At 50.8% G+C, this 139,798-nt stretch overlaps 3 protein-coding genes across 4 annotated transcripts; 2 read left to right on the top strand and 1 right to left on the bottom strand.

Annotated features, from left to right (window-relative positions):
• The first annotated feature begins 19,363 nt into the window (after positions 1 to 19,363).
• Positions 19,364 to 68,907, top strand: AARS1 (alanyl-tRNA synthetase 1). Of its 2 annotated transcripts, none has more exons than XM_073307194.1 (21): positions 19,364 to 19,472; positions 22,327 to 22,490; positions 23,381 to 23,569; positions 26,015 to 26,160; positions 28,036 to 28,227; positions 29,259 to 29,403; positions 31,941 to 32,086; positions 34,071 to 34,179; positions 34,299 to 34,449; positions 40,430 to 40,554; positions 42,640 to 42,784; positions 43,590 to 43,768; positions 46,228 to 46,341; positions 47,647 to 47,853; positions 49,868 to 50,052; positions 50,150 to 50,258; positions 51,347 to 51,460; positions 52,019 to 52,138; positions 52,877 to 52,963; positions 60,006 to 60,119; positions 68,280 to 68,907. In XM_073307194.1, the coding sequence occupies exons 2-21, from the start codon at positions 22,347 to 22,349 to the stop codon at positions 68,463 to 68,465; spliced, it is 2,907 nt and encodes a 968-aa protein (XP_073163295.1). In that variant the 5' UTR covers positions 19,364 to 19,472; positions 22,327 to 22,346; the 3' UTR covers positions 68,466 to 68,907. The 2 variants fall into 2 exon arrangements, with proteins under 2 accessions (XP_073163295.1, XP_073163294.1); XM_073307193.1 differs by having other exon boundaries at positions 19,367 to 19,477.
• Positions 68,908 to 71,707: 2,800 nt separating this feature from the next.
• On the top strand, positions 71,708 to 74,525 carry EXOSC6 (exosome component 6). Its single transcript, XM_073307191.1, has one exon. The coding sequence runs from the start codon at positions 71,941 to 71,943 to the stop codon at positions 72,742 to 72,744; it is 804 nt and encodes a 267-aa protein (XP_073163292.1). The 5' UTR covers positions 71,708 to 71,940; the 3' UTR covers positions 72,745 to 74,525.
• An 8,847-nt stretch (positions 74,526 to 83,372) lies between these two features.
• Positions 83,373 to 137,094, bottom strand: LOC140896087 (uncharacterized). The gene is made up of 7 exons (XM_073307190.1): positions 136,942 to 137,094; positions 127,805 to 127,883; positions 91,643 to 91,693; positions 89,886 to 90,034; positions 88,993 to 89,115; positions 88,342 to 88,511; positions 83,373 to 86,309 (listed from the first exon to the last, which is right to left on the bottom strand). Exons 1-7 carry the CDS (start codon positions 136,976 to 136,978, stop codon positions 86,271 to 86,273), a joined length of 648 nt encoding a protein of 215 aa, XP_073163291.1. The 5' UTR covers positions 136,979 to 137,094; the 3' UTR covers positions 83,373 to 86,270.
• Between the last annotated feature and the right edge of the window lie 2,704 nt (positions 137,095 to 139,798).

Raw genomic sequence — 139,798 nt, 5'->3', positions numbered from 1 at the left:
GCCTTCTATGATGAGATTACTGGTTCTGTGGATGAAGGGAAAGCAGTGGATGTATTGTTTCTTGACTTTAGCAAAGCTTTTGACACGGTCTCCCACAGTATTCTTGTCAGCAAGTTAAAGAAGTATGGGCTGGATGAATGCACTATAAGGTGGGTAGAAAGCTGGCTAGATTGTCGGGCTCAACGGGTAGTGATCAATGGCTCCATGTCTAGTTGGCAGCCGGTGTCAAGTGGAGTGCCCCAGGGGTCGGTCCTGGGGCCGGTTTTGTTCTATATCTTCATAAATGATCTGGAGGATGGTGTGGATTGCACTCTCGGCAAATTTGCGGATGATACTAAACTGGGAGGAGTGGTAGATACGCTGAAGGGCAGGGATAGGATACAGAGGGACCTAGACAAATTGGAGGATTGGGCCAAAAGAAATCTGATGAGGTTCAATAAGGATAAGTGCAGGGTCCTGCACTTAGGACGGAAGAACCCAATGCACAGCTACAGACTAGGGACCGAATGGCTAGGCAGCAGTTCTGTGGAAAAGGACCTAGGGGTGACAGTGGACGAGAAGCTGGATATGAGTCAGCAGTGTGCCCTTGTTGCCAAGAAGGCCAATGGCATTTTGGGCTGTATAAGTAGGGGCATAGCGAGCAGATCGAGGGACGTGATCGTTCCCCTCTATTCGACATTGGTGAGGCCTCACCTGGAGTACTGTGTCCAGTTTTGGGCCCCACACTACAAGAAGGATGTGGATAAATTGGAGAGAGTCCAGCGAAGGGCAACAAAAATGATTAGGGGTCTGGAACACATGACTTATGAGGAGAGGCTGAGGGAACTGGGATTGTTTAGTCTGCAGAAGAGAAGAATGAGGGGGGATTTGATAGCTGCTTTCAACTACCTGAGAGGTGGTTCCAGAGAGGATGGTTCTAGACTATTCTCAGTGGTGGAAGAGGACAGGACAAGGAGTAATGGTCTCAAGTTGCAGTGGGGGAGGTTAAGTTTGGATATTAGGAAAAACTATTTCACTAGGAGGGTGGTGAAACACTGGAATGCGTTACCTAGGGAGGTGGTAGAATCTCCTTCCTTAGAAGTTTTTAAGGTCAGGCTTGACAAAGCCCTGGTTGGGATGATTTAATTGGGGATTGGTCCTGCTTTGAGCAGGGGTTTGGACTAGATGACCTCCTGAGGTCCCTTCCAACCCTAATCTTCAATGATTCTATGAGTGGTGTAGCAGTTTATCCAAGGACCGGTAAATGGGGCTATGAGCATTTCTGATGAAGAGATAGCGATCTCTTATAGAGTCCTGCTGAGCTCTTTTCTCTCCTGGTACTTAGTGTCTGGTGTGATTCATCAAAGCAAAAGAGGCACAGTGTCTGTGCAGAGAACAAAAAAATGTGGGCTTCTTGTGTCCGTTTGTGTTTCTATGTAATGGCCCCACCCATCTCTGCAAATCCTGTGCCTTCCTGTTCCTGCAGGTTGCTTAACAATGGTCTTTTAATTATTGGACCCAAAGCTTTCGGGAGCTGATTAATATCAGTAATTTTAAAGCACTCTAAGGTAGTCAGTCCAGCTTTTCCATCAGCCGGCCTGCTGTATGTGTGTCGGGGCTCACTTGATAACGATAGTCCTGGGAGGAAGGCGACCTGGATTCCACTCCTACAAAAATTTTACCACTGACTTGCTTTGTGACTTGGGTCATATAATTCAATCTCTCCACTTCCTTCTCTTTAAAACAACAACAACAATATTATTGTGATACCCTGGTGACAGGTGTCTTGCTTAGAATACCTTCAAACAGGGACTGAAGCCAGTGGGAGTCTTTTCATTGGCTTTGTTTGGGCTTTGGATCGAGCCTGTTCAGAACTCTTCATCTCCACTTCCCTAAAGTAAGCTCCTTCTTCTTCATGGTTGCATTCCCCAAGCACCCAGACAATTAACTGAATCTTACAGTGTTGATACACATATTTTAGCAGGGCACTCATGTTCAGCAGACTGAGTTTTCAAATGATACCTCACCAGACACACTTTATTCAAAAGAGATCATAACCTTATAAAAGTGGTGAACATGGGGGACAGAGTGTCACAAGTCCCCCGTTTCAGAACTGCAAGTGTGTCGGTCGGTCAGTGGCTGATGCGACGGGCAGTGTATTCAAAGCCCTTTTGTGTTTTGACAACATAACTCCCGAGTGTTTCTAAGCATTGTAATGTTAGCCACATTTGCTCTTGAAAAGTTCTGTGGACAAGGTAACACTTTGTGGACCAGTCTAGTCATCTCATGAGTCAGCAAGTGTTCTTCCAATGCAGCTGCTGCCTCTTTCTCTCTCAGCTGCAATTCCTTCTGTCATTCTCCTCTTGGTTCCCCACTTCTGATGTTGGCATTCCTCCCTTCTTTCCTTCTGCCTTTAATTTGGCCAGTTTCTCATTTTTATGCTTTTCTGTTTCTATTTCTCTCTCCCAAAATAAGCAATCAAAAATCATAAAACTGTATCCTCCTTTTTCAGCTAACCCAAGTGACCTTCACTAAAATCAGTACACCAGTCCTTAAAGTGCAAACTTCGTTCAGAACAACAAGCTGTGAGTATACTCTGCTAATTGCTGCACCACGGGTGTGTCACAGAGTCACCAGGTTGATGGTTGATGGTTTGGAGCTACTCCAAATGAAGCCAGTCAGGACTCTGGTGTAGCATGCTTCCCCACTGTCTCCAGGATAAGAAGCGGACACGGCTTCGGCCTTCTGGGTCTGATCTTGGAGCATTCACCATCCCCTTGTCACACCGTGAGCTTCCCACAGCCTGGACGGGACTCTGCACCCCTACTCCGCAGTCAGTCAGCGTGTAAAACAGAAGGTTTATTCGTCGGCAGGAACTCAGCACGGAACAAAACTTGTTAGTACAGAATCATAGAATCATAGAATCATAGAATATCAGGGTTGGAAGGGACCCCAGAAGGTCATCTAGTCCAACCCCCTGCTCAAAGCAGGACCAATTCCCAGTTAAATCATCCCAGCCAGGGCTTTGTCAAGCCTGACCTTAAAAACCTCTAAGGAAGGAGATTCTACCACCTCCCTAGGTAACGCATTCCAGTGTTTCACCACCCTCTTAGTGAAAAAGTTTTTCCTAATATCCAATCTAAACCTCCCCCACTGCAACTTGAGACCATTACTCCTCGTTCTGTCATCTGCTACCATTGAGAACAGTCTAGAGCCATCCTCTTTGGAACCCCCTTTCAGGTAGTTGAAAGCAGCTATCAAATCCCCCCTCATTCTTCTCTTCTGCAGGCTAAACAATCCCAGCTCCCTCAGCCTCTCCTCATAACTCATGTGTTCCAGTCCCCTAATCATTTTTGTTGCCCTTCGCTGGACTCTCTCCAATTTATCCACATCCTTCTTGAAGTGTGGGGCCCAAAACTGGACACAGTACTCCAGATGAGGCCTCACCAATGTCGAATAGAGGGGAACGATCACGTCCCTCGATCTGCTCGCTATGCCCCTACTTATACATCCCAAAATGCCATTGGCCTTCTTGGCAACAAGGGCACACTGCTGACTCATATCCAGCTTCTCGTCCACTGTCACCCCTAGGTCCTTTTCCGCAGAACTGCTGCCTAGCCATTCGGTCCCTAGTCTGTAGCTGTGCATTGGGTTCTTCCGTCCTAAGTGCAGGACCCTGCACTTATCCTTATTGAACCTCATCAGATTCCTTTTGGCCCAATCTTCCAATTGGTCTAGGTCCTTCTGTATCCTATCCCTCCCCTCCAGCGTATCTACCACTCCTCCCAGTTTAGTATCATCCGCAAATTTGCTGAGAGTGCAATCCACACCATCCTCCAGATCATTTATGAAGATATTGAATAAAACCGGTCCCAGGACCGACCCTTGGGGCACTCCACTTGATACCGGCTGCCAACTAGACATGGAGCCACTGATCACTACCCGTTGAGCCCGACAATCTAGCCAGCATTCTACCCACCTTATAGTGCATTCGTCCAGCCCATACTTCCTTAACTTGCTGACAAGAATACTGTGGGAGACCGTGTCAAAAGCTTTGCTAAAGTCAAGAAACAATACATCCACTGCTTTCCCTTCATCCACAGAACCAGTAATCTCATCATAAAAGGCGATTAGATTAGTCAGGCATGACCTTCCCTTGGTGAATCCATGCTGGCTGTTCCTGATCACTCTCCTCTCATGCAAGTGCTTCAGGATTGATTCTTTGAGGACCTGCTCCATGATTTTTCCAGGGACTGAGGTGAGGCTGACTGGCCTGTAGTTCCCAGGATCCTCCTTCTTCCCTTTTTTAAAGATTGGCACTACATTAGCCTTTTTCCAGTCATCCGGGACTTCCCCGGTTCGCCACGAGTTTTCAAAGATAATGGCCAATGGCTCTGCAATCACAGCCGCCAATTCCTTCAGCACTCTCGGATGCAACTCGTCCGGCCCCATGGACTTGTGCACGTCCAGCTTTTCTAAATAGTCCCTAACCGCCTCTATCTCCACAGAGGGCTGGCCATCTCTTCCGCATTTTGTGATGCCCAGCGCAGCAGTCTGGGAGCTGACCTTGTTAGTGAAAACAGAGGCAAAAAAAGCATTGAGTACATTAGCTTTTTCCACGTCCTCTGTCACTAGGTTGCCTCCCTCATTCAGTAAGGGGCCCACACTTTCCTTGGCTTTCTTCTTGTTGCCAACATACCTGAAGAAACCCTTCTTGTTACTCTTGACATCTCTGGCTAGCTGCAGCTCCAGGTGCGATTTGGCCCTCCTGATAACATTCCTACATGCCCGAGCAATATTTTTATACTCTTCCCTGGTCATATGTCCAACCTTCCACTTCCTGTAAGCTTCTTTTTTATGTTTAAGATCCGCTAGGATTTCACCATTAAGCCAAGCTGGTCGCCTGCCATATTTACTATTCTTTCGACTCATCGGGATGGTTTGTCCCTGTAACCTCAACAGGGATTCCTTGAAATACAGCCAGCTCTCCTGGACTCCTTTCCCCTTCAAGTTAGTCCCCCAGGGGATCCTGGCCATCCGTTCCCTGAGGGAGTCAAAGTCTGCTTTCCTGAAGTCCAGGGTCCGTATCCTGCTGCTTACCTTTCTTCCCTGCGTCAGGATCCTGAACTCAACCAACTCATGGTCACTGCCTCCCAGATTCCCATCCACTTTTGCTTCCCCCACTAATTCTACCCGGTTTGCGAGCAGCAGGTCAAGAAAAGCGCCCCCCCTAGTTGGCTCCTCTAGCACTTGCGCCAGGAAATTGTCCCCTACGCTTTCCAAAAACTTCCTGGATTGTCTATGCACCGCTGTATTGCTCTCCCAGCAGATATCAGGAAAATTAAAGTCACCCATGAGAATCAGGGCATGTGATCTAGTAGCTTCCGTGAGCTGCCGGAAGAAAGCCTCATCCACCTCATCCCCCTGGTCCGGTGGTCTATAGCAGACTCCCACCACTACATCACTCCTGTTGCACACACTTCTAAACTTAATCCAGAGACACTCAGGTTTTTCTGCAGTTTCGTACCGGAAATAAGTGACTCAGCTAACTCCATCTTGGGGGAACCCCAGGCCAGATGCCTTGGACTCCCCCGTCTTTGAATGCCCAACAGCAGACTGACCTGGACCCAGCTGCTTAGCCTCCCTGCCTCCCATTGCCCCACCTCTGGTCTTTGTCTGGCTTCCAGGGCAATGTGTCACCTGGTTGCACCCCCTTCCTGGTTCTTAGGTTATGAAAGTTATCCATTGCTAACATGCAGGCAGCTGGGCAGCCTCACCTGCCCCGAGGGCCACAGCAAAAGTTATACACCCATATTCCCACCACCTAGGCATTGGTGCAATACACAGAGAAACTGAGGTACACACAGTATAAATACAAGACTGTAAGACTCACATGCAACATAACAAGAGAGAAACCCCCACTTTGTCACAACTGGGACATTCCCCAGAGTACAATCTGGACTGTTGAACTGCTGTGTGCAAGTTCCATGGAGCGTTGAATGCTCTAAGGTAAACTAGCCGATTAAGACACACTAAATCATTTTTATAAATTATTGCTTTTAAGAGGAAGAATAAAGTTACAAGCAAAAATTCTACAGACCATTTCTAGCGAACTTCACCATTTTTTCCCATGTTTGTAAACTATATAAACATGCTTGGCTCATATTAGAAAAATTGCCTTCAAAGTAGTGCATTAGAGAAAGGGTTTGCTGAATTTATAATAGGATTCTACTCTCCCTCCTTCCTAATAAATACAAGGCCTGAAGAAGACTGGATTTGCTATCAGGTTAAAGGCAGTGAAAGAGTTAAAATTATTATACCAATAAAATAAAAACCAGCAGGATCTTATTAAAGCGGAAAAGGCAAAATGCCACGTTTATTGTGAAAGACTCATAGTAAGCAGTTAGTTATAGCTATAACATTCCATTCACTTTCATATTTATCCATACAGTCATTCATACACACACACACGCACAGGTTCTGCAAGGTTGTTATCATAGTTACCAGCCTCAGAGTTGCTCATGCCAAGCCACTGGCCAGGTGGCCTGGACATGAGGAGGGAGCAGGGCCTTGTCAGATGCTTATCTGTTGCTCCTGGAAGTTGGTTTGCAGAATCAGACCCCAAAGTTCTCACTTTTTAGAGTCTATTTTTACAGGAATTTATTCCTATGCCAGTCTATGGGAATTGCTTCATCATGCCGTTGCTGAATCAATCAGCAGATGGCACATTCCTGACGGATGGAGTTGGGGTGCAGGAGGGTTGCAGGCGATGGGGAGTTTGAGTGAGGGGTGCAGGCTCTGACCTGGGGTAGGGCATTGGGATACAGGATGGGGTGCAGACATGTGGGCTCTGGGAGGGAGTTACCAACTCAGCACGTTATGTAAGAGAAAGGAGCTGCAGTGATTTCATATACACATAGAAACTGATAGAAGACTCTTTTACATATTCAAAATGTGAGAGGCAGAGTTTGAGGGAGGGCATGTCTGTACAATATCAGTCTCCCCGGTGGAGCAGGAACATAGCACGGCTGCACTTGTATGTGGTAGAGAGGAGCTGCGGTGTCTGACCATTGACAGTCTAGGGATGGGGCGCCCCGGGCCCTTAAGAACCTGGTCCCAGGAACCCGCCCTTTGCTCCAGGACTGACATGCAGCGTCCTGGGTGGGGAACTAAACACGCCTCTGCCCCCACCCCTAGATTTGCGAGCATAGCAGGTGGCTCATTACAGGGGGTAACCATTACCCCCTCTCCCCTTCTGGAAACAGGGGCTTTGTCCCCCCACAGGGTCTGGCAGCGTCTCCCACCCCAGGCTTAACCCCGGCTCTCACCCCCCCCCCTGATTTTTCCCCTCCAGCCCCTCTCCTGCCGCTATCTACAGTAGCTTGATCCCCCCCGGCCAGTAAATTTCTGCCCCCTACTCAGATGCTGACACTTCCCGGCTGCGATTTGCCCCTCTTGATCCTTTTTAACTCCTCCAAAGAGGAGGCAGCAAATCGTCAGGAGAAGTGAGGGTAGAGAGAGGGCAGTGGCAACAGCAAAGGTTACTGGGCACGCTCAGTTCGGGTGCGCATGCTCAGTGCACCCGAAGTCGGGAATTGAGAGCGGGAGCTTACAGGCGACTCCTGCAGGTAACGCTAGGGTTACCATACCTCCGCATTTTCCCGGGCATGTTCGGCTTTTTGGAAATGCCTCCCGGACGGAGATTTAGGAAGCAAAAAGCCGGACATGTCTGGGAAAACACGGACGTAAAAATGCAAGTTCAATGACATTTCTCTTTTCTTTATTCACTCGTTTTCCAGTAATGGTGTAAAAAAAATGGGGGGGCACCACTTTTTGGCACCTTAGACCGCCGCCTAGTTCGCCTCGTGGTTATACTGGCCCTGGTGCTGCCCTTGCCTGCGGGCACCCTTGCCTGTAAATCAGCAATCTGGTCATGAAATCTGGTGCTTCTTTTTGCTAACAAGGAGGATGAATCCTTCCTCAGATACTAAATCCTTTTAGCTGCCAACAGCCAGGCAACAAGTAGCCAAACATTTAACATAAAACAGAAAGAGAAACTTCACTGACAATTAGAGACCAACATGTATGCTGTCTCCATGCACATGTAAACCTGCAGGGAGCTCTTACTGAATAGGTCTCTCTTTAGCTAGTTGTCTCAGGGGAATGTCCACAGTCTGCTTCTGCTCCGCAATTAGATTCACAAACATATGCGTAGGTTACAAACAAGAGAAGAGCATTTAAATAATTAAAAAGAGCAAACAGAAAACCTGACCCTGCCGGGGAGGGTTAACCCACACATTCCGTTGGGATCTTACTGTCAAGGAACTACAAAGCAGAATTGCTGTGCAAAAACAAACTGCTGCTCACAAACCGGGAAGAATTAGTAGACGACCTTTTAGTCTTACCTCACGAGAGCCAGACCATACGAAAGGACCAGTTCATGTGATTTCATGTTGGCAGACATACCCAGGATTTTACAGAGAATCAGATCTACAGTGCAATCCACAGCTAAAGGCATTCTATGCCTATACCTAGATAGGGCCCTATGAAATCTGTGTTAACGAGAACACAAACAGAATCACGGAATCAAAACTTTAATGCAGAATCCTGCTCTCCACAGCACTAAGAGGACCACAGTGGCAGGCAGGCAAAGCAGGCTGCATGGCCGAGCTAGGTGCAACAGCACTTAAGAGAGTTGAGCTGCTCCGATCTGGAGCCTCCTGATCTGCTGTACAGAGCAGGGAGGGATGGGTTGATGTCAGGGTGTCCCTCTCCACCTGCCAGTGTACCCAAGCTCCACTGGGATGGGATGGGGGGATACAAGGACATCTGTCTGTGCACCAACCTCTGGCTCTGGAGTAGTGGTTGCTGCCAGCTGCTGTCCGAACAAGTGTTCAGGCTGGTGAGTACCCTGCTTAAAGAGAGAGCATGTTGACACACTCACTGAGCCACACACACATTCCCCCAGCATACAAACACACTCCCCTTCCCCCTCTGCCCCCACTTCCGTGGACTTCTAGTGTTACTGTTCAGCAATGTCAGTTTGGTCATAGTGACAAATGCTACTTTAAAAAGTGATTTAAAATGTGTCACTTTTACCATATACTGTAAATCTGCAGGGTGTATTGTTTAAATTGTAGGATTTTTTTTCTTGGTCAGTTATGGACCCCCCTGAACTCACTTGCAGATCCCCAGTTGAGAGCTCACAATAGTATGAAAATATCCAGCATTTTCATGTGGGGTCTTCATAATAGGCCAGGCTATGAAGCTGTCCAGAACCGAAAGAAATACACTCTGCTGCCTTTGTGTGAAGTTTGGCTGCCCAATGGTTCGATCTGAAGTCCAGTAACATCCAGGTGTTTCTTGCAGAGGATCGTCAGTGCATTTCTTTATTGGTTGCCTTAGCTGTTGTTAAAGGTAGACACTTTTAAGTGCTATAAATCCACATGGTTACTCAGATGGCCTTGAAACTTAGTGTGCCTCATTGGGCTGTGGGATAGGGTTAGTAATACAAATTTGGAGTTATTTGACTAAAAGATTCTTGAGATACAGCCTCCCCAAGAATAATAGCATTTCTTAAGGCTCAGAGTCTACCTTTTTCTGCACAGACCTAGGAATCAAACCAGGGCTCTGATCTTCACCCTTGTGGGGGAGCAAAATTGAAAACCATATTTCAGGAGTATTTGCCAAAGCATGTAACTCTCAAGATAGCCACATGTCTAATACTTGTATGCCAAGCAGATTACACTAAGCATGTGAAGTCTTAGCATTCAAGAGGGTTGCTAGCCGGTTGTGCCTCAGAGCACCTGTGTGGCACAAGGGAAGATGTTCTGGCTGTTGAACCTTAGTATCACACAGCCACTAAGTTTGAACCAAACCCTGAACAGAAACTCGAAAATAAAAAAAGGAGGAAGGTTGTTAGAATCAGTCAAAGGCTTTGTTTGGGAGGGTGATGTAATCTAAGTACGGCAGAAAAGTGTAGAAGGCACTCAAGCTGTTTTTGAATATAAATTATACAGGTGACCGCTTGCTGGGAGGAGAATTGGGGGTGTGTGAAGAAGTACAGGGCATGGGAGGGAGAGGTTTGAGACGGCAGGAAGGAGGGGTGGTATTACTGGCCTAGAAGACTAGGGGAAGCTGTAGACATACGTTGATTTTAGTAAGGCTTCTGACAGTCTCATAAGCAACCTAGGGAAATGTGGTATAGAGGAAATTACTATAAGGTGGATGCACAACTGGTTGAAAAAATATTCTCAAAGAATAATTATCAATAGTTTGCTGTCAAACGAGGAAGTATATCTAGTTTGGTCCCACAGGATCTGTCCTGGATTCAGAAAGATTCAATATTTTCATTTGACTCAGGTAATGGTGTGGAGAGTATGCTTATAAAATATTCAGATAACACCAAGCTGGAAGGGATTGCAAGTGGTCTGGAGGATAGGACCAGAATTCAAAATGACCTTGATAAATTATAGAATTGGACTGAAATCGACCAGATGAAATTCAGTAAAGACAAATAAAGTCTTACACTTGGGAAAGAAAATATCAAATGCACAACTTTGAAAGGGGAAATAACAGGCTAGGCAGCAGAACTGCAGAAAAGGATCTAGGGCATACAGTGGATCACAAATTGAACCTGAGTCAATTATGTGATACAGTTGAGAAAAAGACCAATATCATTCTGGGGTGTATTAACAGTAGTGTCCTATACAAGACATGGGAGCTAATTGTTCCATTCTACTTGACACTGGTGACGTACCAGTTGGAATATTGAATGGTTAAAATCCATTGCTGATGTAATAACCTGGTATATGGATTTGTGCATAGGCCCAAAGTCCAGAGTTTGGTCAAGAGGTCAGAGGCCTAGCAAATAGTGATGAGCTAAGAGAAAGCAGAATAACCAAAAGATAAGCTTGCTTTTGGTAAGATATGCCAGGTCAGCAAAACGCCAGATGTTGGGGGCAATAATTGTGTCTTATTCAAAGTTGCAAATAGAACAAAGAAGTCCTGTTTCTGTTGTGTTAGTTTCTTCTGTAGGGAGTTCTTCCCACACATCCAACCTTGAGTTTATGAAAGGTTCAAGCATGTCAGTTTAAGATATGGCCTCCTCCCTTTCCCAGGGACCAATGCCTGCCGTAAAACACAAATGAACAACTTGAAAGACAATCTTTATTACAATATACTTTCTTTGCTTTTACCCCTAGATACGTACCTGTCAGACAATCAAAGGAGCTACTTCATTCATATGGACCACAAATCAGAATTCAACATATATATTTTATATTAATACATTTATTAAAGTACTAATTAAATGTTAATTTGACAACCTGAGACCATGGGCGAAGACATTATGTAACCTTTGACCATTGGCTACTGTCCTATCATGTCTTGCTGCTAGACCTATCCAGCGGGTGTGGGACTGCCTACCCAGTCACTTTCCCGCACCCATAAAAAATCCATATATTCCATTGTAAGGGGAGAGGGATGGCTCATTGGCCTGCTAAACCCAGGGTTGTGAGTTCAATCCTTGAGGGGGGCCATTTAGGGATCTGGGGCAAAAATTGGGGATTGGTCCTGCTTTGAGCAGGGGGTTGGACTAGATCTCCTGAGGTCCCTTCCAATACTGATATTCCATGAATTAACAGTGTCTCTGAGCCTTACAAGCAAGGTGACACTCCATCAGCGCTGTACGTAATAAACTCCTGTGCTTGACCTCTACACGGTGTGGATTTATGTCCTTTAAATATTGTGTCCAGTTTTGGGTGCCACACTTTAAGAATGTCATAACTATAAAGGGAAGGGTAACCACCTTTCTGTATACAGTGCTATAAAATCCCACCTAGCCAGAGGCAGCATCCTGTTATATGTAAAGGCTTAAGAAGCTCAGCTAACCCGGCTGGCACCTGAGCCAAAGGACCAATAAGGGGACAAGATACTTTCAGATCTTTTTGGGGGGGTGGTGTGTGTTTGTGCTCTTTGTTTACGTGGTTGTTCTCTCTTGGGACTCCTGCTCGTACTTCCTCCTGGTATCGCACTTACCTCAGGGCTTTGGTCTTCTTCCCCTGGTGAACCTAGTTTAAAGCCCTCCTCACTAGGTTAGCCAGCCTGCTTGTGAAGATGCTCTTCCCTCTCTTCGTTAGGTGGAGCCCGTCTCTGCCTAGCACTCCTCCTTCTTGGAACACCATCCCATGGTCAAAGAATCCAAAACCTTCTCTCCGACACCACCTGCGTAGCTATTAGTTGACTTCCACGATTCGACGGTCTCTACTCCGGCCTTTTCCTTCCACGGGGAGGATGGACGAGAACACCACTTGCGCCTCAAACTCCTTTATCCTTCTTCCCAGAGCCACGTAGTCTGCAGTGATCCACTCAAGGTCATTCTTGGCAGTATCATTGGTGCCCACGTGGAGAAGCAGGAAGGGGTAGCGATCCGAGGGCTTGATGAGTCTCGGCAGTCTCTCCGTCACATCGTGAATCCTAGCTCCTGGCAAACAGCAGACTTCTCGGTTTTCCCGGTCGGGGTGGCAGATAGATGACTCAGTTTCCCGTACAGCAAGGGCTTGTCTACACTTAGAGCATGGCTACACTTGCAGATGTAGAGCGCTTTTAGTTAAACCAGCCTTCGCAGAGCGCAGTAGGGAAAGCGCTGCAGTCTGTCCACACTGACAGCTTCAAGAGCACTAGCTTGGCCACAGCTGCAACACTTGCAGCGGCATTGGGAGCGGTGCATTACGGGCAGCTATCGCAGCATGCAAGTGGCTGCAATGTGCTTTTCAAATGGGGTGGGGTGGGGTGGGGTGGAGTGGAGTGTGACAGGGAGTGTGTTGTGTGTATGTGGGGGGAGAGAGAGTGGGTTTTGGGGGGCTGAGAGCATGTCAGCATTCTGTCTTGTGAGTTCAGACAGCAGCAGACCCCCCTCTCCCCGCCCCTCTCTCTCTCTCTCACACACAGAGCATTCCACACCAATGGCTTGCTTTGTCTCGGAGCAGATAAGCAGCCGGCTGTCAGAAACGGAGCTTCCAAAGGGTATTTCCGCATTCCTCCAGCCGATTCCAAACAATGACAAGAGTGGCCATAAGAGTGGGATTATGGGATGTTTCCGGAGGCTGATCAGAGCGCAGTAAAGCAACACCTCGTTCACACTGGTGCCATGGCGCTCCAGCGAGGGCGCAGCAAACGTTATTGCACTCGCTGAGGTGAGGTACCAGCCGTCAAAGCGCTCTACGTGCCTTGCTAGTGTGGACGGGGAGTGAGCTAGTGTGCCCGGGGCTCCTTTATCGCGCTGTAACTCACACGTGCAGCCACGCCCTGACATTTTATACCGCTCAAAACTTGCTGGCTCGGGGGGAGAAAAATCTCCCCCCTGAGCACAGCAAGCCTAAGTGCTTTAAAGTGCTAGTGTGGACAGGCTCCCAGTGCTCAGAGCTAATCCCCTCGTGGAGGCGGATTACCAGGAGCGCTGGGAGAGCTCTCTCCCCGTGACCGCGGCAGCGCTTTGAAGTTTCTAGTGTAGCCCTGAGCTCCTGTTCCCTAGCTCCTCGGGGCACTTAGGAGCGGGCTTTTTAAAGTCTTGTTCTCCCACCCTGAGGAGCCCCAGCCCAGGGTTGCCAACTTTCTACTTGCATCATGCCGAACAGGTACCTGGACCTTGGGCTGACCCAGCATGGCCGTTCTTCTGGTCTTGAGAAAAGTTACGCTCGGAATAGCTTGTGAGGAGTGTGAACTGTCCCTCAGTAATCAGGACTGTAGTCCCTGAATACATACGGTCCACTAAAGAGTATTCTGGCTACTTGCCTGTCTTGGCTTCTTCTGGAGACTGAAGCTCCTTTCTCCTGGTATTGCCGAGGTCTGGGCTCGGTTCTGAGGCGCTGCCCCTTGAGCAACTGATGAAATACCTGGAGGAAGGCGCGACAGGGCCATGAGACGCGAGGATGGGGACGTGGCTGACCTTGGCCGCTCGTGGGCCCGAGCTCCCCCCAGGCAAGGTCCTCGCCAGCCCCCATCCCTGTGGGATGGTGTGTCCGTTCTTGGCACAGTGCCCCGGGCTGTCGCCCGAGGGGCAACGGGGCGGACTCATAGAATCATAGAATATCAGGGTTGGAAGGGACCTCAGGAGGTCATCTCATCCCACCCCCCTGCTCAAAGCAGGACCAATCCCCAATTTTTGCTCCAGATCCCTAAATGGTCCTGTTGCCGGCACAGAGTGCCCGAGGCAAGCAGCAGCTGGGTTCGTTGCCTGGTGTGCATCGCGCCAATGACCACAACGGGGTGGAGAAGCAGAGAGATTTATCTGGAGCTCCAAATAGGGCGCAGGGAGACTGAGCTGTCTCAAATCCCGCAGCCCCGCATGCAGATACCAGTATACATTTTATACCTTTGCCTACTTCACTACACAAGCTTATGCAACCAATTACCTGTTGCCCCGTACAATACCGTAGCCAATCAGCTAGAGCAGCCAGTTGTGTTTTTCCTCAGTAGTATTGCCCGAGCCTTGCCTTATTTGGGTCTATTTGTTACTAGTTTTTGCTAAACATTTCTGCCTCATCTCTACGTTTCCCAGGCCGAAGCTGGCCTTGGCTGGCGAGCCGTGTGCAAACCTGTCTGTTTGCGTGTTAGCTTCCTCACAGTTGTGAAGGGTCACAGAAAGTTCAAGGAGCAGAGGGGCCTCAGTTTGTCTGGGCCTAGAGCAAGGGGGCTTCATCGACCCTCATGGTCTTCCACCCTCCCGAGTTACCTAGAGTAGTGCCCAGTGTCACCAACAACTCCCTCCTTTGAGAACACTCAACAAGCTTGCAACTGAGTTGTCTCATATTCCAAGGACAATACGTGATTCAGCGCTCAGGAGGAGTTAGAATCCTCAACAAGAGGATATAATGGGGTTTCTGTGGAGCGGGAGGCACGTATTTTGTATATGAGTGACTTACAACAGGCAAGCAAGAGGAGAATGATAATACACAACACGGCACCTGTGACCAGGAGACGAACAACGCCTCCCCCCAGGTCGGGCAGCCATCCCCAGAGTGAGTCAAAAATAGTGGGCTCTCTTTCCTGGGCTTCCCACTGGTTAAGAGCTTGTTCGGCTGACATGATGTGCTTGTTAATATCCTGTGCATTTTCTGGGACATACATACAGCATTCTTCCCCAATCAGGGCACACACCCCACCCTGCGCAGCCAAAAGGTAATCTAGGGCCTGACGGTTTTGCAGGGACAACAACCAGAGCTGGTAAAGCTCTGAATTAAGGCTTTTTTCTATGGCTAAGGTATCATTGGCAAACTTAGTGAGGAATACAGAAAGCTGACGATAGAGGTTGGCCAATCTACCTACCCTGTAGCCTGGGATAAGAATCATACCGAATCTATCTTCCTCGCTAATGGGTTCGGGGGTGGCATACAGGGACCGCTGACACCGGGGACGGCCCGATGGGAGTTGGGTCATGACCCGAAGGGGAGGGATAAGGTATCCCACATAACAGCTTCCTTGCCAGTGGTGGGGTAGCCATTTATAGGCTGAGTTACCACAGACATAAAAGGACTGTCCATTGGCTACCTTGCCATTGTGCCCCGCTTTGTCAGCTGCGGCTTCTAAGGGGGTGTAATATTGAAGCCCTTCACCTGTATCTTGGCCAGCACTCTTACGTAGAGGAATAGAGGTATTTGCGGCTGGGGACAAATGTATGTATATACACAAATGGTGTATATGCCCTTGTAGCTCCCCCCCACCCCCCGTGCTTATGTCTTTTTAAACAATAATTTGAGTCCAAGATCATCGAAGGGTGAGGTGGTGACGGGCTGGACGGTCCACTGTTCTGCCGGTGGAAGAGCAGGCACCGCCTTCAGGCGAGAGTGATGGATCCAGTTTTTGTGTCCCTTGACCTTTGCCGCCGTGTGGGAAACCAGCAGGACGGTGTGGGGTCCCTTCCACTTCTCTTGGAGAGGCTCATCCTTCCAGGTACGAACAAGCACGGAGTCACCTGGCTGCAAGGAGAGGACAGGGGCATCCAATGGAAGAGGCTGGAAGTCTTTGGCATACCTGTGGAGAGAAGAGAGAACAGCAGACAGAGAGCACATGTACTGAGACAAAAAACCAAACCCCATTTCCCACTCCCCTGCCAGAACCGGTGTCCCATTCATAGGCCATGCCCTTCCAAACATAATTTTAAAGGGACTAAGCCCTAATCTACCCTTCGGGAGCGCACGGACACAGAGCAGGACAAGGGGCAGAGCATCGGGCCATCGCAGGGAGGCTTCTTGGCACACTTTTGAGAGGTGTCACTTAAGGGTTTGATTGGTCCGCTCCACTACACCACTGGCTTGCGGTCTCCAGGGCGTATGGAGTTCCCAGGGGATCTGTAAGGCATCTGAGATGTTTTGAACGATCTTTGATGTGAAGTGCGTCCTATTGTCAGATTCCATCCATTGGGGGAGTCCGAAGCAGGGAATAATTTCCCTAACAAACTTGAGAGCCACTGTTTTGGCAGTGCAATTAAGGCTTGGGAAGGCTTCAGGCCATCCGCTGAATTGGTCCGCCAAGACAAGGAGATATCTGAACACTTGAGTTCGGGGAAACTCAGTAAAATCTATTTGCCACACCAGTCTGGGGCCTGGAGTGGGTTCCAGGGTAGCTGGTGTTACTGGATGTCCTGGCCGGGGGTTATTCTTTTGGCAGACTAAACAGTCAGCCTGTATCTGGGTAGCCAGGGGTTGGAGTCCAGAAGTCAAGAAGTATTTTCCCATTAGCTGGATAAGGGCCTCTCTGCCGGTGTGAGTGGTTTGGTGTAACTGCTGCAGTACTGGCCGGATCAGACCCTTCGGTAGGAGGATCTTCCCTTCTGGGGAATGAAGCCATCCCTCTTTTTCCTGAAGACCGAGTTTGTCAGCTAGTTTCCTCTCTTCCCCAGAGTACTGAGGGGTCGGAAGCTCCCCCACTGATGGGATGAGGGTATGCATGTGGGCATCCTCAGCTCCCGGTGGAGTTAAGGTGGTGGCATGCTTGGCTTCTCTGTCCGCCCTGGCATTGACCCGGCCATGTCTTGATTTTCCCTTTGATGGACTCTACAGTGCACCACCGCTACTTCCGAGGGGAGTTGTATGGCTTCTAGGAGCCGGAGAATTTGGGGCCCATACTTGACTGGGGAGCCTTGGGCCATTAGCATTCCCCTTTGCTTCCACAGGCCAGCATGAGCATGTAGCATCCCAAAAGCATACTTTGAATCGGTAAAAATATTGACCCGCTTTCCCTTTGACAGTTTGAGTGCACGGGTCAGGGCTACTAGCTCAGCCAGCTGGGCAGAGGTCCCAGTGGGCAACCTCTCGGCCTCTACGGTATCATGGAGGGTCACGACAGCATAACCCGCCCTCCTTTGCCCCTCCATGACAATGCTGCTACCATAAGTGTACCACTCATAATCCGCATTTGGGAGCGGCTGATCCTTTAAGTCCTGGTGGCTGGAGTATTGGGCATCTATGATCTCTAAACAGTCGTGTTCCTGTTCCTCTGATTCTGGCAAGAGGGTGGCTGGGTTAAGGGAGGGGCAAGGGTGACCTCGGGGTTCTCTAACAGCTTAGCCTGACACCAAGCAATCTGAGCCTGGGTGAGCCAGAGCCCACCCTTGGTGTCTAGCAGGGCTCGGACCATATGGGGAGTATATATTTGCATAACCCCTCCCAATGTTAGCTTCTCGGCTTCCTCAAGTACTAGGGCAGTAGCTGCGCCCGCCCGTAAACATGCCAGCCAACCCTTTGCAACCTGATCCAGTTGTTTGGAAAAATAAGCCACGGGACGTTTCCAGGTCCCCAGCAACTGGGTTAGCACTCCCAGGGCCACCCCTTTTCGTTCATGTATATACAATTGAAATGGCTTAGAGAGATCCGGCAGATCCATGGCTTTCGTGTCTCTGCCTTGCCTCCTCCCTTGCCTTAGCTGTAACCTGATTCTGCTCTACCCCAGACAACAGGGTTCTCAGGAGGATATTACAGTCGTCCTAATCCAGCTGTGACTACTGAGGCACCCCTCAAAGACTGAAATAAACTGGCTTGGGTTCGTGGAGAATTCCCCAGCCTGTGTTTTAAAAGCTGCTAAGTCTATTGGATTGAATGGCACATGGGTGTAAACTTGCATGGTGGTGGCCTGGCGTCCGTCTGCCTCTGGGCGAGCCACAACAGTCTCGGTAATCAAAGGATAGAGTCCCACTGAGGGGGCAATCTCTGTAACCCGAGGCATCCTACCCTTATAAGGTGGGGGTGTGGGGGCCAAAGGGGACACCGGCTCTGCCATTACAACATTGGGGGGGGTTCTGGGGGCTAACATTAGCCACTACTGGTCCTGTTGGAGTCAAATTACAGCTCTGCAGAATGTCTGTTCTCTCTCTTAAAGCCATAAACGCCTGCGCACACAGATGTTCATTCCATTTACCCGTTCGCTGACAAAACAGAACCAATTGGAGGATCGTATTATAATTGATTGACCCTCCTGGTGGCCACCATTCCTGGTCCTCTCGCCGATAGTGAGGCCAGTCTACTGTACAAAATCTTTTCCATTTGCTCCTTGTCATTGGATCCGAGCCAAACACGTCCCAGTTTGCGTGCACTGGGCCCTGCCTGCAGTACTCCGCCCGTCCCGCATTCCCGGACGACTCTGGGCGCCCCAGGCCTTCGCAGTACACGGCCGATACCTTTGCCTACTTCACTACACAAGCTTAGGCAACCAGTTCCCGGCTGCCCCCGACAATACCGTAGCCAAGCAGCTGAAGCAGCCAGTTGTGTTTTTCCTCAGTAGCGTTGCCCGAGCCTGGCCTTACTCGGGTCTATTTGTCCCTGGTTTTTGCTGAACGTTTCTGCCTCATCTCTACGTTTCCCAGGCCGAAGCTGGCCGTGGCCGGTGCGAACCTGCCTGTTTGCGTGCTAGCTTCCCCGGAGCCGGGCAGGGTCACAGAAAGCTCCGGGAGCAGAGGGGCCGCAGTTTGTCCGGGCCGAGAGCAAGAGGGCTTCATCGGCCCCCCTGCTCTTCCACCCTCCCGACTACCTAGCGGGGTGCCCAGGATTGAACTCGCAGCCCTGGGCTTCGCAGGCCGACGCTGGAGCCAGGGAGCTGTCCTCCCCCGCGGCTCTCCCTCGTTCCGCCAGCAGGGGGCGCCGGCCCGCGCGCGGAACGCCCGGCCAGGCCGCAGGGCCCGGGGCCCCGCCCCGCCCCGCCCCGCCCCGCCCACAGGGGCCTCAGGGCCTGCGCTCCCCTCTGGCCCCGCCCCGTGCGAAGTGACGATGGCAGCCCTCCCCTCCCCCACGGGAGGCCATTTCGTGGCCGTTGCATCAGCCGCCCCCCCGCCCCTTCCCCGTGACGTCACCACGCACCGCCCCAGGGCCCGCGGGTGGCTGTCAGCGGCAGAGACCAATCAGTGGCCGGCGCCCGCGCCCGGCGGGGGGCGGGGCGGAGGGCGCAGCGGGTTCGGTTGCGCGGTGAGGCGCGGAGTGCGGTGGCGGCGCTGCCGGGCGGAGGTGAGGTAAGGGCGGGCAGGCCCGGGGGCGCTGGCAGCGGAGGGGGGACCGGACCGAGCCGTGCCGGGCCGTGCCGGCAGGGAGCGGGATCCCCTCCCCCCGCTTCCCGAGCCGCTCGCTCCGCCGCCGCCGGCGCTGGGCTGCAGGCCCGCGGCCGCGGGGGATGCTGGGAGTCCGGCGCCGGCGGCGGGCCGGGGCGCGCGGGCGAGGGGGGGCGGGGCCGAGGGACCTGCCGGCGCCCCGGGAGCGGGCACGTGGCGGGGCCGTGGCAGTCCCGGGGCCTTCTGGGCGTAGGTCTGGCTGCAGTTTTTTGGCTCTAGTGTTTTCAGCGAGATCTCCCGAATGTCAGGCCCCCTGGGCCCGCATTTTAAACGTACTTTAAGAATGTGAAAAGAACAGGAGGACTTGGGGCACCTTTGAGGCTAACGCATTGATTTGAGCGTAAGCTGTCGTGGGCTACAGCCCACTTCATCAGATGCATGCCGTGGACAACGTAATGGCCATACTGGGTCTGACCCATGGTCTGTCTAGCTCGGTATCCTGACTTCCCACAGTCGCCAATGCCAGGTGCATTGGGGTTGTTCCCCATCTGTAAATGTTTGGAGTCTTATTGCATCATCTTAGCCCTGCTTAAAATGGCATAGCCTGTTTTCCATCCGCATATGCTGCGATTGGTTGGAACTGGGGACTGGAAGTCAGGATTCCTGGGTTCAGTTCTTTGCTCTGCGTATGACCTTTGGCCAGTTCGCTAAATGGGTGGTTCTTGCCAAAATCCTCGCTCTGGGAGAAGTGAAAAAGCCTTACAGCTAAAATGTCATCAGGCGTTTTAATACACTTGAAAAACGATTTTGTGGTTTTTTACATTTAGATTTTTTTCCCCTTGCTTCCAACCCCAGCTTCTTCTCCCTTGCTCAGAGAGAGGCAGCTGCTCTAATGACTTGGGTGGTGGACAGGCAGATTCTCTGCTTGGGACACTTCTTTCTCTCTAAATTCCTCTGGAGGGTTCCGGAATGGACTCCAAGACTCGGATCCTCTAAGATATTTAGACACTTAGTTCCCATTGATTTCAATGGGAGCTAGGTGCTTAAATGCTTTTGTGAATCTGGGCCTGGGTGACTGGGAACTGAAATACATGTGGGCTGCTGAAGGGGTGTTGCACTGACAATCATACTGCTGGTTCCTCTGCTACTCCTGTGGCTCTGGAGAAGCAGACAGAAAGAAACCATTCAGACCCCTTTCTTTCTTCTGCCTGCTGTCCCCCTGGCAGCTGGAGAAGACCTTGCTTACCAGTTTTCCCATACACACTTTCAGGGACTGCAGCATGTCCCCAGTCCTCTTTTCCGTCTTGAGAGGAAGCGGGAAGCAGCCAGTGTTCTCTGGGGAGAAGGGCTGGTAATTAATTTGCTGTAGGATAGTGATGATTGGTGCTATATCCTTAAGTCTCGATTTCCTTACATCCTGATGTTTAGGGTTTTTTTAAACTATATCAATCTGTTCCCTTTTTTTCCTGCTAAGTGAATTATTGAATTGCCAGCCCTAACTCTTGGTTTGTAGAGCATTCAATGATCACTTAAAACCCATTTTCTGTCTAGTGTATTTGTAAGGCAATGTGTTCCTTGTTGGATGGCATTCATGAGCCACAGCATAGAGTCACCAGTACTGTAGGCCTTTGTATCTGTGACTCAGGGCCCCTCCCCAGAGGAGCCATGCTCAATCTGACTTAATGGTTTGGTATCCACACACAAGTGTTTAGGGGATACTTTGCCTTAAAGCTGTAGAATCTGTGATCCTTTAGCCAAATACCATTTATGGCAGAGTGAGACACTCTCATTACTCCTGGAAACAAGTAAGACTAGAAATTAACATCTGAAAATCGAAAAGGAGTACTTGTGGCACCTTAGAGACTAACCAATTTATTTGAGCATGAGCTTTCGTGAGCTACAGCTCACTTCATCGGATGCATGCCGTGGAAACTGCAGCAGACTTTATTTATACACAGAGAATATGAAAAAATACCTCCTCCCACCCCACTGTCCTGCTGGTAATAGCTTATCTAAAGTGATCATCAGGTGGGCCATTTCCAGCACAAATCCAGGTTTTCTCACCCTCCACCCCCCCACACAAATTCACTCTCCTGCTGGTGATAGCCCATCCAAAGTGACAACTCTTTACACAATGTGCATGATAATAAAGTTGGGCCACTTCCTGCACAAATCCAGGTTCTCTCACCCCCTCACCCCCCTCCCAAAAACCACACACACAAACTCACTCTCCTGCTGGTAATAGCTCATCCAAAGTGACCATTCTCCCTACAATGTGCATAATTAAGGTGGGCCATTCCAGCACAAATCCAGGTTTTCTCACATCCCCCCCACCCCCATACACACACAAACTCACTCTCCTGCTGGTAATTTGTGGGGGGGGGTGGAGGGTGAGAAAACCTGGATTTGTGCTGGAAATGGCCCACCTGATGATCACTTTAGATAAGCTATTACCAGCAGGACAGTGGGGTGGGAGGAGGTATTTTTTCATATTCTCTGTGTATAAATAAAGTCTGCTGCAGTTTCCACGGCATGCATCCGATGAAGTGAGCTGTAGCTCACGAAAGCTCATGCTCAAATAAATTGGTTAGTCTCTAAGGTGCCACAAGTACTCCTTTTCTTTTTGCGAATACAGACTAACACGGCTGTTACTCTGACATCTGAAAATCCTAACTTTCATGAGACCCAGACAAAAGAATTAGGTGAATTACATCCCAGGTGCCCCTTCCCCAGGATCCTTATTCATTACTGTCCCATTAAACTAAGCAGAATGTGTCCTTCACCCATCTGCTTTCTCTTTTTAATTTTGCCAGCTTTGCGTGGTGATCTCAGGATGGAAACTACATTGTCAGCTAGGCAGATCCGGCAAAAGTTCCTTGATTTCTTCAAGGAGCGCCAGCACACCTACGTCCACTCATCTGCGACTATCCCCTTGGACGATCCTACTCTGCTCTTTGCCAATGCTGGCATGAATCAGGTAGGACTCTCCCCTAGGACTGTGTGACTTTGGTACCTGTCCTGTGCTTTCTGCAGGAGCAAAGAACTAAGGAGTGCTTGGCCGTGTATATTGTGGCTAGTATTTATCGTTCTGAAATTCATTCTGGTGAGATATAATGGGCTTGGATTGCTCCAGCAGTTCCCTGTCAGACCCCTGGCTGTGGGCTCCCAGTGCTGTGTTGTGATGATGTTAGAGAAGATGTACCTGTACGCTGGAGGGCCCAGAGCAGGGCAGCCCTGGCTGGGAATGGAGTCTGGCCATGTCACCTGGGGGATGTGCTGACTTAGCACAGCTTTTCTCAACAATGATTCTGCTAAACCGTGGTTGGTGTTTAAAGCCTCCCTCCCTCCCCATATGGAATCCTTGGTGGAGGTGCAGACTGCTTCCTGCTCCTTGGAGGAACCCTGCTCAGACACGGGGGGCTTTCCAGAGACCTCTCCATTCTGTGTACCAGGCATCATTTCCCTCATTCCCATACTGTCATTCCGCCACTGGGGCCTGGTCCAAGTACCCAGGCAGCCAGTGACAGGACTACAGTGGGGTTTGGATTAGGCCCTTAGCACCAAGCAAACAAATCCTGTTTTTAAAAAAACTTTGGTAGTCTTTTCTTTGAATTGGGGCAGAGGGCATAATTGCCCTCCTCCTGGGCACAGACAGGTGGATGCCGCACCCCTGGGAGTACACCAGTACTGCTCCTGGTTTGGTAGGAGTGATGGAAAGGTTCCCTAGTCTGGTGGAGTGGCAACCTCAGCATTTCTAAATACATGCATTGGGCATGTTCTTATTGGCCCACACATACTGACCCACAGAGTGCTCGCTGCCTAGGTGAGTTCTTAAGTTTAAATCATCTTGTTTCTATTTCCTCCCAGTTCAAACCCATCTTCCTCAATACCCTTGACCCCTCCCACCCCATGGCTAAACTGACCAGAGCCGTCAATACCCAGAAGTGCATCCGAGCTGGGGGCAAACACAATGACCTGGATGATGTGGGGAAAGACGTCTATCACCACACCTTCTTTGAGATGCTGGGGTCCTGGTCATTTGGAGATTACTTCAAGGTAAGCGGGGATCTGTAATCTGAGCGGAGCTTTCATGAAGTTTAAGGCCAGAGGGGACCATCAGATTATCTAGTCTGACCTCCAGGCCACTAAACTTCAACCAAATACCTCTACATTGAGCCTGATGACCTCGGTTAAACCAGTCTTTGGGAGGCTAACACAAGGACTGTTGTGTATGGCAGGCAGAGAATGGGAGTAACTGAGATGCCACTAATCCCCAAGTTTTCTGTGATGGCAGGGAATGATTAGGTTGGTTATGCCTGTTAGAGGGCTTTCCCTTCACCCTCTCCTCTGGTTCTTGTCACGCAGACAGAAAGCAAAAGCCTGAAGAGCAGGCAATGTGATGTTTATTGGGGTTAGTTCCAAGCAAGCATATCCAGAGCTCTACACGCCAGCAGTGTCTATTTCCCAGTGGTCTGTTCCCAGCTCTGACACTGCAGAGCATTTATCCCACATCCCCCTTCCCAGCTCTGATGCCGCAGAGCATTTACCCCATGTCCCCCTTCCCAGTTCTGACACCACAGAGCCTTGTCTGTGTCCCTGTTCCCCATGCCCTCCTTCTTAGCAGGTTCAAATATACCTGCAATGGATGCCTACAGTCCCACCCCTTACAACTTAGGGTCATGTTCCGTTTTGGGTTGGGGGTCTTCGTCCCACCTCTTTTGTACCCCATGGGAGGGGTAAGGAGTGAGGTTGTGCTCTAGTCAGGGATGGGCATTTCTTTGGTTTTTTAGTGTTTTATACCTTCCACCCAGTCCCCCCTTGCCCTTCCTGACTGGTTGCTTGACTTTGCCTTGAGATAGGGGTTGAGGCAGACTTAAAATGTGCTCATATATTACACTCCCACCATGCCCTGTAACACTTTAACTGATCTTATCTGTTCTCCTTGTACTGACAAAACCATCTGACTAGGCAGAAGAAACATACACAGTCTTTGTCCTTTGTTTACACATATTAGTATAAGATATGAGTATCAAAGGTCAAACCCAAAATTCTATCTCAGGCTGACAAATAAGCCTATATACTAACAATGCCCAGATGATCCTGGCAGGTGATCTATGCCCCATGCTGCAGAGGAACGTGAAAAGCCCCAAAGGTCGCAGGCAATCTGACCTTTGGGAAGATTCCTTCCAGACACCAAATCTGGTGATCAGTTAGACCCTGAGCATGGTAGTAAGATTCATAAGTTAGTCGCCTAAGACAGAAAATTCTGTATACCACCTCACAACAGTGGGACCATCGATAGAAAGTAAGAATGTATCTGTGCATCGGATAATAAAGCACTTGGGACCCTTCTGGGTGGAAAAAGCCCATAGCTGCCTACCTGCCTCCCAGGGATGTTGTGAGGATTAATTAGCTAATGTTTGTAAAGCCTTCAAATGTGAAAAGCTCTCTGTAGAATTGTGTTCTTGTTTGTCTAATCTCAGTGCAGTGTAAGAAGTACAATCTGAACATCTTGTTAGCACTACAGCAGTGTGACCAACATTCATTCTTATAACAATAGGGAATCAATAAATAAATACAAATAAACCAGTACTTTTAAATTGGATTAAAGTCTCCTGGTCCAGTGGACTACGAAAGGCAAAGCAATTCCTTGTGTCAGGCTTTTAGCGTCTAAGCAGGCTATCATCCAGAATGGTCATTTTCCAGTGCACTTTCTGCAGCCCTTCATTTGTAAGTGGCTCAGATTGCAGGCTTTAGGACTTTGGAGGCAGGGTTCCAGCAGATGTTCTGGATGCAAGCCGGAGATAGTGAAGAGGACTTGCTGAGGAGATAGGAGCATAAAATGAGGAAGCGTGATGTCCTTGCAAGTGGCTTAGTTCAAGAGTTAATACTGTGCCACTGAACTTCATGAAGCTGATCAAAGTGCAGCAAGGTAATTAAAATAACAGTAGAACCAAAAATCAGTGAGGAAAGAGAGAATCACAGTGGAACCTGCTAAGTGTTAATTTTTTATTCTTTGGCTGCTTGTATGAAGTCATCCAGGGAACCCTAAGTTTATTGATGTATGGGGATTTCCTGCCCCCTGCAAATATTGGCCTGCCTGTTTCAGCTGTCGTTGGCTAAAGCACTCTGGTTCTTGGCCTTATTTGCTATCTAAAAGTCTAAGACTTCCGCTCATTTCAGGTTCTGAGGGGCAGGTGTTTTGAGCCGCCAGCTCTGCCAAGGGGTACCTGCAGTGGGCCTAGAGAGAGGGGCAATCCATTGTGTAGGTTCCAGGCCTCAATTCTTTTGCATGCAGTGGAGTCAGTGAGAGGATGTTTCATGTGTTCTGTGTTCCCTGTGCTTCCTATTCAGTTTACTTTAGACTTGGTGATGTGCAAAGCCTATTCTGAGGCATTACAGTTTGTGCCTTCAACTCCTGCCTGTTCTGGGTTGGGCTGTGTTGTATGGGTATGAAGATCTGTTTGCTTTTCCTCACTAACCTTGTCTTTCTTGGTGCAGGAACTGGCTTGTAAACTGGCTCTGGAGCTTCTCACCAACGAGTTCGGCATCCCCATTGAAAGACTCTATGTCACTTACTTTGGTGGCAACAAGGCAGCTGGATTAGAGCCAGACCTTGAGTGCAAACAGATCTGGCAGGATTTGGGGTAAGGGCATTTAAAAATATAACTTTTCTTATGAAAACCGTGCTGGTGATAGGTGCAGGCCTGACAGCCTTGGAGCCTGGAGTCCCTTGATTGCCCATGCCATGGTTGAGGCGGAATAAGCTTCATGTTGTCTCACCAGTGAGCCAAACCACACCCTAAAGGGATAGCTTGATGGGGTGAGAAATAATTCACTCCCCACAGCCCAGTCAGTCTTTGACCTCTCTGCTGAGAAGCTCCTTGTGAGTCATAAGTGCAGTCAGCACATGACACTTATGTTCTGTGGTCTGCACTGGCTGCCTGTTGGTTTCCAGATGGAGTTAAAGATGTAGGCTTTGATCTGTAAAGCCCTAAATGGCCTGGGATGGGTCTGCCTGACAGAGCACTCCTGCGCTATCCTGCTGCAGCAATGCTCAGCAAAAACATTCGAAGTGGAACTGTTTTGGCTTGCTTGAATGGGAGCTGCTGATGTCGTGTTCTCCACAAGGAGCCTGTGACTTTGGGATTGCTTTCTTCTTGGCTTGAAATAGTCTGGATCTGCTGATTTCCAGGGCATACTGCAAAGTCTGTCTTTTCAAATGGGTGTTTGGAATGGGAGAGGGGCTGGGGAAATTTGAGGGGAAGGGAAGTTTCCATTTAGTGATTATTTAATTTAATTTACTGCCATTTACAAGAGCTGGGATCTGCTGCTGCGTTGTTCTGTAGTCACAGATTGGATTTCCAGTGGTACCTGAGCCTGGGAGATTACATAGACTGAAATAAGTAAAACATTGACCCAGCCTAACCAGGCAACCCTTGCCAGCTAGGAAATGGGATCTTTGAGATTGTAGATGCACCTGTGAAGGCTGAATCCCTTCAGCACAGGATTACTGGACAGACTCAGGACGTGCAAATTCTCTTCCATCAGCAAGAGTGGGCCATTGCTGTGAAAGAATTAACCTTATACCACTGAAATGGAATCAGAAACTGCATGGAAACCCATTTATGACCATGCTGAAGATACATTGCTGGCTGAAATCCTATATGCTTTGCAGTGGGAACAGAGGAAGTAGGTGGTATTTACTTCACACAGCATTTTATTTTAAGGAAATGCAGCATGTCTTATTTGGCAATGGACACACATCAGTGGGTCTTCACCGTGGCAGCATATCACAGATCACATTCTCTGAGTGGAAGAGCCATAAAGCCAAGGGCTTTGAGGTGACACTCGTAATTAAAAGGGAGAGATTGAGATGCATCCTGTTGTATCGTTGTTTAAATAAAGCCTGGGCTTTCTGCACAAAAGAAATCCCCTAATGAAGCCTAACCAAGGCCAGACTTGTCCCTGAGGACAGAAGATTGTAAAAAATGGATCACTTTCAGTTCTAAAAGCACATGGTGGCATTTTAAAAATATTCTACGTACAACAGGCCTCTCACCAGGAGAGATGAGCTTCTTGTGAATGTGTCAGTTTTGAAGTGGGGGAATCATAGAATCATAGAATATCAGGGTTGGAAGGGACCTCAGGAGGTCATCTAGTCCAATCCCCTGCTCAAAGCAGGACCAATCCCCAGTTTTTGCCCCAGATCCCTAAATGGCCCCCTCAAGGACTGAACTCACAACCCTGGGTTTAGCAGGCCAATGCTCAAACCACTGAGCTATCCCTCCCCCTGGAGTGGGGGAGGGGCACTTGTTTGGTCCTGCTAGAATGGGAAGTCCAAATGGTAGGTGTTAGAAAGCAGGATCTCAGCTGGGTCTCTCTCGAAAGCCTGTGGGCTCTTCCAACCCATTCAATGAGTTTTAACAAGTAAAAGGTGGTTTCTTTATTTGCCCCTGAATTGGGAGAGGTCCCTGTCTTGCTCTCACCTCTCTGATTTAATGGGCACTTTCATGGTACAGACTGGCTGAGAGCAAGATCCTGCCTGGCAGCATGAAGGATAACTTCTGGGAAATGGGAGAGACAGGCCCCTGTGGCCCCTGCAGTGAGATTCATTATGACCGGATTGGGGACAGGGATGCCTCACACCTCGTCAATCAAGATGACCCCAATGTCTTGGAGATCTGGAACCTGGTGTTTATACAGTTTAACAGGTGAGCCAAGAGCCTGCCCCCTCCAGGCATTTCTTGTTTAATGGAGAAGGAGAGCTTCACTCTGGTAAAAAGACAGCTCTGTAAAGCCGCAGCACCGGGAGGCTGTAGGCTTGGTAGCCTCCGCCCTCCAGTGTGAACTGTTCTCGCCAACCCCACAGCTGGCTTCTGAGCTGCCCCTGATGGGTGTTGGGGGAATATGGTTAAATTGTGAAATCTGGGATTTAGGAGGAGGGAGGTTGTAGTTCACCTGTAGTTACCTCCCACTGTTTTTCCCCGTGTAACACCTCTGCCCCGTGACTAGCCTCTAGCACCGCTGATCGGGCTCCTTCTAGTGACCCGCCACTGCCGTTCTTCATCAGACACGGGGGGGGCCATTAAGACTCCTCTCTCTTCACCCTCCACACCCCAGCAGCTAAGCTGAACTCCCAGCACCCCATGTCACTCAGTACAAGGTATTTCGTGTGTGTTAACCATCTTCCCTAAGCAGCTATTGGGAGCAAATAATCAAGCCCAGCTGCTGAGCGGAAAGGACTGTTGTCATGCTTGGAGGCTCTGCAAGCTGTAATTCAGTGGGAGTCCTTCAGGCCAAACGCTTGGCTCCACTCCCCACTGAGCTGACTTCTGCGCCATCTCCCATCACAGCCTTGATCAGTGGGGTTGAGGTGGCTGACCTTTCTCTCGTTATAGCTCTGGAAGAAGGGCCGTTCCGTCACTGGCCTGTGACTTTGCAATGCTCTCCCCCTACTCCCATATACATGAGTTAGTCTGTGGCTGCCTCCTGGGCCAGGCTGGGGACACTTATTCAGCCCATTTCTCTGGGGTGAGGGAGGATTTGTTTATGCTGGTTCTAGTTTGCTCTTGAGTGTCTTGTTACTTACCCTCTTATTAAGGCTCCTGGGGGCCCATGTGTCTGCCTGCCTTATAAGACCAGGGGGATCATTTAAAGTCTTGTGGGGATGAGAGAAGAGATGGCAGCCCTGCTGCAGCAACCCATTCAACGACTGTTTGTCTTTTTCCCTGGGGTTGGGCAGAGAGGCTGACGGGACCCTGAAACCTCTTCCCAAGAAGAACATTGATACTGGGTTGGGTCTGGAAAGGCTGGTGTCTGTGCTGCAGAACAAGATGTCCAACTATGACACTGATCTCTTCATCCCCTACTTTGAAGCCATCCAGAAGGTACAGATCCATGACTGGGCCATTGAACCTGATCAAAATTTGTCTGCTTACCCTGTTATGCATAGCCTCATATTGTGCATGGCACTGTACACTCAGGGAAGCTGTCCCAGAGGAGGGGACCATGGTGACTTCCTAGTGGCTGTGAGAACCTAAAAATGTCAACCTAAAAACGCTTGGCTTGCAGATTTGTACCTTGGCAAGGGTAGAAGGCTAGACTATTCCGTAGCTGCTGCTTTAGGAGTGAATCTGGGGAGAGCATGTGGCATCTGATCAGAGCTGCTCACGGGGATGTTTCCCTGTGAGCTGTGCTGACCATGAACCGTTTGGTCATCTTTGAAAGTAGGAGACCCCGCCCTCCTCTCTATATAGCGGCCTTCCTTTTGCAAGCTTCCTACCTGCACTAAGAGCTTTTCAGAGCCCTAAAAAGCCTGACTCAAAGAGACTTTGTTTTAAACAAATGGACCTGATCAGTAGGCTTGAGATGGCACAGCTCTGTGTTCAGGGCCAAGCTCCATTTATCATGCTCTGGGCCAGCAGAGGCTGGGAACTTTGCAGAAGCCGCATGTACCTCCTTTGGGAGTCTTGGTGGAGAGGGTCCCCCACCTCTCCTCCTCCTCTTGGTTACCCACCGCCACCCTGTCCAAGCACTGGGGGAAGTCTCTTTGTGCCCTGAAGGGTGCCATGTCCAGCTCTCCTCAACTGGAAAGATGGGTGGGACCCAGTGTGGGGATCTAGGTGGTGAAACTGGGTCCAAAGCCAAACTTCAGCAGCTGGTCACCGCCTTAAAACCCCCCTGCTCCAAGGCTTTCAGGACTACATAGCTTGACTTGTATAATCCATCTCTGTTATCTAATCAGAAATTAGATGAAGGTTTGTAACCATCAGAGGAGTGAAGTTCTGGAACAGCCTTCCAAGGGAAGCAGTGGGGGCAAAAGACATATCTGGCTTCAAGACTAAGCTTGATAAATTAGCCTAATTTTGGCAATTAATTGATCTTCAACTATTAGCGGTAGATATGCTCAATGGCCTGTGATGGGATGTTAGATGGGATGGGATCTGAGTTACTACAGAGAATTCTTTCCTGGGTAGCCGGCTGGTGAGTCTTGCCCACATGCTCAGGGTTCTGCTGATCGCCATATTTGGGGTCAGGAAGGAATTTTCCTCCAGGGCAGATTGGCAGAGGCCCTGGGGATTTTTCGCCTTCCTCTGCAGCGTGGGGCACGGGTCACTTGCTGGAGGATTCTCTGCACCTCAAAGTCTTTAAACCATGATTTGAGGACTTCAATAGCTCAGACATAGGTTAGAGGTTTGTTACGGTTACAGGAATTGGTGGGTGAGATTATGTGGCCTGCGTTGTGCAGGTCAGACTAGATGATCATAATGGTCCCTTCTGACCTTAAAGTCTATGATTCTATGTAAGTGGCATATGCTGTCCTGTGGGGTGGTGTCTGAAAGATGCGCAGCAGAAGTGGGTGGATTTATGCTCCTTTTTGGTTCTTTACGATAAAAAAAAGTTGTTTTTCTGCTTGCTTTTCTCATTTGGAATATCCCATGTGATCATCTTGATTTTGCTGGAAGACTCTGAAATGTGGATTGTGAGCAATCTGAGCCCTTGGGAGGGGGTTGAATCTTTAAGAAAGACATCCTTTCTCCTGAACGTTTCTTAGACATTGGAATTGACTAGATGTTAACACATGGGTTTCACAGTCTGACTAAAAATCCCTTCCCCTGTCTGTCAGTAGACTTTCCCTTACTGGGGGTTTCTGATATTCTCATCCTACCAGTCTCCCAGTCATCCTCATTTCTACAAATGAGTTGACAGGATCAATATTTCAAATATAAAAAAAACAGGCAGAAAAGCTGCATTCTGGGGGCTTGTTTGTGAAAAGCCTTCCCAGGCCATCTCCATCGATCATAAAGGAACAAAGAAAAGGCCACAAACACCTGTTTCTCTTTGCAGGTCGCCTTTAAGGCGGCTTTCCCTGAACACTGGTGTTGTCAGTGAAGGAAGAAGCCAGGCCCTGAAAGCAGCAATAGAGCGTGGTAAATAGAATGGGGACTGCAGTGAAACTGCTTGGGGGAAAGAGTTGTTGGCTGTATTGGTTATGCCTGGCTGGAGTCTGTGACCCAGCATAGCAAAACCAGCCGCAGCTGTCACTCCAAATCTTGTTGGATTCTCCATCTCAGTCACTGCCTTTGCTGACCTGGGCTCTGTCTGAGCCAAGCAGTTTCACTTTGCTTGCTCCCTTCTGATCAGGGAGAGCTGAGCTTGGCTCCTTCCAGAGCCACTCGGCCTCTATTCCAGAGGGTGCGGGGGATAGTGAGGTACCCTTCTCCTATCCAGAGACGTGTGCTGCCTCCATAACATTCCCAGCCTCCACTGGCCCTGAGCAAGGAGAGCAAGGCCAGCCCTGGACTTGGGTCATCCAGGCCATGCTGCCGAGCAGAGCCATGTATCTAACCATCTTTGTGTGTCCCTCTATAAGCAGACAAGACAGCAAGATTCTCCATACCCACTGTGTCCTCTCTCTGCATAGGGCACTGGGGCCAGGGCGTACACAGGGAAGGTTGGTGCTGAGGATGTAGACGGTATAGACATGGCATACAGAGTCCTGGCAGACCATGCCCGAACTATCACTGTGGCCCTTGCTGATGGAGGGAGACCTGACAACACTGGCAGAGGGTAAGAGTGCATGTGACACAACTGTGCATTACTGAACCGGGGAGGAAGCAGGAGTGGTGTTACTGCAGGTTGTATGTGTGTCCAGAGGCTGCAGGTCAGTCCTGGCGGTGGTGAAATTCCACCATTTAGAGGCAGGTGAAACTTACAGCCATTGACATCTTGATCTGGGAAACAGAGGTGGTGTGGTGTCCCCCACTACTCTGGGTGCAGTTAGGGTCTTGTCACTCCTTTGGACATCTGGAGATCCCTCATTTGAACCACCTGCACATGCAAGGCACTATTTTCCTTGTAATTGAGAAGGCTGGAAGGGATCAATAGCAGGGCTTGGAGCCAGGCTTATTGTGGTTTGGGTAAGTGCTGTGCAAATGTTCCACCCAGTGCTGTCCATGCATCTCAGTCCTGAGTGTCAGCTCTGCCCCTGCTATTCCAGCTCTGGGCTTCTCACACACACGCTTCGGCCAGTGTCCCTCAATGCTGATGTGCAGCTGCTCCACAGGGAGGTAGTTCCCAAGCTGTAAGAGTGTAAATCTATGACTAGGGCTGTACTGCAGGCCTGTGTCAAGTAAAGGAGATTGAGCGAGTGCACAGTGTTGGAGAGCAAAGGTAGCAAAATCGAACAACGTGGTAGTAATTGGAGACCCCCACTAACCGTATAAACTGATCAAATGACCCAATGGGACCAAGTTTAAAAAGACAGCTTTTAAAAGTGGCTGCTTCGTGGAACAGCTAGTTCTAGAGCACAAGAAGAGAGGCTGTTCTTAACTCGGCTTTAAGTGAACACACAGACACCAGTTCAAGAAGGGAGAGTAGTTAAGCCACTCTAACAGTGACCATAATATAATTAGTGTTGATATCCAGGGGGTGAGTAGGCTACAGAAAGTGACACAGCATCATTAACCTTTAGAAAGGGAAATTTCAGTAAAATGTGAAGGTTAGTCAAAAAGGTCCTGAAGCTAAAAATAAAGGAGGTAAACTCCATAGATGGATCAACCCTAGAAAGGGACCTGGGTGTCAAAGCAATGAGATTTAGGATGTGTCAGGAATGGGGTGGAGAATAACACTGAAAGTATTAAAATGCCTTGATATAAGTGAAAGGTGTGGCCTTGTCTGTCATTGGTCACCCCAGCTTATTGCAGAACTAGAGGTGTGGTCAGAGAAGAGTGATGAGAATGATCAATGGCCTGGAAAAACTCTCATGTGATGAATGACTGAAAAAAGGGGATTGTTACCTGAGCAAAGAGAGATAAAAGGGGACATGGTAGAAGTATGGAAAATACTGACTTGTAGAGAAGGTAGATCCAGAAGTTCTGGTGTCTGTGTCTCATTAACACAAGAACAAGGGGACATTGAATAAAATTAAAAGGAGGAAAATTCAAAACTAATAGAAGGAAATATTTTTCTGCACAATGTATAATTAGACTGTGGAACTCACAAACACAGGAAGACTGTGAGACCAAGAATTTAGCAAGATTCAAAAAGGCATTGGTCACTTATACAGATACCAAGAATAGCCAGAGCAATCATAATTACTGATCACAACATTTTGGGAAGTGATGTGAAGCCTTATGCTGCTGGGTGTAAGCTAGGCTCTAATAATTAGAGGTCAGTGTGAGACCTAATCTGCAGGCAGATTATCTCACATCTATAACTGTAGGGTTTTTACAGCTTCCTCTGATGGACCTTGGGTCTGATGCAGCCTGGCATATGTTCGTCTCTCACACAGCTGTGCTGATGTCCCTCAGTCCTGACACGCAGCCCCTCTGCTGTTCTAGTCCTGCTCCCCACACCCTGCACTCTGCCAGCACACTTCATCTCCCACCCACAGGTGTTGAGGGCGTGGATTCCAAAACTAGGTGAGAGGAGCTGAGGAAGAGGCTCTCAGTATTTGCATTGCCCATGTTTAGCTGCTGGCGGATCCCACTGGCAGGAGGGGAGAGGGGCGTAATGTCCGAGTGAGGATCCCCTTTCTGTGCTGTTCCCGCAGGTATGTTCTGAGAAGGATTCTCCGGCGGGCCGTGCGCTACTCCCACGAAAAGCTCAATGCCCCCAAGGGCTTCTTCGCCTCGCTGGTCGACGTTGTGGTGCAGTTGCTGGTAGGTCCCTTTGCTGCACAGTGACTGCATGAGAATCCAAGGTTGTGCATGGTAGGAGACTCCATCTGCTGTCTGATGCTGATCTCTGCTCTTAATGGCTGCTACTCCTGCGTCTGCAGGGCGACGCGTTCCCCGAGCTAAAGAAGGACCCGTTCATGGTGAAGGATATTATCAATGAAGAAGAGGTTCAGTTCCTGAAAACGCTCAGTAGAGGGCGCCGCATCCTGGACCGGAAGATCCAGAGCTTGGGAGACAGTAAAACGATCCCTGGTAAGGTTTGTTTAACTCCTTTCATGCTGAATGAGGCTTCCAGGGATTCCTCCTGCCCCGACACACCAGCTGTGTCCTGTGGAAATCTGCTGCGGAACAGCATTTTCCACCTGGGAGTCAGTCAGGGCTCAGCTGGGCTGCCTGTGAATTGAGCAGGGTGAAAGGTGTCAGATTGATGGTACTGGAGACTGAAGCCCTCTATCACAGCAGGGGCAGCTGCGGAGTGAGCCCCCCATGCACCGTCCTGCCTCTGGCTCACCTGTGACCTACAAGATGATCCCATCTCCATGGCCTATTCAGTCCTTGGGCTCTCTGATGAGGCTGCTAACAATTGGTTCTTCTTCGAGAGATGTCCCTATGGGTGGCTCCACTCCAGGTGTTGGTGTGTCCCTGCACCTTTGATCGGAGGTTTTTACAGCAGTACTCATACCGGTCAAGCACGTGCAGAGGCTGCCCCCCCCGGACCTTAATAGTACGCATGCGCAACTGGTCTCCTCAGTTCCCTCTCTACCGTCCCGGCCTGAGACGGAGCTCAGCAGACTTGCTAGAAAACTTTTTCTCCCTTGTTACTTTTACCCTTTTAGTTAGTTTGTTACCCAGAGTGTTCGTTATTAGTGTTACCTGGAGCGTGCGTTTATTTTTTTTCTTAAAAAAATAAAAATAAAATTCTCTTTGTTCCTGTCAGCACAGCCGCTTCCGACATGCCTGGCTCTCCAGGCTTTAAGTGCTGCTTGAATTGTAAGGGTGCTATCCCCTGTCAGCTGGCCATTCCAGATGCATAAAATGTTTGGGGGAGTCCCACATTCCCCAAAAATGTGCCCACTGCAGCAAACTTTAGTTTAGGGCACGGAAGGACAAGGAGCTGAGGCTAAAGCTTCTCCTGCTTCAAAAATCCTTAGGGTCCGCTTCAGACCCGGGCACTGATTCTGGCTCCGCTGCACGCCACAGCCCCCCCGCCTCAAAGAAGCTAAAGAAAACTTCCATAAACCATCACCTTCTGTCACCCGCAAAGGGAACTTCGAAGGAGAAGGCTTCTCTGGCCAGGTCTCCTGCCTCCCTCCCAGCGCTTCCCCGGCTGAGCTGTTTTGATGCGCCGGGCTCCTCCGGCGCCATGCGAAACCCGGCTGCGACGGTAGCACACCGCTCCAGTGCCGAGGCTTCAGGCTTCCAATTGCCTGCCTCTCACATGGCACCGTTTGGCACCGCTTCTGTCGCAGCGCTGACGCGGGCTGGTATGCCTGACCCCCCGCAAGTTGTCACCGCTCTCCCGGCACCAGCACCCGCTGAGCTGGCTGGCAGCCAAACGACTTTTAAAGACACCGGTGCAGAGGAACTTTTCATTGCAGCAGATTCCTCTCGCACCGCCCTCGCCACACGGGGGCTCCAGTATCGCAATTTACACAGTCATCAAGTGACCTCCTGCAGTCACCCCTACTGAACACCTGCTTCTCTCCAAATTCTCAGCCAGGGTCCGAACAGCCTTCCTCCAGTGAGGAGGAAGCTGGACTGCAGGAGGATTTTTCACCATACCAAGTCTCTCATCCTCAGACCCCAATTAAGAGGTCATAGAAACATCAGCTCGTCCTACTCTCAGGATCCTGCCCCGTGGTGTGTAGATCCCTGGATGGCATCACCTATGCCCTTTCCACCGCAGTGGCAATATTGTGCCCCGTGGGCACCCTATCCCTGAGACCACACTCGCTATGCCACCTCAACCAGGCCCGACACCTGCCCATTAACACAAACTCACAAACCTGCCACGGATGCCAGACACCAGACAGCACCATCACAAGTGCAGGATCAGGCAAGACCTGTCTCTAACCCAGTAGACCCAGTTGTAATGCCTGACGAAGCCCTGCTTCCTCCTCCCCCGTCATCTTCAGATGACTTTTCTAAATTTCAAGACCTTTTCAAGAGAGTGGCCAGGGAATTAAAAATTAATCTGGAGGAGGTTCCTGAACAGCAGCATGAGTTAACGGGCATCCTGCAGCCGCCGCCTTCTTCCAGGATTGCATTGCCAATCAACCCAGCCCTTCTGGAACCAGCCAAAGCCATCTGGCAGACTCCTGCTGCAAACCTACCTACCTGTAAATGAGCAGACTGCAAGTACTTCATCCCTTCCAAGGGCTCTGAATTCCTTTTCACTCATCCAGCACCTAATTCGCTGGTGGTAGATGCAGTCAACCAAAAGAACAAACACAAGTATCCCTGCTCCACCCCAGCCGACAAAGACAGTAAGCGTTTAGATCTGGTCGGATGTAAAATATACGCATCTTCCACGCTACAATTTCGAATTGCTAATTATACTGCTGTGCTGGCAAAATATGATCACAAAAATTACAACAAATTCATGGACTTCATTGAGGACATTCCAGAAGAAAAGAAACAACAATTCACTGCTTTAGTCGTTGAGGGACAAATCATATCACGTACTGCTCTTCAAGTGGTCCTCGATGCGGCCAATACTGCAGCAAGATCCACCGCTACAGCAGTAGTCATGTGCCGAGGTTCGTGGCTCTCCTCTTCATTTCCTCGAGAGGTCCAGAGTACCGTTGAAGACCTTCCATTCAGTGGCGACAAACTCTTTGTCTCCACAATGAACGACGTCCTTCATTCAATGAAGGATTCAAGGGCAACCCTCCGGTCCTTAGGAATATAAATCCACACAACCAGAAGGTGACCATATAGATACCAACCTTACCACCGTCCACGCTACCCCATATATACCCAGCACTTCCAGAGATCACACGAGCAACAACAGCAGCAACACCAGAGACCCAGATACCAGCGTCGCCGCCCCAATTCCGCGGCAGCGTCTCAACCCCCTCCGACTAACAAGCAGCTCTGAAGCCTTGGTCGAGGGTTTCAAAACCCATGTTCCCACTTCAGTGCTTACAGCGCCTGTCCCTACTTTTGGACACTGCCTACGACCATTCTTCCATCAATGGCAGAACATTACAACCGATGAGTGGGTTTTATAGGTCGTCACACTTGGCTATTCTATCCCCTTCCTATCCATGCCTCCTACCCACCCACCCTTCCCGTGTCTCCTCAGAACTGCTCCTGCAAGAAGTATAGCATCCCCTTCCATTGAGAGCAGTGGAGCTTGTGCCCGAATGACACAGAAGGAAGGGGTTTTACTCCCATTATTTCTTAATAGAAAAGAAAACCGGGGGATGGCGACTGATCCTCGACCTCAGGCGGCTCAACAATTTTATCAAGAAGCAAGAGTTCAAAATGGTGAACCTCGCCACCATAATCCCAGTGCTGGAGCAGGGCGATTGGTTTTCAGCCTTTGACCTACAGAACACGCGTTTTCTCATGTGACAATACATCCAGCCCACAGACGCTTCATTTGTTTCACTCTCGGCTCGACACATTTTCAATACAGGGTACTACCCTTCGGCCTATCCACTGCCCCCCCGTGTTTTTTCCAAGCTCCTGGCCGTAGTTACTGCCCACCTCAGGAAGCAAGGAGTCATAATATTTCCTTACCTAGACGACTGCCTCGTTAAAGCCTCAACGCTTGACGAAGCGCTTCGATTCATGCAACTCACTGTCGATTGTTTCCTATCCCTCAGCCTACAAATAAACAAAAGACAAATCCACATTAATTCCTACCCAGCACCTGGAATTCATTAGAAGCACACCTCGATTCCTGGGCAGGAATAGCATCTCTCCCGTCTGATCGCTTCGACACCATAAAGCAGCTGGCAACAAAACTTCACAACAGTCCTCAAGTCACCGCTTGAGACTGTTTCCAATAATATCTGGATATCAGCTGCCTACCTTCCTGGAACTAGGAATACCATAGCGGACGAATTAAACAGACGCTTTCCCTGGGACCATGAATGGGAGATGAACGAGGTGATAATCACCAATCTATTCCGCATTTGGGGCTATCCAACCACAGACCTTTTTGCGACTGCGGAGGACACGAAATGCCCTGAATTTTGCTCCAGAGCGGGACTGGGCAAACGCTCCCCGGGAGATGCATTTATGATTCTGTTGCACCGGAACTTACTCTGTGCTTTTCCCCCGATCCTGATTCTCCACGGAGTTCTGACAAAGATACGAACAGATCGTGCCACGGTGATCCTGATTGACCTGTCGTGGCCCAGACAACCGTGGTTCCCATTCCTCACCAGAATGTCAACTTGACCACCAATTTCGTTGCCTCTCGTTCTGAACCTCCTATCGTTTCTCCACCCCAACCTGTCCATGCTTCACCTCAAAGCTTGGTTCCTACATGGTTCTCCCAAAACGAACTAGCATGCTCTGAGGAAGTTTAAAGAGTGCTCCTACATAGCAGAACACAACCTACTTGCACCACCTATCTCCAAAAGTGGAAACAATTCACACTATGGTGCTCATCTAAACAACTGTCTCCTATGTCCACACCTCTTCCTCTTATACTTGACTACCTGTTAGACCTCAAACAATCTGGCCTTTCTTTCAGCTCCACCAAAGTCCACCTAGCTGCTATTACAACTTTCCACAACAAAATTGACGATACTTCTGTGTTTGCCCATCCGATCACTAAATGTTTTCTCAAAGGACTCCAATCCCTATACCCAGACGTTAGACCTCCTACCCCTCTGTGGGACCTTCACTTAGTTTTACCTTGCTTAACTAAACAACCATTCAAACCCCTAGCCACTTGCTTCCTCTTACACCTTTCTATGAAAACAGCATTCTTAGTGGCAATCACTTCTGCCAGACGGGCAGGAGAAATAGCAGCTCTCGTGGCAGACCCACCATATACCCTATTTTTTAAGGACAAAGTTACCCTTCGATTATACCCCAAATTTCTTCCAAAGGGCCATTTGTCATTCCACATCAATGAACCAATACACCTGCCGATCTTCTTTCCTAGACCACATGCAAACTCTTTTTTTGAATCCACAATGCATACCCTAGACGATGCAGGGCTTTGTCCTTCTATTTGAATAGAACCAAACCCTTTAGGAATTCTTCTAGACTCTTTGTCTCCATTGCGGAGTGGTCCAGAGGGACACCTATTTCTACCCAGAGACTTTCAAAATGGATTTCTGACTGTATCTGACTCAGTTATTAGATACGGAAAGTTACGCTTCCAGCAGACATCAGAACTCACTCCACTAGATCGATGGCTACCTCCGTGGCTTTTCTACGCAAAGTTCCTCTGACTGACATCTGTAAACTAACCACTTGGTCTTCTGAACGCACTTTTGTTAAACACTATGACCTTACTTAGGGCCCTCTCTCGGATACATGATTAGGCAGAGCTGTATTATCTACTGCATTTCTACCCAATCTGAAGTCCATACCTCCTTGAGATAGACTGCTTTTAAGTCACTTGGAGTGCAGCACCCACAGGTACACCTCTTGAAGAAGAGGAGGAGGTTACTCACCTTGTGGGTTCTCCACTACCCACCCTCCTTCCCTCTACTTTGGAGTTGGGGTAGCTTCCATTGTAGAGAAGGAACTGAAGAGACCGGTCGCGCATGCGTACTATTAAGGTACACTCGGAGTGTGTGTGTGTGTGGGGCGGGGGGGCAGGCTCTGCGTGTGCACGACCGGTATGAGTACTGCTGTAAAAATCTCCAAGCGAAGGCACAGGGACGCACCAACACCTGGAGTGCAGCACCCACAGGGACACTCATCTTGAACGTCAGTTACCGCACAGGGTGAGTAACCTCTTCCTGTTCTGGTTGAGTGGCAACATCTTACTGCAGACAGCTGTCCACTAGCGACTGGACTGAGATCCACCCACAGGTGTCCTGCAGACTGTGACCCCGGCACTGTGACCACCGACTGCCAGTGCCCATTAGCCAGGCAAATCTCTGAGGTCCACTGCCGAGTCTCATAGGCCTCCCCGTTTGCTGAGGGAAGTGTCCCAGGCCCTTTGGGAGCTGGTTTGCTCCAGGCGGGAGGGTTCTGATGGAGGAGTAGTGGGTATCTTAGTGGGAGACCTGACTGATCCGTTTCTTCTCCCAAGGGGACACTGCCTGGCTGTTGTACGACACCTATGGTTTCCCTGTGGATCTCACTGGACTCATTGCTGAGGAGAAGGGCCTCACTGTGGACATGGAAGGCTTCGAGGAAGTGCGGAAGATGGCTCAGGTAAAGACCAGCCCCTCTGCTTTGACCCTACTACAAGGAATAGGCAGGGGGCACAGGTGTGGGAGGACTCCTTTGTTATTGGTTTAAAGGGACAACACTCTGCTCCTTTACAACAGGGTGTCTCCTAGGAAATCTGACACTGAGCACCCTGGGCCATGTTGCTGGGTCCTGGGGCAGGCTGGGGCAAAGCACAATAAATCTGGTTGGAGGGCAGATCCTGAGGGTGCAGGCCGCCTCTGCATGGTGAAACACTGGGAACCTCTGCCTTCTAGCAGGGTGCCTAGCTCCTTGCCAGGTCTCATGGAGCTTTTTTCCCTATTGCCCTCTTGAAGGCTGAATTCCCAGAAGTAAACAGTGAGCAAGTTGCATGAGAATCAGCCCTGCTATCTCCCATGTATGTTCATGGGGGCTGTGCAGATATCGTGTTGCTTTCCTTCCTTCCTTTCTCGTAATCTCAACAATCGGGAGCACCACGTTGTCCACAGAGACATGGGATGTCCACAGAGACTCCAAACATCTCATGCAAAGATTCACACCTCTGTGTGATGGTGGGTAACCTGCCTTTGCATCTGCCCTGGCATGTGTGCCCCCCCGTGTTCTGTCTGTGCCACTTCACAGGCTCTGAAAATATGGCCTCTTGTGTTCATCCCACGGCTCCCTGAAGCAGACTCACTGTATTTCTTTAGGCTGGGCTAAGACTTCTTCAACAGATGAATAACAGTGGGGGTGTAGCCAACAGCAATCTCTGTGTAGATGGTTCTCTACGTCAGGGTTCTCAAACTTTTACTGTCTGAGGCCCCCCAACATGCTATAAAAACTCCAGGCCCAGCAGAAGGGGGCGGGGCCTCCAGGCTTCTGCCCTGCAGGGTACTGGGGCTCAGGGCTTCTTCCTTGCAGGGTGCTGGTGTTCGGGAACCCCCTGAAACTAGCTCGTGGCCCCACAGTTGAGAACCACTGCTCTATATGGATCTGGGACTCCTGCCACGTAATGCTGCATTTGTGGGACCGGGAAGACACCTGGCTCATCATGCTGGAGCCTGTCTCTGCATGAAGGGGGGGAAAAGCAGGAATTTACTGCACCTCAGTTCTACAGTGACCAGTACAACAGTGCTCCATGCACCTTCATCCTGAGAATAGATCCAAGATGCCATGTTTTTAATCTACCCTATAGTAATAGGCCTTATTTACAGGAGAGTTTCTAAGAGACTCTCCCCCTCCCCCGTTACTGTAGGATGGTGCAGCCTTGCTTGTGGGAGCACTGGTGTAGTCAGGCTTCAGGCCATGCTGCGTGATCTAGGCATACTCTGAATGCAGCTGAGCTATCTGATGGTTAGAACCCTAGTGCTCCGCCTAGACCTGTGGTCCCATCATTGGAATCAGCATGGAAGTTGCACCAGGGCCAGGGAAGCTGCACCAGGGCCAGAAACTGGGAGCCCTCCCACCCCCAATCACTAGTGTAGACACAGCCCCTACAAATCCAGCTGTGTCCTTCATGCTACCCACTCAGCACCTTGGGGGCACTTCAGTAGTGCAGAGCTAGGCACTGTGGGGTCAGACACATCCAGTGCAGGGTTAGATTCACAGCTTGGCTACTTTGCATTGCAGCTGAATTGCTGTAGAGCAGGCGCAGTATGAGCAGAAGCCTCGCTAGCCCTGACCTTTAGCAGTAGCTAAATAGCGGTGCAGGGAGTGCCCCACAGTGGGTGGATGGGATTGCTACCAAAGTGCTGTTGTGCTGCCAGTCACCCTGCTTCAGAGCATTCTTCACCCGGCAGCCTTCAAAGAGTGCTAAAGGGGGATATAACATGGATCCCTGCCATCCCATTGGATTCTTGCCTCCTAGATTTCTTGGCAGACTCGCTGTGAATGAGAGGAAAGCTGTGAATATCGGTGTGTTTGATGCAGGTCTACAGCATAGACTAGACTTGGTCCAGAATGTCGGGTGTCCATTCTGCCCCTGTCATGGCTCCAGCCCTGCATGTGCTGCTAAAGCCCAACCAGCCGATGCACAAGGATTGGATCCCTATGGCAGTATTAAGGGATCCTCTCCCTGCCCCTAACACTTCCATCTGTTGCCATTCTCAGCTGAAGTCTCAGGGCAAGGGAGACGGTGCGGAAGACCGCATCATGCTGGACATCTATGCTATTGAAGAGCTCCGCACTCGGGGACTGGAGGTAACCGATGACTCGCCTAAGTACAACTACACGTCGGATCCTAGTGGTGCCTATGGTATGTGATAAAGTGTCCTCCAAATGGTTCCCCTGCCCCTAGCCTCGCTTCGTGGGTCTTGCATGGGGTCAGGCCTGGAGGCTAGTCTGCGGACTCTGCTGCACCTCGCAGCATAGCTGAGCGAGGGGGCCTTTGTGTCTTCCTGAATCTCACCCCTTTCCCCTGCCTGGTGATCGTCTGGCAACCTTTAGGGATGAGGGAGGGGAGAGAACCATGACAGGGGCTGACAGCTGCCAACAAAGGTAGGTGGAGGATAGTGCAAATCAGAGGGGCAAATCCACTGCCTGGCTGAAGTTACTGACCATTTGGAGCCAGGGAAAACTTTTAAAGGGAACCGATTTGTCTGGCTGCTCTAGGAACTGTCCTGCTCATTCACTCCCTGCCTGACAAGTGGGACCCTCTAGTGGTTCCTTTTCAGCTTTGTATCTGGGCATCCCTGGAAATTCCTTTTCCCTGGATTTCCCGATATCTTGGTCCATTACTGAGCCCTTGGCCTGCTCCCTGAGTATTCTGATTTATTTGGAGCCCTGGTCATGGATCGGGGCCTCATTGTGCTCCATGCTGTATGGACACAACAAAAGGCAGCCCCTGCCCCAAAGAGCTGACTAGCTCCGTGATTTCCCCACCCAGGCTAAAGGTCCCCCTGCAGGTTCCATTGACACTGTTCTTTCTTCACTTCTTGTCTTAAACTGTTAAGCAACTGCTCGAGCACTCCAGAGGTGGCTGCTGGGCCTGTATGTCTATGGCTATGTGTAAATGGCTGGGATTGTTGTCTCACTGACCTTGCCTCTCCCACTGGCGACAGAATTTGAGAGCCCAACAGCCACTGTGCAAGCAATCCGCAGAGAGAAGAGGTTTGTGGAGGAAGTGTCCACGGGCCAGGAGTGTGGCATAGTGCTGGACAAGAGCTGCTTCTACGCCGAGCAGGGCGGGCAGATCTACGACGAGGGCTACCTGGTCAAGGACGATGACAGCAGTGAGGATGTAAGTGGACCAGGCGCCTGTGTGCTGACATACAAACAGAACCATCCCCTGAGTGCCATTCTTGGGGAAAAGGGGTGAAAAGACAGTGGGGCTGGGACAGGAAGGAAGAGGAAGAGTGGTGCAGTGAATAGTGTTTTGGCCTAGGCTCTGGGAGACCCAGTTTCAATTCCTTGCTTGACCACAAACAAGTCACTTAGGCCATGAGTTCCCCATCTGTACAATCATAGAAGCCTAGAAATGTCAAACTGGAAGGGACCTCAAGAGGTCATCTGATCCCACCCCCTGTGCTGAGGCAGGACCATTAAACATAGACCTGCCCTGGCAGGCGTTTTGTCCAACCTGTTCCTCAAAACCCCCAGTGATGGGGATTCCACCACCAACCTTAGACACCTGTTCCAGAGCTTAGCCACCCTTAGAGTTAGAAAGTTTTTCCTAATACTAGCACTGACCCCCCGCTTTGTAAGGCAACTCCCATCTTTTCATGTGCTGTGTATTTATACCTGCCTGCTGTATTTTCCACTCCCTGCATCTGACGAAGTGGGTTTTACCCCACGAAAGCTTATGCCCAAATAAATTTGTTAGTCTCTAAGGTGCCACAAGAACTCCTTGTTGTTTTTCCTAATACAGTAACTCCTCGCTTAACATTGTAGTTACGTTCCTAAAAAATGCTACTTTAAGCAAAACAATGTTAAGCGAATCCAATTTCCCCATAAGAATGAATGTAAATGGGGGAATTAGGTTCCAGGGAAATTTTTTTCGCCAATGATTGTGAAGCTTGGTTGAGGAGGTGGAGTCAGAGGGTGGGATATTTCCCAGGGGATGCCTTGCTGCTAAATGACGAACTAGCACTTGGCTGAGCCCTCAAGGGTTAACACGTTGTTAATGTGTGGAGGGAGGAGACAGAATAGACGCATGGCAGTGGCTGCAAACATTCCCTGTGGACACTGAACGTGATGATGAACCCACGCTATCCCACTGGAGTGCACCACTCCCTCCACTTACTTGTCGCACGCACCCCCTCTCCCCCCCCCCCGCTCTGTGGAGATGGGGTACAGGAGGAGGGAGACACCCTGACATCAGCACACACACACCCCCGCCCCCACAGCTAGCAGGAGGCTCCCAGAGCAGCTCCAAGGCAGAGGGCAGGAGCAGCACAGGGCAGTGGGGGGAGGGACAGCTGAACTGCTGGCAACTGATAGCCTGCTGAGCGGCTGCCGCACAGGGAACTTAAGGGAGCGGCGGGCTGCCGGCCCACCCTGGTTCCAAGCCCCCCGCAGCTAGTTCCAATGGGCTGGTCCTTCCTGCAAGCAGTGGATAAAGGAGGCAGCTGCCAAACAACATTATAAGGGAGCATTGCGCAACTTTAAACGAGCATGTTCCCTAATTGATCCGTAACATAACAACGTTAACTGGGACAACGTTAAGTGGGGAGTTACTGTATCGAACCTACGTCTCCCTTGCTGCAGATTAAGCCCTGTACTACTTGTCCTGCTTCCAGGGAAGATGGACCACAATTGATCACCATTCTCTTTGTACCAGCCTTTAACATAACTTGAAGACTGTTATCAAGTCCCCCCCTCCCCTCTCCTGCCCCCAGCTTTCCTTTTGGCCCAGTTCCTTTAACCTTTTCTCATAGGTCAGGCTTTCTAAACCTTTGATCACTTTTGTTGCTCCCCTCTGGACTCTCTTCAATTTGTCCACGTCTTTCTTAAAGCATGGTGCCCAGAATGGGAACAGTACTCCAGCTGGGGCCTCACCAGAGCTGAGTACAGGAGAACTATTTCCCACGTTTTACATACCACACTCTTGCTAATACACCCCAGAATGATATTTGCCTTTTTTTTTTTTTTTTTTGCAAGTGCATCATGTTGCTGATTCAGATTCAATTTGTGATCCACTAGAACCCCCGCCCCCCCGAGGCTTTCCAGCAGTATGACTGCCTGGCCAGGTGTCCCCATTCGCTTTTTTTTTTTTTTTCCTGCCAAAGTGAAGTAGTTTGCACTATTGAATTTCATCCTGTTGATGACAATGGGGAGAACAGCCCTGACCTACCTCCCAGGGGTGTGTGCAGGTAAATGGTACAGATGATCGAGTGCTCACATGTGATGGAGGCCAAATAACTACCGTGGCCCTGACTGGAGCCAAGCATTCTGCAGGCCCCCTCTTTGGCTCTTTGTCCGTGATCCTGACCTGTTGAGTGATTTAACTGAGCTCTACACTGCACTCCCCAGAGCCACCATTCCTCCTTGGTCTTAATTTAATTTTCTAGTTCACTGTTTGTCCCCCGCTCCCACTGCAACTGTCAGTCCCCAGAGAAAGTTGGCTGACCCACTCGTGCTACCAGAGAGGCCTGTGTTCCTGGGACTTACTGTTCTGGGGACTTTTTAGTTGCCATCCAGGATGCTGGGTGGAATAACAACAACTCCCCTGGTGTCTGTGCTCTCCTCCATCTGGTACAGAAAACGGAGTTCACAGTGAAGAACGTGCAGATCCGGGGGGGCTATGTGCTTCACATAGGAATGGTCTACGGGAGCCTGAAAGTAGGAGACCAAGTCCGTCTGTATATTGATGAGGTGAGTCAGAGTAATCATAGAATACCATGGTTGGAAGGGACCTCGGGAGGTCATCTAGTCCAACCCCCTGCTCAAAGCAGGACGAATCCCCAATTTTTGCCCCAGATCCCAAATGGCCCCCTCAAGGATTGAACTCACAACCCTGGGTTTAGCAGGCCAAAGCTCAAACCACTGAACTATCCCTCCCCCCATGCTACGGTGGGTGACGCCATCTCTCTTTCCCGTGAGAGATTGCTGTCTCCTTTTCTTCCACCATTCTGAGGCCGCTGCCTGCTCCCACCAGGGCATCCCAGTAGATCTGGGTCTTTCTCTGCCCAGTGTGCAATGGTCCCATGCTGTGTGACTGAGAACTCCTGCCTCCCAGAGAGCTTTGGATCACAGTCATGGACTTGCAGATGTCATTTAGCAGAGCTAGGGTTGAGCCACGAGTCCCCCAGGAGCTGGCAGTTGGAATTTGTGTTCTCCCCTAAAGGGTTAATGCGATGTGGGTTAAACTGGGGCACTAGTGGAATCCTGGCTTGGAAGGGATTGTCCAGCTGCCCTGGTCTCTACAAGGTTTCAATTACATAAAAACATAAGAACGGCCATACTAGGTCAGACCAAAGGTCCATCTAGCCCAGTATCCTGTCTTCCGACAGTGACCAATGCCAGGTGCACCAGAGGGAATGAACAGAACAGGTCATCATCAAGTGATCCATCTCGCATCGCCCATTCCCAGCTTCTGGCAAACAGAGGCTAGGGACACCATCCCTGCCCATTCTGGCTAATAGCCATTGATGGACCTGTCCTCCATGAACTTATCTAGTTCTTTTTTGAAGAAATTTTTCTTTCGGGTGACTTCAGTGTAGGTAGAAAATACTTGGTTGAACCCTGTCGTGTAAAATCTTCTTCTCTCCTGTACACAGGCAGCCTGCTGCTCCCTGTGTACTTCCCCCTCACTGGCCCTGGCCATTGTTCCTCACCCGCTCCTGAGGGCAGTCCAGCATCCACTGCCTCTTGCCAAACACTGCCAACCAGCAGTTGGGGAGATGGTCTCTATGACAGGGGTCCTGGGAGCTGGATTGAGACTAACTATTTTCCTTGGTGCTTGCCCCAGAGGACAGAAGCTGCTTTTGGTCTCTCCATCCTGCATTGACCTAGATTTCTCCTGAAGCAGAACTGATTTGTCGCTGTAACCTCCTGCTTCTCTGTCCCATGAATAGTGAGGTCTCACTGGGCTAGGCCAACGGTGTGTAAGGAGGAGGCACGTGGCAGCTCCTCCAACACAGAGCCCTTTAATAATTACTTTTCCTCTGCTCCCTGCAGCCAAGGCGGAGACCCATCATGAGCAACCACACTGCCACCCACATCCTCAACTTTGCCCTGCGCTTGGTGCTGGGGGATGCTGACCAGAGAGGGTCCTTGGTTGCCCCAGACAGGCTGCGATTTGACTTCACTGCCAGGGGGGCCATGTCCACCCAGGAGATCAAGAAAACAGAAGAGATTGCCAACCAAATGATAAAGGAAGCCAAGGTGCGCCTGAGCAGGGGTGCCAGCTCTGGGTCCTGGGGAGAGGGTGCTTGCTGGAGGACTCTGATGGTGGGAGCCGCAGGCTCAGCTTGCCAACGTGCTCTCATTGAGTTAACCCTCTGCCTCGCTCCCCTGTGGTGGTGGTGATGCGACACATGCACACCTTCTCCACCTCCTAAACCTGGGCCAAGTGGACCATCAGGGCATTCATTTGCAGAAAAAATGCAGAGCTGATGTTGAGAGGGGCAGGCAGAAGGACGCATGCTGCCTAGGCAGACCAGGTCCTTATCGTCCCACCCTCTTGATTATCAGCAGTGCAGTGTGAGCAAGTGTGGAACTGGCTGACCAGAGCAGATCAAGGATCCCCCTTATCTCCTCACAGCAGCAGCAGATCACCCTGCGTGGCTCTGCTGATGTTTCATGGGTAGAGGTTTCATCTCAGACATGTCCTGAATATATTCTGCTGTGGGAGCTGGCTCTCTATCTTCTAGCTGCATGCCCTTTGTGTTAGATTGGGTCTGGAGGTGGCCAGCGTTGATCTGTAATGTGGCGCAGTCCTGAGGGGGATGCAATGATACTGCAAAGCTGAGAGCGTGCGGAGTTCCTCAAGTGTGTCAGTGTGCATCCCATCCTAGGGGTACCTGCACCTCATGTTTCAGAGCGGATTCTTTCTCATAGCACTGCTATTGAGTGAGATCCACCCTGAGTACAGCATCTCAAAGAACCACAGTCACTGGTATGGAGCTGTACTTTGTTGGCCTCTTCTGTGTAAACTCAGATTTCCTGGTAAGATGTGGGCCCATATTCACTGGAAAATACAGGTTTAAACTGAATTCTGTGAGCCTCATCAATATTTCCCAGAATATAAACTGGCTGTTCTGTATTCGCTGCACCTGTTGTCAGTGTACATGACATCTCTTTGGTGCAGGGGTGGGCAAACTTTTTGGCCCGAGGGCCACATCGTGGTATGGAAATTGTATGGCAGGCCATGAATGCTCACAAAATTGGGGGTTGGGGTGCGGGCTCCAGCTGGGGGTGCAGACTCTGGGGTGGGGCTGGGGATGAAGGTTTGGGGGTGCAGGAGGGTGCTCTGGGCTGGGACCAAGGGGTTCAGAGGGTAGGAGGGGGATCAGGGTTGGGGGAGGGGGTTGGCACGCAGGAGAGGGTTGGGGTGCAGGCTCCAGGCAGCGCTTACTTCAAGTATGTCCCTCATCCAGCTCCTACATGGAGGCGCGGCCAGGCAGGTCTGCGCGCTTCCCCATCCATAGGCGCCACCCCTGCAGCTCCCATTGGCTGCGGTTCCCGGCCAATGGGAGCTGCGGGGGCGGCGCCTGGGGTGGGGCAGTGTGCAGAGACCCCTGGCTGCCCCTATATGTAGGAGCCAGAGGGAGGACATGCTCCTGCTTCCAGGAGCTGTACAGAGCGGGGCAAGTCCCCGACCCTGCTCCTTGGCTGGAGCAGGGCAAGCCCCAGACCCCGCTCCTCGGTGGGAGTTCGAGGGCCAGATTAAAACCTCTGGAGGGTCGGATGCGGCCCCTGGGCCATAGTTTTCCCACCCCTGCTTTGGTGGGATGGCCAGTAGAGTACTCATGATTACTGTTCTCCAGGTTTGGAAAAGCACACTGGTGTCAGCATGGAAGCTGCACCAGGGCCAGAGAAACTGGGAGCCCCCCGCCTCCAATCACTAGTGTGGACACAGTCCCCTACAAATCCAGCTGTGTCCTTCATGCTACCCACTCAGCACCTTGATGAGCCATTAGCCATAGGCTAATTTGGATGCTGAAATCTGTCAGGCTATGAATCTAACTCTCTAAGCAGTGGTTAGCACAGAACAGGTGTATGTCTCAGAGGAGAAGGTGTGAGAGTTGAGGCTGCTCACCCAGAGACAAATACAACTCTTGCTTGTTGAAAGTGAGATAAAAAGTTCTGATGCTTTGGTTACAGCGGTTAACCTGTATCTGCATTTCCGTCTGTGCTGGCAGTGCCCATCTGATCCCCCTTGTTTTGCCCTCCCCAGACTGTGTATGCCAAGGATTGCCCTCTGGCAGCAGCCAAAGCTATCCAGGGCTTGCGGGCTGTGTTTGATGAGACATACCCTGATCCTGTGCGTGTCGTCTCCATTGGCATCCCTGTGGAGAACATGCTGGCCGATCCCTCCAGCGCCGCTGGCTCCATCACTTCTGTCGAGTTCTGTGGAGGGACGTGAGTATCTGAACAGAAGGAGGATGGAGTGGGAGGAGGGTAGTGATAGGATTTTTAGCCATCTCATCTTGGGGGCCCATGTCTGTTCTTTCCAAAGACACCTGCAGAACTCAAGCCATGCTGGCCCTTTTGTGATTACCTCTGAAGAAGCGATTGCTAAAGGCATCCGGAGGATAGTTGCGATCACTGGTGCTGAAGCACTGAAGGTAAGTTGAGAGAGAAGGGGGATCATTTTGAAATCCAAGTCCTGTGAGTAGCCCCCTGGAGCATGTGCGTGTGGCAACCCCATTGTGGACAAGAGATTTTAATCTGTATTAAAGATTAAGAGCCAGATCCTCCACTGGGTTTAAATGGTTCTTGCACCACTGACTCCACTGGGGTGATACCACTGAGCACTTGACCCCAGGTCCCTGCAGCATTTACAGCTTCTAACTTTAGCTTCAGAGCTGCAGGTCCGATGGGTGAAGTGAGCGATTCCCTTGCAGATCTAGGAGAACTGTGCAGGAGGTTCCCTGGCCAGGCCTCCTGGGGAGCCTTCCATGTAACACTATTGCACACCCTCCAGCTGTCTGTCAGACTGGCAGTGTAGCGGGAGACTATGAAGAGTGATTACAGTGTCTGATTTCCTGCCAGGCCATGCCAAGCCATGTTGGTGGGAGGAAGTATGGCAAAGGATGGTGACAGGGGTGAGAGAAATGGAGGAGAAATGCTTCCTGCTATATTTGTAGCAGCTGTACTTCCATTCTTGGGCTGGTGTCTTATGGGACAATGCTTTCCCAGGGAAGTAGTTCAACTCTTGGTACGATAGATCTGTAAGTGTTCTCTGCACTTACTGAGCAAATGGCACAAAGAACACGGCCCTGGAGCAGAGCTGTGGAGAGAGAGCTCTTGGGACAACCACTGTATTGTCAGCCGCAATTAATTATGTGAACAAAGACTAAACATCACAAGAGTTCCAGTCCTCATGCTGTGGGGTGTAAACTGGTCCCATGCTGGTGTCAAGAGGGCATTTTTCCTCCAGGGTCAGTGAGGTGCATCTATGTGGGGTGTAATGGCTTTCTCTGAAGCATCTGACATAGGCCAGTACTAGGAGGGGAGTGGCAGGTTCTGGGCATGAGATTGGCTAATAGACAAGCACTGCCTTGAACTCTGCTGCTGAGATATCTTTATTGTAGCTCCCTGTGGGAACATCTCTCGTGGGTTGTAGTATTTCTGTCCTTTGTCACATGGTGTTGGACAGCCCAGCGCTCGGTAGCCCTCATATGAAGCTAAGACCTGAATTCTGCTCTCTCAGGCACTACGAAATGCAGACAGCCTCATGAAATCACTCTCTGCGTTGGATGCCAAAGTGAAGGTCCAGACCGCTCCCAACAAGGATGTGCAGAAGGAGATTGCAGACCTCAGTGAGGTAGGGTGGGCACCCCAGCCACTCTGGGAGCATTGCATCAGACTGGCAGGAGCAGAGAAGAGTGAGATGCCTTAGCCTGGGTTCTTAAAAAAAAGCAAGTCACTTAGCTGTCGTAGAACCAAGGGCGCATGGGACCTGTGTCCAGTGCCTAAAGTGCTGATTGGGGAACCTGGGTTCAATTCCCTGCTCTGCCAAGGTCTCGTGTGGCCTTGGGCAAGTCCCTGGATCTCTCTGTGCCTCAGTCCCCATTATTCCAATAGCAGTAATAGCCCTGTCCTGCCTCACCTGGGTGTTGAGGGGCTAAATCCGTTAGAGGTTGGGAGGCACTCGGACACTATGGTGATGGAGGCCACAGAAGTATTCTAGGTGGACCGTGCAGTGCAGATTGAGCAACTGCCACCTTGTTCTCTGTCTCATGTGTGACGCTGGGAAGGAAGTTTCGTGCTGGGTGCTCTGCTTGAGTGGCTTTTTCATCAGTTCATTAGGGTGGGGAGCACAGAAACCTCAGCCTCCTGTTATGGTAGGCCTAGAGCCTGAACCCCCCTCTTCTGCTTCCAGACACTGGCTACCGCAGTTATCCCACAGTGGCGGAAGGATGAGCTGAGAGAGGCGCTTAGAGCACTGAAGAAAGTTATGGATGACCTAGACCGCACAAGCAAAACAGACATCCAGAAACGAGTGAGCCACTAGCCCAGCTGGATAACACTGGTGGGATGGGGGGTCCTGTGGACATGCGTGTGGGCTCTGCTTCCTGCTCCCAACCCAAATAAATATATGCTCCCTGAGGAAGGGGCCTGTGCTGCCTAAATGCAGCGGTCTAGCTGACACCCACCTTTTCTAGTCATGGTCTCTGTTTTCCCCTTCGCAATCTCCTCTTTCTTTCCCCCACCTCCGCAGCTACCTGGGGGGAGTGAGGTTGGACAGTCCTCTGTAGCAGTAATAAATGTTTTCAGCTGACCACCAAGGGTGCTGTTGGACAAATGGTCTGCCCCTCTGAAACTCAGCCGCCCCTTCTGCTGGCCAGAAAGGTGGGTGAGCCATGTTAGCGCCTGGAAAATGCTTCAGGGCCAGCCCAGGGCCTGATGTGGGATATTTATGGGTTGCAGCTGAAGGGACTGGTACTTATTGCTTCTGACTCCATGTGGTAACTGATGACTGTATTTGGGAGGCTGTACAGCACAATCTTCTCTTGGGTCACATACACAGATCTTCCGCTGTACACACTCAAGGGTTATATTGCTGTCCTGGCTGGCCCAGTGTTTGGGTCCGTGCAGGACTGGGGCAGAATGATCAAGGAAGGGGAGATGGGGAGTTCCAGTTGGCAGAGGTTTGAAATCTTTCCCTTACACTAATGGACCTCCCGTGTCCCGGCGACACGCACCAATTTACAGTCTGACTGTCTGCTTGTTCTCGCAGGTACTGGAGAAGACCAAGCAGCTCATTGACAGTCATCCTAACCAGCCACTGGTGGTCCTGGAATTGGAGAGTGGAGCTTCAGCAAAGGTAATCCAGCTACCAAGGCAGAACAGCCTGTCCAGGCCCCCTCCATACACATGGCTGGGGAGCTTGGAACCTAGCCTCTGAATCTCTGCTCTGGGCAGACACAGTTCCACAGTGTACTCATTACACAGCCTGTTTGAGAGCCTCCATCCGGGGGCACAGACTAGGGTGGGGAGTGGTGTGTGCTGCTGCTCATGTGCTGGGTCTCTGCACCCCTCCTTCTGATTTAACTAAGCCCACCCTAAACATAAACAGAACAGTGAGGATCTCTGTTATTTGTCGTCCTAGCTCTCCTCTCCTTCCACATCCCAGCTTCCAGACACTGGCTGAGGATGGGGATCCCTTCAAAAATCTCTCAATGACTTTCCTAAGTGACCCAAGTAAGGGTAGCCCAAGGAGGTAGCTAGAATAAGAGGGAAATACAGGCTAGAAACATTCTGACCAGGAAGATTTGCAGAGAAGAGGCGGAAGCTCTGTCACATGGGACGCTGAAAGCTAGCCAGGTGAGTGCAGTGTGTCCTGTGCTGGCCCCTTGCGCTTGTCCTAGGCTCCACCTAGTCCCTGCCTTGGGAAGAGTGGTGTGTCATTCTCCAGCTCTGATTTCTTGGATTCTGTAGCCTGTCCAGCTGGTTTTGTTACAAGCAGGGACAAGCTTGTTTCCCATCCCCCTCCACCTCCAGTAGCCACGAGTTGAATCCATTCTTTCGTCTTTGCAGTGCTTGTTTGGCTGTGCTGGTTGAGCTCTACCACTGCCAAGCACCAGTTGTAAATGGACAGTCATGGTAAATGAGGCTGCAGCCATCCACTTTGAATGCCCCTATTAAACTTCTCCATGGACAGCCTCCCAGCTGATCTCGTTCTAGCCATCCCTCCTGTCAGTTTCAGGGCAACTGCACCTCTTTTCCCCCCTTCTGGTCCCTGGAGGCCACTCACTCTAGACTTCCATCTCCCAGCCCTCACCTCTCCTGAGCAGAGACCTGCATTGTACTCCCTCCTGACGAGGGGACCTTTAAGGCTGCTCTCCTCCCTGCCTGCACTGTGATATCTCCAGCAAACCAGACTGCCTACAAGGCCAGTGTATGCACTTTGCCTTCTCTGCAGAGGATATGCCCAGTGCATTGCCTGCAGTTATAAGTTATCAGGCAGCCCTTTCTGAGCAAGTGCCTTTATTTTTAAGAGAGCATTACAGAGAAATCTTTTTTTTTTTTTTTTTTTTTTTAAAAGAACCCACAGGCATGCTAAAAAGCTCATCAGAGGTCACCCCAACTCCAGCCTCAGGCTCTGGTAGGTGTTAGTCCTTCAGAACCCACAAATGGGTTTTCCCTGTAGTGACAAGTTCATAACTGTCTCTGACTCAAACCAGACCCAGGCTGGCAGTTCAGAGGCCTGAGCTATATAAAGAAATGGCTGATCTCCAGTCTCTGGGTGATCAGCAGGTGACCCTGCCTTAGACAATGACCCATGCCTTAGATCCTGGCTTCCAAAGGCTGGGATTTTGCATAACTGGAGATGGAGGAAATTGTAATAACCTCGCATTGGGAGTCTGCAGGAAATCTACTGAAGACTTCTTGTCCCCAGAGTCCATTGTTTGGTACATTTTCAATATAGTTCTTGGAGCTCCCAGGCCTCCCCACCGATCTAGAGAGCCATACAATCTGGTCCACAATAATACATCGAGTTAATATAATAAGGCTTTCAAAGATATTGCTGGAAATTGCCCTATCTGTCACAATTCCAGACACCCACTTACACAGCCCTTGTCTCCACAGTATCTGCAGGCCTGTTGGCTTCTGTGCAGAAGGAGAACATTGTTCTGGATCTAGAATTCTTTTTTGGGGCCATTACTGCGATCTAAACAGATGTTGCATCTCCCTTGCTGTGTTCCATCACCAGAGTCCAGGAGCCTTTCTCCATTGTGCTGGTGGCATGTCCCTTGTGTAGTAATATGCTGGCGGTGCCCGCTGGGGGATGGCGCACACAGTGGGATTACAGCCATCACATCCTGACAGTGCCTCCTGGGCTGGCAGCATCTAACAGTACAGTTGGAGTCGTGTGCATCAGCTTATCCACACACACAGCCTGTTCTGGGAGTTCTGTAAGTACACCAGATCTTTCTCTGAGTGAGGGAGCTCCATCTCCTTTGGAAAGACTTGGTGCCTGGTGCTCAGGGACTTATTTCTTGCCAGTCCATGCAGCCTCTCTGCTCCCACCCTCCATGCAGCCCACTTCTGCTGACTAATAGAATCATAGGAATGGAAGGGACCTCGAGAGGTCATCTAGTCCAGTTACCTGCTCTCATGGCAGGACTAAGTATTATCTAGACCTTTCCTGACAGGTATTTCTCTAACCTGCTCTTAAAAATCTCCAATGATGGAGATTCCACAACCTCCCTAGGCAATTTATTTCAGTGCTTAGCCACCTTGACAGGAAGTTTTTTACTAATGTCCAACCTAAACCACCCTTGCTGCAATTGAAGCTCGTTGTTCCTTGTCCTATCCTCAGAGGTTAAGGAGAACAATTTTTCTCCCTATTCTTTGTAACAACCTTCTATGATTCTATGATAACAGTTTTCAAGTACATAAAATATCAGGGTTGGAAGGGACCTCAGGTCATCTAGTCCAACCCCCTGCTCAAAGCAGGACCAATCCCCAACTAAATCATCCCAGCCAGGGCTTTGTCAAGCCTGATCTTAAAAACTTCAAAGGAAGGAGATTCCACCACCTCCCTAGGTAACGCTTTCCAGTGCTTCACCACCCTCCCAGTGAAAAAGGTTTTCCTAATATCCAACCTAAACCTGCCCCACTGCAACTTGAGACCATTACTCCTTGTTCTGTCATCTGCTACCACTGAGAACAGTCTAGATCCACCCTCTTTGGAACCCCCTTTCAGGTAGCTGAAAGCAGCTCACAAACCCCTCCACCCCCATTCTTCTCTTCCGCAGACTAAACAAGCCCAGTTTCCTCAGCCTCTCCTCATAAGACATGTGTTCCAGTCCCCTAATCATTTTTGTTGCCCTCCGCTGGATGTTTTCCAATTTTTCCACATCTTTCCTGTAGTGTGGGGCCCAAAACTGGACACAATACTTCAGATGAGGCCTCACCAGTGTCGAATAGAGGGGAACGATCACATCCCTTGATCTGCTGGCAATGCCCCTACTTATACAGCCCAAAATGCCATTGGCCTTCGTGGCAACAGTGGCACACTGTTAACTCCTATCCTGCTTCTCGTCCACTGTAATCCCTAGGTCCTTTTCTGCAGAACTGCTGTGAAGCCATTCGGTCCCTAGTCTGTAGTGGTGCATTGGATTCTTCCATCCTAAGTGCAGGACTCTGCACTTGTCCTTGTTGAACCTCATCAGATTTCTTTTGGCCCAATCCTCTAATTTGTCTAGGTCCCTCTGTATCCTATCCCTACCCTCCAGCGTAGCTACCTCTCCTCCCAGTTTAGTGTCATCTGCAAACTTGCTCAGGGTGCAATCCACACCATCCTCCAGATCATTAATGAAGATATTGAACAAAACCGGCCCAAGGACCGACCCCTGGGGCACTCCACTTGACACCGGCTGCCAACTAGACATGGAGCCATTGATCATTACCCGTTGAGCCCGACAATCTAGCCGCTTTCTATCCACCTTATAGGCCATTCATCCAGCCCATACTTCTTTAACTTGCTGGCAAGAATACTGTGGGAGACGGTGTCGAAAGCTTTGCTAAAGTCAAGGAACAACACGTCCACTGTTCCCCCCTCATGAGCCAGTTATCTTGTCATAGAAGGCAATTAGATTAGTCAGGCATGAATCCATGTTGACTGTTCCTGATCACTTTCCTCTCCTCTAAGTGCTTCAGAATTGATTCCTTGAGGACCTGCTCCATGATTTTTCCAGGGACTGAGGTGAGGCTGACTGGCCTGTAGTTCCCAGGATCCTCCTTCCCTTTTTTAAAGATGGGCACTACATTAGCCTTCTTTCAGTCATCCGGAACCTCCCCCGATCGTCATGAGTTTTCAAAGATAATGGCCAATAACTCTGCAATCACATCTGTCAACTCATTTAGCACTCTCGGATGCAGCACATCCGGCCCCATGGACTTGTGCTCATCCAGCTTTTCTAAATAGTCCTGAACCACTTCCTTCTCCACAGAGGGCTGGTCACCTCCTTCCCATGCTGTGCTGCCCAGTGCAGCAGTCTAGGAGCTGACCTTGTTCGTGAAGACAGAGGCAAAAAAAGCATTGAGTACATTAGCTTTTTCCACATCCTCTGTCACTAGGTTGCCTCTCTCATTCAGTAAGGGGCCCACACTTTCCTTGACTTTCTTCTTGTTGCTAACATACCTGAAGAAATCCTTCTGGTTACTCTTAACATCTCTTGCTAGCTGCAACTCCAAGTGTGATTTGGCCTTCCTGATTTCACTCCTGCATGCCTGAGCAATATTTTTATACTCTTCCCTGGTCATCTGTGCAATCTTCCACTTCTTGTAAGCTTCTTTTTTGTGTTTAAGATCAGCAAGGATTTCACTGTTAAGCCAAGCTGGTCGCCTGCCATATTTACTGTTCTTTCTACACATCGGGACGGTTTGTCTCTGTAACCTCAATAAGGATTCTTTAAAATACAGCCAGCTCTCCTGGACTCCTTTCCCCCTCATGTTATTCTCCCAGAGGATCCTGCCCATCAGTTCCCTGAGATTGTCAAAGTCTGCTTTTCTGAAGTCCAGGGTCCGTATTCTGCTGCTCTCCTTTCTTCCTTTTGTCAGGATCCTGAACTCGACCATCTCATGGTCACTGCCTCCCAGGTTCCCATCCACTTTTGCTTCCCCTACTAATTCTTCCCTGTTTGTGAGCAGCAGGTCAAGAAGAGCTCTGCCCCTCTTTGGTTCCTCCAGCACTTGCACCAGGAAATTGTCCCCTACACTTTCCAAAAACGTCCTGGATTGTCTGTGCACTGCTGTATTGCTCTCCCAGCAGATATTGGTGATTGAAGTCTCCCATGAGAACCAGGGCCTGCGATCTAGTAACTTCCGTTAGTTGCCGGAAGAAAGCCCTGTCCACCTCATCCCCCTGGTCCGGTGGTCTGTAGCAGACTCCCACCACGACATCACCCTTGTTGCTCACACTTCTAAACTTAATCCAGAGACTCTCAGGTTTTTCTGCAGTTTCATACCGGAGCTCTGAGCAGTCATACTGCTCTCTTACATACAGTGCAACTCCCCCACCTTTTCTGCCCTGCCTGTCCTTCCTGAACAGTTTATATCCATCCATGACAGTACTCCAGTCATGTGAGTTATACTACCAAGTCTCTGTCCCCTCTTTCTTCTTTTCTCAGACTAAACAAACTCAATTTTTTCAATCTTCCCTCATAGCTAGTTTCTAGACCTTTAATCATTTTTGTCGCTATTCTCTGGACTTTCTCCAGTTTGACCACATCTTTCCTGAAATGTGGTGCCCAGAACTGGACACAGTACTCCAGCTGAGGCCTAATCAACACAGAGTAGAGCAGAAGAATTACTTCTTGTGTTTTGCTTACAACACCCCTGCTGATATATCCCAGAATGTTTGCTTTTTTTCCAACAGTGTTACACTGTTAGCTCATATTTAGCTTGTGGTCCACTATGACCTCCAGATCCCTTTCCGCAGTACTTCTTCCTAGGCAGTCATTTCCCATTTTGTACGTGTGCAACTGATTGTTCCTTCCTAAGTAGAGTACTTTGCATTTGTCCTTGAATTTCATCCAGTTTATTTCAGGCCATTTCTCCAGTTTATGCAGATCATTTTGAATTTTAATCCTATCCTCCAAAGCACTTACAACCCCTCCCAGCTTGGTATCATCCACAAATTTTATAAGTGTGCTCTTTCTGCCATTATCTAAATCATTGATGAAGATATTGAACAGAACTGGACCAAGAACTGATCCCTGTGGAACCGCATTTGGTATGCCCTTCCAGCTTGACTTGAACCACCGACAACTATTCTCTGGGAATGGTTTTCCAACCAGTTATTCACCCACCTTTATAGTAGCTCCATCCAGGTTATATTTCCCTAGTTTGTGAGACAGTATCAAAAGCCTTACTTAGATATACCACATTTACGCTTCCCTCTATTCACAAGGCCTGTTACCATGTCAAAGAAAGCTGTTAGCTTGGTTTGACACGATTTTGTTCTTGACAAATCCATGCTGTTACTTACCACCTTATTATCTGCTCGGTGTTTATAAAATGATTGCTTAGTTATTTGTTCCATTATCTTTCCGAGTACTGAAGTTAAGCTGATTGGTCTGTAATTCCCCGGGTTTTCCTTAGTCACCATTTTTTAGTGTGGCGCTATATTTGCCCTTTTCAGTCCTCTGGAATCTATCCCATCTTCCATGACTTTTCAAAGATAACCAGTAATGGCTCAGACATCTCCTCAGTCAGCTCCTTGAGTACTCTAGGTATCACTTTTTATCACTTTTCAGGTCTTGCAGGCCACAACAGAGGGTCTCAGTCTCCCTGTGCAGGTTCCCCATCACCCACCCCAAGCTGTATGCATGCTAAGAAGGTGGTCATTTCCTCACTTTGTTCTGAGCAGCTCTCCCCTCTCCTCGCTTATACCCACTTGCAAACCATGGTTTCACTGGTTTTGTGGCTGAAGAGCTGCAGATTTATGAGGCCTCAAGTGACCAAAGACAGGGAACTGAATGAGGCTGAGAGTTCGGTATGGACTGGGGAGCTGGCGCAGCTCGGGGGTAGAGTCTGTGTGGGCTTCAGAAGCACAGTACTCCAACTCTAGAGGATCCATGCAGCCTACGCTGCACTCCTGGGAATCTGAGTGCTGCAAAGGTGCTCCTCGCTGCTTCAAGGCAAAATGCATGAGGAAGGTCTTGATCCAGGATCTCGGCCTGGCAATGGCTTGTGTCAAGTTATCTTCAGGGCCACGGGGGACCGTCCTGGCTGGGACTGCAGAATAACCTGTGTGGGAGCTTGTAATGTGCAGTGTGTTCCTAGGCCAGGTGGAAGGTATGCTGGGATGGACTGGCTCTTGCCATTTCTCTGTATATGTATGTGTCACTCCACAGGCCCTGAATGAATCTCTGAAGCTATTCAAGGCTTATTCCCCTCAGACTGCAGCCATGCTCTTCTCAGTGGATAATGAAGCTGGAAAGATTACCTGCTTATGCCAAGTACCTCAGGTAGTACCGTGTGTGTGTGCCCATCCATGTGCCCACCCTGCAGCCATTCAAATGGAGTGTTAGAGCACTCACCACCAGCTGGGGGCCACTACAGGATTTCTGCACCCCTCATGCACAGGGAGTGTCTGTAATGGGGACTGCACCATGTAAGACAGTGGTCCCCAAACTGTGGGGTGCACCCCACTGGGAGGGCACAGAGGAAGGTTTGGCGGGGCCCGGGCTAGCCCCCTTGGGGAGTGGGGAGGCAGTGCCACCCAACCCCGCCACACCCCCAGCTGTGACCACAGCTTTGGCCCCTTTCCCCCTGGGTGGGTGGGGCAACCCTGAAAAGTTTTTGGGGACCACTGTTGTAAGACAAGAGATCAAAAAATGGGAACAGACACTGCCCTTGAATTAGGATCCTATAAAATGGGCAGCTGCTACTGAGGAAAGAGGCTCTGAAGGAGTATTACCTGGTGTTTCCTCTCATTCCTGTCCTCTTGCTCTGACTGCGCCCCTTCAGCCTTGCACTGGCATCCAATGGCATATTCCAGTTTTTTGTTCTGTTACTGGTGCAAGTGCAGGGCTTTGTCCTGCTAGAAAGAGCAAACCAAGAGTCTGAGCTTCCTGAGGTGACACGAGCTGTAGATGCTGGAGCCAGGCTTGGGCATTGCAGAGTGGCAGGTGCGAACTATATGCAGTGAAGATTCCATGAGTGAGAGCTCCCTGCTCCAGTAAGGAACGTGTGTGTCGGCTGCTTTGCTTGGCACTTTAATTGTGTGCCAGTGGTCCCAAGATCTGCTTGAGAGGGAACTGGGTCAGGCACAAGGTGCGAAAGGGATGCCATACTGAAGAATAACTTCAGTAATTCAGTCCAATTTAAGGACAAACCTCCTGGGTAGTTTCAGGGCTATACAACGGGGGTTATTCAGAAACAGCTATTCTGGCATAATGCCACATTCATCTGGAATAAGAGTACCTTGTTGCTAGTGTAGTGTAACCTACTTTGAAAGCTGTTCCTGAAACACACTGTGTAGACAAGCCTTCAGACTGAAATCTCTGGATCAGGCTCATGGCCATTCATTAGATGAATTCCACTCACCTCTCTTTTCCCTGTTTTCCATGATGCTCATTTTCCCCCCCTTCTGCACCTTCCCCCATGTTCAGTTGGCTCTCTCTTTCCCATCTCACTGATATACTGGGGTGGGCCCTTTCACCCTGGATGCTGTATTTATAGACCATGTGAAGTACTAGGCTTCTCGTCCCCCAGCCCCTCTTTCCTCTCTCCAGGATGCGCTTAATGTAAACCAGTAGTTCTCAACCAGGGGTACGCAGAGGTTTTTCAGGGATACAGCAACTCATCTAGAGATTTGCTTAGTTTTACGACAGGCAACATAAAAAGCACTTGTGAAGTCAGTACAAACTAAAATTCTTCTTCAAGTTGTGTCCCTGTGGGTGTCAGTGAGTCCTTGTGCCGCAGATCAGAGATTTTAGGTAACAGTGCTCGGTTGGGTCGTGCATGCGCAGTAGTCTCGTGGTGACGTTGGCACCTCATGTAGCGCGCACACGACCCAACCCTTTCAGTTCCTTCTCTACGTTCTCAGCTGCAGACAGAGCTCAGTGGCACTGCTGCCTCTTCATTTTTCTCTTTCTAGAAATAAATTTGTTTTAGATTGTAGTTGTATAGTTCTTAGCTAGTTAGTACATAGACTCTTAACTAGTCAGTTATTCAAAATTTTTCTGTTTCTTTTTGTGTGTATGTGTATATATATAAATAGAGAGAGAGAATTTTCACTCGTTTTCCAATTGGGAAACTTTAGCGGACATGATGCCCGGCTTGCCTGGATTTTAAAAATGTGAATCTTGCCATGAGGCAATGCCTATCTCCAACGCCCACGCACAGGGTGTCTGTTGTTTGAGGGAGACCCATGTCCCCCAGAAATGTGCACATTGTAGCAACCGGAAGGCTGGGGCAAGGCGTGACCGAGATCTCCGCCTCAAGATGATTTTGATGAAAAAATCTCTTCAGCCTCCTCAGGAAACCAAATCCACATCGGCAGAGACTCTAAGAGCAAACCCTCTAATAACGGGAGTGCTCAGTCTTCCAAACCATCTAGGAAGTGAGTCATGACCCCCCCCCCCCCCAAAAAAAAAAAAAAAGGAACACTCAGAAAAAGAAGAGGTCCCCGGTGAGGTTGATATCCTTGATGCCGAGCTCATCTACAGTGAGAACCTTTGAGGCTCCGAAGCATCATCCCCTTGTGGACGGTCCCTCTGCCAAGCCCCACTACACTAACATGGAGTTGAGATGCGCATGCCTCCTTCACGGCATTGACCACTCCAGTGTGGAACTCGGCACTGACACCAGTTCCTCTGGCAATGCTGCCACCATCTGCACCGACTCATTTGTTGGCACCGGCAGACAGACTGAGAATGGCACTGATCATCTCGACAAAGGTGGACCGCAATAATAGCGCGGCACCAGCCACATCTGCACCACCACAGTTTCTGCATCAGAAAGACACAGTGGTCTCATCGGTACTGCAGTCACCACTGCTCAGCACCGAGCAATCACCGGGCCAATGTGCCTCACAGTCTCTCCATAGTGATGAAGAGGGAGGATGCACAGGGTAGCCAGTTCTCCTCCTAGCATTCTTCGCCTACAGAGAGGAGACCTCCATGGGAAGCTGCCAGAACCAATCCATGCCAATTTCATGAGATGCAACAACGGTATGGGCAACCCTGGCTCTGCCCACTGCCACCTTTCGCTATGCAGTGGCCTCCCTAGGACTCCTGGGCGGCATATAGAGCCCACATACAGATCCTCTACCCCAGCCTGACGGGAAATTAATTCTCCTCCACCTTCCCCAAGTAGGGAAACATCGGAGGCTCGCAAAGGGGTGGCAGAAGAAGAGGAAGAAATTTCAGAACAGGAACAGAAAGGCATTTCACCAGCTCCTAACTCATCTTCCACACCTGATGCGGCCATCATACTACTGCCTCCAGCTACAACAGATGACCTGAAACAGTTTCAGGAACTCTTCAAAAGAGTAGTAGCCAGCCAGGACATTCTGCTTGAGGAGGTGCAAGAGAACCAGCACAAGCTGCTACAAATATTGCAGACATATATATGGCAGACCCCTGCAACTGTACAAGTAAAACTGTACTGCAACCAGTAAAAGGGCTGACAAAGTACTTTGTACCAGCGAAAGGGATGGACTTTCTTTTCTCCCACCCACAACCCAACTCCCTGGTGGTTGAAGCTGCCAACCATCGCAGCAAACAACCCCAATTCCGCTCCACCCCCCTCAGGATAAGGAGCACAAAATATTAGACCTTTTCCATCGTCAAGTGTACTCGTCAGCCACACTCCAATTCAGGGTTGCCAATTACTCAGCCCTCCTGGCAAAATATAACTTTGATAACTATAGCAAGCTGCAAGACTTTCTAGAAGCCCTTCCAGAGGACAAACGTCCCCTGTTCACTGCCATCATGAACAAGGGACAGATAATTGCCTATACAAGTCTATAAGCCTCAATGGATGTAGCAGACACTGCTTAAAGAACAGCGACCACAGCTGTTGTAATACATAAAGCATCTTAGTTACAGCCATCAGGGATCCCAAAAGAGCTTCAATTGAAGGTGGAGGACCTTCTGTTTGACCAGGAAAAGCTCTTCTCTTCTGCACCAAAATGGATGAGGTTTTACATACGATGAAAGGTTCTCAGGACACCCTGTGCACATTAGGCATATACACTCTGCCTAATAAGCAACGCTTGTATACACCATACCAGAAAAGTAGACACACAGCTTTCCAACGCCCACAACAACGGCAATTCGATCACAACAGAAACAAATGTCCACAAAGATGTAAGGCTGCACAAAGCCAGTCCTCGTCTTCTCAACCATCTGCAACCAAGCCACAGTTTTGAAGCCTTGGTTGGGGGGAGGGATAGCTCAGTGGTTTGACCATTGGCCTGCTAAACCCAGGGTTGTGAGTTCAATCCTTGAGGGGGCCATTTAGGGATCTGGGGCAGAAATTGGGGTTTGGTCCTGCTTTGAGCAGGGGATTGGACTAGATGATCTCCTGAGGTCTCTTCCAACCCTGATATTGTATGATTCCCCACAGTACTGCACTGCTCCTACCCCAATTTTTGGCCACAGGCTGCGCCCATTTTACTATGCTTGGGCAGCAATAACAATGAACCAGTGGGTACTGGAGATCATAAGACTGGGTTATGCCATCTTCAGGGACCCTTCTCACAAGGACTTCTTACAACAGGAAGTGAACCATCTCCTACAATTGGGTGCCGTGGAGCAAGTTCTAAATCAATACAAAGGGAGGGGTTTTTACTCCCATTATTTTTTCACCAAAAAGAAAATTGGCGGATGGAGACCCATCTTAGACCTTCAGAAGTTCAACAAATTTGTGCGCAACCACAGATTCAAGATGGTCACACTGGCCACAATTATCCCCACACTAGACGGGGGGACTGGTTTTCAGCCCTCTACCTCCAAGATGCCTATTTCCATATTACCATACACCTGGCTCACAGATTATTCTTAAGATTCACTGTAGAGTCCAACCACTACCAATACCGAGTACTACCCTTTGGTACCCTTTCTACTGCCCCTCAAGTTTTTTCAAAAACCCTTGCGGTATTGATGGCCCACTTACAAAAGAGAGGAGTGATGATCTTCCTGTACCTAGACGATTGCTTGCTGAAAGGTACGACTCGGGAAGAAGCGACGCACATAGTACAGACCACCATCGAACTGTTTCGCACACTAAGGTTGTAGATCGATATACAGAAATCTACTCTGAACCCGACACAACAACTGGAATTCATCGGGGCGTACCGCGATTCCACACAGGCCAGAGCAATGCTGCCCCACCACAGGTTCATAAATATAATTAATCTCATATTGACAGTCACCAGCAGCCCACAAAAATTTGCAAGGACTTGCCTACAACTATTAGGTCATATGGCGGCCACGACGTTCATTATGCACCATGCGAGACTATATATGTGCTGCCTTTAGGATTGGCTGAGCACTGTGTACAAGCCCAGCAAACACTCTAAACAAGAAAGTGACACTACCCTCAAAGGTTATTGCATCAGTACACTGGTGGACGAAACCAGAAAATGTCTGCACAGGGATCCCTTTCCAACAGGACCCTCCATCACTAATAAGCACGACCGACGTCCCCTGATAGGATGTGGCGCTTACTTAGACCAACACACCATACAAGGCAAGTGATCAGCGATGGAAACTCAGCTCCACATCAATCTTCTGGAGCTCCAAGAGGTATACAGTGCGTGCCAACACGTCCTGATTATACAGAACAAATCAATCCGCCTACTAACTGACAACATAGCATGCATGTTCTATATCAATCGACAAAGAGGAGCTTGCTCCCATTCTCTCTGCACAGAAGCCCTGAAATTGTGGAACTAGTGCATTTGCCACAACATAACCATTGTGGCATCTTACCTTCCGGGGTGTCAACACAACAGCAGATAGGTTAAGCAGACATTTCTCTGAGGAACACAAATGGTAAATACACAACTGTCCTCAAACCGATATTTCAAAAAATGGGGCTATCCATCCATAGACCTGTTTGCATCAGTAGCAAAGCACAAATGCCAACTCTTCTGCTTCAGAGTGGGACTAGCACCCAAGTCACTAGGGAACACTTTTCTCATATCGTGGAACACATCACTCCTGTATGCAATCCCGCCGATACCTCTAATCCCATGAGTTATTCACAAGATACGGGCTGACAGAGCGCACACATTCTGATTGTTCCCACTTGGCCCAGACAGACTTGGTTCCCTTACCTGTCGTGCCTAACAGTGTGTGCTCCATGACGTCTTCCATTGTGGATGGATCTCCTCTCACAGAATGGAGGCTGGACTCTCCATCCGAATCCAGCGAAACTCCACCTCAAAGCATGGCTCCTACGTGGTTCCAACATAGCTAATTGGACTGTTCAGAAAGAGTGAAACAGCTGTTGTTAAATAGCAGGAGATTTAGCACTCGACATATCTACCTCTAGAAATGGAAGAGATTCTCACTATGGTGCCAACAAAAACTAACTGCAGTCACGGCGCCTCTACTGATCATATTAGATTACATGTTAGAACTAAAAAGAATTGGATTTAGCCATAAGCTCAGTCAAAGTACACCTAGCGGCCTTTACAGCCTTTCACCATAAGGTGGAGGGAATGTCCATCTTCACTCACCCAACTACTAGACGCTTCCTTGTTGGTATACAGAATATGCACCCAGAAGTCCAACAACCGGCACCACCAGGGGACTTGAATCATGTACCAAATGCCTTACAAGAGCACTTTTTGAACCACTGGTGACCTGTTCACTCCTTCGTATGTCTATGAAAGTTGCGTTTTTGGTAGCGATCACATCAGCCAGATGAGTCAGTGAAATCGGGACACTTATGGCCGAACCTCCTTACACTGTGTTCACTAAAGACAAAATCATGTTATGACCACACCCAAAATTTTTATCGAACGTAGAAACATCCTTTCATGTAAATCAAACCATACACCTACCTACATTTTACCCTAAACTACACTTGGATACATAAGAGGCCGCCCTACATACACTAGATGTCAGATGAGCCATAGCATTCTATTTAGACAGAACCAAACCCTTCCGCAAATCCCCAAGACTGTTTATCTCCATAACAGAATGCTCCGAGGGCTGGGTAATATCGACCCAGAGACTATCTAAATGGATCTCTACCTGTATCCAACTTTGCTACCCGTTGCACAACAAGGAAACTCCACCAGGCATCCAATCCCATTCTACCTGTGCCATGGCTACTCCATAACTTTCCTGAACAGTGTCCCTCTAACAGATACACATAGGGCTGCCGCATGGGCATAGAGCACACCTTTGCAAAATACTATGCCATCACCCAGTGCACTATGTCGGACGCTATACTAGGCCTTACTGTGCTCTCTGCTACAACATACAACTCCCAAGCCCTTATTGTCCACAATAGGGCACTGCTTTACAGACACCTAAAGTGGAGCACCTACAGGGACACTACTTGAAGAAGTAGTTACACAAGTTGTGCAATAACGATGGTTCTTCGAGATGTGTTCCCCTGTGGGTGCTCCACTACCTGCCCTTCTCCCCTCTACTTTGGAGTTTGTACCTCGAGCTCCTCAGTAAAGAAGGAACTGAAAGGGTTGGGTCATGCGCAAACTACATGGGGCGCCAACAGCACAGAGAGACTACTACTGCGCATGGGTGACCCGACCGAGCACTGCTACCTAAAATCTCCGATCTGCAGTTCAAGGATGCACCGACACCTAAAGTGGAGTACCTACAGGGGGACACATCTCGAAGAACCATCGTTACTGCACAAGGTAACTACTTCTTTCATACGGACAATGACTTGTTTATACTGCTCTATATACTATACACTGAAATGTAAGTACAAGGAAGTATTTCTTCACACAATGCACAGTCAACCTATGGAACTCTTTGCTAGAGGACGTCGTGAAGGCCAAGACTATAACAGGGTTCAAAAAAGACCTAGATAAGGTCATGGAGGACAGGTCCATCAATGGCTATTAGCCAGGATGGGCAGGGATGGTGGCCCTAGCCTCTGTTTTGCCAGAAGTTGGGAATGAGCGGCAGGGAAAGGATCACTTGATGATTACCTGTTCTGTTCATTCCCTCTGGGGCACCTGGCATTGGCCACTGTCGGAAGACAGGATACTGGGCTAAATGGACTATTGGTCTGACCCAGTGTGGCCGTTCTTATGTTCTTAATATTTATATTCCAATTGATTTATTTTATAATTACTTTCTCATTTTGACCATATAAGCAATTTTTCAGTACTACTGTGCTGTGATGCTTTTGTATTTTTGTCTGAATTTAGAAGCAAGTAGGTTTTTAAGTGAGGTGAAACTTGGGGTATGCAAAACAAATCAGACTCCTGAAAGGGGTACAGTAGTCTGAGCCACTGATGTAAACAAAGATGGGGGCTCTTGCCCGCCTACCTGGAAAAGACAGTTCCTTCAACCCCCGGCACTGTCAGTTACAGCAAAGAGCCTGGAAATCCTGCCTTCCCCCAGCAGTCACTAGAATTGACTCCAAACCTTGCTGTCTTTATAATCATCTGAACTCTTTTGCTTTTCCAGGAGGTTGCCAACAAGGGCCTGAAGGCCAACCAGTGGGTGCAGGAGGTGTCGGGGCTGATGGATGGCAAAGGTGGTGGGAAAGATGTCTCTGCCCAGGCTACAGGCAAGAATGTTGGCTGCTTAGAGGAGGCTCTGAAACTGGCCACAGACTTTGCCAAGCTCCACCTGGGCGAGTTGAAGAATTGACCTAATGCCCCTACACTGGCTTGTGGCACATAAGGGAATGCTGTCAACTCCCTCCTCATTCTCATCAGCCTGGCTGATAGGTTACAGTTTAATGGGGTCTGTGGAGACAGATACTGCACATCATTCCTTCTGAATCCATCTGCTTGAGGCATTAGCAGACTAAAAGCAGAATCATGCTGTAGTGATCAAAACAAGGGATAGAGAGCCAGCAACTCGTGTCCTAATCCAGCTCTAAGGTCTCCTGCTGTAGCCTTGGTTAAGTCACTTCACTTTCACCCCTCTGTATCTGGTCCTTGTTTAAAATTGAGCTGATAATACTGACCTACTTTCCAGGGTCGTTGTGAGGATTAACTAGCTAATGTAAAGTCTGCAGAGCACAGTCCAAGGTGCTAAATATTAGTAAATATTGTCAACCTTCTAAAATAAATTAAAATGCATGAAAGCCAAGAGTCTGCGAATACCAACCGTCCTTTCCTGTTACAACCACTGGAAGCATGAGCTGTAATTAGAATGGGTGTTAGAGCTGGGATCCAAGCTGCTACATTATTTTGTCCCTTACCACTGTTACCCAGCTGTAGATAATGTGGGAAGCTGTATTAATCTAAGCTGCTCTAGCTATATCCCCTACCTTTAGCTGGGAAACCTCTCTCTGCTTAGAACTGTGAGCCAAGTCAGTGTTGGGTCAGTGTTAATAAAATGACATATGCACTGAGTGCTGTGAACTTAAAAGGAGCAGGAGGATAGCTCAGTGGTTTGAGCATTGGCCTGCTAAACCCAGGGTTGTGAGCTCAATCCTTGAGGGGGCTGTTTAGGGATCTGGGGCAAAAATTGGGGATTGGTCCTGCTTTGAGCAGGGGGTTGGACTAGATGACTTCCTGAGGTCCCTTCCAATCCTGATATTCTGTGATTGTTAATGAAAAATTAAGTGTTGCCATTTTGATTTGCTGAGGGCACTTAGTGTGCGAGCAGCATATTAATCAGATGTTTCCACCCTTCACAGTAGGTGCCTGCTACTGGCAAAAAGAACAAGTTAATGAATCCACTGGTTCATTTGTCCTAAGAGCTGCTTTTCACTGTCCACTTGGAGAGACAGGAAAAGGAGCAGTGTATACAAAGAGGCTTGTACCAGGGACAGGGGAAGGGTGGCTTCGCCGTAGCATGGCCTTAGTAACCCTCACCCTGTAATATCTTGTAATGGCCTTATGCTGCTTCCCTTATGAATCAGACCCTGGGGTTCCATAAAGAAGAAACAGAGGAATGAGGAAAGGAAGAATGAAGCATAGGAAACCAGAGCAAGTATGGCCCTACAGATACTTTACTAATATGCCTCAGCGCTCGAGTCAACCTACAGCAACCTAACCCAAACCAGCATAAGCCCCATTTTGTGCTGGGGTAGTGCATGGAGGGTAGAGGTTAGCACTGATGTAATTGAGTCAGTTTAGTTATGGGGTGCCAGCTTGGAAAAATCTGGAACCGTCTTGTGTCTCCAGCAGGAGGGAGCCCAGCCTCGGGGGGGCATGATCCTGAGGGAAGCAGGGGCTCGGTAGGGTGTTTGATTGCAGAGGAGTGATTGTGGCACAAAAATACCCAGCATCCCTGTCATTCTCTTGGTGAAATACTGCCCCATGTGTGTGCGGAGGTTAGAGGGAGAAGGTGGCCAGTCTGGTGCACTGCAACAGTAACCCCGGGAACATATGTCCCCTTCAGCCCAGCCACCAAGCTAGACAGCAGCTCCTGGGCCTGAACTCAGGCAATGGAGCAAAACCCCCAGGCAAAGCCTGCAGGATCCTTGACCGGTACTGCAGTAACCCTTGATCCCCAGCCACCCCTGCAAGGGTGCCTGGTGTCAGGGTGGGCCCCACACATCCTACCTCAGGGAGGGCAGGGGTAGCTGGAAGCTTGGTGCCCGCTCCCCATGGGGGGCCCTGCAGGAAGGGGGTCAGCCCCAGGCTGCCTTCGTGGGGAGCCCTGCGCCTAGGGCTTGCGCTGTCCCTGCTAAGGGGCCCCAGGGGAGGGTCGCCCCTCGCTAAACCGCGCACCCCCGCCCTCACCGCCGGCCCCGCGCTAATCCCCCCACAGCCTTCCCCGCCATGACGGCCGGCCTCGCGCTACCTTCTCTCGCCCTCCTCTCGCTACCACCCCGCTTCCCGCCATGAGGGCCGGCCTCGCGCTACCCCTTCTCCCGCCCGCCTCTCGCCACCACCCCGCTTACCGCCATAACGGCCGGCCTCGCGCTACCCCTTCTCCCGCCCGCCTCTCGCCACCACCCCGCTTCCCGCCATAACGGCCCGCCTCGCGCTACCCCTTCTCCCGCCCGCCTCTCGCTACCACCCCGCTTCCCGCCATAACGGCTGGCCTCGCGCTACCCCTTCTCCCGCCCGCCTCTCGCCACCACCCCGCTTCCCGCCATGAGGGCCGGCCTCGCGCTACCCCTTCTCCCGCCCGCCTCTCGCCACCACCCCGCTTCCCGCCATGAGGGCCGGCCCCGCGCTACCCCTTCTCCCGCCCGCCTCTCGCCACCACCCCGCTTCCCGCCATGAGGGCCGGCCCCGCGCTACCCCTTCTCCCGCCCGCCTCTCGCCACCACCCCGCTTCCCGCCATGAGGGCCGGCCTCGCGCTACCCCTTCTCCCGCCCGCCTCTCGCCACCACCCCGCTTCCCGCCATGAGGGCCGGCCTCGCGCTACCCCTTCTCCCGCCCGCCTCTCGCCACCACCCCGCTTCCCGCCATGAGGGCCGGCCTCGCGCTACCCCTTCTCCCGCCCGCCTCTCGCCCCCACCCCGCTTCCCGCCATGAGGGCCGGCCTCGCGCTACCCCTTCTCCCGCCCGCCTCTCGCCACCACCCCGCTTCCCGCCATGAGGGCCGGCCTCGCGCTACCCCTTCTCCCGCCCGCCTCTCGCCACCACCCCGCTTCCCGCCATGAGGGCCGGCCTCGCGCTACCCCTTCTCCCGCCCGCCTCTCGCCCCCACCCCGCTTCCCGCCATGAGGGCCGGCCTCGCGCTACCCCTTCTCCCGCCCGCCTCTCGCCCCCACCCCGCTTCCCGCCATGAGGGCCGGCCTCGCGCTACCCCTTCTCCCGCCCGCCTCTCGCCACCACCCCGCTTCCCGCCATGAGGGCCGGCCTCGCGCTACCCCTTCTCCCGCCCGCCTCTCGCCACCACCCCGCTTCCCGCCATAACGGCCGGCCCCGCGCTACCCCTTCTCCCGCCCGCCTCTCGCCACCACCCCGCTTCCCGCCATAACGGCCGGCCCCTCGCTACCACAGCCCAGCCCAGCCCCGCCCCGCCGCCACGGCCGGCCGCACGCTACCCCTTCTCCCGCCCTCCCCGCCGTGACGGCCGGCCCCGCGCTACCTCAGCCCCACGCCCCCTTAACGGCCGGCCCCGCGCTAACTCCCCGCGGTCGGCGCCGCTGAGCCCGCCCCCGGCAGCGGCCCCGCCCCACCCGCGCCCCGTGGAGCGCAGCGGGCCGCCATGGCGCTGGACCACCGGCGCGTGCCGGGCCCGGAGGAGTCGCAGGCCCCGCTGCTGTACGCGGCGCCTGGCGAGGCGGGCACGGACGCCCCGGGCCGGGAGGCGGCGGCGCTGCGGCCGCTGCTGGCGCGGGCCGGGCTGCTGAGCCAGGCCGAGGGCTCGGCCTACGTGGAGCTGGCCGGCGGCACCAAGGTGCTGTGCGCCGTGCGCGGGCCGCGCGAGGCGGCCGAGGGCCGCGGCCGGCTGCTCTGCGAGTTCCGCCGCGCGCCCTTCGCCGTCCGCGGCGCGCGCCCGCGGCCCGGCCCGGCCCCCGCCGCCCGCGAGCGCGAGCTGGGCCTGGCGCTGCAGGAGGCGCTGGCGCCGGCCGTGCGCCTGGCGCGCTACCCGCGCGCGCGGCTGGAGCTGACGGCGCTCGTGCTGCAGGACGGCGGCTCGGCGCTGGCGGCCGCGCTCTCCGCCGCCGCCCTGGCGCTGGCCGACGCGGGCGTGGAGATGTTCGACCTGGTGGTGGGCTGCGGCCTGTGCCGCGCGCCCGGGCCCGGCGGCGCCTGGCTGCTGCAGCCCAGCGAGGCTGAGGAGCGCGCGGCCGCCGCCCGCCTCACCGTGGCCCTCATGCCCGGCCTCAACCAGGTGGCCGGGCTGCTGGGCAGCGGCCAGGGCGGGCCGCCCGAGAGCTGGGCCCAGGCCGTGCGGCTCGGCCTGGAGGGCTGCCAGCGCCTCTACCCGGTGCTGCGTCGCAGCTTGCTGCGCGCCGCCGAGCGCCGGGCGGCCGAGGGCCCGCGGGCCGTGGGGGCCAGCGCCTGAGCCAAGGCGGGCGGGGCCGGGGGATCAACGACGGCCCCCGGAACCGGCCCCGGCCCCCTCCAAGCGGCGCCCAGCGCTCCCCCTTCCCGGGGAAACCGATCCAGCGCCCTGTCCTCCAGGATGAACAGGGGATGGGGCAGCCCCCCTCCCAGGGATCGTCTGGGGGGTCCTAGCAGCACAGCCCCCTCTGGCCAGCAAATCTGTGACTTGAGATCCCCCCCCCCCGCGGCTGGTGAGCAGGGCGGCCCTCCCCAACAAAGCCAGCTGGAGACCTGCCCCACTGCTGGGGGGAGCAGAGCCGCAATCCCATCCTCCTGCTGCTGGACTGCTAATGGGACGGAGTAACTGATCCGCGGAGCAGCGGCACCGTCGCCAAAGGGAAAGCCCCACTGGGGATCAACAAGGAGGTGGTGTGGCCACTGCCTGGGGCTGCTCCACTCAGCAAGGAAAAATGAGCCAAATTGAGGCTTGTCTTCCAAGGGGGACACATCATAGACATTTCCACTGGCGATCAAGCAGCCCCCATGCCCTGAGGAAAACTCTGCACCTGCATGATGGGAAAATTGTGGACATTTCAACCGAAATTGGGACTGAAAACAGGAAGCAGAATCTGGAGATGGAACATATGGAGGGATTTTTTTTCTTTTCTTCTCAACTCCAGTACTGAGTGGGGTGAGCTGGAGATGTCTTGTAGAAGAGACTTAACACTGCAGAAATTACAGAAACTGTGGCAAACCTTAGGGCAAGTTCCCCACACCCAGTGGCACATTGTGCCCATGGCAGCTATCATCCGCCATACAATTGTCTACTCTTAAGTGTTTTTAAAGTATAATAGAAATGATTTTGTACTTTATGGTTAATACAATTCAGCAGATGCCACTGAGATATTAACTGGGTTTTGCAGGTTGTTGGTTCTATGCAAAAAATTGAAGCAGTCCAATCTTTGCATTGGTAGGATTAGACTTCCTTGATATTTTGGTGTGTATAAATGTATTTGGTGTGTGCTCCAGGAAAAAAAAACCTGTCCCTCCTGCCTTAGATTTTAAAAGGTTTCTGTTGACTCCTAACTGATTGCTAGGATATGGCAAAAATACTGCTGATCACCAGAGATCTGTTTTATTAGATGGTTTGAAATGTTTTTCTATTGTTTTTTTGTGACATTTGTTGATTATATCGTAACTCTTCTCCTGAAAATCAAGACTGCATTTTTCCTGGTGTTCATTTCTCTTTCCCTAAAAATGGCAGGAACCATGCTAGTGTAGGCTAGTGTGATTATTTTGGTTTGATCTGGCCCTTTCTTACCACCTCTCTGGTTGCAACTCTGCTCAGTAGGGGTTCTTTATTGTCTGTCCATGCTTAATTTGCAGAGGTGCCAATTAACTCACATTCTCCATACAATGGACATGTACTAATGCAGTTTTTTTTTTCTTTCTGTGGGCTTCATGTACACTTGCGTTCTTTTCATGTTGCCCGCAAGTGTTAATAATTGACCACAATAGGAAGAATTGGTAATGAGATCCTTTGTGCTGAATCTGCTGTAATAGTGTAACTCACCCAGCCCCTGGATTGTATTGACTGGGAGATGTGTTCCAGACAGAAGTGATGATGAAAGGGTTTGGGTGTCGCCTTTATGCTTTGTGACTAAACTGTGAGCAACAGTCAGAAACCACTTCCCAGTAAAATCCAGTGCATATATAAGACCTATTTGTAATTCACGACCAAAGATAACTGATTGTATGGGAAACATTTTTCTATAATAAATCATCTTACTGTGAAGTTCACTTTTTCTTGGCTTTGATCTGTGTGAGTGTCTCAATTAATCCTCTCCTCTTTAATGGGCCCTTTGATGGTAACATTTTCTAAGTGACATCTGTGTTGGTGAAAAGTGCCAGGTTCCCAGCCCTGCAGACTAAAAATCCCTACTTATCCACACATCAGATACAGTGTAGGTAGCGGCAGTGCTAGCTTTCACCTACTGCCCACTCCAGCTCTGAGCCGTAGGGGTCACCTCTAGCGTGGAGAGGGTAGCTTTGTGCATATCGGCCTCTGCTCATATGGAAAAGGGGAATTATCTAAAACTTTGCTTTAGAAACTGGATTGACAGCAACAGATTTCACCACAGTTACTGAACAGCACATTGTAACAGCTGGGCTGGTTTGAGTCTTGTCCTAGAGGGGAAGGCATTACAGCTGTTAGTGTTTATGCAGAGGTGATGATATTGTTATCCCTTAAATGGAAAAGAGGCAACTAAGGGGGGGATATGATTGAGGTCTATAAATTAATGATTGGTGTGGAGAAAGTAACTAAGGAAGTGTTATTTACTCCTTCTCATAACACAAGAACTAAAGGTCACCAATGAAATTAATGGGCAGCAGGTTTAAAACAAATACGAGGAAGTATTTTTTCACACAATGCACAGTCAGCCTGTGGAACTCCTTGCCAAAGGCCAAGATTATAACAGGGTTCAAAAAAGAACTAGATAAATTCATGGAGGACAGGTCCATCAATGGCTATTAGCCAGAATGGGCAGGGATGGTGTTCCTAGCCTTTGTTTGCCAGAAGCTGGGAATGGTTGACGGGATGGATAACTTGGTAATTACCTGTTCTGTTCATTCTCTCTGGGGCACCTGGCATTGGGCACTGTCGGAAGACAGGATACTGGGCTAGATGGATCTTGGTCTGACCCAGTATGGGGCTGTTCTTACCTATGGGCCCCCATCAGTAGTATTTGAGCACAGTGTTTAACGTTTTTATCCTCCCAACACCCCCCGGGGGATAGGGAAGTGCTCTTATCACCATTGCACAGATGGGAACTGAGGCGTCAAGAGACAAGGCCTGTCTTTGCGGCAAGAAAGGTGTGTTTTTCCATCAAGATAGCTATCTTGGTGTGAAATCCTAATGCAGGCAAGGCACTGTAGCTTTACCTGGATGTAGCTAACCAAGATCAGCTGCATGGTGCAGGGGTATTGGGTTGATCTTGACTAGCTACGCTGAGGTACAAACATAGCTGTGCTTTGTCTCCTAGACTTTTACAAGGAGGGACTAGTGATCGCAATGAAAAAACAGTCTGTTTTTGCTGTGAAGACCTAGCCCTAGTGAGTCTAGTGGAGCAGGGAATTGAACCCAGGTGTGGATGACATCATAACCATTACACCATCCTTCCTCTCTTATCTAGCAACTGTTTCTCACTGGCAGAACAGCAAACTTACCCCAGGCAAAGGCTTACAAAGTAGAATGCAGAGGTCACAAGGCAACACTGACTTTTTAACTTTATAAAACCCTTTGTTTGGGCGGAGGAGGGCGACGTCAGTCTGATACCGGCTAGAGCTATGTGCTGTCACAGCTGCCTTCCAGGAAGGTTGATTATTGGTAGGACAGGGAGGCAATAGTAGAGTGGGCTTGTGCAAAACTCTGTAAGCTTATTTGCTGATCTTTAGTTATAGCTCTGGGCTGAAGACAAGCCAGGAAGTACCATCGATGAACGTGGGATCAGGGGTGGAAGGAAGATGATTTAAAGTGTCTGAATTTCTCTCCCCTGTGGTGAGTTGTAACTGGTACCAGAAATCAAGCAGAGCTGCAGCAGGCAGGTTGTTTTATATAGCTCTTGATTCGTCAGCTGATAGTTGCTAGGAAATATGGTGGAAGAAGGTAATAACCTGTTCGTTACCTAGCAGCTGATACACTGATCTGGAAGCACTCTGAATCAAGGCCTCTGTACCGGTGTCAGGGCAAGAGGTGGCATGAAATGAGGAAAGAGGAACCCCTCCCTAAAGTGAGGGCCAATGTCCCTTACCAAAGTAAACTGGAGAAGCTTAGGGTTAAGTGAACTTAAGAGACATAGGCCAGCCTTGTGTGCTAGCACTTCTGATTGTGATTTCTAAAAGTCTGTCTAGACTGGGGTTAGATCCAGCTGTCTCTGATCTCCATAAGGCTGGATGTAGGTAGATAGTGCTATGGAGAGTGACCAATCCTTCCCCTCAGGGTGGGGTTGGGTTCTAGGAAGTCCTTGGCCAGTCACTATGATATGGCTCTCTTGAAGCAGAAAGGCCAGTTGATAAGACAAATAATAAATAATTCTTCGCTGTGTAGCACAGTTCATTGGAGGATCTCAAAGCAGTTCACAGGCCTTGGGAAATTAAGCTTCACAACACCTCTGTGAGGGAGGTAAAGGATGTGACTAGCCAAGTTGCATCTGATAGGGATGTTGAAGGTTTGGTACAGGGACACTCTTCCTACCACAGTTCAGCAGTGGAAAGCGGTTAGCTGTGCTGCAGTGAGGGAACAGGAAGAGGACACCAAAATGACACTCTGCTCACCAGGTTTCAGAAAATGTAACCACAGACTATGGTCTGTTCTGTTCGTAAGCTCTGGCTTCTGCATCTCTACAGTTTGTCCATAAATCTCCATAACAGAGTAGGTCCCAGCTCAATTTCTAGTCACACATGAACAAATCAAAGCGAGCCATTCACAATGTTATAGGTGGACAAGGGAGATAATGAACAGCATCTAATTGGAGCAATAAATAACTTATACACAAATTATTGGCGCACAAAAATGTCCTTCCTTGGGTCAAAAACTGTGTATGTTATTAGCTCAATTAGGTATCGCAGAGGAAGCTAGCTATTGCACTCAATATCATGGTACCCATCTTGTCTATTTATTCTCCAGGCTCAATAAAGCTATACACATTTTTTGCCCATCAGTATATATAGCAGCACACCAGGCTACTAAGCAGCAGCCTCTGGTAGCCATATGTTTACTAGGAAACCACTGGGTGATATCCTGCCTCCACTGAAAGCTGTGGGATTCTTCTTAGAATGCTTGGTTTCAGGGTAACAGCCGTCTTAGTCTGTATTCGCAAAAAGAAAAGGAGGACTTGTGGCACCTTAGAGACTAACCAATTTATTTGAGCATAAGTTTTTGTGAGCTACAGCTCGCTTGTTCATGTCAATTCCAATCAGGTGTGCGTAGGCTGCATGCATGGCAGCCGGGAAATTTTTCCCCTAGCGGTAGGAGAGAGAGCAGTGCCTCAAGTTAATCCTCATGGAGGCAGCTCTCCATCTGCAATTGGACCCTGGCTCGGCACCTCATCGGTGCGGAGTGCTCCAACACCGCCAGCGCACGAAGCAGCACCGAGGAAGAACTCGAGTAGAGACTCTCAGCTCCAACAGGACAGGGGCCAGCACCACTTGCATTCGCCGGTGCCTCATAAAAAGAAGAAACCCGAAAGGGGCTGCTCCCAGACCAGCTCAAAAGGAGCCAGCTACCATAAGACCTGCGTCGGGCCACGCGGCCTCGGCTTCAAGAGGCACATTGACTTCTGCCCCTACATGGGGCCAGTTGAGTCCGGGCCCCCATCTGTCACTGGTCAGTGAGGGCTGTGATCTACAGATGCCATCCACACTGGAGGCATTCGAGGTGGCGAGAGATCTTATCACCCTCATGTCGCCGCCCTCCCCTCCGAGACGAGACAGGACACTCATGTCGGTCACAGGGGTGCTGCTTCCTCCGGTGCTGTCCACGGGCAAACTGATAATGGTTTTGCGTTGGTCACCATCCCCTCGACTCCAGTCTCCGGTGCCACACACAGGGGAGTGCACAAGTCTCCTAGCCCTAGATGCCGCTCTCCAGCACCAAGTGGCACTGCTCCTCCCTGGTCCTCCTACACGGAGTCCTTCCTCTCCAGATCAGACAGGCAGAGACCACCTTCAGTTGGCACCGTGGCCGAGACAGTGGCAGCCCCCTGCTCAGTGGCCTTTTTGGACCCTCTGGGCTTTCCACCAGAGCCAGTGGTCTTACTCAGGGTCAACTGCCTTTGCTCCTTCGCCATCCCAGTGTGACCACGGTCTGATCGCACTGACCCAACTGGAATCGGCATCGACGCACTCAGCACCGCCGACATGATGCTGACACCAGCATCCACATTGATCACTCCGGCACCAAGGGCCATGGCGGAACGAGCACCATGAGATCCCCTCAGCACCAAGAGCAGGGAACAGGACCCGCTGGTAGCTAGGGTCTTGTCCTTGTCTTCGTCTGATGAGGCAGTGGCGGGAATGTCGACAGCCTCTGCCCTGGAGGACAGCAGAGTGCTCCAACAACTTCTTAGGAGGGTGGCACAGAACCTGGCAATCCAGGCTGAGGAGGGGGTGGAGGCATCAGACCCTACAGTTGACCTCCTCACCACTTCGGGCCCCCCCCGTGTTGCTCTGCAACTTCCTAACAAAAATTAGTGACACCACTAAAACTCTCTGGCAGACCCCTGCCTCTTAGCCGCCCACAGCAAAGAGAAATGAGAGGAAGTACTTTGTTCCCTCTAGAGGCTACGAGCACCTCTATACTCACCCCTTGCCGGACTCCCTAGTGGTGGCTGTAGCAAATGAGAGGGAGTGCCAAGGCTTCCAGGGACCGTCCCCAAAAATCGGGAAGTGAAAAATTGGATCTCAGCAGGTATAACTACAACACCTGCAGAGCGATGGCCAAGTTTACGAAGCTGTTAACAGAGAACTCCAGGGTGGAGTTTTTCTCCCTCATGGAGGAAGGGAAACTGGTTGCCCGTGCTTCACTTCAGGCAGCCCTAAATGTGGCTGACTCGGTGTCCCACAATATGGCCTTGGGGATAGTCATGAGAAGGAGCTCCTGGCTGCAGGTCTCTGGGCTCCCTTACAAGGTCCAGCAGACACTACAAACTCCCCTTTGAGGGTTTGGCCCTGTTTTCTGAGAAAACAGATTCCCAGCTCCACAGCCTGAAGGACTCAAGGGCCACCCTCATGTACCTTAGCTTCCATACTCCAGCTAATTAAAGGAAACACTTTAAGCTGCAGCCTCCACCTCGTTGTTACCAGCCTCAAAATAGGCAATACTTCTTTCACAGGCAGAATAGAAACAATAGGAAGAGGCCTCACCCTTTGTCAGGCCAGGGCTCTGGTCAGACAAAGCAGTCCTCTGGCCAGAAACAAAACTTTTGAAGATGCACCTCGGACGATACACCAGTCCAGAGACCAGATTAATCCTGCCCTCCCTCCTCTTCCCCATCCCTCTTCAGGGACCCTTTTTCATGAGCAACTCCTCACGCAGGAGGTACACTCACTCCTAATGCTGAAGGTAGTGGAAGAGGTTCCTCAGGAGCTGAGGGGAAAAGGCTTCTATTCCCAGTATTTCCTAATACCAAAAGCCAAAGGAAGCCTCAGGCCCATCTTAGACTTGCAACATCTCAACAGGTTCATGAAGAAACTGAAGTTCCGCATGGTCTCCTTGGCCTTCATTATCCCTTCCTTGGATCCGGGGGACTCGTATGCCAACCTCGACTTGAAGGACGTTACTTTCATATTTCAATCACGCCTCCCACAGAGGTTATCTCACATTTGTGGTGAACCACATTCATTATCTATTCTTAGTCCTCCCGTTCGGCCTCCTCGAGTGTTTACCAAGTGTATGTCAGTCATGGCTGCGTTCCTGCTCAAGCAATAGGTGCAGTTGTTTCCATAACTTGACAACTGGCTAAACAAGGGCTGCTCCAGGGTGTATGTGGAGGCACACGTCAGCTTCATAAGGGCTACTTTTGATGATCTGGGCCGCCTTCTGAATGTACAAAAGTCCATCCTATTCCCCGTGCAGCAGATAGAGTTTATAGGTTTATAGGACTCTACACAGGCCAGGGCGTACCTTCTGGAAATGTCCATGGCACCCCAATCACCTTACCACTCTTCCTGGACTTGATAACTCAAAATCACGGCCATCTTAAGCACCCGAAGCTCAAATCACTGCATCTCACGTGAACACTCCATGGTTGAATCCGATGAGCTCGCCTGTTCGGACCCAGTCAGACAAGTCCTTCTCCGTAATAGAAAACCTTCCACTAGCCCGCTACCTGGCCAAATGGAAGAGATTCTCAGTTTGGTCTTCACAACAGCTTTCGTCTCCAACTTTATGGATCTCCAATCCATACCTATTATTTTGGACTACCTTCTCCACCTCAAACAGCAAGGGCTTACCCCGTCTTCTATAAAGGTCCACCTGGCTGCTATTTTGGCCTTCCATCCAGACATGCAAGGTTGGTGAAGACCAGCTGGTGAGCCTAAAGGGACTTGACAGACTTTACCCTCATGTGTAACAGCTGGTCCCGGCCTGGAACCTTAACCTAGTCCTGTCCAGATTGATGAGGCCGCCCTTTGAACCGCTGGTGACATGTTCCTTGCTGTAGCTCTCATACAAGATGGCATTCCTGGTAGCGATAACATCAGCCAGGAGTGTGTCAGAGCTCAAGGCATTAAGTTATGAGCCTCCATACACCGTGTTCTATAAGGACATGGTTCAGTTCAGACTTCATCCTGCATTCCTCCCTAAGGTTGTCTCCCAGTTCCATATTAACCAAGACATTTTTCTCCCAGTTTTCTATCTTAAGCTTCACTCAAGCAGCAGAGAACAAAAATTTCACCTGTTGGATGTTCGCCAGGCGTTAACCTTTTACATCGAGCGAACAAAACCATTCCGGAAATCCATTCAGCTATTTGTCGTAGTAGCAGACAGAATGAAGGGTTTTCCAGTCTCCTCCCAAAGGATCTCGTCTTGGATCACATCCTGCATCCGGGCATGCTACGACCAGGTGAATGTACCTGCCCACTCCCGCTTACAGCACACGCCACGAGGGAGCAGGCATCTTCAGCAGTATTCCTGGCCCATGTTCCAATGCAGGAGATCTGCAGAGCTGCACCATGGTCATCAATACATACCTTTACCTCACATTACGCTATTACCCAGCAGGCCAGAGGCGATGCAGCCTTTGGTAGTGCGGTGCTACTGTCAGCGAACCTTTGAGCTCCAAGCCCACCTCCAAAACTTGGGCTTGGTGATCACCTAACTGGAACTGACATGAACAAGCCCTCGAAGAAAAAAACAGTCACCTACCTTCTCATAAATGTTGTTCTTTGAGATGTGTTGTTCATGTTCCTTCTAATACCTACCCTCCCACTTCTCTGGCGCAGCAGCTGGCAAGAAGGAACTGGGGGGGCGGCAGGGCCCTATATCCATAAAGGCACAACCCCAGGGGGCGCCTGAGCCGACCCGAAGGATACTGCTAAGGGAAAAACTTTCCAGCAGCACACGGTGTGTGCCCACCTAATTGGAATAGACATGAACAACACATCTCAAAGAACAACAGTTATGAGAAGGTAGGTAACTTTTGGGGTTTTTTTTAGCATTGATATCCATGGGGTCAAGATTTCTCCTTGAAGGTAGAATAGTAGTTTATCAGCTATTGAGGAATCTGTTGATAGACTCCTGCAGTGAGCTCTGCAGTTGTTTGATGTCATGTTTGTCTGTAGGGGAATTTGCACACACCCCTTTCAGATGGGTTTCAGACATTGTAGGCAGAGATGTCTTATTTATTTTTCACCTCCCAGTCCAATTCACTACCACAATTAACTAGGCTGGTAATTGAAAGAAACTCAGATACACTCTCTAACCTAAAATGAAGCAATTCTGCCATTTTATTCTCCCCCTTCGAGATCTGTTTCGGGCTCCTCCTGGATTTATTTCCATCTGCTGTATGCTAGCCTTTTGGTGACGTGGCTTCTATGCCCTCCACTCCTCCGCCCCACCTTTCCCTGTTCCAAGTCTTCTACCCTTTCACCCCTTCCTTCTGCTTATGTCACTGGAGCAGCAGTACTGAAACTGATTCAGTCCTCATCAATACCAGTATTCCCCTTTGGCCCCCCAGAAGCCAGAGGTAAACTGCCCAGGGAGTGCTGCTGCCCCTGCAGAAGGTCTGGGTGGAGGAGGGGCAGTGTCCAAGTGGTGTCCTTCCTTCCATGACTGCTGCCAAGAGGAATTTTTAAAATCCTGAGGCCAGCTTCCAGGTGGAGGTAGATTCCCACTCCCAATTTACACCACTGCTCCCAAACAGCTCCATTCATTGAGATCAGGTCTCCCTTGTACTAGGCCCTATACAAACCCATAAGACAGCCATGATCTGCTTCTAGTGCAGAAAGGGGCAGTCCACGCACCGTGTAATGACCTTCCCAGCATCCCATCAGTCAGCCATTTAAAATGAAACTGCACAATGCACAAAATACTATAGCACAGGGACAATCCTATGTTAGCAGGAGGTTGGTCTAAATGACCTAGCCTAATAAGTCTTTTCAATCTCTTAGTTGGTGTGATTCTGCCTGTCTACTAGTGCATTCATTTTATTCCCACTGGCTGCCTCTGGGAGGCAAAGATTAAGATTTTAGTTTTAATCAAACATCTGAAATGCGCTGTGTCCAAGTTACCTTTCTCTCTCTAGCCAAACAATCCTGCCTTCCTGAGGCCTTAGGGGATGCAGCCATAGAAGACTGGAGCTTTGTGGCCACAAAATTTCCTCCCTGTAAGAGGCAGCTAGTTCCATGGTCCCCTTTTTACAGCAAGTTTATTCCCAGAGGTCTGTGGCGTGGGGCATGTTGATTTTAATTGCAGCTGGCATTAGTCATTACTCGCATTGTTAGGCATCTAGAACACTTGGCTAGCTGGATGCTATAGAAACCACATCTAGCATCTCCCTGCAGACCAGAACCAGGACATTGTCTCACTGCAGTTTGACAAAGGCTGTTCTCTCTCCGAGGTGAAAATCAAATCATCAGACTCCCGAATAACCGGAGAAAAGAAATACAAATTTATTATTTTTCCTTCCAACACAAATACACTCTTTTTCCAGAGCAAATTAGAAATACAGACACAATTTCCTACCAGCGTGAGAGAGACTACCTAGAAATGAGGGACATGGAAATGAGCTACAATTGTTCCAAAACACAGTAGTATGAGGACAGAGGAAGAATGCAGGTTCTTTGGGTGAAGGTGAAACAACCCAAAGCACGGGCATGTCATTGTTCACATAGCAGGAATTAGCCTGCTGGGAAAATAATCACACTCCTTTTTTATTTCTGGTAAAGCTGCTCATGGAATTCCTGGTAAGTGACTATGAACCATATCACATAGCATGGTATATAGAAGCCATGTGAGACTAAAGGAAAAACCTTTTCAGAGCCAGCGGAAAATCACAGCTATCCAGTTTGCAAACAGCTACAGCTTCTTAGGGGTGCTCTGTACAGCCACAGAGGAGCACTGGCTTGATGGCGGTTTCTCAGCCACACTGCCTGGGCAAGCAGGACCTGGGCTGTTACCAGCATCCATGTGGTAAAGCTGTACCTAGTGCTTGAAGCCCTTTCCATTTGTGGGTCTCAAAGGCTGTGGCTTCACGAGGAATCAAGCTGTATTTTTAACCTGTGTTAAAATCCGAGTGTAGACAAGGCAAGTTGTAGCGGGCCAATGTGAACTGCTGGCTTCCCCCTCATGTTTGCTATGGCCAGCCTCCCTTTCTATCGCATCAAATGGAAGTCTTTGTGTTAACTTGTGGGGCTCTTCACATCCTGTCCCCACCCAATCTACCATCTCTTGTTCACTATTGAGATGCTGGCTCCTGCCTCTGACTAGACCATGAGGCTACTCTCCATCACCCACTTGTTACATCTTCAAACAAGCCCCTTTGTGTTTCCCCAGGCTGCCTCTCCCACTTGGTAGGTGTGCCCCGTAAGCATCCCTGGAGCTGCCTCCTTATCCACCTTCCAAACCTTCCTTAAAACTTTCCTTTACTGCAATGCCGACAAAAATCAATGAGGCTGCTGGAGTGCTGAGCCCTCTGCCTGTCCTGCTGACCAGTGTGGTTCCATGTGCCCCCCATTTGCCTGACTCCAGCTCGTGGCTGGTGAGCTCTGTGGGGCATGGGTCATCTTTATGTTCTATGTTTATACAGCACTTCGCACATTGGTGTCCTGGAGCTAGAGCACCTGGCTGCTCTTATAAAACAAATACCCCTCCTAATAAGACAGGTGAAAAACAACTGCCGTGTTTACATTAGGATTGTTACGTAGGTTAATACACCTTTCTCCTGCTGAAGGCCAGGTCCAAATGTTTCATGTACAGGTCAACAGATAAAGTCTCCCAATGAACCTGTGCAGTAGTTTGTATATTGTCCCTCTTTCGCAGATGGGGAAACTGAGGCGGAAGTGACTTGGCCAAGGTTATCTAGCAGGCCAGTGTCAGAGCTGGGAGTAGAGCTCATACCTGCCTCCCAGTGCTGTCCTCTAACCTTGAGGTTTAGATGTAAAATCTCCAGGCCAGAGAGTCTGTCTCTGCCTGCCTCTAAAAGGCCGGTACATAGAAATGATATTTCTCTCTCTGTGGCTTCCTAGTGACTCCACAGAAGGGGGAACGTCTGTTACTCTAGCAGCCCTGCTGGGAAGGGATCCCCCTTGGTTAACAGCTATGCTTCTGCAGAGTGAGCAGCAATTCTGACAGATGCTGCAGCCTTGGCTGGGGGGCTGAACGCTGGGGATGTGGATGGACCCCAGGGTATGAGCTGTAGCTGACCATCTAATTCTGTCCCATCAGAGCTCTGCATCTGTGAGATTTCCATGAGCACCACAAGGTCGCAGCAAGTCTAGTCCTGGAGCGTTTTGTCTGAAAAGCTCCTCTGCAGGTCAGCACCCTGCAGCCTGTGCTAGGCATTGACTGAGGCAGGAATAAATGCCTGCTGCTTCCCTGCTTGCTCTTCAGTACTGCCAGAAACTGACCATCCCGCTCAAGGCATGGAAATCCTGCTCTGAACGACATGGTGCAGAGAACATGGGGCCTTAAATGTTGACTTAGGTAAGAGTGTCGGCCTGCTGTGCCTGTTAGCGGATGGCATTTTTGGCTCTTTCTAGGCATGCGTCATTGCAAGGTTCACTGAGAGCTCAGGGACGTGGGGCATGCAGAGAGGCGATGGGAAGGGTTCCCAGGAGGTCCCTGTTCGGCGCCGGATGAAGCCAGCATTCGAGCAGAGTGGCCAAAGCTGTGGTGTTTTTCCTGTCGCGCCATGCGTCTCTCAACCAATCAAGGCCCAGACGCGGGGCAAGAATCCACAATGAGGCACACAGGAAAAACGGATGACAGGAGCTCCGTCCTGCACCCATGCTGCACATGGCCTTAGCTAGACAGCTAGTCCTCTCAGTAGGAGAGGGGTACCGTGGGTCTGGGAGCGGGAAGCCTTGCAGTGGGAGACAGCAGTCCTTTGCGTGGTCCATGGCTGCGTACAGCAATGGCATGGCCTGGGAGCCAACAAAACAACAAACCCTCTTGTTCCAACAGTGCAGTTTGCGGACAAAGCGAGGGCTGCCGGGATTTCTACATGGTTCTTAAATACACCACCAGGGTCCAGACAGTCTAGCTCCTCAGGGGCTTTCTACCTGCCCTTCCCCTACATTTTTTTCCTCCACTGCTAAAAGGAACAATCGTAACACAGAGATTTCCCTCAGCAAGGTGGGGGTCTCGTGCTGGTGGAAATGATGAGGCGCTAGTTCAGGTGGCGTGGGACACGGCTTTGTTGCACTAGCGCTGAGACCAGGTACACTCATGTCATGGGTGGCACCAGCTGGCGGCCTTGAAAGAAATACAAACACAGGAAAGGAAATGCTAGCCAACCTGGGGAAGGCTGTGGTGTCCCAGTCCGTTTACTGGCTGCCCTCCGGGTCTGACGTGTGGTTTTTCATCTGCAAAGAGATTTCATTACTACATTACATTACTCATCCTTGTGGGCCATATTTCCAGAACAGGAGGACGTGTGGCACCTTAAAGACTAAACAATTTATTTGAGCATAAGCTTTCGTGAGCTACAGCCCACTTCATCGGATGCATCCAGAACAGCCAGCATCAGACACATGTACCAAAACACGTGGCCCCGCTCGTGTGTGCCCATGGCTACCTGTGGGTCCCTGTGCACAGCCCCTGCTCATGTGTGCACAAGGCTACCTGTGGGTCAGTGAAGGCAGGGAGATGGCAGGGCTCTGACGTTGCCCTGCTCCACCTGTATGGGACAATGTTAGTCAAAGCGTACCCAGTATCAATCGCTGACAAAGTTGCCCTGATTCATTAAGTTAGTAGTAATTTGTCTTATGAATTAAAGTAGTAAATGAGATGGATTTGTTTCAAAATCATGATGCTCTGTTACAAGCCTGCTTGTTAGAAAACTGTTTAACAGCCCCTGTGCTGTTCCCTTGAATTGCTTAGTCATGCCATGAGTGTCCTGCGGGGGCTGCCACTTTGACTGGCTCACCTGCATCACTGGAGAGGCTACCAACACACCCAGCTATGATGCAGCCGGGTGAGGCACCTTGGCAGGGTTGTGTGCATCAGGCAGTGCCTGCTCCCTGGGCATCTCCTCGCTCCAGGAGTGTTTACAGTGTCGGTGTCCTGGGCATGCCATTTCTGGCCTGAAGGGGGACTGGCTGGCTAGGGATACAGCCCAGGGGCACTCCTGTCCTGCAAGGAGCCCAAGCCTCTCACAAAACTCCATTCTAGCAGCACTCAGCTCAGGTGGCCCCCAGCTCACAAACCAGCGACTAATTCATGGCACTAAACACACACAATCCCATGCCCCCGGCCTCGGTGCCCGTCTCTCCGCACGCCCACACCAGCAGCATTCCACTCCAATGGCTACATGCACTCAGCAGCCCTCCCCCTCCCGTAGTGCAGCTCCGGCGAACGGCAGCTGGATGCGTGCAGGGGAGCCTGGCGTGACGACTGGGTAGTGGGGGGACGCAGGCCGAGTCACATGGGCTGGCAGATGAGCATTCCTGTGGCTCATGGGAACACCCAGTACATTTCCCCACGCAGGCAAGTGAGGACCATTTGGCTAAAGCCCAGAGAAAGCTAGCAGCCAAAAGCTCTCTCCCTGCCTAGGCGCTGGGCCCCGCCCTCCACCATGCAGGGCCCACAACTAGGGTTGCCAACCCTCCCAGTTTCGCCAGGAGTCTCCCGGAATGGGCGCTATCTGCCAGAAGCTACTGAAGCCAAACTGGGAGATTTTAGGCACTAAAAGTCCAGCAGCACAGCAGGGCTAAGGCAGGCTCCCTGCCTACCTAAGGCAGGCCCCCTGTGCCCCCCTGGGGCCGCAGGGATGTGCCGGCCATGGCTAGGAATGGTGCGCGGAGGGGGTGGTGTGTGGAGCCCCCTAGCGCCCTCACTTTGGGCGGCTCCCGGTGAGCTGTGCAGCGGTGCTAAGGCTGGCTCTGCCCCCGTAACTCCGATTGGCAGCAGTTTCCAGGCAATGGGAGCATGCCGAGACTCTTCCCCCCGAGGAGATGCAGGGACGTGCCCGCCGCTTCTGGGAGTGGTGCGGGGCCAGGGCCTGCCTTAGCCCCACTGCACCGCCGCCCGGGAGCCGCCTGAGGTGAGCGCTGCCCGGCCGGAGCCCACAACCCTCACCCCCTCCTGCACCCCAACCCCTTGCCCCAGCCCTAAGCCTCCTCCTGCACCCGAACTCCCTCCCAGAGCCCACATCCCTTTCCCCCAGCCCCCTCCAGCCCCCAAACTCCCTCCCAGAGCTTGCACCCCACACCCCTCCCGAATCCCAACCTGCTGCCCCAGCCTAGTGAAAGGGAGGGAGGGAGGGGGAGAGCCAGCGACGGAGAGGGGCGGATGGAGTGAGCAGGGTGGGGCCTCAGCAAAGGGGCAGGATTTGTGTTTGTGTGATTAGACAGTTGGCAATCCTACCCTCGACAGAGCCGCTCTGCTGGGACCTACCGTCTCCTCGGTGTCTGTGCTCTCCTCCTCACTGTCGATGTCCCTCAGGTCGCTCTGCGCGTCAGCAGCTGGGGTCTCCTTCCCTTGTGGCTCCCGCAGTGAGTCCCCCACTGGGTACGAGGGCTCTTCGCTCGCTTGAGCCTTCTTCTTCTTCTCACCCTCCTTGGAGCCTGCAAGATCAGAGCAGCCCCTAGACAGCAGAGGCCTTCGGCAGCTCCAGGGCTCTGGCTGCTCTCTGCTCTGCCTGGGAGGGATGTGCTCACAAGTCACTAGGGAAATGCCCCAGCCCAAAGGACTGTTAGTCTGTGACGGCCAAACCAGGACCATGCGGCAGCCAGCCAGGAGCCCGATAGTCACCCCCTAATCCTTCCACGAAGCAGGCTGCAGTGTCCTGCTAGCGAGCACAGCGGGGGAGGTTCCTAGGAGGCAACAGACCAGCCGGCTTAGCCAGGGGAGCATGGCACCTATCCTCTCTGCACAGCGCACCTTGTGCCATACTGCAGCCCCCCGGCCAGCTCTGGAGAACCAGTTCAGGGCAGCCCTGCGACAGTCTCACGGGCGGGGGGTGTTCCTGCCCAGCTGCTGGGCCCTCACATCTGCGTGGTGTGTGTGTGGGTAACAGCCTCCCCCACCCATCCCTCCTCCTCTTACCTCTCTCCCCAGGCAGCCGCTCCCGCCGCTGGTCCATCCGATCCAGACTCTCCAGCAAACTGTCCACCTGGGCTTTGATCTGGCTCAGCTCTCCCTTGATGGAATGCAGCTCTTCGGCACGCACTGCACAAGGGAGGAGGAGAGGCCATTAGGCTCCATGGACACGTACCTAGCCTGGAAGCAATGGGGAGGGTGATCCCGGCGGGGTTGGCAGCCTGGCTGGGCGGCCCACCTCAGAGCCATTCTGCACACTCTGGCTCTTGGTGGTTAAGCATCAGTTAAGTGCTGGGTGCTGCTGTCTGAACCTCCAAGCTGCGGGCAGGTCTCTGTCTCCCTTTGCACCTGCTGTGTATTTCCTCTTCTAAATGCACAGCAATTGGGCCAAGCTTTTCCCCCCTGGAGGCACCTGGAAGGGGCCTGGATTTTGGAACATCAGGCCCCTTTAAGGGCCCCTCCACAAGGCTCCCTAAATCCCTTGGCACGTTGGAAGGTCCCAGTTTCAGGGGCACCTATGTTTGACAACGCTGTGCCTGTCAAACTCACACGTGGGGGCACGCGCCAGGCAGCTGCACGGGCACAGGCAAGTTAGCAGTTTTTGGGAGTCCCCTTGGAGACAGCAGCCTGTAAAATCTATTTAAAGGCCGAGTTCTTTCATTGCTCGGGCTAGGAGCTCTCGGCAGCAGGCTCCTTCCTATGGAGAACATGCTTCCCGCAAGCAGTGCGGAGTAGCCCCCGCCCTGAGTAGCCACCTGAGCCACGCTCTGCCCAAGCCACGCTGTCCTTGTGCCTCACCCTCCCCGGGACACTCTCCACGACCTAGAGCAGTGACCCACTCAGTGCCCCTAGCATCCCCTCCAGTCACCGCCCGCCCCCCCGCGATCTGTGACGCTTACGCTTAGTCCGACCCAGTGCTGCGTTGCCGCTGCCTCTTGGCCCCGGGTGGGGGATCAGGCTGCTCTTGCCACCTGCCCCCACGTGGGCTCGTCTGGTCTTGACTGGAATGCGATTGATAAGGGGCGGGATCTTCTGGTACTCGTACACCCTGCAAGGGGGAGACAGAGCCGTGTGAGGAGCGGGGCGGGGGCCCTAGCAGGATCCCCTGCGCCAAGTGTCACCAGCACTGCACTGTCCTCGGGGGAAGAAGGGGTCTCCAGGATGAGCAGGGAGAATGGAGAGGGGGGCCGAGCCCCACTCATGCCAGCAGGGAGCAGGAGTTGGGGACAGGGAGCTGGGGGGGGGGGGGCTGCTATCCCTGGAAATCATAAGGCCTGAATGCCCAAGAACTGGATGCAGCATGCTACAGAGGGGAGCAGGGGCCAGTGGTCTGGCACAAGCCCTCCAGCCTCAGGGCAGCGCATGCTCTCAGGTGCAGTTGGGACACCCCGCTCAATTCCTCCCTCCCCATGGCATTCAGTGAGGGGGTGGCCTAGAGGCACATGGCTCCAAACATGCTGAGCCCCGAATGAAGGAAGCAGAGCTGGAGCTGTGCTCGAATGCACGGGGCAGCCCCAGCCCCAGCATGCCTCCTGCACAGCACCCACTGGGCTCCAGACGGCGTACGGCCTGCTGGGACATGAAGCCCTGCTCTATTACTGATAGTGCTGCTGCCTCACGGGGGTCCTGGCAAGCTGCCCTTGTGGCTCTGCGATGGGTGAAATGTGGTGCCCACAGGCTAGTCTCCAAAACGCCTGGCACCACATATCTCACCAGGGGATTTCAGCTCCTTTGAACGGGCAACCGCTTCCTCTTTAACCTCCTTGAGTGTTACCAGGAGTCATGCAGCTGAGACGGACAGGTGCCTCAAACCATCCCCTCCCAGCCCCCAGTGCACTTCGCTGCCTACTGACTGTCAGCGCAGAGGGATGGGGCCCCATCGCCGATGCAGCAAAACCTGTTTGATACTGATGGAAGAAACAATCTGGTTTCATGGATATTAATCGCCAGGGACTCTCTCTCTGCTAATCAGCTGCTATTAAATAAAGGCATAATGATGAGATCTGAGCCAGATCCTCAGCCGGTGCAAATCAGCACAGCGCGGATTGACTTCAAAGGAGCTGCCTCACCCGACACCAGCTGTTCCAGAACAGAGCCTGACTGCAAAGGCTCCTGGGGTAGTGGGTACCAGCAGCAGATCTTCTACTCCACGTTTGCACGGCTGAACCCCAGGGCCCTCCTGCAGCTCCCAGGCACTGGCTGACAGTTCGTGTCTAGGGTATCTCTATCCTAACAAGTGAAGGTGTCATGGCAGCAGACAGGCAAGCTCAGGCTAGTTCAATCTAGCTAGCAGGGGTAGCAATAATAGTGACCATGCGGCAGCCTGGGCATCAGTGTGGGCTAGCAACCCCAGGGCGCAGCCAGGCTCCCCCGGAGGTTTGTGCTCAGGTTATTAGCCTGTGCTGCCATGTCTACACTATCCATGCTAGCTAGCTTAAAGCTGGCATGGGTATGCCTAGCCCATGCTACAACCAGCTCTTCCTCTGCAGTGGGGACATACCCTTAGGTAAATGAAACTTGGCCCCCTCTGTTCTGGGGCACTCAGAGCTGGGATACAGGGCAGGAAAGGAATTCGAACAGTGCTTCATCAGTCCTCCTCCTCTAAACAGCAAAGGGGGAAGAGCTGGCAGGTGCCCAGGGACCAGACATCGCTCACCTGTACGGGAAATCGTCCCTGTAGAGCTCATAGTCCAGGTCACAGTTACTGCTGCAGAAGGAGACAGAAGGTAGCAAAGGAGGTGAGAGTGAGTCACTCACAGTGATGAGCATGATGGTAGCCATGCCTCCCCTGTGCCCCTGTCCCAGCACTGCCACTCAGCCATGGAGTCTGGGAACTCCCAGGAGGATGCAGCCATGCTTACTTTGTGAGATTTCTCTGCTTGCACAGTGTGGGGATCACCATGAGATGTAGGGGGCACATCTGCATCACAGGGAGGGATCAGCAGTGAGCGGCATCTGCAAGGTCACTGTGACATTTGTAATTGTGGGTGCCTCTGGATTAGCTCAGAGGAACAGTACAGAGGGGCTGGCTGGGTTATAAGGCCCTTTGCTGTGTGTGTTGGGGGGGTTGTTTTATTTAAAATTTCCTGGGAATCTATTAATTTTTATAATATAAATTACAAAGAATGGGGGATAATTGGTGCAAGAAATGAATGTTGCCATTTTCTGGATAAATATCAGGGTAAGGATCACTGTCTTCTGCTGCTTTTGGTTTTGTAAGCTGTCAGAAAAACCCTTATGTTTGGAAACAGTCAGCTACAGTTTTTCATTTTCAACCCACTTCAGTATGAAAAGCAGTTGCCCAACTTTTATTTGTTTTGAATGTTGACAACTCTTGTAAGAGGGCATAACCGGGCCCTTTTTGGGCCTGCCTCTGCTCCAAAACCACTCCCAGACCTTCAGGTTCAGAAATCACCGGTGCAGTTTATTTACAAGGTGCAATCCCACCACCATCTCACTATATACAGCATGGAGGTTTCGGGCTGAAGGACTTCCCAGCCTCTGCCACCAGGAGAGAGAAGCTCCCACTCTCCAGCTTCCCCTCTTCGGACTGGCTTTTATGTAGCCCCAGGCTAATCAGGCTGGCACCTGTTTCCCTTTTGCCAATCAGGCACAGGTCACTCTAGGCAGCTCCAATTTACCTCCCTTAATGGGAGCTGGAGTGACAGAGGGCTGGCTCAGCAGTTCGTGCCCAGCACCCTGTCACACACCTCCCCCTGTTACCTAACCGCCAGATTCATCCTTCCCCGTCCTCTCTTCCCTCTACTGGATTGGGCACTACAGGGGAGTTCTCCTTCCACCTTCGGGTGACCCCCAGGTCCTCCTTGTGGGATTCATTTACCCCCCATCCACAGAAATTACACTGTGTGGGGGGTGGATAGCCCCATAGGTCCACTGCAACATACACGCCTGGGTGTGTTCCCTGTCCTTTTCCCCCATTCCCTTCCGGCAGGAGTTCGGGATTAGTCCCTACTTCCCCCTGGACACCCAGGGCCTCAGGTTTCTCAAACCCACCGAGCAGGGCCTGGGCCTCTTTTCCTGGGGGTCACCCTTGTAGGGAGCGCCGGTGGGCCTTTCTCCTCTGCTCAGGGCCTTGGGCAGGATGTCTCCCCATCTTCCTTCCTGACAGGCTTTTCACTGCAATTTCCTAAGGGGATTGGTCTCCTTCTCTACTGGGGCTTTGTAATTTAGGTGGTTCTACCTCCGTCATCGGGAGGCCTCCCCTTTTCCCCATGGTGGCTTCCTCCCACTGCCTCCTTTCCCTCCTGGGAAGGGGTCCCAGTCCATGCCCAACACCACCAGAAAAGGCAGCCCCTCTGCTACCCCAACCCATTTCCACTGGAATCTGCCCTGGACCTTGAGGGGCCCCTGGGCTATAGGCCACTGTCTCTTATCCCCAAGGACACATTCGAGGTTCATTTTGGCTCCGGGAATCGTCCAGTGCGGCTTTACCAGCCACCTCTGGATAAGAAACCAGGCTGAGGCTGTATCTATTAGGGCCCTCTGTGGTTTCCTCCCCACCATCACCAGAACGGTGGACAGTCTCTGCCCCTTCCCTTCAGCATTAGTCCAGCCACAAAACTCGGCAAATCCACACTCCATGTACGAGCAGTCCCCCTTTTTATGTCCCGGTCGCCCGCACTGCCAGCGAATGATCAGTTGGGCCCCAGGTGGAGCTCCCCGGGTGTCTTCCCTTTTCCTCTCTGGGCCCTTTCTGGGTGGGGGTTCTTGGGCTTTCTCCCAGACTCCAAGTCTTTGTATGGTCGTCCCTTTTTCCTGGGGAAATTGGCCTCCGCATACTCCTTGGTCAGTTTCACGGCCCCTGCCACCATACTCGGTTGATGCCGCCTAACCCACACTCATATGTTGTCGGAGAGGTCCTGTAGGAGCTGTTCTAGGACCAATGTGTCCATAATCCCCTCACTGTCTGGGTGCTGGGTCTCAGCCAGTGGGTGGCCCAGTCCATCAAGCTTTGGGCAAACGCCTGGGGCTGTAACCCCCCCACAACTCCCTTGTTGACCGTAACTTCTGGCAGTATTTCTCAGAGGACAGCCACCTTTACTGCCTCGTACCTCCTGGCCTGCTCCTCACTCAGGAGCATTTAGGCCGCTTGGGCTTTGCCTGCTAGATAGGGTGTGAGCCACAGGGCCCAGGTTGCTCTATCCCATCCAGTCCCCGTGGCTAGCTGCTCGAAAGTGGGGAGGAACGCAACTGGGTCACTTGCCGGGCCCATATCACATCGTCCTGTGCCCGGATGCCATCCCCCACCATGGGACTCGCCATCCTCTGCAGGAGCTGCTGTACGCTGGCCTGCTCCTGCAGGCTTTTCTGCAGCTCGGCCTGCCAGGTAAGCAAACCCTGCCTCTTCACCTGGGGGGATTGCTGCAAGCTTTGCATAGCCTTCTGCGTGTCCTCCTGCTGCCTTACCAGCCACTGCAGCATCTCTTTCAACTCTGGGCCACCAAACTTAGCACTAGCTCAGGATCCCGGACAGGCCCCCATGTGTAACAGAGCATAACAGGGCTCCCCTGGGTCCTGCCCCTGCTCTGCTCTCTCCAAAAACCACTCACAGACCCTCAAGTTCAGCAACCACCACTGCAGTTTATTTACAGGGTGCAATCTCACCACCGTGTCACCATATACAGCATGGGGGTTTCAGTCTGAAGGACTTCCCAGCCTCTACAGGCAGGACAGAAGAGTTGCCACACTCCTTCCAGTCTCTGGCTTCCCCTCTTGTGTCTGCCGCCCCTTATCGTCCCCTGAGGCTTTTATGAAGCCCCAGGCTAATCAGGCTGGCACCTGTTTCCCCTTTGCCCATCAGACGCAGGTTTCTCTAGCCAGGTCCAATTTATCTCCCTGAATAGGAGCTGGTGTGACAGAGGGCTGGCTCAGCAGTTTATGCCCAGCACCCTGTCACAACTCTCCATGCTGTCTGTAAAGCTGGTACTTGTATGTGGCAGACGTGAAACTGATGACATGACGATTACCAGCACTCCAGTGCTTCGGTATTTCTGACCCAGCTCCCCACTCAGGAAGGGGAGATGATGGCTAGGTCACCTGGGACACCCAGCTCTCCTTCCGGAGCAGGGAGCTGGATCTAGCGTGTTCCAGCACTTCCAAAATTAGGGGGGAAATCAGTAAAAATGGAATTATGGCTTTTGTAAAACCCAAGAATGTTTCAGTAAAAATTGAAAAGGAAAGGCCTTATGGGGGAGACCGGCATCGAGGGTCACTCTGGATTCTCAGGGTATTCCGATGCTCCCTCCAGGAAGTTTATTACTGAGCATGTCTGTGTCTCAGCAGGGAGTTTAGACAGAGATGAGCCCCCTTTCGAGCAGTCTAAGCAGGACCTGTTATCTGGGAATCTGCAGTTATAGGTTTCTGATGTTAAATTTCATGGTTTCTGGTTTCGTGCTCACACTATCTGGTCTTTCAGCTCCAAATTAAGAAGCAATCTGTTAGGGAGAGCATCTCCAAGGCAAGAAGCCAGCATGCCTGTAATAAATCATGCACAGTGAACCAGAAGTTTGGGGTCTGTGTGAAGGATGTAATAAAATATTCTGTAAAAGCTCATTCTGCTGCTTGAGCTCTTGCAGAGTCAGTAGCTGCTAGATTAACACTAATGTGAAGCTTTACTTTGAAGTGTCACCACTCTGTGAGGGTGCCAGGGGTGGGGGAAGAATGCAAAAGTCCATGACAAGTTTCCCTTGGGTCCAGTGTTTCTATTACATCAGCAGAAACATCTGAGACGAAGGAAGGGCTTGTGATTAAGACATATGGCTGGGAATCAGGAGATTTGAATTCAGTTCTCCTATAGCTCCGCTTTATGATTTTAGAGGAGTCAGTTCCCATCTCATTGCCTCAGTTTCCCTCTCTGTACAACAGGGATAATGATCCTTACCTCACCCAGAAAAATGGTTTTGAGTTTTAGTTCATTCCTGTTTGGAAAGTGCTTTGGAGACCCTTGGCTGGAAGGGGCTGGTGAAGGGCAAAGGATGAGAGGTGATACCATGGTTTAAAAGTTTAGGGGACCAGAAGTGAGAATGCAGGAGGCTTCCGGCTGGGCACAGATGTTACCTATTAGCTCTGTGTTCTTGGGGAACCAGGGTGCAGTACCCAGCCTGTCTGGCTCACGAAAGACCATCCCTTCCCCCAGCCTTTGCTTGAACCAAAGTCGATCAGAAGAAAGACTTACAAAAAGCAATGAAAAGGCAGTGGGAGACACACCTAAACCCCTCCAGACAAGGGTGACAGGATTAAGGAAACTCCCCTAGCCTCATCTGCATCAAAGATGGGACAGGGAGGCATCTCTATTAGCATACAGAATGGACAACAGAGATTCCAAGGCAAGAACCGCATGGACCTCTGGGACCAGAAAAGCAGGGAAGCACTGCATGATGGGGGATCTCTGCTCCAGCTGTTAATGAACCTACGCCTGCACATACCCAGCTCAGTAGTTATCAGCCCAATACTAGTAATAAATCCTTTATTGGTATGCAAAATACTGAAGCTGCCTAATTGCATTGTGAGCTCCCTCGAAGGAACACCGCCCATAGCCAGGGACGATCAGTTCCTATTGTCCCGCCTGAACAAAACAACTCTGGTATACACCCTTGAGCCATCAGTTTACCCATAAACAAATCTAGTGTTCTCCCTTGAACATTGTTCTTTCCCTACAAAAACCCCTACCCACGTGCAAGTGTTCTGATGCCAGCATCCAAAATCTGAATCAGTTCTATTGGGACTTCATCGTCTCCTGACTGATTGTGCTGGGGGCTGTGCCTGTCCCAGCACTCCGGACCCTCAGCTAACACCACCACCTGGGACCCCTGATCGATTCCAGCTTCACAGAGTGGTAAGAACCCAGCTCTCTCTCGGTACAGCCGCCTGACCCTGACTTGTGTGATCAGTTTTAGTTTTCTAAACCTGACCTTTATAATAAAATTTAAGTTAGATTTAATACTATAACTGTTTTGTTTGTTTGGCTCCCCTATGGTTATTACCTGGCAATAAATAATTTTCATGGTTAAGCTGGTTGCTTCTCTCCTCCCCCAACCCCGTGGATGTTTTTTGGCTTCCTCATTTGCTCTGCAGCAACGCTCCTCGAACCTAAGCTAAAGATCCCTGCAGCACCCAAAAATCCTGTGGGGTTTGCTCATTAACTGGGTTACTACCAGAACAATTGTAACATGAAAATGGGGATAGGGACGTGCTGAACCTGGGGCATATGAGGGTGGCAGCTTGGAAATGCTGCTTGACCCAGACTACTGTGTCCAGGGACATATAAGGGGTCAGCTTGGGAGTGCTGATTAACCCGGTCCTCTCAAATGTGCTCTGTTAACGAGTGTGTTTGACTGATTCTCGGGCTGGAAGAACCCAGCCCTGGAACCTCGGTCCTGCAGGGGACAGCTCCATTGGGAGGGGACTTGCAGAAGTAGAGCTCCGTGTGAGAACATAAGTGACACAAGCAGTACATTGATAGAATTACAGAACACGCCCCCCCACCCCCCACACACACAGAAGAGTAACCCTAATAAATAAGCGAACCCCAAAATAACGGGCAAATCTGGTGACATAGGGGACACATCCTCGAGAGTTGGGAGAGAACATGTTCCACTCCTGCACCAACCACCACCCAACAGCTGGCTGCAACCAGGCAAAGCATTCACAGGAGTGCATATTTTTGTTGACTCATTATTCAGTTCAATAAACCACAGAACCAAATCTGAGCTGATCTTTTCAGAATGCATTTCCCCCATTAGCAAGAGGAAGTTACTCACCTTGAGCAGTAATGAGGGTTCTTCGAGATGTGTCCCCATTATGGGTGCTCCACTGTCAGAGTGCGTGTGCCCCACGCTGCTGATTGGAGAATTTCAATAGCAGCCTGTCCCGCATGTGCATTGCCTCACTCACCACAAGGCTTGCCAGCGTGCACGGGCATTTCCCTCCTCAGTTCCTTCTCTACCACAGAGTCAACCAGAGGGAACTCTGAAGTAGAGGGAAGGAGGGTGGGTCGTGGAGCATCCATACGGTCACACATCTCCAAGAACCATCGTTAGGATACAAGGGGAGTATCTTCTTCTTTGAGTAGTGTCCCTATGGGTGCTCCAAAGTAGGTGACTCCTGAGCAGTATCCACCACGGGAGGCTGGGACTTCGGAGTCAAGTATGATATAGAGAACAGTCCTGTGGCACCGAATTGGGCATTTGTAGCCAAATCCCCCATACTGCTATGTAAATGTATGCACAGATATCCAGCTAGCTGCTCTGCAGATCTCTGATATGGGGACCTTGGAGAAGGTGATTGAAGAGGAGACTGACCTCATAGAATATGTGCATATTGAAGATGGGGGTGTTACCCCACACAGCTGGTAGCAGAGTTTAATACAGCCAGAGACTCACTTGGAGAGCGGCTGAGCTGAGATCAATACACCTTTCGATTTATCCGCAACGGAGAGAAAGACTTTCAGAGATTTTCTAAAGGTTTTTGTTCTGTCCAAATAAAAGGCCAAGGCTCTTTTCACGTCAAGCATATGGAGGATGGCTTCCCTGTTGTCCTCAGGATGTTTGGGATAAAATGTTGGAAGCTGCAGAAGTCACTTTAGGGGTGAACTTTGAATGGGGTCTGAGTGTAACTTTGCCAGGGAAGAACACAGTATAAGGGGATGCGCCATCCAAGCTCGTATTTCCCCTATCCTGGCCGAAATGATGGCAATGAGGAACACCTTCTGAGTCAGTGAACAACAGGCCATGGTCTCAAATGGCCGTCGAGCCAGTCATTTTCACATTAGGTTGAGGTTCTGTTGGGGAATGGGGGCCTGGGTTGTGGGAAGAGGTTTGCTTTGCCTTTAAGAAACATCTTAGTAGTTGGATGGGAGAGGACTGAGTAGTCTTCTGCCTAGTGGAAGGTTGCTACTGATACCAAATGAACCTTCAGCGAGCTAACAGAGACCCGATTTCTTTAAGGTTAATAGGTGGTCTAGGACCACCGGTAGGATGGCTGAATTTGGGGTGACCACCTTGGGCTGGCACCTCTTCCATTTCTGAAGGTACGTATGACAAGCAGTGCCCTTTCTACTGTGTAATAGCACCTTCTTTTCCTCCTCAGAGCTGTTTATGATCATATCATAAGATGTTTCTATGTGCTGGAACCATGAAGGAGCCAGGCTTTGAGTCGCAGGATCTGCAGATTGGGGTGGAGGCTGTGACCCTCGTTCTGCGACAGGTGGTAGAGTCATCGGCAGACATAATGCCAGCTGTGACAGGTAAGGGTACTGTGTCTGCCTGGACCAGGTGGGGCCGATCAGAATGATGTTTGCTTTTTCCCTTTTTATCTTCAGCAGGACTTTCAGTAATACAGGGAATAGGGGAAAGGCATAAAGAAGGCCTTTGTCCCAAGGAAGGAGAGCATTTACCATGGAGTGTCGTCCAATCCCCCCCAGAGCAGTACTGTTGACATTTCTTGTTTTGGTGAGCAGCAAACAAGTTTATTACCAGCATCCCCTATTGTTGGAATATGTCATGTAGAATCGCTGACTCTATCTCCCATTCACGGTCACACAGGAATTTGCGGTTGAGATTGTTGGCCCTCGTGTTGTGTATTCCCGATAGGTAGGTGTGACAAAGTGGGGATTTCCCCTGGTTATGTTGTATGTGAGCCTATGTGAGTCTTACTGTTTTGCATGAATGCTGTGTGTGCCTCAGTTTCCCTGTGTATTGCACCAATGACTAGGTAGTAGGATTAAGGGGGTGTGAGTTTTGTGGGGACTACTCCAGCTGCCTGCATGGATGCTATGGCTGCCCCTTCGTAACCTGAGACCCAGGAGGGGGATGTGACCAGGTGACTCTTGGCGCTGGAAGCGAGACACAGGCCAGAGGAGAAGCAACGGTCAGGGCAGGGGGCAGCAGGTGGAAACGGGTCAGTCTCAGATGGCTTGGGGCGCAGGGCGAGGGCCGGAGCCCTGGCTCTGGGCTCCCCTCCTCCCAAGATGCACTTGGCTGAAAATCAGTGATTTCTGTGATAGCAAACTCTGTTCTACGTTGTGTTCCCGTCGACTTCTGTTTTACCAGCTGGCTGAGAGTGACGTCTGACTGCGGAGTTGGGGTGCAGGGCCCTCTGGCTTCCCCAGGAGCCCCGCCCAGGTGGACTTGCTGTGGGAAGCACATGGTGTGGAAGGGGATGCTGAATGCTCCGAGGTCAGACCTAGGAAGGTGGAAGCTGTGGAAGCTTCTTGCCCTGGCGACAGTCTGCTCAGAGAGAGGAGGCTCCCCCAGAGTCCTGCCTGGCTTCGTAGTCAGCAGTTCCAGAGCAGCGCCCCGGTGACTGTGACAGTAGGTCACTGATGTTAGGGTGTTATGCGAGATGCACTGGTTCCCAGCTTCAGTGCTTCTACACACAGGAAATGAGACCTGGTGCCTCCCTACCAGTTTATCTGCCAGGTTGTCTGTCATGACCTTCGTGTGCGTTTCCCTGATCAGCAGGAGGAAGTGAGCGCACACATTTCTGATTGCTCTGAGCTCGAGCAGGTTGATATGGAGGCCTGTCTCCGCTACAGACCATTTGCCCTGTATTGTGCGACCATTGAGATGCACTCCCCATCCTATGAAGGATGCGTGGGTGGTCAGGAGAAGGGATCTGGAAGACTGAGAAAACAGGATTCCCGTACACACATTTATCAGGTCCTTCCACCAGTCTAAGGATTGCTTGACCCTGGTGGGCAGTGATAGAAGTTTGCCTATGTTGCCTTTGTTCAGCTTGTAAACTGAACCAAACCAAGCTTGAAGGCATCTCATGTGTAGTCTGGCATGAGCACTAACTGATGTGCCCACGGCCATGTGGCCCAGAAGCTGAAGGCAGTGCCTGGCCAAGATTTGGGGGCTGGATTGCACTGTCTCTATCAACGAGGAGAGACTGAGAAATCTGTGATGTGGGAGGAGCGCCCACGCCTGAGTAGAGTCAAGGTCAGCTCCTATGAATTCTAGCCTCTGTACCGGTGTAAAGGTTGATTTTTGTTCGTTGATTTGTAGGCCAAGATTCAGAAACAGGTCCCGTGTGGTCTGAGTGACTCATTGGGCCTCTGTGCAGGACTGTGCCCTGAGAAGGCAATCATCCAGGTAGGGATAAATCATTACTTCCTGAGAGCATAAGTGGGCCGCTACTACCAAGAGGACCTTGGAGAACACCTTGGGGGTCAATGAGAGGCCAAAAGGGAGTACTCTGTACTGGTAGTGGTCTTAGCCCAGCGTGAATCTGAGGTAACACCTGTGACGTGGTATGATAGAAATGTATGCATCTTGAAGGTCAAGGGCCGAGAGCCAATCTCCTTCCTCAAATGCTGAATGATCACAGATGGGTGACCATCCTGAATTTCTGCACTTTGACGTATCTGTTGAGTGCTCTGAGGTCCAGTACGGGTCTCCAGCCTCCCTTTTATTTTAGTATCAGGAAGCAGCAAGAGTAGAAGCCTTTGTCTCTGAGGTGCATGGTCACAGGTTCTATAGCTCCTACTCTGAGGAGATGGTTTACCTCTTAACGTAGCAAACTCTTGTGAGAAGGGTCCTTGAAGCAGGATGGGGAAAGGAGAAGTGGATGGCATATCTATTCTGAATGATCTCCAGCACCCACTTGTCAAAAGTTACCCGTTCCCAGATGCTGCAGAATGGGGTAAGGTGGTCTCCAAAAGGAGGAGTGCGGTTTCCCAGCGTAAGGTGGTGAGAAGAGTGTTCTACAAGCGCCTCGACCAACCCATCAAAACTGCCAATTGGAGGTTGCAGGGTGAGAGGAAGACAGCTGTGGCCCCGACTGTTTTCACTTGGGGAACCTTGATTTCTTTCTCTGTGGCTCACAAGATCCCTGTGACAAGCACTGAGGCACATACTGTGATGACCGGGACTTAAAACAGCGGCTGAGGGCTGTATTTTCTCTTGTAGGCCGGCGTGTATCCCTAGGGAACAAAGGGTCGCCCAAGAATCCTTCAGCATGTGAAAGGACACATCTGTCTTTTCAGTGAACAGTTCAATCCCTCAAAGGGAAGGCCCTCCACCGTGGTTTGGACCTTTTTAGGGAAGCAGACAACTGCAGCCACGAGGCTCTTCTCATAATCATGGGCGTGGAACTTGAACATGCCGCCATGTGTGCCGCATCTAATGCGGACTGGAGAGACATTTTCGCCACCAGCTGGCCCTTGTTAATTATGGCCATAAATTGGTCTTTGTGGGAGTCCAGGAGCTGATCAATAAAAGAACCTAGTTTCACATAATTCTGGTAGTCATATTTGGCCAACAAGACCTGGTAATTAGCCACCAGGCATTGAAGAGTGGCTGATGAATACGTCTCTCTGCCAAACAGATCCAAGCATTTCCCGTCTTGGCCATAAGGGGTGGATTTAAACTGGTACTGGCAGTTCCTAGAATTAACTGCATCCACAATGACGGAATTGGGAGGCAGGTGGGAGAACAGAAATTCCGTGCCCTTTGCCAGCACATAATACTTTTTGTCTGCTTGCTTGCATGTCAATGGGATGGACACAGGGGTCTGCCACATAACTCTGGCAGGATCCAGGAGCACCTCTTAACTGGGAGGGCCACTCTGGCAGAAGTGGAAGAGTGTAGAATGTCCACCAGTTTGTGGTGAGGCTCAGTCACTTGGTGTAGCTGTACTTGCAAGCTTGTACTTCTTGTACTTCTGCCACGCCCTGAGCTAAGTCCTGGAATGATTTAAAATCATCCATCATGGATGGCGGAGGGGGCATCACTGCCTCGTCAGGTGAGGACCATGAGAGACGAGCTTGAAGGGTATCTTCCCTTTCTGCCTCAGCTGCAACTTCCTCCCCTAGGTGCTCAGGAGGTTCCGAACCCTTTGAGTTGGTTCTTGCCCGCTGGTATACCACACTAGGGGCATGGGAGGCTTGTTGCCTCGGGGCCTGCCAGGGGTCCCAGTATGGCCCTTGAGGGTAAGGGGCTAGTGGCTGGTACCATGCCTGCCCAAACCATGGAGGCTGAGCGTCGGGCGGGCGGTACACTTGGTGTCCCTGATGAAATTGGGACTCCTATGGCGGGTAGGATGAGCAGTGGGAACCCAAGTGCTCTTGCTCACTATCTGACTCTGATGTGGAGAAAAGTGGTGCATAGCATGGAGCTGTTGTTTAGTCCAGTGCTCTGGGAGAACTCAGCAGCGGAGCCCTGGTACTGAGGAGGAGCCCTGGTGCTGTGCCAGACACTGAGAGATCCATGGCGCAACAGAAATCCGCCAGCGTGGATGGCATCGGTACCGATGGTTGTCAGTGCCAAGAGGTTTGTACCGACGGAATTGGAGACACGGACCTAATCGTATGGTCCATCAGTGCCACGTTCACCAGGACTGGTGCCAATGTCAATGACCACATCGACATAGCCTTCCCCAGGGTGGATCTTCCATGCTTTCACGTCCCCGCGGTACCAGCACTTCTTTGTCCGTGCCCATCGGGCCTTTGTGCAGCCCAACTTGCTCTGTCGGCTCAGTACCGCACAGGCCCTGGCCACCAGCTCTACACAGCTTCGGTGCTGTTAGTAGCGATGCTACTGATGGAGCTCGAGGTCATTTGCTGCTCGATTGCGGCTTGCTATGGGGACTCATAGATCTTTTCTTAGCAGTCTTGAGTGAGTGGCTCATCTCCTTGGGATCGCCTGCCTTCAGCGTAGAAGGTTGAAGTGATAGCTCTCGCCAGGACTCCAGTGGTTGAAGGGCTGACTCCACGAGCAGGAGTTTGAGATTTTGTCTATACTGGAACTTCGCTGGCAAAACTTTTGTCATTCAGGGGTATTAACCCCCCCACCCCCATGACAAAAAAGTTTTACCGACGTAAAGCGTGGATATGAACAGTGCTCTCCTGCTGACAAAGCCACTGGCACTGGTGGGGGGTGGAAGCTTTTTGCCATTAGGAGAGCTCTCTCCTGCCGACAAACAGCAGCTACACTGCGCAGCTTTTAGCAGCACAGCTGTCGCTAAAAGCGAGGTAGTGTAGACAAAGCCTAAGCCTGAACTCTCTGCCCTTCCTGGACACGGGTTTTAGCTGCTGGCACCAAGCACATTTGTGTGGATTGTGCTGTTCCCCCAGGCAGTGAACACACTGTGAGGCCTGGTTTACACTACAGGTTTGTTGGATTTAGCAGCGTTACATCGAATTAACCCTGCACCCATCCACACAACGAAGCCATTTTTTTCGACATAAAGGGCTCTTAAAACTGATTTCTGTACTCCTCCCCAACGAGGGGATTAGCGTTGAAATCAACATCGCCGTTTCAAATTAGGGTTAGTGTGGACGCAATTCGAAGGTATTGGCCTCCGGGAGCTACCCCACAGTGCACCATTGTGACCGCTCTGGACAGCACTCTGAACTCGGATGCACTGGCCAGGTGCACAGGAAAAGCCCCGGGAACTTTTGAATCTCATTTCCTGTTTGGCCAAGCGAGCTCATCAGCACAGGTGACCATGCATTCCCAGAATCGACAAAGAGCTCCAGCATGGACCTAACGGGAGGTACTGGATCTGATCGCTGTATGGGGAGAGGAATCTGTGCTATCAGAACTACGTTCCAAAAGACAAAATGTCAAAACATTTCAAAAAATCTCCGAGGTCATGAGGGACAGAGGCTATAGCAGGGACACAACACAGTGCCGCGTAAAACTTAAGGAGCTCAGACAAGCATACCAGAAAACCAAAGAATAAAACAGATGCTCTGAGACAGAGCCCTAGACATGCCACTTCTACGCTGAGCTGCATGCAATTCTAGGGGGGGCCGCCACCACTACCCAACCCCTGTCTGTGGACTCTGATGATAAGGTACTCTCCGCCATGCCTGATGGTTTTGTGGATGGGGAAGATGAGGAGGAGGAGGATGAGCTTGAGGAGAGCACACAGCACACCATTCTCCCCGACAGCCAGGATCTTTTTATCACCCTGACTGAAATAACCTACCAACCCAACGAAGCTGGAGAAGGGACCTCTGGTGAGTGTACCTTTTTAAATATAATACACATTACACAAGCAAGCGTTTTTTTAATGATTAAGTAGCCCTGAGGACTTGGGATGCATTCGTGGCCAGTACAGCTACTGGAAACGTCTGTTAATGTGTCTGGGGATGGAGCGGAAATCCTCCACGGAAATCTCCATGAAGCTCTCCTGGAGGTACTCTAAAAGCCTTTGCAGATTTCTGGGGAGAGCAGCCTTATTCCGTCCTCCATGGTAGGACAAAAAGAAAAGGAGTACTTGTGGCACCTTAGAGACTAACCAATTTATTTGAGCATGAGCTTTCGTGAGCTACAGCTCACTTCATCGGATGCATACTGTGGAAACTGCAGAAGACATTATATATACACAGAGACCATGAAACAATACCTCCTTCCACCCCACTCTCCTGCTGGTAATAGCTTATCTAAAGTGATCATCAAGTTGGGCCATTTCCAGCACAAATCCAGGTTTTCTCACCCTCTGCCCCCCCCCAAACTCACTCTCCTGTGTGGGGGGGGGCGGAGGGTGAGAAAACCTGGATTTGTGCTGGAAATGGCCCAACTTGATGATCACTTTAGATAAGCTATTACCAGCAGGAGAGTGGGGTGGAAGGAGGTATTGTTTCATGGTCTCTGTGTATATATAATGTCTTCTGCAGTTTCCACAGTATGCATCCGATGAAGTGAGCTGTAGCTCACGAAAGCTCATGCTCAAATAAATTGGTTAGTCTCTAAGGTGCCACAAGTACTCCTTTTCTTTTTGCGAATACAGACTAACACGGTTGTTACTCTGAAACTTGCTACTAGTATGGCATGGTAAAGTGTCCTACCATCTATCACCACTATCACCAGCAGGAGAGTGAATTTGTGTGGGGGGGTGGAGGGTGAGAAAACCTGGATTTGTGCTGGAAATGGCCCAACCTGATGATCACTTTAGATAAGCTATTACCAGCAGGAGAGTGGGGTGGAAGGAGGTATTGTTTCATGGTCTCTGTGTATATATAATGTCTTCTGCAGTTTCCACAGTATGCATCCGATGAAGTGAGCTGTAGCTCACGAAAGCTCATGCTCAAATAAACTGGTTAGTCTCTAAGGTGCCACAAGTACTCCTTTTCTTTATGCTAGTAGCAAGTAATCTGGTATCATTGCATGACAAGCCTGGTAGCATATGGTCCCGGTGTTTGCTCGCATTCAAGCAACATCCGTTCTTTATCTCCAGCGAGAAACTGTTGAATTGGAATTCATTTGCAAATTGGATACAATTAACTTAGGCTTGAATAGAGACTGGGAGTGGCTAAGTCATTATGCAAGGTAACCTATTTCCCCTTGTTTTTTCCTACCCCCCCTCCCCCAGATGTTCTTGTTAAACCCTGGATTTGTGCTGGAAATGGCTCACCTTGATTATCATACACATTGTAAGGAGAGTGATCACTTTAGATAAGCTATTACCAGCAGGAGACTGGGTTTGTGTGTATGTGTGTGGGGGGGGGTCAGAAAACCTGGATTTGTGCTGGAAATGGCCCAACTTGATTATCATACACATTGTAAGGAGAGTGATCACTTTAGATAAGCTATTACCAGCAGGAGACTGGGTTTGTGTGTGGGGGGGGGGGGGGTCAGAAAACCTGGATTTGTGCTGGAAATGGCCCAACTTGATTATCATACACATTGTAAGGAGAGTGATCATTTTAGATAAGCTATTACCAGCAGGAGAGTGGGGTGGGAGGAGGTATTTTTTCATGTTTCGTGTGTATATACAAAGATCTTCTACACTTTCCACAGTATGCATCCGATGAAGTGAGCTGTAGCTCACAAAAGCTTATGCTCAGATAAATTGGTTAGTCTCTAAGGTGCCACAAGTACTTTCTTTTTGCGAATACAGACTTACACGGCTGTTACTCTGAAACCTATCTCTCTGTGTTATCCTCAGGAGAGTGATATTGTTCATTGTAACCTGGTTGAAATAGGGGAATTTAATTAAGGGGACATTCAGAGGTGGCCGTTCCTACTGGGCTGTTTGCCTGTGGCTGAAAAGAAATCCTCACCACAGTCAGCCATGCGGTGGGAGGCGCATTGGCGCTAAGCTGTTCGCATTTGGCTAGCAGGGATCTTCCCTGATACCAGCCAGGCGGTAGGGGGGAGGGGAAAAGCGATCATCCCAGAGAATTGGATTGGGGAGGCGGGGGTTAGTTTGGTTTCTGCTGCTGCACGTTAACAGGAAAACGGCAGCACTAAATGGCCAACGCAACGTGCTTTGCTTGGTATGGGAGAGGAGGGCGCTGCTGTTATGAAGGCTGCAGAAGCCGAAAGACTATGGATTACTGTGGCCGCCTGCAAGCCGAATTCTGTTGCCTGGCACTGCGTGTGTGATCTCGAACACCAAAGCCACAAGCACTCAATATAAGATGCAAAATGTGACCTTGTACCAAAATCACATGTGCTATGTAATGTGAATAGTGTTGTTCACCGTGAAAGAGTATAGCCATTGTTCTGTAAAATGTATCTTTTAAAATACTTCACTCTCTTTTTTTCCTCCAGCAGCTGCAAATGTTTCAAGCCTCCCTCCTCCGTCCCAAAGGCTATCTCAGATAAGGCAGCAAAAAAAACGCACGCTTGATGACATGTTCTCTGAGCTCATGCAGTCGTCCGGCACTGACAGAGCTCAGCAGAATGCGTGGAGGGACACAATAGCAGAGTACAGGAAAGTGGCTGATGAACGTGAAGAGAGGTGGTGGCAGGAAGATCAGAGGAGGCAGGATGCAATGCTGGGGCTACTGCAGGATCAAACGGACATGCTCTGGCATCTGGTGGAGGTTCATGAATGGCAGCAGGATCACAGACTGCCACTGCAGCCCCTGTTTAACCGCCCTCCCTCCTCCCCAGGTTCCATTGCCTCCTCACCCAGGCGCCCAAGAACGCTGGGGGGGAGGCTCCGGGCACCCAGCTACTCCACCCCAGTGGACAGCCCAAACAACAGAAGGCTGGCATTCAACAAGTTTTGAAGTGGCCTTTTCCTTCTCTCCTACCACACCCCACCCGGGATACCTTGTGAGTTATCTCCCGATTTTTTATAATCAATTAATAAAGAATACATGGTTTTTAAACAATAGTGACTTTATTGCCTTTGCAAGCAAGCTGTGATCAAAGGAGGGAGGGCGGGTGGCTTACAGGGAATTTAGAGGCAACCAAGGGGGTGGGTTTTCATCAAGGAGAAACAAACAGAAGTGTCACACGGCACCCTGGCCAGTCATGAAACTGGTTTTCAAAGCTTCTCTGATGCGCAGCGCTTCCTGCTGTACTCTTCTAACCGCCCTGGTGTCTGGCTGCGCGTATTCAGCGGCCAGGCGATTTGCATCAACCTCCCACCCCGCCATAAACGTCTCCCCCTTACTCTCACAGAGATTGTGGAGCACACAGCAAGCAGCAATAACAATAGGAATATTGCTTTTGCTGAGGTCTGAGCGAGTCAGTAAACTGCTCCAGCGACCCTTTTAAACGTCCAGATGCACACTCTACCACCATTCTGCACTTGCTCAGCCTATAGTTGAACAGCTCCTGACTACTGTCCAGGGTGCCTGTGTACGGCTTCATGAGCCATGGCATTAAGGAGTAGGCTTGGTCCCCAAAGATAACTATAGGCATTTCAACATCCCCAACAGTTATTTTCTGGTCTGGGAAGTAAATCCCTTCCTGCAGCTGTTTAAACAGACCAGAGTTCCTGAAGACGCGAGCGTCATGAACCTTTCCCAGCCATTCCACGTCGATGTTGGTGAAACATCCCTTGTGATCCACCAGCGTTTGCAGCACCATTGAAAAGTACCCCTTGCGGTTTATGTACTGGCTGCCCTGGTGGTCCGGTCCGAAGATAGGGATATGTGTTCCGTCTATAGCCCCACGACAGTGAGGGAATCCCATTGCAGCAAAGCCATCTAGTATGACCTGCACATTTCCCAGAGTCACTACCTTTGATAGCAGCAGCTCAATGATTGCACTGGCTACTTGCATCACAGCAATCCCCACAGTAGATTTGCCCACTCCAAATTGATTCCCGACTGACCGGTAGCTGTCTGGCGTTGCAAGCTTGCACAGGGCTATTGCCACTCGCTTCTCAACTGTGAGGGCTGCTCTCATCTTGGTATTCTTGCGCTTTAGGGCAGGGGAAAGCAAGTCACAAAGTTCCATAAAAGTACCCTTACGCATATGAAAGTTTCGGAGCCACTGGGAATCATCCCAAACCTGCAACACTATGCGGTCCCACCACTCTGTGCTTTTTTCCTGGGTCCAAAATTGGCGTTCCACAGCATGATCCTGCCCCAGTAAAACCATGATCTCCAAATTGCTGGGGACCACGCTTTTAAAGAAATCTGTGTTCATGTCCTCATCACCGCGCTGCCATCGCCTCCTCGCCTGGTTTCTCAGGTGCTGGTTCTGCATAAACTGCATGATAATGCGCTAGGTGTTTACAATGGTCATAACTGCTGCGGTGAGCTGAAAGGGCTCCATGCTTGCCGTGCTATGGTGTCTGCTTGGGCAATCCAGGGGAAAAGGGCATGAAACGATTGTCTGCCGTTGCTCTGACAGAGGGAGGGGCGACTGACAACATGGCTTACAACGTTGGCTAACAGGGAATTAAAATCAACAAAGGGGGTGGCTTTGAATCCAGGAGAAACAGAATGGACAGAACTCAAAACCCTGGGTTTAGCAGGCCGTTGATTTCACGGAGGGAGGGCGGAGAAAATGAATACAAAACAAATCTGGTCTATTTCTTGTTTTGATCCACTTCATCTATCTCTATACATCTTGCTGACAGCAGACTGCTAGCCATTGTCATCTCCTGGGTGCTCAGCAGAAGATGGTGCAGTATGACTGCTGGCCATCGTCATCTCCTGGCTGCTCATTAAAAGACGGTGCAGTATGACTGAATCGCCATGAGACGAAACTTAAAAGGGAAATGACCTGGCTGAGTCACGCCCATGTTTGCCCAGGCGCCCCTGACCTCACCTAGGTCGGTTAAAAGAGCACCCTGGAGTATGTCAACGATGGCTACCAGTCATACTGCACTGTCTGCTGCCAAAAGGCAATGAGCGGCTGCCGTGTAGCAATGCAGTACCGCATCTGCCAGCACACAGGAGACATACGGTGACGGTGAGCTGAGCGGGCTCCATGCTTGCCATGGTATGGCGTGTGCATGGGTAACCCAGGAAAAAAGGCGCGAAACAATTGTCTGCCATTGCTTTCACGGAGGGAGGGTGGGAAGGGGGGGCCTGACGATATGTACCAGAACCACCCACGACAATGTTTTTGCCCCATCAGGCATTGGAATCTCTACCCAGAATTCAAATGGGCGGCAGAGACTGTGGGAACTGTGGGATAGCTACCCACAGTGCACCGCTCCGGAAGTCGACAGTTGCCCCTGTACGGTTGCCTCGGTGGACGCACTCCGCCAACTAAATGCACTTAGAGCATTTGTGTGGGGGGACACACAATCGACTGTATAAAAACGCTTTCTACAAAACCGAATTCTAGAAATTTGACCTAATTTCGTAATGTAGACATGGCCTGAGTGTCCCTCGGTCACTGGGATGGATTCTTTGCAGCTAAAGCACGTTTTGAAGCCTGGAGAGACAGGCATACCTTTGTCCTAGGGGTCCCCACACACAGTGGGTTGTCTTGGGCAGGAGAATGTGCTTCTAGATTGAAAGGCCACCCACACCTCCGCTGCCCCTACTGTGTATCTCTGCCATCCTGGGGAGCCGTGAGTAACGCTGCGTATCTGTCACGGAGATCATGGATTCCATGACTTTCCGTGACTTCTGCAGCGGCCAGTGCTGGCTCAGGGGCTGCCCAAGAGCCGGACAGCCCCTCGGCCAGCAGTAGCGTAGGTGTGTGGGAGGGGGCTTAGGGCTGGGGAGGCGCTTACCTTGTGCGGGGCTCCTAGGCGGAGGGGTCCGGGGGCTCCGTGTGCTGCCCGCGCCCACAGGCTCCACCCCCGCAGCTCCCATTGGTTGTGGTTCCCGGCCAACAGGAGCTCTGGAGCTAACGCTTATGGTGGGAGTAGCGTGCAGAGCCCCCCTGGCTTGCCCCTCCCCCTACGAGCTGCAGGGCCATGCCAGTCAGAGCCAGGCAGGGAGCCTGCCAACCCCGCCAACTCCCTCCCACCCAGCACCAGCAGAGGTCCTGGGTCACGCGCCACCACCTGGCCTCCCTCCCCCAGCACCAGTGGGGATCCCAGGCCAGACACTGCTGCTTGACCCCCCTCCTCCAGCACCATCAGGGGTCCCAGGCCACGCGCCACTGCCCAGCCCTCCTCCCCCAGCACAAGTGGGGGTCCCAGGCCGCCGCCCGCCACCCCCTCAGCACCCACAGCGAGCACAAAGTTTTAGTCAGAGGTATATAGTAAAAGTCAAGGACAGGTTATGGGCTGTGAATTTTTGTTTACTACCCGTGACCTGTCCATGACTTTACTAAAAATACGCGGGACTAAAACATAGCCTTAGCCGTGAGTTACCGCCATCAGAACACACATGCTGCATGGAAGGACACAGGGACCCGAGTGCTACTCCACCCTTCTGCCAGAATTAGCCTTGTGGGCCCCTGGAACTCAGGAGAGTGGGTTCAACTCCTGTCTGTGCCACAGAATCCCTGTGTGACCTTGGGCGAGTCACTTAATGGCACCGTGGCTAGTTCAGAATCTGTAAAATGGGGGTCGTTATCCTCCTGTTGTCTATTTAGATTATTTCCTTTCTATCACAGCATCACACCATATAAACACAGTGCAAGAGCCAAAGAGCTGACAAACTAGACAAGACAGAAAGGAGGGGAAAACAAAGGCACAGAGAGAGGAAGTAACCCACCAGGTCGGGGCAGGCTGGGATTGAGCCCCACCTCTTTCTCCCTATCTACTAGGCCCGAGGTGGGCAAACTATGGCCCATGGGCCACATCAGGCCCACGGGCCCGTCATGCCCAGTCCCTGAGGCTTGCCCCCAGCCCCTCACCCGCTGTCCCCCCCTCCCCTGCAGCCTCAGCCCGCTGCACCGCCAGCGCTCTGGCCCACTGCTCCTGCCAGGCAGTGCAGCTGGCTCCGGACAGGCAGCAGGGCTGCAAGCTCCTAATGCTCTGAGCAGCATGGTAAGGGGGAGGGAGCGGGGGAGTTGGATAAGGGGCAAGGGGTCCCAGGGGCAGTCAGGGGACAGGGAGTGGTTGGATGGGGGCAGAGGTTGGGGGGGTGCGGTCAGGGTATGGGGAGCAAGGGGGGTTGGATAGGCGTGGGAGTCCCAGAGGCACTGTCGGGGGGCAGCGATGTGGATAGGGGTTGGGGCAGTCAGGGGACAGGGAGCAGGGGGAGGTTGGAAGGGGGGGAGGTTCTGTGCGGGACAGATCGGGGGGGGGTTGGATAGGCATGGGAGTCCTGGGGGGCCTGTCTGGGGGCGGGGGGGCAGTTAGGGGTCGGGGCAGTCAGGGGACGGGTTTGATAGGGGGTGGGGTCCCGGGGGCAGTTGGGGCGAGGGTCCCAGGAGGGGGCGGTGAGCAGGGGGGGTTGGATGGGTCGGGGATTCTGAGGGGGGCAGTCAGAGGGTGCAAAGTGGGAGGGGGAGGGATAGGGGGCAGGGGCCAGGCTGTTTGGGGAGGCACAGCCTTCCCTACCCAGCCCTCCATACAGTTTTGCAACACCGATGTCGCCCTCAGGCCAAAATGTTTGCACACCCCTGTACTAGGCCACGAGAGGCAGGAAGGTTAGTCCTGCGTCTGCCACGGACACAATCAGTGATCTTGGAAAAGTCACTGTGCCTCAGTTTCCCCACCTTTAAAATAGGCATTAGCCGCAGCCAGGAGGCACCAGTGACTTAAGAGAATTTTTCCATCTCTAATTTCTTTGTGTCTATTAGAAGTCAAAGGGCCTGCAAGCCGGTTTTAGGAGCTGTAAACAAGGAACTATTTTTATGGCTGAAATCCCAACTGGATATCCGGGATCCCTGATCCTTCATGGGCCGTGTCACCCACTGACGGCTTCCAGTGACAGACTGTCACAGGGTCCCCGGGGCGATGCTCTGGAACTACTCCATACGAAGCCAGTCAGGACTCTGGGGGAGCCTCCTCTCTGTGAGCAGACTGTTGCCATGGCAGAAGCTTCCACAGCTTCCACCTTCCTGGGTCTGACCTTGGAGCCTTCAGCATCCCTGCCCCACCATGTGCTTCCCGCAGTGAGTCCACCTGGGCTGGGCTCCTGGGGGAGCCAGAGAGCCCTGCACCGCAACTCCACAGTCAGCAGTGACTCTCAGCCAGAATGCAGAACAGACGGGTTTATTAGTTGACAGGAACACAGCATAGAACAGAGCTTGTTAGAACAGAAATCAGTGACTTTCAGCCAAGTCCATCTTGGAGAATCCTGGGCCAGACACCCTGGACTCTCCCTCTTCTAGTGCCCCACAGCAGACTGTCCACTTCCAGTGACCCGACCTCTGACACCCCGCCCCGCCCCACCCTTCTGCCCCGTTGCTCCTCCTCCTGGTCTTTGTCTCACTTCCCAGGTAAAGAGTCACCTGGTCGTCACCTGGTTGCATCCCCCTCCTGGGTCTCAGGTTACGAAGGGCACTGGTCATAGCATACATGCAGGCAGCTGAAGCAGCCTCACCTGCCCCAGAGATCTCAGCTGAAGTCACACATCCTTATTCCCACCACTGATGTATTGATGCAGCACAGAGGGAAACTGAGGCACACACAGTATTCATGCGAAACAGTAAAACTCACATAGGCTCACATACAACGTAACAAGGGAAAATCCTCACTTGGTCACACAGGCACTGGCACCGTAGGGCAGGAGAGGCAGCCTCTGCACTACAGTGCTGCTGAAGCGCTCGCACCCAACCACAATGCATTAGGGGAAGCTTGAGAAGCCAGGACACGGTGTTCCAAAGTCAGAGCAGGATAGTGCCAGGGGCTTCTCTCTCCTTCTCCTAGACGTTATGCCTCCAACGGCTATTTCAGGGTGCGGGAAGGACTCTAATCCACATGCTACAGGCAGCCAATGAGAGCTGGAATTCCCCAGCCAGCAAGGAATCTTGGAACATGTGAGCGCACACACAGCAAAACAAGACACCTGCCATTTCATTTCCAGTACACCCCCAAGTGTAGCTGGGAATTCAAGCAATGGCGACAAAACACAGCCAGGAATCCGAGGAGGCTTCCTCTTTAGTTTCTGCAAACCATGTGCCTCAGGCCTATGGGTCAAGGGCATTCTGTGCCTGGTCTCCATTAGACTGAGCTGTTCTCTCCTCATGCCTATGGGCCAGGATGTTCTGTCTCTGGGCCCGATTAGACTGAGCTGTTCTCACCTCAAGCCCTGTGGCCCCTTCTTGAGAATTTAATTCCAAATCACATTTCAAAACACTTCCAGCAGGGGGAGGGGAAACACCCTCCCAGGCCCCGCCCCCGCAATCTGTGTACGTCAGGAGGGAAACATTTGAACCAGGATGGGGTCAGAGCCAGATTACGCTGCACCCAGCAGAAGACTGATTCCAGATCCAAACTCCCCACAGACCAAGCCCAAGCGCCCAAGGTGAACAACCCCAAATTCTGGGATGTTCAGCTCAGGATCTTGAATTCTAGCATTCAGGATGTGGCTCTGTAGCTCATTCATTCTTCACATACCTTTGTAAGAGACAGATCCCCTCCCCACAGTGACCCGTTCCCTCTCCCCACCCCTGCTCTGCTGCTTGGCTCTCCAGTGGCTCTCCTGGCCACAGGCGATGCAAAGGCATCCTCTCCCCAGCATCCAAAAATATCGCTTGAAACAAGCACCTTGGGCTGCTGATGAAAATCAAGGCGAAGGAGTTGGGGAGAGCCCTATGAGCTGCACAGCCATATTTCAGCAGGAAAATTTGACATTTGACCCCCCCAAGGATCCCGCTGTAGTGGCATCCAGTTGGGAAAGGAGAGTCCATCAAGGCCACAGAGAGAGTTGTGAGATTCCACTACAAAGTGACAGGTTTCAGAGTGGTAGCTGTATTAGTCTGTATCAGCAAAAACAAGGAGTCCTTGTGGCACTTTAGAGACTAACAGATTTATTTGGGCATAAGCTTCTGTGGGCTAAAACCCACTTCATCAGATGCATGGAGTTGAAAATACGGTAGGGAGGTATAAATACGCAGCACATGAAAAGATGAGAGTTGCCTTACCAAGTGGGGGGTCAGTACTAACAAGTCAATTCAGTTAAGGTGGAAGTGCGCTATTTTCAACAGTTGACAAGAAGGGGTGAATACCAAAGGAGGAAAATTATCACTTTTGTAGTGCTAATGAGGCCAGTGTAAACAAGGTGGCCCATTTCAAACAGTTAACAAGAAGGTGAGTATCAGCAGGGGGAAATTAGTTTTTGTAGTGACCCATCCACTCCGTCTTTATTCAGTCCTAATTTGATGGTGTCCAGTTTCCAAATTAATTCCAGTTCTGCAGTTTCTCGTTGAAGTCCGTTTTTGAAGTTTTTTGGTTGAAGAATGGCTACTTTTAAGTCTGTTACTGAGTGTCCAGGGCGACTGAAGTGTTCTCCTACTGGTTTTTGAATGTTATAATACTTGATGTCTGATTTGTGTCCATTTATTCTTTTGCGTAGAGACTGTTCGGTTTGGCCAACGTACTTGGCAGACTGGCCATAGAGGAGTGTGCTCTGAAGTGGCATCCAACCCATGGGACCCTTTCTTCACTACCTTGCTGAGCTGCAGCCCCATCAGACAAAATGGGGAGGGAGGTCCAGGTTGTGCATAGCGTTCATGGCATGAAAAGAGGTAGGAGTCTGGGGCCAGATCTTCGCCTGATACCATGAACAGATGCAATGAGATGGGTGAGCACCGAGAGAGGGAGAACAGACAAAATCTTAGGAGTGACAGATACAGCTCGGTGCCAGGTGCCGTGATCCCTGCAGGGTGGGATGTGAAGATGAGAACATTCTACCGACGCTGCCAAGGTGGCAGAATGGTCTGGTCCAGGGATGGGAACCCTGAAGAGAGCCACAAACTCCACTCACACCTTTGGTGGGCTGTCGCGGTCGAGGAGGAAGCAGGCTGTGCTGTCCCAGGGCAATGCGCCAGAGCAGCAAGTCCCGCAGCCACATCACATACACCAGCCAGCCTGTGTTCAGCTCCCTGATTTTGGGAAGGGAGACGAATCCATGCCCCTGACCTGCCCCTGTTCGGTAGCCCCTGGGCACTGTCCACCCGGGCCATCCCGGAGGGAGCCTGCTGGGACCTGCCTCACTCTCTTGCTCCAGCAGGTACAGGCTCAGGGCAGTGCGAAAAATCACTTCTTGTCTCCTTTCACTGTCTTCCACTTGGTGCTGGCAGAGCCTCTCACCCTTCCCTCCCTCCAGGCAGATATGGTAGTGCTGCCTCCTCTCTTAGCTGGTGGGCCAAACAACATGTCTAGGGGCCAACTGCAGCCCTTTGGCCACCCGTTGCCCATTCCTGGTCTCATGGTTAAATGACAGAACTAGGCAGCCAGGGGGCTGGGTTCTGCTCTTTGCTTTGTCCCAGACTTGCTGTGTGACCTGGGCAGGCGCGTCCTGGCCTCGCTCTGTGCCTCAGTTTCCCCACTTGTAAAATGAGGAATAATGATATTCCTCCTTGTCAAACGCTTTGAGACGTTGGGTGACAACAGCAATGTAAGTGCCAGGTGTTATTACCTTGGCATTTGACCTGGACCCCGAGACTTCTAGGAAAAGTGTCGAGGGGACCTCTGATCACCACAAGTGGGGACGACCTTGCCCAGAAGACAGTGTCTCCAACAGTCATAGAATCATAGAATATCAGGGTTGGAAGGGACCTCAGGAGGTCATCTAGTCCAACCCCCTGCTCAAAGCAGGACCAATCCCCAACTAAATCATCCCAGCCAGGGCTTTCTCAAGCCTGACCTTAAAAACTTTTAAGGAAGGAGATTCTACCACCTCCCTAGGGAACGCATTCCAGTGTTTCACCACCCTCCTAGTGAAAAAGTTTTTCTTAATATCCAACCTAAACCTCCCCCACTGCAACTTGAGACCATTACTCCTCGTTCTGTCATCTGCTACCATTGAGAACAGTCTAGAGCCATCCTCTTTGGAACCCCCTTTCAGGTAGCTGAAAGCAGCTATCAAATCCCCCCTCATTCTTCTCTTCTGCAGGCTAAACAATCCCAGCTCCCTCAGCCTCTCCTCATAACTCATGTGTTCCAGACCCTTAATCATTTTTGTTGCCCTTCGCTGGACTCTCTTCAATTTATCCACATCCTTCTTGTAGTGTGGGGCCCAAAACTGGACACAGTACTGCAGACGAGGCCTCACCAATGCTGAATAGAGGGGCAAGATCACATCCCTCGATCTGCTGGCTATGCCCCTACTTATACATCCCAAAATGCCATTGGCCTTCTTGGCAACAAGGGCACACTGCTGACTCATATCCAGCTTCTCGTCCACTGTCACCCCTAGGTCCTTTTCCGCAGAACTGCTGCCTAGCCATTTGGTCCCTAGTCTGTAACTGTGCATTGGGTTCTTCCGTCTAAAGTGCAGGACCCTGCACTTATCCTTATTGAACCTCATCAGATTTCTTTTGGCCCAATCCTCCAATTTGTCTAGGGCCCTCTGTATCCTATCCCTGCCCTCCAGCGTATCTACCACTCTTCCCAGTTTAGTATCATCCGCAAATTTGCTGAGAGTGCAAGCCACACCATCCTCCAGATCATTTATGAAGATATTGAACAAAACCGGCCCCAGGACCGACCCCTGGGGCACTCCACTTGACACCGGCTGCCAACTAGACATGGAGCCATTGATCACTACCCATTGAGCCCGACAATCTAGCCAACTTTCTACCCACCTTATAGTGCATTCATCCAGCCCATACTTCTTTAACTTGCTGACAAGAATACCGTGGGAGACCGTGTCAAAAGCTTTGCTAAAGTCAAGAAACAATACATCCACTGCTTTCCCTTCATCCACAGAACCAGTAATCTCATCATAGAAGGCGACTAGATTAGTCAGGCATGACCTTCCCTTGGTGAATCCATGCTGACTGTTCCTGATCACTTTCCTCTCATGTAAGTGCTTCAGGATTGATTCTTTGAGGACCTGCTCCATGATTTTTCCAGGGACTGAGGTGAGGCTGACTGGCCTGTAGTTCCCAGGATCCTCCTTCTTCCCTTTTTTAAAGATTGGCACTACATTAGCCTTTTTCCAGTCTTCCGGGACTTCCCCCGTTCGCCACGAGTTTTCAAAGATAATTGCCAATGGCTCTGCAATCACAGCCACCAATTCCTTTAGCACTCTCAGATGCAACTCATCCGGCCCCATGGGCTTGTGCACGTCCAGCTTTTCTAAATAGTCCCTAACCACCTCTTTCTCCACAGAGGGCTGGCCATCTACTCCCCATACTGTGATGCCCAGCGCAGCAGTCTGGGAGCTGACCTGGTTAGTGAAGACAGAGGCAAAAAAAGCATTGAGTACATTAGCTTTTTCCACGTCCTCTGTCACTAGGTTGCCTCCCTCATTCAGTAAGGGGCCCACACTTTCCTTGGCTTTCTTCTTGTTGCCAACATACCTGAAGAAACCCTTCTTGTTACTCTTGACATCTCTTGCTGGCTGCAGCTCCAGGTGCGATTTGGCCCCCCTGATTTCATTCCTACATGCCCGAGCAATATTTTTATACTCTTCCCTGGTTCTCAGTCCCTAGCGACCTGGGGTGGGGGCAGCGGGTTTGGCTCTGACTCCAAAGGGAGAATCATCAACCCCACTCCCTGAGAACCGTCACCCAAAGCCCTAGAGCCCAGCCTGGAGTACGTACAGCAGCCCTGGAGAACTGATCAGCTTGCTCTGTAGCTGAAGAGCACTGTGCATCGACCAAATGCACCCTGTGGTGGAGGGAGCAGTTGGCTACCCTTCCTGCCTTGCTCAGAGGACGTGGTTGGTTCTGGATTTCAGGTCGCAGGAGGCTGTGGTATTTTAGAGGGTTTCAGGAATGGTTCATGCTGGTCCAACAGACAACAATAGCAACAGCCCTCCTTTTAAAGGCACAGTGCAGCAACTCTTTGGCAGCAGAGGGGAGAGCAGCTGCCAGGAATGCAGGAAACACTGCCACTGCTGCTATTGTTTGCACCTGGAGTTATTTCAGGACTCTTTGTTCAGGCCCTTTTGTTTTCCAAGTTTCCATCAGGGGGATCTGCTGCTCCCTTCTCTCTCTGGCCTGTTCTTATAGGGATAGTTAGTCCTTCAGATCCACGCCTACAGCATCCAGTTCTACCAAAAAGTCATGTCCCACCTCCCGGCAATGTTCTCCCAACAGGCTGAAGGAAAGGGAAAGTGTGCTCATGGTCAGGGAGCAGCCTGGGATTTAGAATTCCGGCCACAGTTTATTGCACTTTATTTGGAAGCTAGAGTCACACAGGAGGGGACCGAGAAGCCAGGAGCTCCCATGCACTCCCTCTGGCTACTCCGTTCTCTACAGCACCTCCTGCTAGCACTTAGGCAACAGGCTCCATTAGTTTGATCTGCTATAACATCTCCTACTTTGCCTCCAGCTGTGTGACTGTAGAGCCAGACCCACATCAGCATTCTCTCCAGCGGCTGCTGCTGAGAGAGGCTGGGACTGAAGTGGCTGGATTCCCTCCCAGCCAGCACTCTGAAACCACTCTCTGCAGAGCCTCCTGTTGGAGCAGCCCAGAAGCAAAGCAGTTGCTCGAGGGCTCCATCCATGTGCATGTGCTTAAACCCTCTGCAGGATCGGGGCCAGACCACTAGGCGCTTTGTAGGATAGAGCCCAGAAAGCCCATCTGTAGCTACACAGTGCAACCAACATGTTACAATGAACAAACACTGCTAAAGGGAAGTGGGAACCATTGTCTCTCCCAGCTCTGCAATGGAGTTTGGCAATGGGATGGCTTACGCAGCAGCCAGAGTGATTTCACTCCCAGCTGGGAGGGGGGCCAGTGAGGAGACACTGCTGATAGCTGGGCCGCTCTGTCCTAATGCCAGCAATCTAAGGCACCGACTACTGCAGACTATGTGGCTCTGGGAAGAAGGATCAGAGAGTTTGGGGTGCCAGTGGGGTTCTCGTCCATCCTCCCCATTGAAGGAAAAGGCCTGGGCAGGGCCCATCGAATCGTGGAGGTAAGAGCGTGGCTACACAGGTGATGTCAGGGCTTTGAGTTCTTTGACAACGAGCTGATGTTCCCGGAAAGAGGATTTCTGTACTGGGATGGGCTCCATCTGTCAAATGCTGGGAGGAGCATCTTTGGACATTGTCTGGCTAACCTAATAAGGAGAGCTTTAAACGTGGTCCTGTGGGGGATGGTGACAAAACCCCGGCAATGAGCATCTAGGCTCAAGTAATGACGACGAGGGGAAGGAGCTAATTTCTGGAGAAAGAACTAGATATAATAACTGCATTAAAAAAGCAAAAAGAAAAGCAACAGGGAATATCTGCAGAACATCTTCGATATCTGCACACAAATGTGAGGCATAAGGGAAACAAGCAGAATGAACTGGAAGTCATGGTATATGAAGAAAATTATGACTTAATCGGCACTGCAGAGACTTGGAGGGACAACTCCCATGATTGGAGTACCAACATTGAGGGACATTGCTTGCTCCAAAAGGGGGGGAAAGGAGGAGGTGTTGCGCTGTACATCAAGAATGTATCCACTTACTCCAAGGGAAAGTGAGCAACACACCTACTGAGAGTCTCTGGGTGAGGATAACAAGGGAAAAGAATAGTAGTGATGTGGTGGGCAGGGGGGTCTATTATAGACCACCCAGTCAGGAAAAGGAAGTGGATGAGTCATTCTACAAGCAGGTAACAAGATTAACTAACACACAATGAGCTAGCAACAATGGAGGATTTTAACTTCCTGGATATCTGTTGGAAGACTATTACAGAAAAGCATAGTATGTCTTGCAAGTTCTTAGCCTGTGCAGGAGACAGCTTTCAGACTCAGAAAGTTGAGGAAACAACTACAGGGTCCATCCATTTTGGATCTAGTTTTGACCTACAGGGATGAATTAGTTGTGAAGGTGGTCAGGAACTTGGGAGGAAGTGATCATGCTCTGATAGAATTCAAGATCCTATGGAAAGGAAGACATGAGACCAGCAAAACAAGGACACTGGATTTCAGAAAGGTGCATTTCAACCAACTCAGAGAAATAGTAGGCAAGGGCCCATGAAAAGACCAATTAGGAAGAAAAAGAGTCAAAGGGGGCTGGCAATTCTTAAAAGATGTAATACTAGAGGCTCACCATCAAGCAATTCCGACGCAGAGGAAAGATAAGAAAAGCCACAGGAGGCCAATGTGGCTGTACAAGAAGCTTTTTAGCGATCTAAAAACCAAAAGGGACACATACAGGAAATGGAAGGAGGGGCATGTCACCAAGGAAGTATACATGGGAATAGCACAAGCGAGAAGGGACAAAATCAGGAAAGCCAAGGTGAGGAATGAATTACAGCTAGCAAGGAATGTTAGAGACAACAAGGGGTTCTTCAAATATGTCAGACAAAAAAGATCAGGGACAGTGTGGGTCCACTGCTCAGTGGAGAAGGTGACCTGGTAAGGGAAGATGATAAGATGCAGATCAACAACATATGAACATAAGAAAGTCCATACTGGGTCAGACCAAAGGTCCATCTAGCCCAGTATCATGTCTTCTGACAGTGGCCAATGCCTGGTGCCCCAGAGGGAACGAACAGAACAGGTAATCATCAAGAGATCCCTCACCAAGTGATAAGTAAAGAACACACCAGACATCTTCTGACCAATCTGAATGAATTCAAGTCAGCAGGGCCTGATGCTATTCTCCCGAGGGTACTGAAAGAATTAGCTAAAGAAATCTCGGAGCCACTGGCAAAAATATTTGCAAATTCTTGGATGACAGGAGAGGTCCCGGAAGACTGGAGAAGGGCTAACGTGGTGCCCAACTTTAAAAAGGGGCAAAAGGAGGAGCTAGGGAACTATAGACCAGTCAGTCTGACCTCGATACCTATGAAGCTACTAGAGCAATGTATAAAGCATTCCATTTGCCAATAGCGGAGGGACGAAGGGGTGATCACTAGCAGCCAGCACAGATTTACCAAGAACAAATCATGCCAAACCAGCATGGATTTCCTTCTTTGACAGGGTAACTGGTTTGGTGGATAGGAGGAATGCGGTGGACATAATATACCTGGACTTCAGCAAGGCTTTTGACACAGTCCCACATGACATTCTGATAAGTTAGCTGGAGAAATGCGGGTTTAGCAGAACTCACATTAAGTGGATACATAATTGGTTAAACAACTGCAAACAAAGAGTAACTATTAATGGAATGATGTCAGGTGGAGGGAGGTCTCAAGTGGGGTTCCACAGGGATCTGTTCTGGGTTCGGTGTTGTTTAACATCTGTATTAAATGACCAGGATGTGGGAATAGAGAGCATACTGATCAAACGTGCAGATGACACAGAGCTGTGGGTAGAATTGCCAACACTTTGGAGGATAAAACAAAATTCAGAGAGATCTTGATAAACTGGAGAACTGGGCTATAGACAACAACATGAAATTCAACAAAGACAAATGTAAGGTGCTACACTTAGGGAAGAAAAACCAAATGCACAAATACAGAAAGGGAGAATAATTGGCTTGGCAACAGCACTGCTGAGAAACATCTGGAAGTTGTGGTGGCAAAAAAAGCAAATGCAATTTTAGGTTGCATTAACAGAGGCATAGCATGGGAGATGATAGTACCACACTATTCAGCACTGGTTAGGCCTCAGCTGGAGTGCTGTGTTTAGTTTTGGTCACCAATGTATAGAAAGGATGTGGAGAAACTGAAAAGGATCCAGAGGTAAGCGACAAAGATGTTCAAAGAGAAGGAATGCAAGTCCTATGAGCAAAGACTGAAGGAACAGGGTATGTTTAGTTTGGAAAAGAGGAGATTGAGGGAGGACATGATAGTAGTCTTCAAATACTTGAAAGGCTGCCATAAACAGATGGAGAAACATTGTACTCTCTTGCCCCAGAGGGCAGGACGAGAGTCAATGGGTTCAAACTACAGCACAGCAGATTTAGATTGAATCTCAGGAAAAAATTTGTATCTGTAAGAGCAGTAGGCCAATGGAACAGATGCCTAAGGAGGTTGTGGAAGCTCCTTCACTGGAGGTTTTCAAAAGGATGGTTTGGACACAACAAATCCTGCATCTTGACAGAGGGTTAGATTACATGATCCTTGGGGTCCCTTCTAACCCTGTGGTTCTATGATTCTACCACACTGGCCAGGAAAGCTGGGCAGGCCCCTTGCAGCACCATGCTGAAACACAAGCCTGGCAGCAAAGATAACAATGTAGCTTCCCATGCCAGAGCCTGGCAGCAATTCCATTTGCTGCGTGATTAGATCACAGCTGGCTGGAGATAGCACAAGCTTGAAGTGTACAGAAAACCCACCTTGTTGCCCCTGCTTAGTCCTCCCAGACCAGCCACTCAGTAAAGCAACATCAGCCAAATCATTTTTGTAAAATAAATAAATAAATAAAGAAAGAAAGAACTCCACCCCCTCTAATCTGCTCCCCAGAAAATGGAGCTCTTTGTAATCCCAACGCTGCTTTGTCAAACGGCAGTAAAACAGGGCAGAACCCGCAAGTAACTGCCTCTCCTCAGGCACCCCTCCAGGCCATTTCTTACAGGGCTCGCTGTACCATGAGCCACTTCCCAAGCAGCCTGTGTCCTTGAGAATGAACAAGCACAAGCAAAACAGGATACTTTAAATGGAATGATACGTTTTCTCCCTCCCCGCACAAAGAACCCAGCTCCTAGCCCTGCTGCTGGAATGGCAGCATCACTGCAGCTGAGCTGGACAAAAATTGTGGACACACAAATCCTCACGGCTAAGCCCTGGGGTTGCGGTCAGCCCGCTCCGGCAGTGGTAGAATTCTCACCTGTCCTGCAAGAGGCCTGGGTTTGACTCCCAGCCAAGGCCTGCGCTGATTTTTTTCCACCCTATTTTAATTTTTTAAAAGTGCAGGAACAAAAGGTGGCTGCATTTTGCGACAGCATCTAAAGAGGATTTCAGCTGGATAACGGGTTTGTAAATCTGTAATTCTGACAGACACAACAAGGCCTGTCAAAAGGGAGAAGTGGGCAAGGAACCCGAAGAAAGAAAGAGAAAACGTGAGACTCAGGGCAGAGGGTGAGGTTGTGGGTGATTATTCCTTTAGCTCAGGGCTTCTCAAACCCCTCAGTGGGTCATGAGCAGTCAACCCCAAACCCAGCTTTGCCTCTAGCATTTATAATGGTGTTAAATATATTAAAAAGTGTTTTTAATTTATAAGGGGGGGTCAAATTAGAGGCCTGCTATGTGAAAGGGTCACCAGGACAAAAGTTTGAGAACCACTGCTTTAGCTCATAAAAACAGCAACCAGAAACATGGGGCATTTTGCAGGGAGCACTGGGGATTTGGTAGTGCATTCCTTGCCTGACACATAGGGGAGTGATGTATGGAGTGGTGATTACCACTGCAATTTGGAATAGCTCTGCATGCTAAAATTCCCCATCACTTTGCGGATGTCATTTCAGTGGCACTGGACTGATTGCAGTCACTCACACTCCTGAAATGGAGGGGGCAGGGGAGAGACCCTCTCAAACCAGGAGCATGCTAGAGCTGCATTACTCCAGTCTCACTGGCTCAGCACCTCTCCTGGCCATTCTTTCTCCCCCATCTGCTCCAACACCCCCAACTCCCTCTGCTACTGAAACGGACACCCCATGGTAGTGGACTGACATGAAAAGCTGCAAACAGACTGGTACTACACAAGAGAAAGAATGGCTGGGCGAGGTGGGAGCAGTGGGAGCTTCTCAGCATTGTTGGCTCAGCAGTAGAAGTCTGCCATGTGGGAGGCCTGGGTTTGATTCCTGGTTAATGCAACAGTGATTCCCCCTGCGCAGAGTATTTTGCTTCATTCAGCTTCATGCTGTCAACAGCATTAACCCTCAGAGGGAAGTAAGACAATCACATGCTTCACAACGTGCACAACAGGCAAACTATACTGTCTGCCTGACTTAGCTAGGGAGCCCCAGGGGCAGGCCTATGTCTCCTTGTAGGTACGGTGGCAAGCATCCTTGGCAACTCTCGATATATAATAACGAATCAGTGAGAGGCCTGGAAGTGTAGGCAGTGTGCGTAGGCCCCTAAAAGGCCGGATGTTTCTGCAGGCTCCCTAAGAGCTGCAGAGAGGGAACATGCACAGGCTAGTGGCTATGTCAGGAGAACTGCAAGGTTTGGAGTGTCCTTCCATACAAACTGGGGTGCTCTGTGCATTACTGTAGCCAGCGATAGGATTCACGTACTGAATAATAATGGCATCTAGAGGCCCGGTGCCAGATTGGGGCCCCATCACGCTAGGTACTGTACAAACTCAATGAGAGAGAGGCCTGGCTCCAAAGAGCTTGCCATCTGCAGAGACAAGCTCTGCATAGGTGGGAGAGGAAACAGAGGCAATTACTCAGCCACAGTTACACAGCAGCAGAGCCAGCACCTAGACCTGGGTCCCAAACACTCAACCACACAACTTGCCCCACTGAAATGCAGCATATGGAGCCAGTATGAGCCACTGGATGGGGCATGAGCCTGGGGACCTAGATTCTACCCTTGGCTCTGCCACTGACTTGACTTGTGCTCTTGGCCAAGTCCCTTGGCCCCTCTCTGACTCAGTTTCCTCATCTGTACAAGGCACTGCTGAGCGTTACCTGCCACTGTATTGCACTATAAATGAGCCATGTTGTGAGCAGGATGTTGTGAGCCATGTTGTGAGCTCCTCAAAGTGGGGTGACCCAGATGCAGCCTGCTGAGCAATAAGCTGCAGATGGGGGGCAAGCAGCAGCAATGGATCTCATGTGGCCAGGGAGGTCCCCCTCCTTGCCTTCATCCCAGCAGGCTGCGGCACCATCCCCATGGCAACTGACAGAACAATTAGCAAGACAGAGCTCTGGCCAGCTGGCAATGTCCCTCCCGCTCCACACGCTACATTCCCTGGATCCCAGCTCTGCTCCTTAGGGAGAGTGCTGACTTGTTGCAATTTAATCGGCAAAGTCAGTGGCTGCCCAACTTGCCTGTCTCCTTGCAGGGGAGTCGAGCCAGGCTCTTGGTGTCGGGCCCTCTGCTCTCCCATGAGGGAGTAATTGTTACAGTCAATTTGGTGCTGCAGTAGGAGTTACCCCTTCAGCAAAAGGCCTAACGACATGGGAGGGAAAGGTAGATGCTTTGCTATGATTTCCACCATATGGTGCTGGCCACCTTGGGAGGCAGGGTATTGAACTAGATGGCAGGTGCGAAAGCTACAGATCTCTCGAGATATCTAGACAGACTTATGTATAGTGCTGGGGAAGAGCCAGTGGTCGTGGTACATGTAGATATCAATGACATAGGGAAGGACAGGAGAGAGGTCCTGGAGGCCAACTTTAGGCTGCAAGGTAATATAAATATAAAATCAAGACTAGTGTGGAGAAAGTAAATAAGGAAGTGTTATTTACTCCTTCTTATAACACAAGAACTAGGGGGTCACCAAATGACATTAATAGGCAGCAGATTTAAAACAAACAAAAGGAAGTATTTTTTTCACACAACACACAGTCAACCTGTGGAACGTTTTGCCCTAGGATGTTGTGAAGGCCAAGACTATTACAGAGTTTAAAAAAAAAAAAAATCTAGGTAAGTTCATGGAGGACAGGTCCATTGATGGCTATTAGCCAGGATGGGCAGGGATGGTGTCCCTAGCCTCTGTTTGCCAGAAGCTGGGAATGGGCAATGAGAGATGGATCACTTGATGATGACCTGTTCTGTTCATTCCCTCTGGGGCACCTGGCATTGGCCACTGTCAGAAGACAGGATACTGGGCTAGATGGACCTTTGATCTGACCCAGTATGGCCATTCTTATGACTCTGGGTCTGAGCAAGTCTGGCAACACCTGTGTTCCTCAGTTCAATTCCCTGCAGTTTCCTCAGAGGGACCAATGTCTCCAGAAAATCATTTGCAAGGCTGGGATGGTGAATTTCAGCGTAATATTTCTAAAGCAGATTAACCTTTAGAGCTTCTAATTTCCATTGAGACACAGCCTTCTGACAGCCATGGAGAGGGGTGCGAGGAAACCGCCCCTGCCCCACCCCCCGGGAAAGCGGCACAAGGAATCTGCCCCCTGACCGCCCCCAGGGAGAGCGGCGCAAGGAATCTGCCCCAACTGGGACATGAAGGTGCCCAAAGCACCAGCTCCCCTGTGAGCTCACAGAGAGTCTCTGTCACTCAGCTCCCCGGCCACTAGAGAGCAAGGCTGATACTGTGGGTGTAGTAGAGGATCATGGGTAATTAGGACACTTTATCTGAGGTGTGAAAACATGAGTCTGAGTGACTGTGACAGCAGGCCTCGTGCCATCATGGCGTTTCAGCAGGTCAGCAGATCTCCCCATCTCAGCTGGTACACCTGCCACCCCACCCCTTCCAGCCCCCCAGTGGGACGCAATGCATTCTGGGAGTCACCTGTGGTGCGACTAGAGACATCATCCGGAGCCCAGCAGACAGACAGAGTTAAATGCCCTGCCAGGGGGCCTTCTGGGCTATGGAAGGAGAACCTGGAGCTCAAGGGAGGGAGCAGGGTCTGGCTGAGTGAAGAGCAGAAGAAGATGGGATATGGGGAGGAGTGCTGGCGGGAGAAGAGAGACCATCGGGGCAGAGGTCTTGTCCCACGAGAGACACTCTGACGCTCTCCCAACACTACTGAGGATAATCCCCAGGCCCAAAAGCAAGCACCACTTAGCACAACACCCCCACGCCCACCAGAACACAATGTGCCACGCAGACTCACTGGTACAGGGTGCCGCCATGCTGCCGCTTCTGTCCAGGCCTGGCTCGGCTCGGCTTGGGTTCTCTGGCCATGTCCAAATCTAGGGGAAGAGACAGCAGGGGAGTGAGACAGGGCTAGGAGAGGGGATGAAACGGTCAACAGAAAGGAAGGGGAATATGAGAAGAAACAGCTGCATATTTCCGTAGGGTGGGGTTTCCAAAAACACCTCAGGGAGCTAGCAGCCAACACCCATTGGCTCTCAGGAATCACCTAGGCGCCTAACTTCCACTGATTTCAATGGGACTCGGGTGCCTTCAAAGCCCCCCACCCCACTCCTTTCTGAATGTGAACCACAAGCAGCAAGAGCCAGAGGAGTGATTATAGGGACCGAATGAATGACCTCCAGGGCGGCTCTCACACGTTACACTTCCAAGAACTTCACAGTGACTCCCTCATCCCCCCGCAGCAGGTCAGTCAGTGTCATGATCCCTATTTTACTGACGGGATCCAAGGCACAGAGATATTAGAGGCCACATTTTGAAAAACAGCTTCTGACTAGGGAAGGGAAGAGTTTTTGGTGCCTGACTTGAGATCAGGTGAGCCAACTGTCAGAGATGCCGGGGACGCTCAGTACCCATGACTTCAACTGGAGCTCGGGGTGCCTGAACTGTCAGAAAACCAGGCTCATATTAAGCACCCAAAATCAGAGGCCACTTTTGAACACATTAGCCTAAAAGGAAACTAGCATCAGAGCCATGAGTTGAATGCAGGAGTCCTAACTCCTAGTCATCGGTTGCAACCATTATGCAACACTCCACACACAATACTTCCACATGCTGAAGGTACAAAGGCACCATAACCACCATTAACCTACACCACCTAAGCAACCTCCTTTCCAGATTCTCCAACGACTGCCACAACCTCCTAGGACGCCTGATGACATTCTGAATGAGCAGGGCTTTAACCCAGTGACAAAACATGGCTGATGGACTATGTACAGACAGGGCCTCTTGGTCAGGCCTGGGGTACTGTAAGGGGACAGGTTCCTGGACAGAGATGCAAATGGCCTGGGAGAGACCCTAGGAGAGCACAACAGCACTATTATTAGAGGTAGTCTGTATATTATGGTAGTAACTAGGAACCCCAGTCCAGGAACTGGACCCCGTGGTGCTAGGTGCTGTATAACTACACAAGCAGTAAGGACATGATGTGAAGAGGAAACTGACAGCCAATTGCAACGACAGGGGGCTGGAGGAGGCAGAATGAGATTATCCACAGTAGAGTTTGGCCAGAGTAACATCACTCACATCCCAGTGGCAGGAGATATTTGATGACCACAAGTGGTCAGGACCTTGCTTTTGGGTCTCATCAAAAAGCTAGTCACAGCGCCCCCTGTCAAGGGTGATCATATTTCCCAAAGGGAAAAAGGGACACTGTGGGTCTAGCACAAGCCTTCCACCCCCCCCCACAAGTACAGGGCTAGCTTGAGCCACTCGGGTGAGCCCCCCATGCAGGGCTGGCATCGCTGTTTGGGCAAGGCTGGGGGTGGCATCACTACTGGCCCAAGCCCTGCCTTCCCCCTGCCCAAGACCAGCATGCCTTCACCTGAGCCCTGCCTCCCCCCCGTGCAGGGCTGGCAACGCTGCTTACCCCGGCACATTCCTCCGCACCCCAACTTTTTTTAAAAAGTGGGCATTTGTTCGGTTTGCTCTGGCCAACTGATCAAGCTGACAAGAGCAAACAGGACAAATGCCCACTTTTGCCAAAAAAGTCAGGACCACTGGGACAGGGCTTAAAAAAGGGACTGTCCCGCCAAAATGGGACGTATGGTTACCCTACCTGTCACCAAGCTGCCACCTGAGTCCTACTCACCGACAAACCAGCACTTCTTCATGCAGGGTGCTGGGCTTCTTTGAAGGTCTCTTGACCAAAGAGGCAGCCCAGTTTCCCCCTGGGCTTAAGGGTAGGAACCTGGGTCTTATAAAGAGGGCGACAGCAGCAGGGAAGGCTAGTTACCCATTGATCTCTCTCACCCAATAGAGTCAGGGAGCTGCTGGGGAAGTAAGGGCAGGAGGTCCTGAAGGGGACTAACCAACAGTGGTCAGGAGAGCAGCAGAGGGGCTTTGCCTGTTGACCACTGTAGGCCAAAGAGAGGGAGAATTGAAGCAGGCGGAGTTCTGGCCAGGGGTGGCTGCTTGGTGCAGAGCAGATTGGGACAAAAGAAGAGCTCCAAGCCTGGCTGAAGATGTCAGAGCAGAAGCTTTGTGTTGTGTTGATGGACTCTATTCTGGGACTTTGAGGACTGTTTGTTATTAAGCCATCTCCAGGCCAGGGTGCTGTTAGCCACACGAAAGCCTTGCTACGATGGTAAAGTATTTACCCTCTAAGGAGCTGCCCGCTCCTTCACCTCTGCTTCAGAGCAGGGGGTGCAGCTAGGGCAAGCTGTGACTGGTCTGCAGTCTGGCTGAGCCAGTGCCCCCTGCTGGTGTTGTCTCTGTAACCTCCCAGGGTAGAGGCACCAGCACGTACAGCATGGTCACTGACACAGCTAGGGGGAGCGAGAGTTAGCAGGTTGCTAAACTTTAGCACACTGGGCTTCCAGCTGCTGTGTTTCTGGAGTCTCCAAAGGATTTATAAAAAGCCTGGTGGGTGAACAGCAAAAGACAAGGCAATCTGACCATCAGAAATGTTGCCCCTGGGGAATCAATTACTCACGTCTCAATCTCAGTGTACTCGAGGGCCATATGTTCCCATTGGCACAAATGCACTTTCTTTGCACTTACTCTGTTTGAGAGCTTCATTTCAGTCCTTTCTTCTTACCCCAGGAGGTACCCTGGCTGCTGCCAGACATGGCCCAGACTGGTGGCCTGCTTTAGAAGGGCTTTCAACAGACTGGGGCACCTTAGGAGACTCCTATGTGAGGCAGCCTCTCTGCAGACACTATCAGCAGATGGTGATTCCCAGCTTCCAATGGCAGAAGTTACATAGTCCCAGCACCACAGTTCAGGTTCCTCTATTGCTGCAGGCAAACAGCCATGTGAGGGGCTGAGCTTGGCCTTGTAGCCCACTGACATCCAGTTCTGGTTCTTCTCACAGCAGGAGCTGTATCCAAAGTCCATTCCAGGTGGGCACAGGAATCCTGCCCAGGCTCTTCTCTTTGCTCCTAGTGAACGAACATAGGGGAGGCGCCCATCCCTAGCTGCTCCTCTAGAAGCAGTGCTGCTGGGCCCACTGCCAGGGCAGCAAATGATTTCCTGCGACTGATGCCATCCTTGCTTGGTGGCTTCACTGGGTGAGCATGAAACTCAATCTCAGGGTCATGGATTCAACCCTCATATTAGTAACAGCATGGATCAGTAGATAAGGCATTAGTGTGAGACTTAGGAGGCCTCCACCACTGACCTACTGTGTGACCTTCAGCAAGCTGCTTCCCCTCCTCCGTCTATTTAGCCTGTAAGCTCTTTGGGGCAGGGACAGTCTCTTTGTTCGTATATGCACAGAGGCCAGCACAATGGGGACCAGATCTCGGCTGGAGATTCTAGATGCTGCTGCAGTACCAATAATAATGTGGCCCCAACCTCACAGAGCTTGAGCCCAGGTTCAGTGAAGTTGGGCTGGATCAGGACAGAGAATGTTTTGACCTGGCTTAAGAACTGCACGGGTCAATCCAGGTGGAGAACACGGTGCACTAACCCTGTCTGCATCCAGTGTCGCTGCCTGGTGTGCCTACAGCTGAGTGTGAACTGTGCTGACTGGGTCCAGAAGACTGTCTGGAAACAAGATTTGCAGAAGAATATAAGGCCAAGCCAGTCTGGCAAGATGTCACTCAGCTGGATGTCACAGATGGCTGATACCTAGTGCCTTTCAGTGTGGGACACTAATGTCTTCCAGCCCAGTAGAAGGAAAGCCCCTATAGTGATGGTCCTGCCAAAGGGGGCACTAGGGTCCTATGCAGCTTGGGGAGGATGCAACAACCTTTCAAGCAAGACCATTACCCACTGATCCCACCATCACAGTCAAAGCTGTCATGGACCATCACTGTCCACCTACCCCATGTGCCAGCCCCAGTCAGTGCTGGGGAGTCTCAGAGCTCAGTATTAGGGGTGCAGAGGCTTAGAGCTGGCAGGAAAATGCATGGAAGTGAAATCTCCTCTGCCTTCCAACGATGGAGAAAATGAGTGACAGAGCCTCCCCATGGGCACGCTTTGCGCATACAGACCTACGGGGGTTACATGCAGTAGGAGCAAAAGCCCAGACTAAGAGCTCACCATTCCCATCAGCGCAGCTCCTGCTTTCCATCCACATTTGCACATCCCAGCACCCTGACTGGAAATCTATCTTGGTATCGACTGCACTCATCACCTGAGTATCTTTGCTGCTGCATCCAAAGAGTAGTGACGGTACACCATGCAACTGCAGATCATGCTGGCTCCACCATTACTCTGTCCCCCTGCAGAGTCCATGTGTAATGCCTTGCAGAGATCCAGAGCAGGATTCAGGAACAGCTAAGACGGGCCCACACAACACCCAGTATGTGCTGAGATAGGACATAGAGAGCTGTGGAATTCCAGGCAGGGCCCCAGCCAAGCAGATGTGCTTCCTGTAGTTGCCAGTTCTTTATCTCGACAGGGAGTCTTTAGTAACCTTTAGGATTCCACTAGTATGCTAGCTGCCAGTGCCTTGGAGGGGTCTGGGCTGCTCCGACAGTCCCTACTCTCTCCATGGCCCCCCATTTGCACCTGTTACACGTCTGCACATCATCACCTGTGCAATGAACACGGTCTCCTCTTGTTTGCAGTAATCCCTGGAGCCTAAGTACCAGCTGAATTAGTATTCATGAAATGCTGATAGGTGTTCCCAGGCAAACAACAGATCCCTCAGCCACAACAGACTCAGCAGAGAGGGCCTGCCACGGCTAAGAAGGAATGGGGTGGGGGAAGGAAACCATGCAAAGATACCCCCACTCATGTGCTTGCATACTTGGGAGACCTTTCACATTGCCACTGCCTTGCAGTGCTGCTGCTCCCAGACTCTCACTCCAGCAAGGTCATGCTGGCAGGCAGTGTGGTCTAATGGGTAGAGCACTGGATTGGGATCAGGAGAATTAGGTTCTATTCTCTGATCTTTGTCACCTTTGGCAAGTCATGGCGCCTCTACCTTGTCTATTTAGAATAATAAGAAACATGGATGGCCCAAAATACGAGATTCACAGCCAAAGTTTCATGCCCTAGGCTCAGCACATGAGAGAGGAAGGGCCAGATGTGAAAACAGGGATCTGGATCCAAGGTTTGGAGTGTTTGGTTCAGGCCATTTCCTGGGTCATCTAGCTCCTTTCCCTGCCACGGCAGGATTGTCCCCTAGAGTCTATCCTCCAGGGCTTTGTCCCATCTAGTTTGAATTGTCCCCCAAGCAACAGGTTCCTTCCAGCAATATGAAAGCTGCACTACACCGTTATCACTCCAACCCACTGCTCCTAACTGCGCCGCTTTGTACCAGCCAATAATTCTTCCTCCTTCTTGGTGTTTACAGGCTCCATATTTGCAGGCTGTTGTCATGTCCCCACCTTAGCCATGCTATATATTCAGCTCTTTTACGACCAGTCTGTCTCATCATTCTGCTGCTCTTCTCTGAATCCCTTCCAGTTTCACTCTCTCTTCTGGGAACGAGGTGTCCAGAACTAAACACACTATTCCAGGTGCGTCATGCAGATCGGGACTATTCATTCCTTGTCCGCGATGTGATGCCTCTGTCCAAAAGAGCATTGTTGCCACATCACACTTCACATTCGTGTCTAATTTGCCCTCTACTGTCATCTGTCAGTCTCTTTCAGCATCACGGCCCTCCAGGTTTCACTCTTCCCTTGAAAATCTGTAAATCGGATTATATTGTCCCCAAACCACTGTGCATTTTATTCCAAGAGGAATCTCATTTTATTTTCTGCCCATATTTCCAGTTTCTTTCAATTCACCAGTATTATTTATATCCTCTCTCTGTAGGCAACTATCCCAATTTAGTGTCATCTGCAAATTTAAGGCCAGATTCAACCACTCTTTATGTTGAATAGCAACTCACTCTATCCCATTGACTGGCAGACTCTGGCACATTTAACTAACATGAGGTTTACCTTCTTCTAACCCCTATCCACTTGGATCCCCACCTCTCCACCTGCAATTTCAACTCCTCCTTTTCAGTGCCCTTTGGTTAGGGTTTAATAATTTTTAGCCCATGTAATGTCCATATCAAAGCCAATCTGAATCTATTTTAAGGGTATGATTTTCATGAGTCACTGTGGTAAATACTTTACTAACCTCTAAATATATCTAATTTTGTCGAAAAGCATGAGCAAGATTTTTTTGGCTAGAACTCGTCTTTTTAAACCTGTTCTCATTATTGCTCATAGTGCCTTTATCCTCCAAAGAATTAGTGCTTTCTTTTTGCTTTTAATATTTGTTCTATTATTTTACTAAGGTTAAAAATTAGACTTCCAGGGCAGGAATTGCCAGGATCAGTCCCGCTTCCTTTTTTAAAGGATAGTACAGCTTTTACTATATATACCCTGTCAACCAGATAATGCTCTAGTTGTCCAAGACTTCCAAAAACGATCGTTGCCTATTTGAACTGCAGCACAGCTTGGTGGAGACCAAACCGCTGATGCTACTCACTGCATCTCGTTCACAGTGGGGAAGTGTCCATAACACACACACACAAACAAAATCTCACCAACATAACAGTCGACTAGTGGAGAAACCAAGTACTCTTTGGTGTGACTTCTGCTGGCACTGGGGTGGACAATAGGAGTGATTTGGGATTTCAGAGTAACGCTTCCATGAAGGCACATTAGTAACACTAAGGCCCTGTCTACACTAGACTTTTGTCAACGAAAGTCAGATTTCATCAACAAAACCGCACACACTACAATGCTCATTCTGCTGACAGTGGCCAGCATCACATGCTTCAGAAGGATGTGCAAGAAACCCCCTAGTGGACAATAATGGAATAACCTGTCCCTAGAGGAAGGGTCTTCCCAAAATCCTTTCATACTTGGCTTGTGCCCTGAAGGAGTGTCCACATTCCATCTAAAAATATTGGTGTTAATATCCTTTCTGAAGAAGCTGTAGATGTCCTCGTTATCAATATAAATGTCCATTCTGTCTTAGGACCCTTGGCTTCATCAATATATTGTGGCAGTGAGTTCCACAGCCAAATTATGCTTTGTATAATGAATTTCCTTTTTACAGTTTTACATTTGCAGTCTTCCAATTTGACCATCCCTTTGTTCTAGTAATCTGAGAGAAGGTGAACAGGAGTTCCCAATCTCCCTTCTCTAGACCACTCATTATTTTGTATTCTTCTATGTTTTGTATACTTCCTCACAGCCCCTCCCTAAACTAAACAGACCCCATCTCTTCAATCTTGCCACACACAGACTTCTTCCCTCACCAATTATTTTTGTCACCCATCTTTGAAATCCATCAATTATTGCTATATCCTTCTGGCGATGAAGTGGCCAGAACTGAATACTGTATTGCCGTTGAAGCCAGACCACTGATTTATAAATTGGCATTATAATATTTTTATTATTACCCACTCAGTTCTTTAAGCACCCTAACATTTTGTTTTTTTGACTTTTGTTGCCAACTTTCACTGAGTGACATCCAGGACCTTTTTCTTGAGTCGTTACAGTTAATTTAGAACAAAATAAGGTATAAGAGTAGTTCAAATTATTTCTTCCTGTGTGCATTGCCTTGCACTTCTCAACATGGAATATCACCTCCCACCATGCTGCCCATTCACCTAGCTTAACTGGGTTCCTCTGAAGTTCCTCATGGTCTTCTCTAGTCTTAACTAACCTAAATGGTCCTGTGTCACCTGCAAAATTTTGCTACCTCACCTCCTTTTCCATTGATAAATATATTAAAAACTGTGGTCATAGTACACAACCTTGTTAACCTTTTGCCAGGTTAAAAATATTCCTGTTCATCATTTTTCTGTCACTTAGCCAGTTTTTGATCCATGCCAATTCTTTATTTCAGACTCCAGTTTCCTTAGTAGCCTGTCACGAAGGACTTTGTCAAAAGCTTTTTGAAACTCCAAATAAACCATGTCAGCTGTTCTCCTTTTTGTTGAATAGGTTGCAGAGGCACGCTATTCCTTTGCGGAAGCCATGCAGATTTATCCCTATCAGAGCATGTTAATTTAGGTGCTTTACCATTCTATTTTAATTATTATTTCAACCAGTTACAGAAGTGAGGCTCACTGCTTTGCAATTCCCAAAATCGCCCCACCTTTTACTTCCAGGTACATTTTCTTCCCGTCAGTCCTCCAGTCCAGTAACTGGTATTCATAAGAGATGGCCCATTTTATCAGCAGTTCAGCCACTTTATTCCTCCAGAACTCTTGGGGATACCACCCCGTCCTGGGGACTCGTTGCTCCTTAATTTCCCAGTTCCTTCCAGCACCTCCTTTCTTGGGGTCTCCATCTCCGACGGCGTTTCCTCCGGTTCCTTTGGGGGCATTTTGCCCCGGGGACGTTAACCGCTAAGGACATGCCTGGAGGCGAAGGGGCCACGGCGCCTACTGCGGCTGCCCCAGACAGGCCGGCAGGGCCCCAGATGAACGGCAGCAAAGGCTCCTTTTGAGCCCAAAGCCGGGACCAGCGCCGAGGGTGGGTTTCCTCAGCTCAGGCCGACTCTACGCTCCCAGGAAGCTCGACCCACCGCGCCTATGGACGCTTTCCTGCTGCAGGGAGGTAAAGCAGAGCGCACCAGAGGCCCAGGGGGCTACCCGCGGCTCCTCTCACCTCCTCAGGGCCCAGCCGCCACCTTCCACACCCAGAGACTTGGGGGGAGCCCGCCCGGGAGGGGGAAGCGGGGCGCCCCGCCCGGCCTGGCGGCCTGGCTGCCGGCCGCCCCTCCGCGCCCGCCGCCACGCAGGCCCGTGGGCAGCCCGGCCACGCTGCGTCAGAAGCCCCGGGCTCCCCCAAACCCGGCCCCGGCCCCGGCCCGGGCCGCTCCCTTCAGCCCCCGCGGCCGAGCCGGCGCCAGGCGGGGCAGCGGAGGAGACGGAGGCGGCCGCGGCCGCGTCCCGCCTGGGCCACCTTGTGAGGGGAACGGGCCGCATCCGGCGCAGGCGCGGGCAGGGGCGCGGGCCGTACTTACACCTCCAGCACCCGTCCTCGCTGCCGAACAGAGTCATGCCCCCGGGCAGGGCCCGCGGCAGCTGGGGGGGGGGTCTGGGCGCGCGGCACCCGCACGCGCTCGGCTCGCCGCCGCTCCTGCCCCGGCCGCCAACGGACGTCGGGACGGAGGGCTGTGCCCGCGGAATGTACCATCGCCTCTCGTGGGGGCGGGGGGGAGCGCGACGCGAACCATCTCCGCGGCGGCGGCGGGGGAGAGGGGGCGTGTTTCTGTACCTCCGCGCAGCGCCGGAGCCGGGGGTCGGAGCGCGGCGCTGCCCGGCCGGCTGCTGCCTGAGGGCCCGATCCTGCTCCCACCGGAGCGAGTGGCAAAGCTCCCGCCCCGGGCGACGGGCCTGGGGCCTGCAGCCGAAGGGGCGGCGGGGAGCTGCGCGCCCAGGGAGGCCGCCGGGCCGGCCTGGGGCCCCGCGCAGTATTAGCGGGGCCCGAGGGCGGCCCGGACCCGCAGCCCGGCGTGGGACGGGGCTGCAAAGGCTCACAAGGCGCCCGGCGCTGCCGGTGGCGGAGAGTCACCGCTCAGACCCCCGACCCGCTCCCTCCGGCAGAAGGGACCCAAGTAAAAGCACTGAACTTGGGAATAAAAAATGCCGGCCACGGGGTTTTTGCTCTGCCCTGACGTTTGTCAGACATTTATTTGCAAAACCTTCCTCGGAAGGGGGAGTCAGCTCCCGGCTGAACAGGACATTAAACACTGTGGCGTCCAGGCCGCCGCTCGCCTCTCTCTTACATCTTCCTCATCCCTATTTCTGAGCTGATTTTGTATTTTACATGTACGCTTAAGCCTTCATGAGGGAATCATTCCAGATTACTACCTATTTAACTCACTGAACCAAAAGACATTATTTTAAATTAATCCGTCACAGAGGTTTAAAAAGGTTCATGACAACGTTCACTGCTTGTGGAAAGAGGGAACGCTAATTTACCCCGGGTGCTCTCCATAACAGTAGACGTGTTTATGAAATTTCACCTACTTTGAAAAATGTTTCCAGAGATTTTAGGCATAACAAAGGGTTTTATATCTCAGATTCTTATGAAGGTACTGATTTTGCTGGAGGGTTCTCTTAAAACTAGTTCATCAGATAGAAGTAAAGAAAGGGAAACTCTTTGTCCAGCTATCTGGAAGGAAAGGGACCTCTTCAGCTGGGGGGTGGGGCGGAAAGGGATGGACAGAAAGGACAGGAAGACTTTGGAAGCAAGTTTTTTTACTATAGGTTTCAGAGGAACAGCCGTGTTAGTCTGTATTCGCAAAAAGAAAAGGAGTACTTGTGGCACCTTAGAGACTAACCAATTTATTTGAGCATGAGCTTTCGTGAGCTACAGCTCACTTCATCAGATGTTTACCGTGGATGATGTCTGTCTGTATCTGTACAAGTTTCTTCATGCAGTTGATAGATTTCCACTCCATACGGCTAAATGCAGTGCCTTGCATAATGACAGGTTTCAGAGGAACAGCCGTGTTAGTCTGTATTCGCAAAAAGAAAAGGAGTACTTGTGGCACCTTAGAGACTAACCAATTTATTTGAGCATGAGCTTTCGTGAGCTACAGCTCACTTCATCAGATGTTTACCGTGGATGATGTCTGTCTGTATCTGTACAAGTTTCTTCATGCAGTTGATAGATTTCCACTCCATACGGCTAAATGCAGTGCCTTGCATAATGACAGGTTTCAGAGGAACAGCCGTGTTAGGAAAGCTCATGCTCAAATAAATTGGTTAGTCTCTAAGGTGCCACAAGTACTCCTTTTCTTTTTGCGAATACAGACTAACACGGCTGTTCCTCTGAAACCTGTCATTATGCAAGGCACTGCATTTAGCCGTATGGAGTGGAAATCTATCAACTGCATGAAGAAACTTGTACAGATACAGACAGACATCATCCACGGTAAACATCTGATGAAGTGAGCTGTAGCTCACGAAAGCTCATGCTCAAATAAATTGGTTAGTCTCTAAGGTGCCACAAGTACTCCTTTTCTTTTTTTACTATAGTAATTCAAGTGTGTATTTTAGATAAGGGTGGTCTTTTGAAGGATTTATTTTAAAAAACGGTATGTCTGCAGATCCAAGCATTTAAGGCTAAAGATGACTGTGCATCTAAAAATCTGTGCAAGGATTTTTTAGAGATGTGATTTTATAATCTTCACCAACACACTAATAAAACATTTTTAAAGCAAATTTTAAACTAAGGTCCTGTAGACAGATATGTTCTGAGTAAATATTACAGTAATGCACAACTGTTTTTGTCAGTAAATTCAGAAACTGACAGTATATACCTGGGGTTTGGCAAATGCCTGTTAAATGGTTTCATTACCCATTGAATGGCTCTTTAACAGTTTCAATGTTGTGTTAATCGGTCTGGCAGGCTGGAGGCTTTTTCACTGTTAACTACTAGATCCCCTCCCGAGGAAGACTCTGAGCTTGCAGGAAGGGTCAGAACAGGGATAGGAGCTGGATGGGTGGACACTAAGACCCAGTGGTGCCCCAAATTTTCAGGTGCCCTATTCAGCTGCCTATGTTGCCTATGCCTAAGGATGGCCCTGCCCCGCGGGCTCCCCACAGCCGGTTGGGGTGCGGGGTAGGGTGGGGCGTGTGTCAGCACGGAAGGAAGAGGAGGAGGCTGAGAGGGGGTGGGAGTTGGGGAGATTGATGGGCTTTGCAGGGGCCTAGGGAAGGAAGGGGCCTGACTGGGCAAGCCCCAGTGGCCGATGTGCTCGAAGGGGGACACAGAGGGTTGGGGTGCGGGGGGGGGGGTGAGGGCTGCAGGGTGGGACCAGGAATGAGAGGTTCAGGGTGTGGGAGGGCATTGGGGTATGGGAGGGGGTC

This window comes from Lepidochelys kempii, chromosome 12 (genome assembly GCF_965140265.1).
Source record: "Lepidochelys kempii isolate rLepKem1 chromosome 12, rLepKem1.hap2, whole genome shotgun sequence".
NCBI lineage: Eukaryota > Metazoa > Chordata > Testudines > Cheloniidae > Lepidochelys > Lepidochelys kempii.
Note: the sequence above shows the minus strand (reverse complement) of the source record. Positions and strands in the feature narration are given on the sequence as shown.

Coding starts and splice junctions, on each gene's coding strand:
- AARS1 (XM_073307194.1), top strand. CDS start 22,347: ATGGAAACTACATTGTCAGCTAGGCAGATCCGGCAAAAGTTCCTTGAT. Junction 52,139..52,876: donor AAACAGACATCCAGAAACGA/GTGAGCCACTAG, acceptor TTGTTCTCGCAG/GTACTGGAGAAGACCAAGCA. Junction 60,120..68,279: donor GCTTATGCCAAGTACCTCAG/GTAGTACCGTGT, acceptor TTGCTTTTCCAG/GAGGTTGCCAACAAGGGCCT.
- EXOSC6 (XM_073307191.1), top strand. CDS start 71,941: ATGGCGCTGGACCACCGGCGCGTGCCGGGCCCGGAGGAGTCGCAGGCC.
- LOC140896087 (XM_073307190.1), bottom strand. CDS start 136,978: ATGACTCTGTTCGGCAGCGAGGACGGGTGCTGGAGGT. Junction 91,694..127,804: donor CATGGCGGCACCCTGTACCA/GTGAGTCTGCGT, acceptor CTCCTTCTGCAG/CAGTAACTGTGACCTGGACT. Junction 90,035..91,642: donor AGGGACGATTTCCCGTACAG/GTGAGCGATGTC, acceptor TCCCCCTTGCAG/GGTGTACGAGTACCAGAAGA.